Source organism: Ahaetulla prasina, chromosome 2 (assembly GCF_028640845.1).
Source record: "Ahaetulla prasina isolate Xishuangbanna chromosome 2, ASM2864084v1, whole genome shotgun sequence".
NCBI lineage: Eukaryota > Metazoa > Chordata > Lepidosauria > Squamata > Colubridae > Ahaetulla > Ahaetulla prasina.
The window spans coordinates 94801999-94946177 of record NC_080540.1 but is presented as its reverse complement, the minus strand read 5'-3'; the positions used below and the strand labels follow the sequence as shown (position 1 = coordinate 94946177).

The following is a 144179-nucleotide window of genomic DNA, read 5'->3' as shown; positions in this document are numbered from 1 at the left end:
TCCTTCCTTCCTTCCTTCCTTCCTTCCTTCCTTCCTTCCTTTCCTCCCTCCCTCCCTCCCTCTCTCCCTCCCTCTAGTTTATTGATATTCCCTTTGTCATATTGTGGATCTGTTACTCAGCTTGTAGCTGTCTGTTTCCGGAATTCACAGCTATTAAAAGATCAAGCAGGATTGACAGAAGCACACTCCTTGTCTTTTTCTGAAAGAGGTCATCTGTCAGGGCAACCAAAGGGTGAAATTCAGCAGGTTCTGACAGGTTCTGGAGAACCGGTAGTGGAAATTTTGAGTAATTCAGAGAACCGGCAAATGCCATCTCTGGCTGGTCCCAGAGTGGGATGAGATTGGAGATTTTGCAAAATCCTTCCCCTCCCACACCTACCAAGCCACACCTACCAAGCCACACCACGCCCACCAAGCCACGCCCACAGAATTGGTAATAAAAAAAATGGATTTCACCACTGGGGCAACCCTAACTGTTTCTTCTTCCAGGGGACAACTGGTCTAGTAGGATGTTCAAGATGAAAGATCGTTTGATGCATTTGCAGCTTCCTTTCATAGACTGTTTTTTTTGCATTCCTTCAAGCATAACAAACTGAGAATTTGTAACAGTGTGTAAGGACCCTGTGTTTGCTGTTCCCTTGAATATTAGCCTTCTAAATTGTTTACAGTAATAATCATGTATACAAACATGCCAGGAAAATCCTAACAGATTAAACACAAGTAACCTGGTATAACCCTAAACCTAACCTAAGCATAATTTTTGAAAAATCTTTCAGGACCAGCTCCCTTCCCAATCTATGGTCACTAGCCATGGTCATCCCTGTCTTCAAAAAAGGAGACCCCAGCCTAGTTGAAAATTACAGACCAATTTCTTTATGCTGCGTCACCTGCAAAGTAATGGAACCAATCATCAACCAATCCATTACCCTCCACCTAGAAACAAACAACCTACTCTCTAATAAACAATTTGGTTTCAGAAAAAAAATATCCTGTAATCTACAACTTCTTCACTGCAAAAACATATGGACTACAAATCTTTATCAGGGCAAAGCAATAGATGCAATTTACATAGACTTCTGTAAAGCCTTTGACTCAGTGGTACACGACAAACTACTTCTAAAACTAAAATCCTACGGCATCTCCAGATGATTCAATAATTGGATAACTGCATTCCTGTCAAACAGGCAACAAGTGGTCAAAATAGGCAGTGCTCTATCAAATCCTGCTCTTGTTAATAGCGGTGTCCCCCAAGGCAGCGTTCTAGGACCAACACTCTTTATATTATACATAAACGACCTCTGTGACCATATTATAAGTAACTGTGTTCTCTTCGCCGATGATGTTAAACTATTTAACACTACCAACAATGCTGCTACCCGTCAAAAAAACCTTGACTTTGTGTCGGAATGGTCAAAAATTTGGAATCTCTAATCTCAACCAACAAATGCTCTGTCTTACACATTGGAAAAAGGAATCAGAACACTAAATACAAGCTTGATGGACATGATCTTGTAGATGACCCTCACTCTGTCAAAGACCTTGGAGTTTTCATATCAAATAATTTAAGTGCCAAAGCCCACTGCAACTACATCGTCAAAAAGGCATTAAGAGTTGTAAACCTAATCTTGCTAGCTTCTTCTCTGGAAAGATTACACTACTAACCAGAGCATACAAAACATTTGCTAGACCAATTCTCGATTACAGCTCATCTGTCTGGAACCACACCTCATTTCGGACATTAATACAATTGAACGTGTCCAGAAATATTTTACAAGAAGAGTCCTCCACTCCTCTAATCACAACAAAATACCTTATGCCACCAGACTTGAAATTCTGGATTTAGAAAATTTAGAACTATGCTGCCTTTGGCATGACCTGAGCATAACTCATAAAATCATCTGCTACAATGTCCTTCCTGTTGAAGACTACTTCAGCTTCAACCACAACAATACACGATCACACAATAGATTCAAACTTAAAGTGAACTGCTCCAATCTTGATTGTAGAAAATATGACTCTAGTAACAGAGTTGTTAATGCCTGGAATGCACTACCTGACTCCGTGGTCTCATCCCAAAATCCCCAAAACTTTAACCTAAGACTGTCTACTGTTGACCTCACCACATTCATAAGAGGTCTGTAAGGGGCGTGCATAAGAGCACCAGCATGTCTACCATTCCTGTCCTAATGTTCCCTTTGGTTGAATTCATTTTGTGTGGTTATTCCATGCTTATACTTATATATATTGTTGTGTTTGACAAAATAAATAAATAAATAAAATAAAATAAATAGAAAATAATAGAAGAAAAATTTAAGACAATTTTTCTGCCATATGCTTTAAATACTATCTTCTGGGAAACAACCTCCTCTTAAACATGCTTGTGAGCAGCTCAAAAACATCTGTTTGGAAACACCATGAGACAAAATGCTGAACTAGAAGAAGAAATGAGTCGATGCATCTGATATTTGGCGGGAGGTAGGGGGGAATCTTTCCTCGACTAGCCTCATACCTGAAGGCAAGTTCAATAATTTCTCTTGCAACCCCTTGTCAACTTTTAATGTAACAATCTAATTATATAGAAGAAAATAGAGTTTCCATTGTAAATTCTGTTTAGTGTTTTAATTTTTTTTGTCAACCAATTTATTTATTACCATTGTATGTTGCTGAAACTGGAGTAAACTCCACTTTTTACTCACACCCACCATCATTTAGATAATACAATAATACAGTCAAATTGCCATGTTATGTGTTTAAGGAGCATAAAGTTTTGGAACTGTATTTGTGGTCTGTCATTTGATAATATCCAGCTTGGGTCAGTATGTGATTTATTAATTTGGCTACACTAACTGAATATTTAATTTAACAAATTTAGATGAATGTTGTGTACAGAGATTCAGGTTAAGTATGGATTTATTTAATATACTGTTTTCAAATTAAGACTATATATAATTATTGTGTAAATATTGATTTGCACATAGAGAAACCTAAGAATTTAACGATGCATTGGCAGATTTATACTGCTGATTTCAGTATAAAAGCAATTTGATTGGATTGTGGAACTACCTTACATTAGACATAAAATAAGCTGGAACTGTCTCAAACCATATTTCTGCCTGAATGGGTCTCCTTGTGGCCCCTTGAGATGTGTGATATATAATACTAGTCATTTTAATTTCTGAAAACCTAACCAGCATCTCTCCTTATGTTTGCCCGTAAAAATAAATTAAGATGCAAAATTATAATATACCCAATAACACTTTTTAATATAAATGAAATGAATTAATATTATTAAAAATGTGGCTATTTGAAAACTACTTTTTGAAAACTTCCTGCTTTGTAAATGTTAAAAAGCCAACTTCATTCTGGACATTTGACTCTTTGAACGTTTCCATCTCCTAAAATAAAAATAAAAATAAACCACTATATTGTAAGCTGCTACTGAACAAATGTATAGTGGCTACACTGATAATACCAGTATTATCTGGATTAGTATTCGGTGTTTTGCTTTGAATGTTTAGTTTTGCAAGACAAACAGGTAGGCAACTGATGGGTAGTGGATGTGATCTAAACAATAAATGTTTTTCCCTTAAAACATCTGGTATTCAGCAAATGGTGTTCCAGGAAACCATTTCCATAATAGTCCAGGATGCCTCCTTTAATTCTCATTGAGAACCTTAACATGTTGTGGCAACAACATTGTGCCTCAGCTTTCTTTATGGAAATTAAATTTTATGCATAAAAACATAACGATAATCAGACAGAGTTCAGTTTCTTTTTAAAAAAAGACTTCTATAGATAAAAATGGCATTCTTCATTAAAGTGCATGTATAAATAGCATGATTTAACATGGAAAACATTACTGGAATTTATTGCAGCATGGAAAAAGTCAAACATGACAGTAGAATTTAAGGCACTTAAATATCTGGGAATATTTTGCCTATAAATTTAATATTTAAAAATACAGTGACTAATTCAATTGGAAGTATTCAAATGGGTTATGGATAAATCCTTCCTAAATATATATACCATGGTAGAAGCTAAAGTTACTTTGATGTATAGTAAAGAAAGAGTTTCCCAATATCTATCAAACAATACTTTTATGGCAAAATGGCACACAAGAGTTCAAAAATATACACAAAGTTTTCATCTATGTAATGAGGTCTGTACATCAAAATCAGATTCAAGTTGCTCTGAGTAGTTCTCTAGAAAAAAAGCTATAGAAAGATGTTCTGAAACATAAAGGAGTGTGTATGATTCATTAGAAAAACCATGGGGTGATTTCGTCCCAGATGTGGGAAGTCCTCATGGCTACTTCAAAAATTCAGAGACGTTTTATTCACATTCCTGCACATTCCAAAGCACCTTGTTCAAAGGTTTTTCATAGCCATCATTAGAAAGATGAGATATATATTTATATGTATATGTACACAATTTATTCATTGTATAACAATGAATAAATACAAAGCTTGTAGACTGAACAGATTAGTCATTGGTAGGTTTTTTAATGTTAGGTTCCACCAGCAAAGACAAAAATAATGAGTAGCTTTCCTCTCTCACTTTTGAAAATACAAAAACATGTGTCCCCTTTCTCTTCTGTGCTGGCATGACAGCCTAGAACAGTGTTGGCGAACCTTTCGTGTTCTTGCATGCCGGCCTGTGTGCCGGAAGTGGCACGCAAAACCATCCCGTGCCAAATGCGTGGCCTCGCCGGCTCCTGTCACGTTCATGTGCTCAAACGTGTGTGGTGCCGGCGACCCCGGAAGTGCGGCAAACCATCACACATGCGCGCGATGCAAACCCGGAAGGCTGGGTGCCGGCTCACGCATGCATAATGGACTGCCACACTTCTGGGGTCCACCAGCACCATGCGTACGATGGCCAGCTGGCTGGCACGCGTTTGAGTGCACAAATGCAACGAGGAGTTGGCAAGGCCGCGCATTCGGCATGGGACAGTTTCGCGTGGCACTTCCAGCATGCGTGCCATAGGTTCACCAACACTGGCATAGAATATGTTACTAGATGAATAGATAAAGATTACAATAGAGCCAGCTGATTTTTGGTTGCTGGTTTTGTGCATGCAATATTCTTCTACATGATACTTGAGCAGTGTTGACAAATAAATAAATCTTCCATAATTCCTCTAATGAAGTTCTTAAACCACAACTCTAATCCAGCCTTTCCCTGCCTTTAAAAAAAATTTTTTAAGTAGGTAGTATGTACTGACTTGTTCCTTTTCTTAACTCTCTCTGTCTGAAACATTATTCTCTCGATGCCTGAAGAGTTGAAAGCACCTACCCAGCTTTGGATGATCCCCAAACTCTACAACTCAATATTTAGTACTTAGATAGGAGACAAGGGTTGTTGGCTAAGCTGGGAATCCAAATTAGCATGCTTTTGAGTCAGTATTGACTTCTAGCACTTGAAGTCAATAATGACTATCCATTTATAAGAGTTTTGAATGGAGTTCTCATAAAGAGAGTGAATAGACTGAATTGTAAAGCATATTTATTATTTGTTGCATTTATATGGCATCCATCTCACCAATAAAGCAACTCTGGGCCTTCATAATATCTGAAGAATGAATGGGTCTGGAAAATGAAAAGGACAAAAAACTTTTGAGGGTGGGGATGGAGCTGGTAAGGCCCTACAGAAGAAAGAGATAAGAAGTTTAAAGAACAAAAGACAATTATTCCACCCACACACTGTGGAAGCAGAGATAATGAAGATAATGAGATAGAGATGAATGGATGTAAATTAAATATAGCTACATATCTCTTTTTCTGTCGAATATCTTTATTTCTAGGGTTTACAATCTCATTCCTTTTCTGTAGTTTGCATAACTTTACTTACTTTAAAAAGGAGTAGAATTATGTTTGTGTGTAAATTGTAATTGCAGTTGTTGTTTGAATCTATTTTTTAAGCAAACCGTTCATATCATTTTGTAGATTAGAATTCCATCCCTATTCATCCTGATACCAGTTAGGTCACGGCAGGGATGAAATCTACTTACCTTCCCTAACACCTACCGCCATTGCTACCGGTTCAACTGAACTAGTCCGAACCAGTAGCATTTCACCCCTGGGTTACAGGCGTCACCAGTTTCACCCACATCAGAGGTGAAATCTACTTACCTTCCCTAACAGTTTGGAAGTGCATGTGCTACCCATGTGTGCTTGATTCATGTGCATGCGTGCAGACCCCCTGTGCATGCGCAAACCCTTCTGCGCATTCACAGAGGGTAAAAAACTGGTTACTTCCTGGTTCAAACCAGGAAATAATGATGACTGGGTAGGTGGGCAGAGCCTTGCAGTGCCCTTGCTACTGGTTCTCTGGACCACCTACCGTAGATTAGAATTCCATCCCTATTCATCCTGATACCAGTTAGGCCACGGCAGGGGTGAAATCTACTTACCTTCCCTAACACCTACCGCCGTCGCTACCGGTTCAACTGAACCAGTCCGAACCGGTAGCATTTCACCCCTGGGTCACAGGCGTCAAACTCACCATGTCACATTATTGTCATGTGATGTTTTGTGATGTTTTTCCCATTCATGGAGCTGGAGTGAGCGTGGCCTGCCTGTGATGCATCTAGCCCATGGGCCACCAGTTTGACACCCCTGAATTTGGTAAAATATATATGATAGATAGATAGATAGATAGATAGATAGATAGATAGATAGATAGATAGATAGATAGATAGATAGATATCAAAATATATAATCTGATATCAGTTAAGTAAAATCTCAAGATATTCACAATATCAGTCTTGTTAGCAACTAGTGTCATACTTATCATGATCAAGAAAGGAAGCTTATGATGAGGAAGAAATGGAGGTATAAATTGTCCTTCTCTCAGATTCTAGTAAATATGAATATTACCGCATGCCATTCCTTGTGTAGGATCTGACCTGCTTCTTAAATTAGGCTTCATTTACACAAGTGTACTTTTTTGAATCAGCACAATGTATCCTTATTTAAAATGACCTTGTGACAGACGCTATGAGATTTTGCCACAAGAACAAGTTTCCCCTACATTTCTATATGTTGTGAGTGGTTTAAATGATGGACTTCATATAGAAGAAAACTATCGGTTCAAAAAAGATTTATGTAAGAACTCATAAAGCAAAACAGATGTTATGAGTTCTATAAAAATGACAAGCCTACATCCATATATTTTAAAAGTAAGATAATAAGAAAAACCTTTGTTTTACACAAATGGTTTAAGACAGAAAAGCTGTCACAGCTGACTAGAAAGAGATTACTCCCATATATCTATCCTGAAGAAAAACACCTGGATTTAGAGACTTAGTGACAACATGTTTTGAAAGGAACAAGAGGGTGCTTGAAGAATTTCAGAAGGTGCTCCCTTAGACTACTATTGATAAGTTATGCTTCCTTGACAAATTTTGCAGAGTGATCTTTATTACATTATTCTATAAATCTGTAGATTATAATTTTGGAGAAAACAGGTATTTATTCCATTTACAAATATAATTTGTTCAATGTTTCTTATATTCTTGTGTTGTTTCAAGATAGACAACAATGTTATGTTTATTACAAAAAGTTAACAACCAATAATTGTATTTGGAAATCTATCCATTGTTTTCGATTTTTCTCTTTTGCCTAGAACATGTGCAAATGTCAACTGCTTTTATCTGGCTATTGGGCTAAATTCAAAAAATCAGCTCACGGATTTCTGTCACTTTTGTGCATCTGCTTGAAAGAGAAAGTTGTTCAGAAAGAAAATGTAGGAGAGGAAGCTGACTGTATCACCCTTAAATGTATGAGCTCATTCTATATACTTAGGGTTATGATATCTGGACTTCAAAAATCCTCTCAACCAATAGATGACAGTAAAGAGTTACAGAAAACTCAAATTCTTTCCTGCCAACTAGTGGTCATACAGATTCATGCATCTACAATAGCCCTAATAAAATGGTGTAGTGAATAGAGGCTCCCTAGGAATCAAAGAAAACAATGTTGGTGCATGCACATTGATGTCTTTTCCCTACTGCCTTTTCTTGGGTGCAAATAAGCCAGAACAGGTTTTTTCACTGGCATAAATACAGACACACAGATTGAGGATTTTATAAGGAGAGAAGAAAATTGGACATTGGTATATTTCTATGTCTTTTCTCAATGCTAAAATCAGCCTGGTCGTGGCAACTCATAGTATTTTCTTTCAAATATGAGGCTGAGAATTACTATCATTGAATCCTTTTTCCAATTTGGATTTCATGAAGACCTTTCTCCTCTCCCCCATTCACCTCTTTCCATGGAACCTGCTAATTGCATCAGGAAGGTTTCCATTTCAGCCTGCCATGTGAAACTAGCCCCATTATTATGCTAACACTTTGTTAACAATGCAACTTCCAAAAAGATCAGGAGTAGGAAAATTTAGAGGTCAGCCACTCAGAATTCTCCACTTCATACACCAGAGTCTAAAAGTAGCAGAGCATATAGCAAGACTAGAATGGTATCTAAAGAGACATGCTTAAGTCCAAAACAACTGATGGCCCAACACTTTTTAAAAAAATTACTACAAGGATTGTTACTATTAATTGCTGATTTCGCCCAAACTCAATTGGTCAAGATTCTTCTTCGTTGCTGCCCGTATCACTGGGGTGCCCAGAGATTAGATTGGCCTTCTCATTCTTGAGTTTTCAAACATCTATAACGGCTTAGCTGTTTCGGCATGGTTTGGGGATACAGTATGTTATGTGGTTTTTCTGCAGGGGGGAAAGACAAAAGAGGGAAATAATTATCTAACTGAGGTTAGAGTGGGAAGTTGGTTATCACACAACTTTATCAATGGGAAACAGCCTTTCTACTGTTAGTTTGAAAAATCCCAGGGCAAAGTTGTAATAGGAAGAGGTTATTTAGCATGTTGTAGTCACATGGGTGCGTGTTTTATTAAGACAATATTAAGATCTGGGTTGCACAAATCAGAAAACCACTTAAATGGTAGCAAAATATTAAAGGGTTTTTTTTAAAAAATATCTTGCCTACTATTCAATAGTTGTCTATGAAACTTTGAACTCAGTTCATCAAATATGTCCTGTGACGATGCTGTGATGCCATGAGTTCCTGATCTAAAATCTCCAGTCTTGAACAATATGGTAATAAATAATTGTTCAAAAAGAAAAATGTAACATTGGGAAGTTTTTGTTACAATTCAATTCAATTCAACCTCAATTCAACCTTCATTGTCAAAGCACAACACATGTACAATGAGATTGGCTGAGCCTCCTTTCGTGCCCCCCCCCCGCAACATAAATACATATCAATAACTCACAGTGAAAGAAAGAAAATCTCTAACCCAATAAATCATACCAACAACTCATAATCCTCTGTACATATATGTGTGTAACATTGCATAATGATATATTGCACCAACATGAACATGTGCTGGCCCTGCAAGTCTATCATACTACATGCTTCTGATGTTATGTTGCATAAAAATACTGCTGCTCATAAAAGCTATAAGGAAATAAAACCAGTCAACTCCATCAACATTATTTCAACTTACTGAGACCAGTCATTTTAGAACTCCCTTGGAATCTTATTTATGACCTCACACAAGAGTACAAACTGCTTCTTTGATATCACAGCTGAATCTTTCCATTATTCACAGGTCTGTGGTTTAACAGGGAGGTAAGCATGGAAAGAGACTATCTACTTATCTCCAAAGCATATGGTTTACGAACAAAATTTTGAGACACATAATTAAGGTTGAAATGAAATGAAGTTTCATAAGAAATGAAATGAAGTTATGTGACTAGATTCTAAACCTCCCAACCCCTTGAAGCTGAGATACCCTTTTAATTTCTTCATCTCATGATAAACTTTAAAAAGTGTGAGTTTTTATTGTATACTAAAATCTTTACAGGGTTAACTGAAACAGCCTTCAATGAAATACTGCTCCAAAAATTATAATTGGTAGGGAAAATAAAGAGTTGTTTGGGAAGGGGCATAGGTCAAAATCTTCAAATCAAATCCTATGTGAGGAAAAAGAAGGGTCTATCAATGTTCCTGTAAAATACAGCAATATATTCCAATGATTGTTATAGCTGAAAGATCAGATTCATTTTGTTGCCACTTAGAACATAATATAGAAACTTCATAAATGATTTAAAGATGGGTTGAGCTATGCACATTTCTTAGCCTGCAGCTCATTTAAGCTCTCTCATATGCAAACATAATGGCTACGAACACTGAGCTCCATTAAACACTGATTTAAATAGCTGCTAGGTTAAATCAATGGGAATGTTTGACCTGTGGTAAACTGTGACTTGCTTCCATTGCAAGTGCACTTTTGAGATGGATAGGAACTTCCTATTAGGAAGGCACCATCGAATCTAATTTCCCTGCAGAATATTGAAATCGTTTGTAGGGCAGGGAAAAATTGCAAACTGGATTAAACAAAGAAAGTAGCCTAAGAAAGGGTATGGGATAATGTTTATAGGCATTGGTAAAACTATTTTAAATGAATGAGCAATGCACAATGTGGTACTATAAATAGATTTATGCACACCTGGTGGAAAAATGGAAATCTATAATATGCTATTCGGACTGTTTTGCATTCAGTAACCACCATTTCCATGGATGATTGAATTGAGCGCTGGAAAGCTAAGAACAATGAAGGAAAGAGCAACAACAAATGGAAATATGAAATTAATTTAGAGTTAACAACGGCTGTATATTTTTCTGCTTTGCAAGTAATGATCGAGAATTGAATCCAGAAACATTCCTTGGTTGAAGTAGCAGGACTTAATTTTGTCAAACACAAACACACAGAGAGACTTACTTTTTAGATGCTAACAAGCCTTCTGGTTTGACCACATTGTTCTCCTTCTCTATTTCACCAGGGAGTCCTGCTGTTAAATCTTCATATCACTTAAATATTCCTCGCTTTTGTTAGGTTCACACTTAACTCTGGGAACAGAGTCCATAAATAAGAATATTGTCACTTATGACCTTCTTAGCTAGATGGCTTAAAAAGTATGTTTTTAAATCGATTCCTGTGGAGCAATTGCCTTTTTTTCTAAAATGATGTTGCTTTCTTCTCTTTTTAATATTGTGAAGCTATTTAAGATCATTTCGCAATTGGGCAGCTTAGAAATTTGATAAATAAATTCAGCACCAAATATTCCCATCCTATTCTCTCATAATTTCCAAAATAATTGTTAGTTAAATGAGTTTGGTTGTAAGAAAGACTTATAGCTATAGGGTCAACTCTTTTCCCAGATCTCTACTAAGGACTCAGTCCAGGGATTAATTTTGTGCAATTGATATAAAGTTTACAATGAAGTAATCCCTTTTCCAGCCCCATATAGAATAGCAGACATAATCCGTTCAACACTCCTATTCAATTGGGATGAATATAGAAGGATGTTAAATATCCTGGAGGCTCCAATATGGAAAACCATATGGAGATTAAACAATACATTGTTATAGCCAATGTCTGGGCTTTTAGAGCTGTACTAATTGCTAAATAAATTATTTTGCTTTGATATTTTTTGCCCATCTTAAAGCTGGTCAGGATGAAAAAGGAGAATAATGTAGAAGTGAATGTGATGATACATGAAAAGGCCTACAGCAAAAAAATGAGGTACAAATTAATGAAGAGACAAACAAAAAATGGAATTTCTTCATGGCAGAAAATTGAGAATAAAAAGGTATGAGATATATTCTCTGATTCAATATTACAAGAAGAAGGTCTTTATTTTTTAAAATTTCTCTACCAGCATTTTAAACATTTATTTGTTAGAATTACCATACTTTTTGAAGTATAAGACACATTCCCCCCCTCAAAAGTGGGTGAAAATTGTAGTACATCTTATATTCCAAATGTCGCTGAAGCCCCACCCACCCACTGGCCCCCATCCTTCGGCTATTTTTGGCCTCCACATGTCACGTTTTAGGCCTCTGCATGCCCCATTTTAGCCCCTTGCCAGATTGCAGGGATCACCACATCACATTGCTGCTGATCACTACCTCCGTGCATCCTGTTTTTGGCCTCTGTGCATCACATTTTTGGTCGGTTCCAGGCAGCGGGGATTGGTGATGGCAAAAACGCATGTGTAAAGGCCGAAAATGCAATGTGCAGAGGTGGTGATGGACGGTGATGTGCTGTGGTGATCCCTGCAGCCTGGAACGGGTCTAAATGGAGCATGCAAAGGCCAAAAATGCGATGAGCGGAGGCCAAAAACGTGACGCACGGAGGCAGCGATGGGCTCTGGTGATCCCCGCAGCCTAGAACAGCTGATTGGTGGTATTCTGGGAAGCTGATCCAATCGTCAAATCAGCTGTTTGTGCTAAATTAGGCGGCAATAATGTGCTGAAGCTGACTAGGCTGTTTGCTGTTTGCTGCAAGGATGCTAGCCAGATGAATACTGATGAATGCTGGTAGGCAGAGGCAGATTTTTTTTTCTTGTTTTCCTCCTCAAAAACTAATGTACATCTTATACTCCAGAGCATCATATACTACCTGTGGTAGTATATTTGATACCAACCAATAGAATATTTAGGATTCCACTGAAGAGAAATAACTGCATCTGTAGTATATTGCAAGTAAAGCATTCTAGATTCTGTGATTCCTGATAAAAGCTAGAGGAAAGTTGATTTTTCAATCAACTAATGTTGGAGCCTTCATCCGTACCAGTGAACCAAGTCATTTCCGCATTTATAGGAAGGCACTCATCATTAAACTAAACTAGATCTCCCAATGGGTTCTAAGGTGAAAGTGATACCTAAACTCATTTCCCATCCCATTGATCATCCTTCACACTTCGAAATAATACATTACAGAATTTTGTCTTCATCTGTCAATATCTTCTAGAATGGTGTCCACAGTCTTCAGGAAAGAAATGAAAGCCTTCCAACATTAATTCATCCAGAAACTTCAAAACCCCGACCACTGTCAATTGAAGAGGATGCTGAGGATTTCAATATCGAGTTGACACATTTTAATGATCTGGTGGTCAGGTGCAACCCAACAACCTGCTCTGAATACATGCCTTATTATAGAACCGATACCAATCTTGTGGAAAGCCCTTCCTGCCTAAATTCAGAAATGAACCAGAACAGCTCAGAGGGAGAAGATAGAGTTCAAAGCAATTGCTGTGTTTTTAAGTTAAAACACAAAGAAGAATCCACAAGTGAAAGAGAGCTCGACACGGAATATTTCCCATATTATCGAACATATGAAGAATATTTGACCAGCTCAAATCCCTCTGAAGAAATTAAAAGTAGAGAGCAGAATGAAGAGGCTAACACTAACAGTGATGAAAAAATAAGGAGTGAAGCTGTCTCTAATGCTGAGACTGAATATGCAAATACAGTAAGTTGCACGAGAATGGCAAAACTTATTTATATTTGATCCAGTGGAGTAACTCCCAATGTGGTGATCTTCAAGATGTGTTGCAACTAAATTTATTATTAAATTTATTCTAGAATTTACAGCCAGCAAAATTGCAAAATTGTATTACATCTACTTTTTTCAAAGAAAAAGTGAAAACTACCAATATGGAAAGTGTACTTTCTATTCACTTGGGGAATTGGAATTAAGGCATTTAATTATTTTTACAGATAATTCTTCATTTTCAAATTTGGCAGTCATTGCAGTATTTTATATTTTCATAACTATCACAAATTCTTTTGATTCATTTAAAAAATTGAGCAGTCTTCTTCCAACATGGGTTAGAAACTTATAGTTTGGTAATCCTACTCTTTCTATAGATGTTTTGAAAGACTGTCCCATTTTAATTTTAAAACACATTTTAGGAACTAATTGTTAGTTCACACAAAACCCATTTTGACAATTTATCCATTTTTTGTTTTTAGGACTTTCAGGAAAGCAGTATAGCAAATGAAGATACTGGCCAATGCCTTGAGAATTTTGATTTCACTGAAACCCTTTTATCCACTAATTCCACAATAGATTCTGGTGATTCCAAGAACTTTCTCTTAGAAGAAATATTAAGCCGGAATCAATTACCTTCTTCTTCCAATGGCTATTTTCCATACTATCGGACATATGGTAAATTAATTGTTACTCCAAAACACACAATTAACTTCAGTCCTACTGGCAATACACTGGGATAGTTTGGGATGAAAAAGGAAGATATTAGAGAGGGAAGCAATTCTAGCTGTCCAGTGTGTTGACTCTAGTGAGACAGAAGTCACAGGCATTGTTTTAAAGATGTTTGCCTTATTACAGGCCTAATTATAATGACTATTTAAATCTTCATATATGAAATTGTTATAGAATCTCAACTTAGAGAGACATATGAGTTTTACCTTGAATAATCTTGATCTCGAAATGGTGGATCTTTTGCAGAATAGAGCGGAACAGACAACAGTGAAAATGAAAAAAAAATGCACTTTCTTTATCAGAGACTATAGAAGGCAAAATATCAGTTAACAAGGGAGAGAGGTTTGTGGTCCTGATTGGGCATGTTCTCAGGATGGTTTTGTTGTTTTTAATTGTTTAAAATAATATGAGATTCCAGATTGAAAGCTTCCTTTCCTCTATATACATTCCATCCATGGAAAGGAAACATACTGTAACATGTTTTTTAATAATAATAATAATAATAATAATAATAATAATAATAATAATAATAATAATAATAATAATAATAGAATTCAAATGTAAAAGATGGAAAGTTAGATGCTGTAGATTAAAATGAATGCGCAATACCTAAATTAGCACCAACTGATTTTATTTTTGTATCATAATCAACATTATTTAATCTCATATATCATCAATTCCACCAGAAATGGTCCCTCAAAGCCTATCTTTCTCTGTAAGCCCAATTCCACCAAATAAAAAGGAAACCATAAAGATTTTTCTGTACATCAGCTACTTATTTTTGCTGACAAAAAGTCTCTGCTTCCATAGATTTTGAAGGTTTTTTTCCCCCTATTTATTTTAACTTTGCGTATCACAAAGGGAATTAACTTTTTGGGAAAGGGATCTGGTTTAGCTCCTGACACTCAACCAGAGGCTTGTCTAGATCTCCCAGTTTTACTTTTCCATCAACTGTTTGTACCTGGAGTAAGTGTATCCAACCATATCCTTTAGGGCAGTATTCAAACTTGGGCTTCCTACAATTCCCCAACTGGCCAGAACTGAGAATTCTGAAGATTGAAGCTCACATATTTGATGTTGAGGAAATCATGCTCAATAAAAGAAAGAAGGCTTTTCACTACCTTTTTATTGGCATTTGTTTAGCTGAGTTTTATCCCTGGGATTTGCAAAATGTTCAGAGGAAATTTGGTGGGCATTCCAATAGGGAGGTGAGACTGAAAAGATAGTAGTAGCCCTCAACTTAAAACTATTCATTTAGTGATTTAGTTACAAAGGCATTGAAAAAGTAGTTTCTGACCATTTTCAGACTTACAACTGTGGCAGCATCCCCAGAGTGACATGATCAGACTTTGGACACTTGGCAACTGGAATGTATTTATGATCGTTGCAGTGTCCCAGGGTCATGTAATAACCTTTTGTGACCTTCTGACAAGCAAAGTCAATGGGGAAGCCAGCTTCGCCTAAAAACTGTATTACCAACTTAACAACTACAGTGATTCACTTAACAACTATGGCAACAAAGATCGTAAAATGGGGCTAAATTCACTTAACTGCCTTGCTGAGCAACGGAAATTGTGGGTTCGACTGTGGCCGTAAGTTGAGGACAATTTATCACCCTCACTTTAGGCTGATAACTATCTATATTCATCCTTCCCTTTAGATTATTCTCATAGGGTAGGGTGGAAACAAATGTATTCTCTCATCTTCAGCTTCTATAGGCTGTCCATCTGCTTCAGTTTAACTAAAACCCAAGTAAAGTCATGATCTCATGCCTTGATCGCATTCAAAAATGACAACGAGGGGAAAGTTCTTTTGGGAAGTATGAGTCTGGTGCAGTGCTGCGCAATTGAGGCTGATCCTGAATTGGAGCACCTACAAATGATCTATGGAAATCTTCCCTAGGGATTGTGATGACCCAGGACAAGGCACGAAGGCCACACAGCCAGCCAAGAGTTCAAACTCCCTTTTAATGCTCCAAATTTCCTCCAAATGCTCCCATGTTCTTGGCAAGTCCTAGAGCAAAGCGCACACACACCAACATAGCAGTGTTCAGCAAAGCAAGGGAATAGGGAAATGAGTCTATGAAGCAAGGAAGAAGCAAGCAGTCCTGCAAACTCCAAATATCTGCAACAGCACACAAAACTCTACCAATTCGGCATTTGTTCCCAACAAACGCCCCTCCCCACAGCATCTCTTTAAATCTCAGTCCCCAGGTGTGCCTTGTCAAGAGGAGCGGGCACTCTCCTCCCGAGTCATCGGGTTGGCCTGTGCTGTTCCCGCCTTCTCTCCACTTTCCGTGCTTGGGGATCCTTGCTCATTGCCTGAGGTTTGTTGGCTCCTCATTTCCACTGCTTGCTCTCTCTCGGTCATCCTGCCCCCCCAAACCTGAGGGGCCCTGGCCTGTCTCATTTTGCTCCTTCCCACATTCCTCTGAAGCCAACGAAGCTGCCCCCTCAATCTCTGTCAGCTCCAGCTCGAGCTTGTCCTCCTCTGCAGATTCAGGCTCTGGCACCCCTTTTAACATACGTGTTGGTCATGTTGAAGAATGGAGATATTGCTCTTCCTCTTGCTGATTAACCCTGTTCAGAGGTGGGTTTTTTTTTAACCTACCTCACCCTTCTTTTGGGGGTATACCTGAAGACTTGAAGTTAAGAGAGTATTGTCCTTGCTAACATTTAATCAGGTTATCACAGATAACTGGCAGAATGCGCTGGAGTAACTGAGAGTTAACTGCATCTCATTTGGATCTCCATTGGGACTTTGAATCAGATTTCAAAGATGGGGTGGAGAAATCATACTTGTGGCATATGTTGCCCTTGGGATAGAGGCTTCAATCTGGACACCAGGGTCAAGAGATGTCCAGAGTTTGTTTAGAAGCTGAGTTGCTAGGTACATGGAGAGAGGAGGAGGGCTAGCTTATACAAGCACAATCTTTCTTGCAATGTCTGCCAAACTTTTTACTTTCTGGGGATAAGCTCAGATTGTTCTCGTGGAAGCTGCAATCCATTGTGCGAAGAGCTCTGCCCAAATGTAAATCCTTATTATATACATTTACTGTTGATGTTCTGTTGTAGAGTTTGGGCTTACTTTCCCACATCTTTGAAACATTAATTTCGGTAGCTAATATTTTCATTTTAGGGCAGGACAGGACATGACTTCTTCCCCTTCTGGATTGCTTAACTCTATCTTTAATTTCAACTCCTCTTTCCATTCCTTTTTCTGCTATTTCAACTCCTATTTGAAAAGCAGGCTTCTCCACTGCCAGATTTGTCAATGGAATGAGTTCCAAGATTTAGACATTTGGGACATTGTTCCACTGGTTGATTGTTCTCACTGTCAGAAAATTTCTCCTTATTTCCAGGTTAAATCTCTCATTGTTCAGTTTCCATCCATTATTCCTTGTTTTGCCTACAGGTGCTTTAGAAAATAGCTTGACCCCTTCCTCTCTGTGGCAGCCCCTCAAGTATTGGAAGACGGCTATCATGTCTCCCCTGGTCCTAGTGAAGACTAGATTAGCCATGCCCAGTTCCTGTAACCGTTCTTCATATGTTTTAGTCTCCAGTCTCCTAATCATCCTGGTTGCTGTTTTCTGCACTTTTTCTAGAGTCTTGGATCTTGGAGGACATGGAGGAAGGATTAGAGATGCTGCCTAGGGAATGATAGGAGACCACAATTTAGTAATGAACAGAAAAAGAAAGTTACAAAGGATTCATTCTAACTACCAGGCAATAAAAAGAGACAGGAGAGACTTATACTTTCAGACTTGCAAGATTCTGTTAATATAACCTCATAATAAAGTCAGATTAGCTAACTTGTCAGGTTTCCTGTCTGGTCCACTTGGGAGGCTGACACATTCTTATTAATAGTATTGAATGCTATTGACATTCTTAATATCATATAATCTATCAATCAATAGTATATGCATGACCTGCTTTGAAATAATAGCAGCAGCAACAATAATTTATTATCATTGTAAGTATTGCAGTTAAGCACTGCGATTGGGTGCAATGTGCAAAACGCAGTAGAAACAGACAGTTTAAAAGGCAACTATTTTCATTGCTATTAGGAAGAATGAAGAACTGGAGCATACTTTAACCCCTGCTAAATATATCATGTCTTTGAGAATGAATATAGACAGCCTTTCTCCCCCAATATTAAATGTGTGTATCCTGGCATTTGAAAAGCATCACCATTCATGTTAAACTTAATTTATGTTATGTTAAATCGGCACTAGAAAATTGAGTTAGTTTGTTTTCCTTAACACAGTGATCAGCAAGATCATTAAGCAATGATAGCAAGAGCTGAAGTTTCAACCTCTTCACTTTCAGCAACCTTGAATTTGTAGAGCCAAAGTTCTCAACGTCTCTCTCCTTGTTTACTGTATGTATTTACAAAACCCTTTAAAGAATTGGCAGTCCTCATCAGAAGAATTGGCAGAAGTCAACTGATAGGGCTGCAGCCCTGGGTCTTTGGGGCTAGATTCCAAGATCAAGCTCATCTAATGAATTTCTTTGCAGAATTTCTTCACCAGCTTTCTATGATCAAAGGCAGATTAAACAGTTTAGGAGAGGGTTTAAACTACATTTATTTACCTAGGCATCTTAATTAATCTAGTGGTAAATGCTTTTAACTGTTCTAATATTTACTGTTGTGTAATATGTGGAATCATTTGAATGTTTTAATATTTGGTTTAAAGTGCACTTTTGTTTTAATTGCTTTTCTGGAAGCACCCTTGAGCCATTAAGGCCATACATAGGTTCAAAAGAAACCAACCAACCAACCTGTTCTCCCAGTTGTAGTAGGAGTGATATCAATATAAACAGAGGAGGCTGACTCCGCTTCTCACTTCTCCAGGTTTATTATAGTTGAGGACTATTTTCAATGCTCAACTCTTGATGTATTAAATGCGAGGCCTGAGGGATCTGAAACCAAAGGAGAACTATTTATGTAATCAGAGACTCTTTATGAGGTCCATCAGTCCCATTAAGAGAAATGACTGTATTTTCATAGATTTAAGTAAAAGTTTTGTCTCTTAAGAGTTTTAGGTCTGTGCCTTCATCTCAGAGAATTTGATTTTCTTGAGTTAGATTTTAATCCAAGCAAGAGAAGAATTCAGGATTTTTAGAGTTCACCTTCCATCCCCATTCTTGAGACTGTTCCGTGTTAAATCCCATACTGTACATTTGTTATTTTATCTTCTGCATAGAACAGCTACTAATCAGTCATTCTGTTTTCAGATCAAGCAGGGGAGTTCCACCCTGCTATGCTCTTGAGTTGAATTTAGGCTGGCCAAACTATCCTGAAGATAACAGATAATATGACAATAATTCCTTATGCAAGGAAATCAGTTACACATGCTTAGCATTCATACAACACCTGTTTGCCAATTCTGGTACAGATTATGACAGAAGAGATGGTTTATACTTAGCAAATTATACCAGATATACCCTAAAACAGTTTGGATTGTCCAGAATACAACCCAGGAAAACTCTTGTAAAGAAGCAGGGCAACTGGAGCCAGCAACAAAAATGTATCTTCTGTTTCTAACACAGAAAGAGTGATGTTTGATTCTTCTAATTTGGTGAAATATGGCTTCCAGCTTAATTGGCCAATGGTAGGTGTGGCTGGGAATTGTTGTTTAAAGCAACATCTGAAGATTAGTACCTCAACTGTTCCTCCCCAAGGTTTTGGATAGCCACAACTTTTTCCAGCATCCTGCAAGTCACAGTGAGCAGACTTTTGGTAATTAATTTGTTTTAGAAGGACAAAAGTTATAGTGCATTATAGCTTTTGCCCTTTTGCTGAAATTTCCGTCTCAAAATCCCTCAAAAATTTCTCAGTCTGTAGGTTATGCAAAAATATGAACATGATAATGCAGTTTTATCTTTTTCTGCTCCAACATCAAATAAAAATATGACATATACCTATGAGATAGGTCTAAAATAAGCTTCCCTGAACCTGGAGTTAAATTTATGGAGATCTCTACAATATAGAAGAAGCTATTCATTTTGCCTATAGTTGTACAATGGAAGAACAGAAAAGTAAACAAGATGCAGTAAAGTTCCCTATTTTCTTATCTAAATGTATTTTTATTCATATTTCCCCCTCCATTGTCTGTTACCTTCCATAGAATTTATGAAGGAGAATAAAGGCCTCAAATTTTTCTCCATTTGTTATGCTCAATCCAAAAGAATATCATGTATCTTTTTGCCAAACAAAATGCCTCACTGAGAGAATGATAAATATTTTGGTAAAGGCTTGCCAGATGAAACGTATTTACTTTTATGTTTCTATCTGAAATATCTACAATTATTATTCTGAGACCTCAATATTTCAATATGGCCCTTTCATGTTTACAAAACAGTCCACAATCACTTAGGAACACCTCATGTTGTTTTCATTGATCTTACATAATCCTTTAATTTCAGTATCTCACGAAGTTCATTCTTCAAAACAAGCCTAAACAAAATATAGTGTTTTAATAATGAATGGGACATAGGGCGGATTCATGTTTTAATAATGAAATTATTGGTGTGTATTGGTGAATTGTCAGAGATCTTTCTCAAAAACTTAGACCATATTTTGAGACATATTTTTAAAAAATCCATCATATCTTTCATTTCTGTACTGGATAACATTTTAACTAAGCCTATCTCAAAGTGGTAGACTTCAGCTCACAGATTTCCCCAGCCAGCGTACTGACCGGAGAACTCTGGGAGTTGCAGTTCACACATCTTAAAGTTGCCAGGGTTGGAAAACACTAAAGTTAGATTCTCTACGGCTTTCAAACTGAGAGAAAAATTCCAATAAAGTACTGCTTTCCTGTCAAAAAATACAATCAATATGATCTTTATCACCAATGTATAATCTTGGGGTATTGAGTTTCAATTCTGATATTAACCATAGACTATGTGCAGGAATTGTTTTATAACTTCTGTTGAGATACAGTATTTGTAATGCAAGGTGGCATTGCTCCATATTTTATATCATATTATTATTATATATATAATCCCCCCCCCAAATCCTACTAGACTGCTTCATTGTGGGATGGGGTTATTGGGAGGGATAAGTGAAGAATGTTGGAAGTGTATGCAAAAATATATATATTCCCTGCAGAGTCACCCAAGGTGTGAAGGTCAGCTGTCCAAGTAAAGCAAACATGATGGAAGCAGACAATAAATTTAGAGATAATAGCAAAGGCATCAATTCATACTGTATAGGAGTAAGCAATGGTAAATCACTCCTGTATTTTTATCAAGAAAATCACATGTCACAGAGCCAATCGCTTTCTCTGAACCCTAGGAAGGAGGCAATGGTGAACCATTTCTGAAAAACACTGCCAGGAAAAATGCAGGGATGTCCAGATTGACTCTGAGAATCAAACACAATTGAATGGAAGAGGAAAAAAAGAGATATCAACATGGGAGATATTTTATAAGATATTCCTTACTTAAAAGAACCTTTAGTGGTAGAAGATGAAGCTAGATCAGCACTCCAGTCATTATCAGGTTGGAGGGTTACAAGGGTACCCATTGAAATATGGCAAGCAACAGAAAAATCAGTCAAGATTCTATCTAAGTTATGTCAGAAAATTTGTGAAAGTCACAGTGACCAGCTGTTTGGAAAAGGTCAATCTATATTCCAATACCAAAAAAGAAGCCATAACGGCATGTGCAAACTACCATAAAATATTCTTAATTTCACACACTAGCAAAATAATGCTTATGATCACCCACCACAGCTTAGAGCTCTACATGTTCAAGTTGGTTTTAGAAAAGTCCAAGGAATACAAGACATTATGGCTGAATAATTGAGAAAGCCAAAAGAAGAAAGTATGCACTACACAATCAGGGGTGGGATTCAACCTATTCGGTCTGGTTCGGGCGAGCCAGTTGCTCTGACGATCAGCTGAGAGCGAACCGGTTTGCTCCGCTGGGCTCGTCTGCCCACCCCTGCGCTATACATACCTATATTTCGTTTATTTGAAGCCCAGCTGATAGGTACAGCAGAGTGGATTGCCGTGCCTCAGCTGTTTCACTCACTGGGGCTAGAAGAAGGTAACTTTTAATGCTGTTTTCAAACTGACTGCGTGTGCGCGCGCACCGAGTGCTCAGCGAGCTGGTTGTAACACCGGTTGAATCCCACCACTGTAACACAATTATAGAAAAACCATTGACTGTGTCAATCACATCAAGCTGTGGTTCTAATGTTGGAAAAGGTGGAAAGCAAGAGGATGTTCAGTAGCCATGTAGATGGGCTCAATTACAGTGGTAATGCCTGCACTGTTGGAAGACCTGAAAGATCAGGTATAAGGATGGATTGTCACGCAGAAAATCTATATTGTCACTAGGAATCAAAAATGGCACATAATCATTGATATAAATAAGAAAGAGGAAATTGGGAACCATTGCAATCAAGATATCGCTTGTTGCTTACAAAAACTGTAGATGCGATTGATGTTCATCAGATTTACCAAGTCTTTGCCAAAGAGATTTTAAGAGCAAAAGAGATTCACATACTCTAATAAGCTCTATAGTGGTCTGTTTCAGTGGTGAAATCCAATTTTTTTAACTACCTGTTCTGTGGGCGTGGTGTGGCTTGGTGGGTGTGGCAGGGGAAGGATACTGCAAAATCTCTATTCCCACCCCCTCCAGGGAAAGAATACTGTAAAATCCCCATTCCCTCCCCACTCCTGGGGAAGGATATTGCAAAATCTCCATTCCCACCCCACTCTGGGGCCAGCCAGAGGTGGTATTTGCTGGTTCTCTGAACTACTCAAAATTTCTGCTATCGGTTCTCTGCAACCTGTCAGAACCTGCTGGATTTCACCCCTGGTCTGTTTGGATTTGGTTTAGCATTGCATATGCATCTAGACAACCATGGTCTATTGAATAAACTGTGGTTTAAAATGATGTAGTAAGTCACCAGAACTGTGGCTTGGAGTATTTACCAAGGGAACAAAGTACTCCCCAGCACAAACAGACTCTACCTAGTCAATCATTGCATTGCACAGTGAGAACGAGTTATGCATTAGACTTAGACTGACATTTAAACTGAGCAAGAATTGGTTCCGGTGGAGTTTAATGTAGTTTTCATTCTTTGACACAACTGGTGAGAGTAACATAGGGAAGGCTTTGCTTTGGAATCACGCATGACTGACTGAACCACTTAGCTCAAATTGGTTGTGGCTCTCCAGGAACCAAGAAGATATTTCACTCTCACTTTGAATAGCAGAAACCACTTTTAACTCTTGTGTGTAAAGTCAAACAAGCTGCGTGGATAATAATGACAAATATTTTTAAAAGCTGTTTTTTTCTTATAATAGATTACTTTCTTCTATTACTCTCCCTCCTGAATAGCTCAATCAACTTTTCCTAAACGATTATCTTCCAGATGTGCTGGAGGATAACCCAATCATCTCCAACTATGCATAGCTGCTGGGGTCTGTAATCTAACATATCTGGAGGATAGGACATTGTGAGAGGGATGTGTGCAAGGCTTCAGTGTACTGGGGCTTAACATAGCACCTGCTTCCACTCCTTAAAGAAAAGGATTTCTCAGGATTGTACAGCAGCTGGGAAGAGCAGTCATACAATTGAGGAAAGAAACATGGCTCCTGGAAGGAGTTCTAGGTCAATGGTATGTTTGCATTCCAGCACACTCTGAAGCACCTTTTTCAGCTTCGAATTGTTTCACAAGCCTTATTAATTTATTTCAATATTTATAGCTTGCCCTTTATTAACAGAAATAGGTTGTATGCAATAAAACAGTAAAATGCAACCTCAGAACTCTATGAAAAGATATTAAATATGTTACAGAACAAACTGATCTAAAGTACACTTATAATAATGTAATAGACTTGTCATGTCCCCTCCCCCCACATTTTTTAATGACTTTTCCCTTTCTCATCAAATTCTGGATTCCCATTCTAAGCAAACTTCACTATCTCTGTTCTGAATAAGCGCCATATCTCTCCCTCTCTTATTCTTCCATAATTCTTCCTACTTACTGATCTTTTCTATCATCTCCACTTTGGCCCTCCTTTTTCTGGGGAGAGATGATCGTGCATGCTGCAGATATGTGAGTTTATTCAAAAGCAACTTTATTTTCAGTAATGTCTCCAGGGAACGACTCCTTGTGTCTGCTCTGTTTCCAATCATTAAGGGCAGATTTTTTTTTGGGGGGGGGGTTGACATCCTTAAATGCTATGTCTACAAGAGCATATTTCCATTCCAATAAGTACTAATGAGAAAGAAGGACTCACTGGAGAAGAGCCTAATGCTGGGAAAGATTGAGGGCAAAAGAAGAAGGGGACGACAGAGAACGAGGTGGCTGGATGGAGTCACTGAAGCAGTAGGCATGAGTTTAAATGGACTCCAGAGGATGGTAGAGGACAGGAAGGCCTGGAGGAATGTTGTCCATGGGGTCGCAATGAGTCGGACACGACTTCGCAACTAACAACAACAAAAGTACTGAGGTTAATCCCCAAAGCTTCAGCATTTCCCTCTTAACCCCCTAAATTTAAAAATTAAAAGTATAAAGACAACGGCAGAAAATTATATTAAAGACCAGCTTTGTCTGTTTTAAAGCAACATAGACAACAATCCTATGCCCATTTACTTGGGAGGAAGCTGCACGGAGCTGTACAAGACAAGCTGGGGCAGTACGTTTGAGATTGTGCCTCACCTGCTGAATTTGATTTATTAACTTGGCTTTGAACTCTTGTTAGAAGCTCAGCTTTTGGCATTTTGCATTTATCACAGAACAACAGAACTTGACATTTAACAAAAGAGGCTTATAGAGATTTTGCCTTTTTCATTTCATGCAAAAATGGAAATGATTCATTGTAAAGGAGTTAATTTGCTCCTGGAATTTTCCTTCCCAAGCTGATTTTAGAAACTCGCCAAGCTGATTTTTTTACGTATAATATCATTTTATATATTCATTTATCCCTGAAATGTCTACATTCAGAGCATTTCTGGCTTTCTTCACTAAGAGCTGCTTGAATATTTAAGTGAAGTGCATACTGACATATTCAACAAAACCTCAATTTATAACAAAATTCCCCTTTCAGTTCTTGTTCACATGAGTGATTTAGGCTTTCTCCAGAGAATGGTCATGCAAATGGCTACAATTTGTATTTTGATCTAAGCCATTCCCCAAACACATCTGTATGGAAAATATGGCCTAATTCCCTATAAACCTCATTAGGAAATAGAGTTATTAAAATAGTACGTGATCATTATTCCCATGAATGTATTTTATGCATAATATGAAGAAAGGTATAATTACCACTAGAAGAGAATATTTGTTACTCATGGTTGAACTGTGGGGTCATCTCTGAGTTCGGCCGTTTTCTTGCAGACATTAATGCACTGATGATGTTACCTCAGGGGTGAAATGCTCCCGGTTCGGTACCAGAGCCTGATCTGGTAGCAATAGCAGCAGGTGGTTCGGAGAACTGGTAGCAAAAATCCCTGACCACCCCCCCAATGCCCAGCTGAGCCGCGTGATCATCAGAGGGTTTTTTTACTTTTAAAAGCAATTTTTCGTCGGCCGAAAAAATGCTTTTAAAAGTAAAAAAAAAACCCAACTCTGATGATTGCACGGCAGCTGAGTGCTAGCCAAAAAACGGGGGCGTGGGAGAGTCCATTTTTCCTCCCAGCAGGCTTCCCTGAAGCCTGAAGCCTGCTGGGAGGAAAAACGGACTCCCCCACTCTGTTTTTTGGTTTGGCTAGGAGAACTCTCCCCCCCAAGCTCAGGTAGGCTGGGAAGAAAAACGGGGTATGTGTGGTGGGTTCGTTTTTGAGAGAGAGAGAGAGAAAGAAAGGAGGGAGGGAGGGAGGAAAGGAAGGAATAAAGGAGGAGAGGAAGGAAGGAGTACAAACCTGGCACTAGACCCAGCTTCAGAGGATAATCCAGGACTGGAAGGGACCTGGAGGTCATCTAGTCCAACCCTGCTCCAGCAGGACATTGTTAGTGAGTTTCTGTCTTTTGATCCCCCAGTCACATGGCTACATAGCCACGCCCACCCAGTCACATGACCCCACCACCACCAAGCCATGCCCACAGAACCGGTAGCAAAAAAATTGTAGATTTCACCCCTGTGTTACCTAGTTTGGTAATGAAATGTCTACAAGAAAACAACAAATCTCAGAGAGCTCTAAGAACCCCATAAGTTATAATTATCCACAAAATGCAGATAAGCAGTACACTATTTGGATTAAATAATATTTACTTTTAGGGACAAGTAAGAATATAGGATCACACATTTGAGGTTTCATTTTCACTTTTGCTTGTGTTGTTATTTCAGAGAATGAATCATTACATCCCCTAATCATGGTATGATATGCTCATGTAACCATTTTTACATGTCACTAGACAACCCATGACCTGTTAGGTCATTATTTCAGAGATAATTCCTTACCATTGTCCTCAGTGCCTTAAAAAATGAGAGTTTCTAATGTACTTCCTTCACTGGAAAAGGGTGAGAAGGAGATATTCAGGTATACATCTGTCTTGTAACCCATGTTGAATTGTATAGTATAATCAAACATCAGGAAATGTTTTAGGACATTTTGTATTTAAATTGTATAAATGTTTTGTAAAGCATTTATGTCATAAGTTACTTTATGAAAATTTTAATATCAAAATGTTTTATAAAATTTGCCAAATTTCAGTTCCACTGGAGTCATAGCTCCCAGAATTTGGACTGTATTCTGTAAAATGATTTGAAGCATGTTGATTTAAAAATTGTTGCCCTAAATTACATTGTTTTGCCCAATTAAAGATTATGTGAATGAGAGTTTTAGTAGTCTTGGTATATAGCTTATCACTTGATATTATATTCTTCCCACCCCCAGTGTGTAATAGAGACTCTTTAAAGTTATACATAATCTTCAAGTTTGATGTGATACTTTCCCAATTCTTCCAATGTAGATTTTGCTGTGGACATAATCTAGGATACTTCATCAACTATATGGTTGATGATTTCAATGGGGTTGGGAACTTTAGGTTGTTACTGACAAGCCCCTTTCCCCTGGTTGCTGGGCGTTGCCATCAATGGCTATTTTCCTATTATTATGGAAAGGATCAGATAATTAGCCTCCACAGAGGTAGTTGCTCATGTAATGCCTGACCAGTGTTTTCTGAAACACTTGTTAGGTCTTGGGCAGACGCATAGATTTAGTGCTGTTTTGAAAGGTGTGTAGATCTGTTTTGTAAACCTAGTTTCGTGCTCTTGAAAAGAGAGTGCTAGTTCTGAAGGTTAATTTAATCCAGGAAAAAGGTCTGGATTCTGTAAACTGTGCATTGCTGCTTCTGTCACCAGGGAACATGTCATAGGCTTTTGCACTGCTTCTACCAATAAGGTGGTTCACAAAACCATAGCATACAAACCCAGTCTCCAAGGTTAAAACAATAATGCCACTCACAAAGAAACACCTCAACAGTAGCAGAGCTCACCTAATTTGTCCCAAATAATATCCCAAAGAAAGGATTTTAAAGATTTTCTTCATTTTTAGCAGCTATATCTAAGATTTTGGAATTTTAAGCTCTGTAGCCATCAGGGATTGTTACCTGCTCTCATTTGGGATTTTCTGGAATGCTTTTGAAGGGCATGCTTTTCACTACATTGGATATGGGGGGACCTTACAATTTCATTTGAATGAAGGAGGGCATGCAAACTTTCATCAAAGTCAAGGATGAAGCTTGCTATTGGTTGATTGATTGCCCCCCCACACACACACACTTCAGCCTGTTCCCCTTTGCCATATCTGTTAGCCTGACTGACAACACACAGGCTTGAAGGAGGAGAAAGTACATCTGAACTGAACCTCTTGGCCAACCCCACTTCTGAAAGCTGTGACCTGTTGGCTGGGCTATTTCTTAACACACGTTTAGAATTCTTTGCTAATCCTTCATCCAAAAATGACTATTTGAAAAGTGAGCGCTCCAGACATAAAGTTATGACTTGGGCAACTTGAAAGGTGGCTGTACCTTCAATTCCAAGCACCCACTCTTTCTAGTTCAATCTTCTCTACCATTAAAACCAAAAACTGGTGGTTATTTTCTAGCTGGCAGGTGGTGTTTGGTGGGAGGGGAACCAAAATCCCCTCCCTGTCAAAAGTGGTGTTCCTCAAGGCAGCGTTCTTGGACCAATGCTCTTCATACTATACATAAATGATCTCTGTGACCATATCTCAAGTTATTGTGTTCTCTTTGCTGACGATGTCAAACTATTTAACACCACCAACAATACTACTACCCTTCAAAAAGACCTTGATTTTGTATCCGATTGGTCTAAAACTTGGCAACTCCAAATCTCAACCAGCAAATGCTCAGTCTTACATATTGGAAAAAAGAACCCAAACACTAAGTACAAGCTTAATGGACATTATCTTACAGATGACCCCCACCCTGTTAAGGACCTTGGAGTTTTCATATCAAATGATCTAAGTGCCAAAGCCCACTGCAACTACATAGCAAAAAAGGCTCTAAGAGTTGTAAACCTAATTCTGCGTAGCTTCTTTTACAAAAATGCTACACTACTAACCAGAGCATTCAAAACATTTGCCAGACCCATTCTTGAATACTGCTCGTCTGTCTGGAACCCATACCACATCTCTGACATTAATACAATTGAACGAGTCCAGAAATATTTTACAAGAAGAGTTCTCCGCTCCTCTGTAAACAACAAAATACCTTATTCCACCAGACTTGAAATCCTGGGATTAGAAAATTTAGAACTCTTCCGACTCCGACAAGACCTGTGTTTAACACACAGAATCATCTATTGCAATGTCCTTCCTGTTAAAGACTACTTCAGCTTCAATAGCAATAATACAAGAGCAAATAATAGATTCAAACTTAATGTTAACTGCTTCAATCTTGATTGCAGAAAATATGACTTTTGTAACAGAGTTGTTAATGCTTGGAATACACTACCTGACTCTGTGGTCTCTTCTCCAACTCCCAAAAGCTTTAACCAAAAACTGTCTACTATTGACCTCACCCCATTCCTAAGGGGCATGCATAAGTGCACAAAAGTGCCTACCGTTCCTGTCCTATTGTTTCCTTTCAATATATGTTCTTGTATATAATGTTGTGACAAAAATAAATAAATAAATAAAAAAGCCAGGGAATCTGCCAACTGCTTTTCTTAACTTGTCCTGCTTTAGAACAGTAAGGATCGCATTAGTCACCAGTCTCATTATTGTGGCTTGGCAGTGAAGGCAGAGCAATATATTCCAACTCAAGGACTGGAGGATAGCATGTTAACATGGACAGCTGGCTGTGCCCGTACAGAAAGAACTGCCGGTTTACACTTGCTCAGCCACAAAACCAAATGGAATCTGCAAGAACAGTCCTATTGAGCTAAGATGGATGGCAACCACACAAAAAAAAGCAATTGCCTGCAGGTTGCTTAACCCTTATTTTGTTTTAGTTTGCTTTCTACATAAATAAACTCTGGCTCTCAGGGTTATTGGGAGAAAAAACACCACTGCATTATTCCACAGCCAAGATCACATCTCCATAACCTCAGTATCAAGGCCTTCCATCTACCCACAGACTCCAATTCATGATCATTCATAGCTTGGTTGTGTAATACACATACGGTGTATTACCAAAACTTAGATAAGTCAAGACAAAAACTACCTTCTGCATTTCGGATCCTGCCACAATGTTGAATTATTTACCACATGAGGGGAAAAGATGGCAGTGATAATTACCTATCTTATTTGTTATTGAGGGCCTGCACCCATGATGTCGGAGAAATAAATACCTATATTGAACTGTCAACATTGCTCAATATAGGTTTGAACTGTCAACACAAGCTGGACATTCTTCTGTTATTCTGGCTGCCTTGTTGTCCACTGGGAACTCTCTTGTCACTTTGCTGATATTTAGTTCAGATGTCCTTTGGTGATGAGTTACTTTAATCCCATGGCCTAAGGGAAAGATAAGGAACAGATATGGAGTTCAGGACCTTCATGGAAGCCATGATTTTGTACAGATAAACTCTGGTCCTTCACATATAGGTAGACATATTTTGAACCATATCTTCTCTTCAGAGCAGTTATGCTGTAATCTGGAAAAGGAGGAAATTGCTGCTAGTCCATTGCATGGTCAGATAACTTCCTCATCCAACTGAGATTGACTGCCACCTGAAAATTTGGTAGAGCAGAACAACCCGTTAGGAGGATTCTTTCCTCCCCACTTGGGGCAGATTAAATTCAAAAGAAAAAGTTGAAGTTCTATTTTCTTACTTCAACATCCTGACTCCTAGAGGGATACATGTCTTATTGAAATACTGTAAGATGAATGATTAATCTGCGAACCAGTGCTTTTCCTATAATACATAATCATTCGTTCAATTAAAAAATGCAGATAAAGAGTTTTTTTTTTTTAAAAAAAAAGATGAAATTTAAGCACATACTGCTGCCTAAAGGAAACACAAGGAATGATGCAGAGTTATGGAGAAAGAAATATAGGTTCTCTGGAAAACTAAACATGAGAGGATTGGTAAATCTGCATGTCATTTCTGAAATCAAACATGATGCATTTCATTATGATAATTACATTGCCTTTAATTATTCTATCTGTGTGTTCAATTGATATTTTAATTATAAGTCTCAAAATTTATGGAGGCAATCTTAAATCTGCATATATTTTCCCTCAAATTTTGACTGATAACATTTCCAGGAGTGCATAACACATTATCACGTGTTCTTGAATGGTAATGTTCTTGTAAATCAATACTTTTATAATAAAACAGATTTTTCACTAAAAAGTGAAGTACCCATCATGGGACAGAATATGAGAAGAGCTTTTTTGAACAGAACAAAACCTACCTAGATCAGCAGTCGTCGTCCCCCACCCTAGTGGCTAACTAAATTTTCTAGGACTTTCACATTCTCTCCTCTCAGTAACTGATATTCAACATAAGCTTTAAATTTTGTGTAAGAAATTACGTATGGGATTGGAGTGGGATAGATAGAGAGAAGATTAAAATGTTAACTGCTTTGGGAGTAGACAATGATAAATCTTAACTCTATGTCTATGTATGTGAATAAACATTCATTTAAAAGTAAGGTAAACTACATCATTATCCATAGCTCTAAATTTCAGGAAAAAACAGTCTCTAATTATAGGAGATGACCAGGCTGAGCCCGAGGGAGGGGTCAAACATGTCATCAGTCTCAAGTCACAAGAGATCTAAGTCCATCCCACCTTAAATTCTACTGACTCTTATCTACTGCCAATTTGCTTGGACCATTAGTAGTTCAGATTCTTGTAGAGAGCATAAGCTTGCAATAAACCTTTATATTCATTTGAACTGCCTGGAACTTCTGATTCAGGTGCGTGACACTAATATTATGAAAATTTCAGGCTAGCACTTACTAGGATAATGAGGTGCAACTATCTTTATCCAGAGATTTATCTAATCCCCTTTCAAAGCCATCCAGATCAGCAGCAGCGATGCATCTTACTAAACTCTGCATTTTGACAATTTGTTTAAAAAAGGTAATTTTTTTCTCTCTATCTTAGACTCTCCCATTCTGCATTATTGAATATTTCAGGACAGTAATCTTTTGAGAAAAACAGACTGCAGACAAGAAGTGAAACTTTATCTCCTTACATTGTTAGCAAGGATTTTTTTAAAAACAAAAACAGTGATTTCTTTTCAAAGAAAATTAAGGGTGTATCCATTTTTTCCAACCTATTTCTTGATATATCTATTTCTAAATTATATTTTACTATGTATTGTATTCCCTTTGGTAGATATAGGTTCTTAGGGGCTGGTCTCTATAAAATTCTCTCTTTTTCTGTTACAGATAGGCTTCCATTGCCCAAGTTGGACCAAATTATTTTTATTATTAAATATCACCATTAAAGTAATCATCAGGGCTTAGCTGGGCCCATCTTAGTCCAGCTAAAGAATGTGAAGAAACAAAAAAAATATTTTTTTCTGCTTAGCTTGAGTCCCGGCCAATCTTCAGACTGTGTGGTTTCACTGACATGGTTGTTAGTTGAATTTTCAGCCAGGTTGCCTCAGCTGCTGTACATTTCTGGTTGGAAGGGGAGAGCTTGTTGTGCTGTTGGCACTGCTGCAGAAGTTGGTGTGGCTGCAGGGCTCTGTGTCTCTGCCCATAGTGCAGCTGCTCTTCTGAACCAGTTCCTCCTTCTTCCAGGCCTTCAGTTGCCTGCTGCCCACAGGCTCTGACCCCACAGGCTCATCAAGCCAGCTTTATCTGGGGCATCCTTTGCTTTGATCTTCTGTCAGCTGTGACGCTCCCTTTCCTGCACTCCAGTGCAAAACTATGTAACCCCTCCTCCTCCTGACACACCCATATCCTGGCCTGCCAGTCTCCTCCTTTTGTAGCTTGAGGATAGGCGTGGTACAGCTAATTCAGGTCCGGCCTGAAAGTCCTGGAGGGAAAGAAGGACAGCCTTACACAGACTGTTGCCAGCCTCTCTTCCTCTGCCTTTATTTTATCACAATTGTTTCTTCCCTGCATAATATTTAACCCTTTATCGTGCCTCTAATACTGTAACCTTTCCTCAAAGGAGAATTCTTCCAATCTCATGATGATCTTGGTTGCCTTTTTCTCTGGATTTTCTTGTGCAGCTTCTGAATTATGTACAGAGTTCTTCCATTTGTCATGATACTCTGGCATTCAGAGGGATGGAGATGGCAAAATAATAATAATAATAATTATTATTATTTTGCAATCCTCTGAGGCATGTCCCTGAGTATGTCCTTAATGATTTTAGTTCTATATAATAGCAATTTCGGCAGTGCAATGGTGAATGGCTGGATCACATTAGTCTAACAGCAAGAGTTATAATCATTTATATATGCCTGTGATCTGAATGATCCCCAGTGCAATTCTGCTTTGTATTTGTATGGAGCATTTCTTCCCATGGACTGTAATTAAAGTAATACTTTTTAAAATATGTCATTGCATTTGTTTTTTAATAGTTCTCCCTTTTCTTTTCATTGAATTTGCAGTAAATTATCTCCAAATGTTTTGTCATGGTTCAAAACCCTGAGCACTTCAGCCTGCAAAGCACGTATTATGCTTTGTGGTAGAAATTAACTGTTGGTTTTAAAACACATAGCATCTGCCAGGAGCACTTGTTAAAATTTCACACATGCACATACTTCTGGTTTTGCAATGACTTCCCAAGAAAAAGTACTGTTTTATTTGATGATGCATAATCTGAAACAAAAATAAAATATAGGCATGTACAATCTGAGAGAAGAAAGTCGTGTGATTATATACGGCAACAATCAGTGGTGGTTGTTTTTTAAGGACAGGAGATGTTTACCTTGGGATTGCATGTTGTTAGATGCGAAGTCGTATCTGATCCATTGCGACCCCATGGACAACATTAGGGTAACAGTAACAGAGTTGGAAGGGACCTTGGAGGTCATCTAGTCCAACCCCCTGCTCACACAGGAGACCTGTACTAGGGATTCGAACCGCCAAACTGCTGACTTTTCTGATTGACAAGCTTAGTGTCTTAGCCACTGAGCTAAGTTCAGCGAGCATTCCTCCAGGCCTTCCTGTCCTCTACCATCCGAGTCCTTTTAAGCACACGCCTACTGCTTCAGTGACTCCATCCAGCTACCTCATTCTCTGTCATCCCCTTCTTCTTTTGCCCTCAATCTTTCCCAACATTAGGCTCTTCTCCAGTGAGTCCTTCCTTCTGATTAGGTGGCCAAAGTATTTGAGCTTCATCTTCAGGATCTGGCCTTCTAAAGAGCAGTCAGCGTTGATCTTCTCTAGGACTGACTGGTTTGATCGCCTTACAGACCAAGGGACTCGCAGGAGTCTTCTCCAGCACCAGAGTTCAGAGGCCTCAATTCTTTGGCGCTCAGCCTTTTTATGGTCCAACTTGCACCGCATATTTTGCAACTGGGAAAACCATATCCTTGACTATATGCACTTTTGTTGGCAAGGTGATGTCTCTGCTTTTTAGTATGCTGTCTGGATTTGCCATAGTTTTCCTCCCTAGGAGCAAGCGTCTTTTAATTTCTTGGCTGCAGTCCCCATCTGTGGTGATCTTGGAGCCCAGGAAAATAAAATCTGTAACTACCTCCATTTCTTCCCCATCTCTTTGCCAGGAATTGAGAGGGTCAGATGCCAGCATTAAGTTTTCTTAATGTTGAGTTTCAAACCAACTTTTGCACTCTCCTTCTTCACCTGCATCAAGAGGCTCTTTAGTTCCTCTTCACTTTCTGCCATTAGAGTGGTATCATCTGCATATCTGAGGTTGTTATGTCTCCCAGCAATCTTAGGGTTAGAGTTAGGGATTGGGTTAGGGATTGCATAACTCTCCCTAAAGGGAACATTTCAAAACATCAATTGAAGAAAAGGCAGCTGAATGAAACAGATTTGTAATTAAAATTGGGGGGAAGTTTAGAACAAATATGGAGTTTTGGATTTGCAAAGCAATGTATTAGCATAACTATTCCCTTTGATCTTACAAATAGTATAAAAGATAAGCAAAACCATGCTTCCACAGCCCAAAACTTCAATGAAAAGCAGCACACTACTCTTATAGCATCCTTCAACACAACAGAAAGGTGCCTTTCCACATAAAAAATTAAAAGAAAAACCCATGGGAAGAATAATTCTTCCATGCACCAAAAGTATTTCAGAAACTAATTGGCAGATTATTTTAACAACTAGGCATGGTATAGCCCTCAAACAAGCCAAAAAAAAAAAGGTGGGGGGGAGTGAAATTAAATGCCATAGGTAGTTGCAATGGGTATGAACTGCTATTAAAGGTTTTAAACAACCAGTTGAAAGTTAACCACACAGAATGTTATTATTCACCTTTATGCTGATAAAGAGTTCCTAGTTATTACCTTTATAGTCCTATATGGCACAGGGTCAGTTTATTTGTGGAACCACTTCTCATTGAGGGATCTACTATCCTACCAGGTTATAGAGTGAGCATACTCCAGGTCCTCTACCTTAAATGTTTTCACCTGATGGGACTTAGCTGTTTTTGGGAAATCATATTCATTTTGTGATCTTGCAAGCATTTTAAAAGCATCACTAGGGTAACTGTTCCATTCTCATTCTATACTAACCGGCCACTATTAAATACAGTATACCAATTTTGAGGTGATTCTAGTGTCTGCTATATTCATTCTTTCTCAGAAGCTCATGGGTACTTTCAAGCATATATTAATTTTACTATCAATATACATTATTCAAGTGTGCATATGTGTGTGGTGGGTTTTTTAAAAACACTGGCATCATTATTTATTGTAGCATTTACTTTCTCTATTAAAACTGCTCAGCAACTAAATGGCTTTTCTAATTATTTTGTGATTTTTCTGTAGGACATTCTTTTTCCTCATGACTGTTTGCCAGAGTCTGTGAGTAAACAGAAACATTTTCCTTTAAAACAAGCCAGTTTCTCTTTCTTCAGCCATTACCTCAGAGTACAATCATGCCAAATGTTGGCACTAAAACAATCCCATGGCAAAGAAAGCAAACAACAGAATAAGACGGATAGAAGAATGCCTGAGAGATAAACATGGACAAAACTGTAATTAGCTTTCCAAAACCTCCCACGAAAGTTGAATAAAATACATCAACTATTTAAAAACAGGATTTGTGTTAAGTTTTGGAAATCCGTGACTTTAAACTTGTGAATGTTAAACTATGTTGCCAGACAAACTCTCATTTACTTCCATTTTTCTTTTTACCAAGAGACACTGAGAACCTAGCTGCATGTCACATTTACATTTGAGTTTTGAAACTATTAAATAGATGGCTATTTTTAAACAGGACCACTGCATGCAGGAAGCACTATGGTCCTGAAGGGACTTGTCCTGGACACAGCAATTCACAACCGGCACCATTAGGGCAACAGGAGCTTCTTTTTCCAAAACTATAGCATAATGGATTGGATTGGTTTTTTTTTAATCAAAAGCATGGAAGAATTAAACTTTCTTTACACTCTTATCATACCATTATATTTTAAATGATATTTCATTTTTACAAAGTGCAAGGCACTGTGGATAATGTTTATAACATTCTGAGTAATTAAAGCCCTGGGTATTTTAATTACCTACACTCATTGTTTTTAGCCACAAGTACTATAGCAGTCCTGCCAGCGACATTTGCAGAAAGAATAATACGAAAGATTACGATGCAAACCACAACTGCATGTTGAATCCCTCACCATTTTTACATGTGTCTTCTATTTTTTACATGGGACATCCATTATTTTCCTCATCTTCACAAAAGCTGCTGAAATCAGGAGCTATCTGTACACTTCAAGTAACCAGTTCTACTTTTCTCTATTTGAAATATGATGAGAGGCAATTATCTTCAGGACAGCAATATGAGAAAAATAGGGCTAATTCTCCAACTGTTGCAGCTGCATTTAGAAAAAAAGGGGAAAGCAAAGTAAATGAAAAGGCGGTATTATGTAGAGGACGTCTGAGGGGTGGGATGGCTAATAAAAACAGTCGTGTCTCTAACTTAGAAAGTGAATTAACTGCTGTTTTTAGTATGATGGGAGGCAAAATTTACTATTTATGAATTCCAATCACAATTAATAAGTGCTAATTGACATGTAGGAAATGAACACTGACACTAGTGTTTTGACTAGAATTATCACAGCTAACTCCCATATGGAGTGGGCCAAACACTCTTTATTGAATTGCAATTCTATTCAGGTGATGTGCTATAAATGGAATTTTGCAACTGTTTGGAAAGGATTTTTTTCTTTGATGTGTGATCATATTGCAGTATGATGTCATATTTTGCTTGTTAAAGCAATATGTTCATGTTTTATCTCTTTGTAATCTTTGTGTTTCTCCTTAGAAAGAAAAGATTACTCTGCATTTTGCTAGGCACAAAAGGCTATATTAATCTATGTGTATGAATCTATACAAGGAATGCTGCCAAAATTTGAAACAAAAAAAAAGGTTCTTTAGTGTTGTAACTGTGAAGGTAGTGACTATGACCATGAGATGTGAATGATCTTGTTGCATTAAGCCACAGGCAGACAGGAATGTTTCTGATAGATGAATTGGGGCTCTAGTTGCTATCCAGGTGGCTTGCTTCTTCCACTCTTTTCAAATTTCCAATTACCAAATGACTTGAGAGCTCCTAGGAAAGCTGCTCCATTATAGCAAAAGGCATTAGTATTGAAGATAAATGCATTGTTAAAATGGAGGCTCCAAAATAGAATTCAAAAATCTTATATTGAGGACCTGGAGTGTGTTCACTCTATAACCCGGTAGGATGGTATATACTCTCAAGGAGAAATGATCCCACAAATAAATTGACCCTGTGCCCTACAGGACTATAAAGATAATAACAAGGAACTCTATCGGCATACAGGTGAGTAATAACATTTTGTGTGGTTAAGTTTCAATTGGTTGTTTAAAACCTTTGATAGCAGATCATACCTGTAACTACCTATTGCATTTAATTCATCACATTTTAATTATATTTCCATTTGAAATGTTCTGTTCTGCCAGAAACAAACACTAATGTTGAAAGACAACCCAATGACTAATTCTCTGCTCTGTGAACATATTTTTCTCGATCTCATCTTGAAAGCTATTGTTTCCCTCATCACCTCCATTCTCTCCTAGGCCAACTGGAACTAGCACAGATCAAGTTTTGTAACAAAGCACCCTCAGCAGGTAGATTTTATTGTTTCAGTTTTCCATGAGCACAATAGTCTCCGCATAAGGTAACAGTGGCTGGAAGAATATAAAATGCTAACTGAAAGGCTACAATTGCCATGGATCGAGAGGATCAGAAAAGTAGAATAAGGTCTTTCAGAGTCCCAAGCCATCTCAGTTCGAGCTCTTGCATAGCAACTGCCATTTTCTGACATGAAGAGATTTCCCTCCATTGTCAACTGTGTGAATTTCAACTGTTAAGTCCTGCTTCCTTCTCCAGAAAGTCTAAGAGGCATTAATCCCGAGGAGTTGCTAGCTAAGAGATTGTGGAAAATTGAAGTGTCCCTGGAATGTGAGCGTTTCTGGAAACAGGAATATGACCTGACCAAGAGATAATGAAACAGGTTTTATTATTCTATCTGAAAGGAGATTGGGAAAGCCTAGCATCTTGCTAACCATATGAAGAAGCATTTGGTCTGTGCATGTGAGCCTAGAAAAAGGAAGCAATCTCTTAGACAAAAATTATAGTGCTATACAAAGAGGAGTCAGCCAAAATCCTTCCTGTCCCCCCCATAGTCTTAAGGTACTGAAGTGTTGGTGGCATTGGATTTGGACTCTAAAATATGGTCTATTTTAGAGATATGAAGAATGTGGATAAAGTATGCTGACTAAAGAATTCTGGCTTTTTATGAGCATCGTATTATTTTGTTCTTGATATTACATTGGTACAGAGATATTTTGTAGTAACTAATTCTTGCACTATGTCTGAGTGCCAAAGCTATCAACTACCAAACCTGCAAAAATCAAGATTATTCCTAAAAAGCAGCGAAGAATTAGAATTTTCTCTATCTCTTTGTTTCCATCTAGTGATTACCTACGTTTTTGTATCCCAGTCTGATAATCCTAAATTGTTTTTCATATCATGTTAGAAAATATAGCACCTTGTTATCAAAGGTGTTAAATATTTATCTCTATTAAACCATTTTTTAAATATATTGGAACTTTTAAGGAAAAAATTAACATGTTATAGCAATTATGAGAAATTCTGGAATAGCAGCATTAAGAGGATTTAACTCTCTTTGTGCAGTTTGCCCTGATTAATAGCAACTGGAAGATTTGATTTTCTCAGATTTACAGATTAACAAAGTTGGATGGGACCTTTCAGGTCATCTAGTCCAACCCCCTACCCAAGCAAGAGACCCTACATCTGCCTAGACATTTAAGTATTGTTTCTTTAAATTCCTAATATTTAATCACAGAAGCTTTTCACATGTTTCTGTTCTCAACTATTAACTTATTATGAAACGGATGGATAAACTCAAGATAAATTGATCTTGCTGACAGCAGATGGCAGTGTGATAACATTCTTCCTTTAAAAAAATTAATATGTAATTCATGTCAATATTCACAGAGGATTCAGAGCATGTGGCTAAAAGTGAAAATTCAAAACATTACTGATGACCTTTAACCTGTCATCATTGCACACTATGATTTCTTTTTCTAGAGTTGAACCATAAACTAAGGTTATAGATTGACACAAAGGGCAGGAAACTAACACCTAACCCTTTCTCTTTTCCTGGTTTTGAGAAGGAGGATTAGAGATTAGTGGCCTGTGCTAGCTCAACAAATATTTTTAAGGATATCTTGAATTCTTAATTATCTGTATGTAGAAAAGTATAATCAGAATTCTAAACACAATTCTAAAAAATATACACCTGTTTCAGGATGTATACACGTTAATTAATTACTTAACAGGGTGAGTTATTTTAAACTTGTTAAAAGTGTCTATCTATTTGTACCCAGCAATCTGTTTCGACTCAACAATGAGTTCAGCACTCATTTATTATTAATAATTGGTGGTAAAAAAAGCACAAGCTACAATGATGCACATGCACAGAAAGTGCATTTAGTATTACAGTCTTGGAGTATTTAAGACTAGCAAAAAAAAAAAAAAACAGCTTGAGGTTGCTGTCAACAGTCCTCAATCAGTCTGGGAGACATTGGAGAAACCTTTAATTCAATTGTTATGTCCTGCACCGGCAGTGGCGGCCCCTAGTGGTGGAGATGGTTTCTTGTTCTGTTCTGATTGGCTCCCGCTTTTGGAGCTGAATAAAAAAGGGCTGTCAAGCAGGCCTGCTCTTCTGGTTGTTGCTGGTCTCTGTGAGTTAAAATAAACGTTATGTGTGAACATCTGTGGAGCCTCAATTATTACGGAACCCACAGAATATAATACTGGCGACGAGGACTGAGGAAAGTACGTGAGTTGCTGAGCTGCTGAGCGAGCCAAAGTGTGAATTTCTCCTCAGAGCTATTCAGATCCCTGGCCTACAGAGCAAACCATGGCATCGCCTCAGAACTTTGTGCCTTTGTGACCGAATCGTGGGAGGCATTTGTAGCCCGTTTTGAATGCTTTCTAATTGCCAATCAATATACAAACCTATCTAGTGAAAGGAAGCGTGCTTATTTCCTGGGTTTCTGTGGGGCAGAAATGTTTGAGACAGCCATGACATTGATGGCCCCCCAGTCAATTCATGCAGGGACTTGGGATGACTTCATGGCTAAATTAAAAAGACATTACGCCCCGACACCCTCCAGAATCGCCCGGCGGCAGCTGTTTTACCATAGGGATCAGGCTGAGGGGGAATCGATAAACCAGTATGTAGCCGCTTTACGTAAAGTGGCGTGCCATTGCAAATTTGTTGATCTGGATGATTACCTTTTGGACCGGCTCGTCAGTGGTGTCTGGGATGAACGCCTCAAGCGGCGTCTCATCGCTAAGCAGGACCTCACATTTCAAATGGCATTAGATGAGGCATGTGCCTCAGAGCTGGCCACCCTTTCATTAGCTGATATGCCTCGAGGGCAGAGCCCACAGATAGCGAAAGGAGCAACAATTCATTTCAACAAAGCTGATCCACTATATGAGGAGGAGGAGGAGGAAGACGCTGTCCATCGCCTTAAAGAGGTTAAGAAACCAAATACTCATGCAGGAGATAGCCTCCCTCTGACTGGCTGTTTTGGGTGTGGGGGAAATCATATGCGAGCCGCCTGTAATTTCAAAGACACAATTTGCCGCCATTGCGGCCGACGGGGCCATATTGCCCGGGTTTGCTGATCGGTCCAGCCTGAGAGGGTTCCACAAAAGGGTCCGTCAGCCAGCCCTTCTCTTAGAAGATGACCTCACCTGAGATCCAGGAGGCCGCAGGATGACTGCTATGCCATTTTCCGTGATGAGATGCGAGGAACAGGGATCAGGTGGCGATCTGAGGAACCGGTCCAGCAGAAAATCCGAATTTCCATCCTGATCGAAGGGCGGCCATGCTTGATGGAAGTTGATACCGGATCTGCAACTTCCATAGTCTCCTGGAGCACGATAAAGCGTCTGGTGCCTACTATCGCTAAGAAGCGTCTGAAGCCTTGTGCGCTGTTATTAAAAGACTATCAGGGACGGCCAATTCCCATTGTGGGTAGTGGGAAATTCAGGGTACAATTCAAGAAATTTGCAGGCCGCCTATCATTGGTAGTTGTAGATGGCTCATTGCCTAGTCTTCTGGGGCTTAATTGGTTCGAAGACCTGGGTTTGACTATTCAGGGTGTTAACTCGATTGGAGCTAGTCAGCTGGATACACTGGTCAGGGAATTTCCCACTGTGTTCGATGGCCAGTTGGGAAAATATACCGGAATGCCTGTTTCATTTAACTTAGGCCCTAGGGTGGTGCCGAGCAGATTAAAACCGCACCGGGTGCCATTTGCCCTGAAGCCTAGGGTGGATGCAGAATTGGACAAACTCATTGCCCAGGGCGTTTTAGAACCAGTAGATTATGCCCAATGGGAGACCCCCATTGTGACTCCCATTAAGGCGGATGGTTCAATCCGCATCTGCGCGGACTATAGGGCAACCATTAATCGAGCATTACAAGCCCATGCATATCCAGTGTCAGTGGTGCAGCATCTGCTGCACTCCTTGGGGCAAGGATCCATCTTCGCGAGGCTTGACTTAGCACAGGCATACCAACAATTGCCTGTGGATGAGTCCACAGCAGCAGCACAGACGATTGTCACTCACCGAGGGGTGTTCAAGTGCCACCGCCTCCAATTTGGCGTCAGTGTGGCCCCGGGGTTGTTCCAATGCCTCATGGAACGCCTACTCCACGGAATACCCGGGGTAGTGCCGTATTTCGACGACGTGTTGGTTTCGGCAGCAAGCACTCCGGAACTGATGTCCAGACTACGCCAGGTGCTAGTTAAGTTCAGGGATGTGGGGCTCAAAGTTAAGAAAAGCAAGTGTGTAGTTGCTGTGCCCCAGGTAGAATTCCTAGGGTTCCTAGTGGATAGGTCAGGTTTACACCCCACTACGGCCAAGACCAAGGCAATCCTTGATGCGCCGACACCCCGCAACAAGTCAGAGTTACAGGCATTCCTGGGGCTCTTAAACTTTTACGCAATCTTTCTGCCACACAAGGCTTCTGTTGCAGAGCCTCTCCACCGCCTGTTGGATAGCAGGTCCCCGTGGGTTTGGAATGCGAATGCTGCTGCTGCTTTCCAGGCTGTCAAGCAACTCTTGGTGTCTAACGCAGTTCTTACACAGTTCAATGAAAACCTGCCGCTTGTCCTCTCCTGCGATGCATCTCAGTATGGGGTTGGCGCTGTGTTGAGTCATCGGCTGCCCAACTGGTTGGAAGCCCCGATTGCATTCTTTTCTCGAACCTTGACTGCTGCAGAACGCAACTACTTGCAGTTGGATAAAGAAGCATTGGCGTTGGTCGCGGGGGTCAAGCGATTCCATGAGTATCTCTACGGTCGCCCGTTTGAACTTGTTACCGATCACAAGCCGCTGTTGGGGATTTTGGCTGGGGATAGACAGACTCCACAAGTACTATCACCAAGAATGACCAGATGGTCGGTGTTCCTGGCAGCTTATTCCTATTCCCTGGTCTATAGGCCTGGGAAACATTTGGGCCATGCTGACGTGCTGAGCCGTTGCCCATTGATGACCAAGGTGGAAGACCCGGCTCCAGCGTCCCATGTTTTTCTGATTGACGGTTCCGCCTTTCCCGTTACTGCTTGTGACATTGCTAGAATGTCTGGCTTGGACAGAGTCATCTCAAAAGTTCTTGATTGGGTTCTCCGTGGATGGCCCCAGGGTCCTGTCAGCCCTGAATTGCAGCCTTATAAGCGAAGGCAGCACGAGCTCTCTACCCAACAGGGTTGCCTCCTCTGGGGCATAGGGTTGTAGTTCCGCCTCCGACAGTCCATTCTAGGGACACTTCACCGGGGTCACCCGGCATTGTTAGGATGAAGGCCCTGGGTAGGAGCTACCTGTGGTGGCCAGGACTAGATAAAGACATAGAGGCCTGTGTGTCGGCCTGTCACCGGTGTCAGGAGACAAGACCGCTGCCGCCTAAGTCTCCCCCTAGAGAGTGGGAGGAGCCTAGGGGTCCTTGGTCCCGCATCCATATAGATTTTGCGGGGCCATACCAGGGGCAAGTATTCTTAGTGGTCGTCGATGCTTTCTCGAAGTGGGTGGAAATCGCACTAATGCATTCCACCACTTCAGAAGCCGTCATTAGAACTTTGCGACGGTTGTTTGTAACCCATGGGTTACCCGACCTTGTGGTCTCGGACAACGGGCCACAGCTAACGTCCGCCCAGTTTGAGTCATTCTTAGCGGGCCTAGGAATACGCCATGCTCTCATTTCCCCGTTTCATCCGGCCAGTAATGGCCAGGCAGAACGAGCAGTCCGGTCAGTGAAAGAGGCATTGGCCAGGTCGGGCCCAGGGGGCTGGCAGGAGAGGTTGGATGAGTACCTCCTGGGGCAGCATTCCACACCGTGCCCACTTACGAATAAGAGCCCAGCAGAGTTACTCATGGGCAGGCGTTTGAGGACCACACTTGATAGATTGCACCCCCAATACTCACCTAGTCAGCCATTGGACTCCATGGGGGCAAACAGGAGATTTGATTTGGGGGAGGCGGTGTATGCCCGGAATTACAGCGGCCACCCCCTATGGTTCCCAGGAAAGATCGTGGGAATCACCGGCCCGTGCTCATACAGGGTCGAGTTGGATGAGGGTAGAGTGTGGTGCAGACATTGTGACCAGCTCAGGGCCCGGCGTCAGGTTGGGGACTGGCAGCTGCCAGAGTGGGGCACTCAGGAAGAGCCAGGAGGTAGCCCAACCCAATCATCCCGGGCAGAGGAGCTAAGCTACAAGGGAATAAGATGCCCAGCCCCTGTACCTGATAACCGAGAGGAAGCCTTGTCTGCTCTGCCGGTGGAGGGGCTAGGGGTCCCTGGGCCAGAGACGTCCCCCACAGAAGAGGCTGAGGAGTTGGGCCAGCCAGTGACCATGGCTACAACGGAGCCACGAAGGTCCAGCCAAATCAAGCGGCACCCAGCGTATCTCCAGGATTACGATTGCGCAAGCTAGGGGGAAAGAAGTGTTATGTCCTGCACCAGCAGTGGCGGCCCCTAGTGGTGGAGATGGTTTCTTGTTCTGTTCTGATTGGCTCCCGCTTTTGGAGCTGAATAAAAAAGGGCTGTCAAGCAGGCCTGCTCTTCTGATTGTTGCTGGTCTCTGTGAGTTAAAATAAACGTTATGTGTGAACATCTGTGGAGCCTCAATTATTATGGAACCCACAGAATATAATAACAATGAAGTAATAAATTAAGCCTATTCAAAGTATTATCTTGGTGCTTTTCATCCTGTCAGATATTCTTGTGGGGTTATCCTTGCCTTCAGCTGCCACAGCCTAACAGCAGTAAGCCCCTGAGATTAATTTGAGACCTGTTGTGCAGTTCCCAGATTTGTTCTTAATAAATAAAGTAAATAATCATAAACATAATCATATATTCTCCCCATTTGCTGTTAATAATGATAATGATAATGATAATAATATAAAAAAAACATTGATGAAGTCAACATTAGACGAGGAATCTTCCAAGGGGACTCACTTTCACTACTACTGTTCAACATTGCATTAATTCCACTTACAATAATCCTATGAAACACAAAACTGAGATACCAAATCTCAAGCCAACTTGGCAAGATAAACCATCTAGTATAAATGGATGACTTAAAAATGTATGCGAAAAGTCCCACTGAACTTAAATCAATACTCAACGCAGTTCAACTGTTCAGCAGTGACATCAAAATGAATTTTGGACTTGAAAATGTGCTATATTATCCATGCAGCAAGGAAAAATGGAAAAAATAGGAGGAATAGAACTGGGAAATGGAAACATAGTATAAACATTAGCAAAGGATGATGGTTACAAATACCTAGGCATATTACCTAGGCATATTGGAAGCAGATAATATCTTGAATGGAAAAGTCAAAGAGCCAAAACAAAAGGAATACATCAGGAGGGTCTGTAAAATATTAAAATCAAAGCTGAATGCTGGAAATATAATTAAAGCCATTAATACATGGACAGTTCCAGTGATACACTACTCAGCTGGAAACATCAATTGGACTTTGGCTGAACTGGAAAACTTGGACCGGAAAACGTGTGAACTTTTGAACATATACCACGCTTTATATCCACAAAGTGACATCAACAGGTTGTACCACCCAAGAAAAATAAGGGGCAGAAGACTATTGCAAATCCATTAAACTGTAGAAGAAGAAAAACAAAGTTTGAATGATTATGTGAACCAAAGTACAGAAAAATTGCTGCAGGCTATGAAAATGGAGAACATTATAAAAACAATAGAAACAAAGGCAGAATATAAGGAAAAACAGCTGTATGACAGATTAAATAGATGGAAAACCAAAGCTTTGCATGGACAGCACTTGAAAAACTTTGAAGTTGTCATGTCAGCAATGTTGGCTGGCGGCCCCCAGGGGAAGGGCCTTCTCTGTTGGAGCACCTACCCTCTGGAACGAACTTCCCCCCGGTTTGCGCCAAATATCTGACCTTCGGACCTTTCGCCGGGAATTAAAAACTTATTTATTTATCCAAGCGGGACTGGCCTGATTTTTAAATTTTTAAAATTTTTAAAATTTTAATTTTGCAATTTTATATGGGGTATTTTTAGGTTGGGTCAATTGATGCTTTTAATTCGGCCATTATCGAATATGTATTTTAAATTGATATTTTAACTTTGTATATTTTATTGTTTTTTATTTTGTGGCTGTACACCGCCCTGAGTCCTTCGGGAGAAGGGCGGTATAAAAGTTTAAATAAATAAATAAATAAATAAATGTGATGACAACTTTACATGGTATGGCTTAAGATGAGAACCATCTTAAGGAAATGGAAGGTTTAATACTCGCTGCTCAGGAACAAGCACTACAAACTAATGCCATGAAAGCAAAGATACAAAAATCCACTGACAATCCAAACTGCCAACTTTGCAAAAACAAAATCAAAACTGTTTCACATTTAATATATGAATGCAGCAAAATCGCACAAACTTGATTACAAAGCTAGACACAACGGAGTTGCTAAATTAATCCATTGGTCATTATGTAAAAAATATGACTTACCTGTAATCAAAAAGTGATGGGAACATAAAGTGGAAAAAGTTATAGAAAATGAGAAGGTGAAGATCTTGTGGGACTTTCGAATACAGATGGATTGTCATTTGAAACACAACACGCCAAATACCACAGTTGTCGAAAACCGAAACATACAATTTATTGACATCATGGTACCAGGAGATGCCAGAGTCGAAGAAAAAGAACTGGAAAAAAATCATGAAATATCGTGACCTGGCTATCGAAACTACATGGCTATGGATGAAACATGTAACAGTGATACCCATTGTCATAGAGGCACTTGGTACCATGTTCAAGAATTTTATAAGATACATCAACAAATTGCAGTTTCCTGTAATAACACCAGTGGAACTGCAAAAAACTGCGCTACTTGGAACATCGTACATCTTAAGAAAGTACTTGATTGATACTTGGGATGCTGGAAGCAGCCGTATCAACCATTAGCCCCAGTCAATGGTATTTGTGATGCATATTTGAATGTTCAGTTGACTGAGTTTCATGTTTAATGAATAAAGTAAACAATAATATAAAAAGTAATATATAATTTATTGTCAGATGCAAAGAATCAGCACCATTTGTAAAATTGCAGCATAAATGATCTATTGAAGCTTATTCACAAAATTCTAGTCAACTACAATCAGCACTAAATTGACATTATTTAAGAGTCGATGGAATTCAATCAGACCTGGGCTTAGATTGCTTCTGGCAATGCAAGAACTCTAAACTGATAATGCACTTAACTCCACCTTCCAGCTTTGCCTGCTCTTCTACACCACAGGTGTCAAACTCTCTGTGTCACGTTGCCATCAAGTGACGTTTCGTCACATTTTTCCCATTTGCAGAGCTGGGGAGAGCATGGCCTGTGTACAGTGGTGGAATTCAAATTTTTTTACTACCAGTTCTGTGGGTGTGGCTTGGTGGGCATGGCATGGCTTGGTGGGTGTGGCAGGGGAAAAATACTGTAAAATCTCCATTCCCACCCCAATCCAGGGGAAGGTTACTGCAAAATCCCCATTTCCTCCCAATCAGCTGGGACTTGGGAGGCAGAGAATAGATGCAGGCAGGGCCAGTCAGAAGTAGTATTTACCGGTTCTCTGAACTACTCAAAATTTGCACTACTGGTTCTCCGGAACTGGTCAGAACCTGCTGGAACCCACCTCTGTCTGTGTGTGATGCATCCGGCCCACCAGTCATCAGTTTGATACCCCTGTCCTACACTTATTTTTGCAATTTCCACCACATTTAGTCAGGCATGGAATGAAGAATGGGTGTAATGTTGATATCACCTCCAGTTATTACTCAGCCTCCCCAGTCTCCCTGTACTCATCCCCTACTGTGTTATTCATGCCCTAGTCTTTCTGTGCTCATATGTGGCCTATGCCAGGCCTCCCAAGCCCTCCCAGCCTCACTCTACTCATATATGGCCTGCACCAGCCTTTCTAATGTCTCCCCCACACTCCCCAACAATACTCCCCCATGCCCCTCTATAGCAGCACTCCACATCCCTATTCCTTATCTAGGACTCCTTCTAATTCCTGATTAGTGAGCCACAAATATTGTGACCAGGGTTGCCATCGCTAAATAATATGTTTAAATGACATCACACTTTACAACCACGAACCTAGTCCCAATTGCCATCAGAACCCTAGAACTACCTGTATCATCCCACAGGAGGTGTTTAAATCAGAAGAGTGGCTGTTGTTTAACATCACATAGTATGGCCATGTAGTGTTTCATCTTTGATGACAGATAGGTACTTGAAAGCAAATTGAATTCAATTATAGAACTTGTATCCATGGCTTTAAAATAGCTATTTCCGGTCTTATATCTCTTAGCAAGTGCAGAGACTAACCATATAAATTTGCTTTAAAGAATGAAGATGGGTGTTATGTTTGCATTCCTACCTGGACTGTAGAATCTTCTTAGAATCAAATTTAAAGATGGCAGAGGCCTATAATAGAAGAAAAAATAGAATCTTTTATGAAATCTTAGAATCTTTTTATATCTAGGCCAGTATGTCTTCAGACTGAGTCACTTACAAAATACAACTGAAGAACAATAATGGAATACTACTACTATTGGTTAAAAAAAAACCCCTACATGTGCCATAAGGCCTGATCCAGATGGTTATCAAATCATTAACTTGATAAACTCATAAACAAGATTATTTATGATATTCTGCCTGGAGTTACAGTAGATATCACAAAAGATTTAGGGCATGGCAATTAGAAATCTCTGGGAACAGCAGAAACAGTTTAAAAGCAATAGTGATAGCTAGGTATTGGGAGGTGGCTGCAATTTTTTTTAAAAAACTATTATATTTTTAATCACTTGATTTTTTCCAAAATAAAATAGCTAAAATATAAGCTAGACTGTTTTAACTTCATATAGTCTGCTTTTGTATCTTGAAAAGTATTTTGTTTCTGTAGATGTTTCACTATCATTGCTAAAATTCTAATTATATAGTTATATTAAATTATAACACAGGTAAGGCTTTCCTATGCAAAGAAGAATTATCTCTAGTTTAATAATTCTTTCAGACCGAAATAGGTTACCTTTGGGAAAAAGTATATGATGGAGATGATCATGCTATGAAATTCATTATCCCTGTTAATGTGTCACTGAATCTGTATGCATCAGGCACAAGGAGCAGTGAATGACATGATGAATTGCTTGAATAGTTTGGTTATTGCTACTCACACATAGACAGGACCTTGCCAGACTAAAGTACACTCTGCATAACTATCAGATATATCCTGTGAATGTTTAGGAAGAATCCTTTAAAGGCCTTTTTCTGTATACTAAGGGCTCAAGGCTGATTTGTCTCTTAGCTCCTTGGGAAAGAACCCCTCCCTCTTGCAACTTAATATCAGATTCCATGATAGAATGATAAAGAATAACCATGAAGAATGACAGTTCTGATAGGTTGATTATTTACTGTAAGTCCATGGCTTTTCCCTCTTCCATTCAAAGTACAATATTATTTTAGAACTCTCTGGATCCTGTATGCACATACTTTGGTCACAGAGAGGTATCAAATGTTTAGATTGGAAAAGAAAGGTATACATTGCAGACGGTGTTGACAGGGGGGCAGAGATCGACCGCGAGGCGCCTCACTTGTGGGGTGCCACAGGGGTCGATCCTCTCGCCTCTCCTGTTCAACATCTATATGAAGCCGCTGGGCGAGGTCATCAGTGGCTTTGGGGTGAGATACCAACTGTACGCTGATGATAAGCAGCTGTACTTTTCCACCCCGGGCAACCCCAACGAAGCTGTCAAAGTGCTGTCCCGGTGCCTTGAAGCCGTACGGGTCTGGATGGGGAGAAACAGGCTCAAGCTTAATCCCTCCAAGACAGAGTGGCTGTGGATGCCGGCACCCCGGTACAGCCAGCTGCAACCACAGCTGACTGTTGGGGGCGAGTCATTGGCCCCAATGGAAAGGGTGCGCAACTTGGGTGTTCTCCTGGATGGACGGCTGTCGTTTGAAGATCATTTGGCAGCCATCTCCAGGAGAGCTTTTTACCAGGTGCGCTTGGTTCGCCAGTTGCGCCCCTTCCTGGACCGGGATGCCTTATGCACGGTCACTCACGCTCTTGTCACCTCTCGCTTGGATTATTGCAATGCTCTCTACATGGGGCTCCTCTTGAAGTGCACTCAGAGGCTTCAGTTAGTTCAGAATGCAGCTGCGCGGGTGATTGAAGGAGCCACACGTGGCTCCCATGTAACACCGCTCCTGCGCAGACTGCACTGGCTACCTGTGGTCTTTCGGGTGCGCTTTAAGGTTCTAGTTACCACCTTTAAAGCACTCCATGGCTTAGGGCCCGGGTACTTACGGGACCGCCTGCTGTTACCATATGCCTCCCACCGACCCGTATACTCACACAGAGAGGGTCTTCTCAGGGTGCCGTCCGCCAAGCAATGTCGGCTGGCGGCCCCCAGGGGAAGGGCCTTCTCTGTGGGGGCTCCTACGCTTTGGAACGAACTTCCCCCTGGCTTGCGTCAATTATCTGACCTTCAGACCTTCCGCCGTGAGCTGAAAACGCACTTATTTATTCAAGCGGGACTGGCTTAAATTTTTAAATATTACTTTTAACTGGGGTTACTATTTTATGAATTTTAAGGGTTTTAAATTTAATTATTTTAAATTTCGGCCATTTATAGAATATGTTTTTTTAACTTTCTGTTTTAATTGTATATTGTACTGTTTTTAAAATTGGCTGTACACTGCCCTGAGTCCTTCGGGAGAAGGGCGGTATAAAAATCTAATAAATAAAAAAAAAATTTAAAAAAATTCTCTCCAAGAAGATAACATAACATATCATAATATCAGAGTTGGAAGGGATCTTGGAGGTTTTCTAGTCCAACCCCCTGCCCAGGCAGGAAACCTACACCATTTCAGACAAATGGCTATCCAACATTTTCTTAAAAATTTTCAGTGTTGGAGCATTCACAACTTCTGCAGGCAAGTTGTTCCACTTATTGATTGTCAGGAAATTGTCAGGAAATTTCTCCTTAGTTCTAAATTGCTTCGTTCCTTAATTAGTTTCCACCCATTGCTTCTTGTTCTAACCTCAGGTGCTTTGGAGAATAGCTTGACTCCCTCTTCTTTGTGGCAACTCCTGAGATATTGGAACACTGCTATCATGTCTCCCCTAGAAGTGTGTATTGGTCAAGATAGGTTTGCTTAATGACCACAGTATTTGGTAAAGAAACAGGCAAAAAGGGTATAAAATTGGGCAGAGGACACAAGGTAGCCTGCTTAATGACTGGTATGTCTTACAAGTGTAATTCTGAGCACAATTACAGTCATAAGTCAAAGAATGGAATTATAGATAGACATACATCAACAATGCTAACTATGCTGTTTTAGACCCTGTTTAGGAGTGTGTGTATGTACATACACACACATACACACACACACACACACACACACACACCGAGTTACTTTATATTTCAAAATTTTGAGATTGCTTTTCCAATTCTCAGCATTCAGACGAGTTATCATTACTCGTAGAACACCCAGTGGTTTAGATCTTTAGGAATCTGTCTTCAAATATTTCTGTCTATTTACTTTCTGTGCTATTCATTTATTTCATAGTCTCTTTCTGCATTAAGGGTCAATTCTGATGTGAAAGAAAAATTAGCAGAAATAGTAACAATAGTGGAAGATACACAGGAACAAATCTGACAACAATTGTAGTGCTGTTAGTAACATGATCCCAAATCAAATTAATCATGCAGGATAACTCTATGGAGATGAACAATGGGCCTGCATTTGAACCAATTCAAAGTAATTGTGACTGAGAAACAGAGGAGTGTAGAACATACATACATGGCATTTGCATACAAATTTTACAATTATAAGTCTTGGTGACATCTTGGAACAAAAGGCGGGAGCTGAACACAGGAATAAAAAGGGAAATTCTCTTCTCCGTGAAGATAATGTGAATGCCTATCTGAGCAGTTCTAGAAGATTTAAAGTAATGAGTTAGTGTAAAACAGAAGAAAAGCTGAGGTCCAGAGATCAGGCATGTGTAGTGATGTACAAGCTTTTATGTGTCACAAAATAATTTAATGCTCAGCCTGGCTACAATGCATATATACAATGTGTGCATAAGAGCACAAGAGTGCCTACTGTTCCTGTCCTATTGTTTCCTTTCCTTATATCCAATTAATTTAGTTATTACATACTCATACTTATATATATGCTTATATATTGTATAGTTATTTCATGCTTACACTTATATGTGTCACAATTTATTTATTTTTTTGCATTTATATTCCGCCCTTCTCCGAAGACTCAGGACGGCTTACATTATGTCAAGCAATAGTCTTCATCCATTTGTATATTATATACAAAGTCAACTTATTGCCCCCAACAATCTGGGTCCTCATTTTACCTACCTTATAAAGGATGGAAGGCTGAGTCAACCTTGGGCCTGGTGGGACTTGAACCTGCAGTAATTGCAAGCAGCTGCTGTTAATAACAGACTGTCTTAGCAGTCTGAGCCACTCAAGGACCCCAAATAAATAAATAAAATAAATATAAATAAATAAATAAATAAATAAATAAATAAATAAATAAATAAATATTGAGGAGCTAGAAAAATTATTAAACATAGCAATAGCACTTAGACTTATTTACAGTGCTTTACAGCCCTCTCTAAGCAGTTTACAGAGTCAGCATATTGCCCCCAACAATCCTCATTTTACCGACCTCTGAAGGATGGAAGGCTGAGTCAACCTTGAGCCTAGTGAGATTTGAACTGCCAAACTGCAGCCAGCTGGCAGTCAGCAAAGTAGCCTGAAGTACTGCACTCTAACCACTGCGCCACCATGGCTCATAAACATATAACCAATATACCATATTTTTCAGAGTATAAGATGCTTTTTTTTCCTCCTAAAAGAAGCTGAAAATTTGGGTGCATCTTATACTCCGAATATAGCTTCTTTGCGCTCCGACGAAACGTTCTGCAAGGCCGTTCGTCGCAGGGTGGAAAGGCGCCGAGAGGACATGTCGGATGCCCTCCTCTGCCAAGTACCCTCAAACTGGGTTGCCGTGAATTGCGGGCCGTTATCGGAGACTAAAGTGTCGGGCAACCCGTGGGTTACAAATAGGTGCCGAGGACTGAAATCACGGCCTCGGCTGTCATGGATCTCATGAGAATGATTTCCAGCCATTTGGAGTAGGCATCGACTACTACCAGAAAGGTTTGGCCGTGGAAGGGCCGGCAAAATCGATATGGATCCTAGACCAGGGCCCTGGGGTCTCTCCCATTCCCGAATCGGGGCCGTTGGGGGTAGCGGTCTGACTCCTGGCAGGCCTGGCATTTCCCTACCCTTTCAGCAATTTCCGAGTCCATTAAGGGCCACCACACATAGCTTCTCGCTAGACCCTTCATTCTCACGATCCCTGGGTGACCTTCGTGAAGGAGATCCAATACCTTTTCTCAATTTCTCCGGGATCACCACTCGATCCCCCATAGCAGGCACCCCTTGAGCCGAGAGTTCCCACGTTTTTACAAACTCTTTAAAACGCCGCCCGCGCAGCGGCCAACCTCTTTGTACCCAACCAATTACAGTTCTTATTGTAATGTCCTTATACGAAGCCGAGCCACCTCTTTGGATGTGACTGGGCCAGAGTCCAAAGAGTCAATTAGCAGAACTGGTATCCCGGAGTGGGGTCTTCGATAGTCTCTGGTAACGGGCATCTGCTCAGGCGCCTGCATGCCCTAATTCCTTTCCTGGCCGGTGTAGTAATTTGTAAGAATACGCTGCCAGGAAGATAGTCCATCGGGTCAGTCTGGCGAAAGTGCCACGGGCGTTGGTCGCCTGCCAACAGACCTAGTAAAGGTCTATGGTCCGTGATGATTTCAAAATCACGACCAAATACATATTCATGGAATTTCTTTACTCTGAGACTATAGCCAAGGCTTCCTTATCAAGCTGGCTATAATTCCTTTCAGTTGATGACATGGTTCGGGAGTAGTATGCAATAGGGGCTTCTGTGCCATTTGGTAACCTGTGGCTGAGCACAGCCCCACCCCATAGGGAGATGCATCGCAGCTTAACACTAATGGCAGCGTGCCATTGTATTGGATAAGGAGGCTATCACTCGATAGGAGATTCTTTACCCCTTCGAATGCCCTAGCTTCCGCCTTTCCCCAAGACCATGCAGCCGTCTTTGCTAGTAATTTATGCAGCGGCTCGGCTACTGTTGCCTTATTCCTTAAGAATACCGCGAGAAGTTGACCAGACCTAAGAATGCCTGTAACTCCGTTTTGTTCTTTGGAACCGGGGCCTTCCTGATGGCCCGTACCTTGCTCTCAGTGGGTGAATCCTTCCTGTCTATCCGTAGCCCAGGAATTCCACAGACTCAACCCCGATCTGGCATTTGTTCAGTTTAACTGTGAGACCGCAGACCGGAAAATGCCCAAAACTTTTCGCAGCCTTACCCTAATTCCTCTAGATTCTCAGCGGATACCAGTACATCGTCAAAGTATGGTACCACCCTGGTAGGCCCTGCAATAGCCGCCCATTAGGTTCTGAAATAACCCTGGAGCCACACTAACCCCAAACTGTAACCGGGTACACTTAAAAGCCCTCTGTGAGTCACAATTGTCTGCGCTTGGCTGTGCTGCTATCTACGGCAGCTGTTGATAGGCTTGGGCCAAGTCTAGCTTGGCAAAACTTGCCCTTGCCCCATTGAGTGCAGTAAGTGCTGTACCACCGGACGGGTAAGCACTCTTTGCAACGCTTTGTTAAGCGTTGCCTTGTAGTCAGCGCAAATCCGGACCGACCGTCCGGTTTGACTGGGGTGACTATAGGGTCTCCCACTTAGCATGGTCAATTAGCAGAACTGGTATCCCGGAGTGGGGTCTTCGATAGTCTCTGGTAACGGGCATCTGCTCAGGGCGCCTGCATGCCCTAATTCCTTTCCTGGCCGGTGTAGTAATTTGTAAGAATACGCCAGGAAGATAGTCCATCGGGTCAGTCTTGGCGAAAGTGCCACGGGCGTTGGGCGGTCGCCTGCCAACAGACCTAGCAAAGGTCTATGGTCCGTGATGATTTCAAAATCACGACCAAATACATATTCATGGAATTTCTTTACTCCGGAGACTATAGCCAAGGCTTCCTTATCAAGCTGGCTATAATTCCTTTCAGTTGATGACATGGTTCGGGAGTAATATGCAATAGGGGCTTCTGTGCCATTTGGTAACCTGTGGCTGAGCACCGCCCCCACCCCATAGGGAGATGCATCGCAGCTTAACACTAATGGCAGCGTGCCATTGTATTGGATAAGGAGGCTATCACTCGATAGGAGATTCTTTACCCCTTCGAATGCCCTAGCTTCCGCCTTTCCCCAAGACCATGCAGCCGTCTTTGCTAGTAATTTATGCAGCGGCTCGGCTACTGTTGCCTTATTCCTTAAGAATACCGCGTAGAAATTGACCAGACCTAAGAATGCCTGTAACTCCGTTTTGTTCTTTGGAACCGGGGCCTTCCTGATGGCCCGTACCTTGCTCTCAGTGGGGTGAATCCCTTCCCTGTCTATCCGGTAGCCCAGGAATTCCACAGACTCAACCCCGATCTGGCATTTGTTCAGTTTCACTGTGAGACCGACAGACCGGAAAATGCCCAAAACTTTTCGCAGCCTTACTCCTAATTCCTCTAGATTCTCAGCGGATACCAGTACATCGTCAAAGTATGGTATCACCCCTGGTAGGCCCTGCAATAGCCGCTCCATTAGGTTCTGGAATAACCCTGGAGCCACACTAACCCCAAACTGTAACTGGGTACACTTAAAAGCCCTCTGTGAGTCACAATTGTCTGCGCTTGGCTGTGCTGCTATCTACGGCAGCTGTTGATAGGCTTGGGCCAAGTCTAGCTTGGCAAAACTTGCCCTTGCCCCATTGAGTGCAGTAAGTGCTGTACCACCGGACGGGTAAGCACTCTTTGCAACGCTTTGTTGCTGCTGCCTTGTAGTCAGCGCAACCGGACCGACCCGTCCGGTTTGACTGGGGTGACTATAGGGGTCTCCCACTTAGCATGGTCAACTGGCACTAGAATTCCCTGGTTTACTAGCTTGTCCAGTTCCCGGTCAATCCTGGGCTTTAGGGCTAACGGGACCCTCCTAGCCTTTAGACGGATAGGGCAACTTGGGGTCTAAGTTAAAGAGATAGGGGTCCCTGTACTTGCCCAGGCAGTCTCTGAAAACGCCCCCAAATTCTTTCACGAGTGCGTCTTTGAGGTTGACTTCATTTCTGAAGATTCCAGTCACTCCCCATGCCCAATGCTCGAACCAGTCCAGTCCCAACAAGCTTGGCAGGGTCCCATCGACTATGGTGATGGGCAGAGTTTTCTTGTAGTGTCCATACTGACGTGGACGGACGTTACCCTCGAACAGGGATGCGATTCCCTTGGTAGTCTTGTACCTTTAATTTCTGTGGTTGCAGCTTGCGCTGCGATGGCGGGTAAGGCTCTCACGAGATTGTCCCAGGACATGATCGTGATCGATGAGCCGTGTCCACCTCCAATCGGCACGGCACCCCTCAATCTTTGCCTTTGTAAAGATTTTTTTCTAGGCGTGTTGATGCGTGACCCACTCTCACGACAGTCTGATTCAACCGCGCCTTTTTAAACTGACCAATCGCGGGCCGCCAGCGTTCCAGCGCTCTGATTGGCCGGTTTGAATTTTTGGCGGGAAGGTTGGGGTGCTCGACAGACCTGTGCTATGTGCCCTTCCTTTCGCACCGCCGACACGCATCCTTAAATCTGCATTGTTGTCGTTGGTGTTGCCCTCCGCAACTCGCGCAGTCACCCGGTCTTCTTTCTCCGGCCTCCCGGTGTGGAAGACTCCTTCCTCTTCCTCACCGTCCGACTCAGCCTGGACCTCTTCATTGTGGACCGGGTTGATTTCGCACCAGCCGTTGGTGTGCTTTTTGTAGGGTTTCCGCCGCTTGGGTAGACATCTCGTGAGCCCTGGCTTCGTCCAAGGCGTTTGCCAGCGTTAGGTTGCTTTTAGACAGCAGCCGCCTCAAACGGATGTCCCTGACCCCGCGGATGAGTTGCTCCAGCAATGCCTCATCCAAGTCTCGGTACTGCAATGTTTTGAGGCTTTCCTCAGGGCGGCCATGTATGCGCTGATGGACTCGCCTCTTGCTGTCTGCGCCCCCGAATTCGAACCGTTGCACATACTTGGATGGCGTTGGTGCATAATGGGCTTTCAATAAAGTCTGCAGAGTTTGCCACGGTACCGACTGTACCGGCGTTGGCTCCGCCAGGATTCTGCGGTGTCGAAAACTTCTGGACCGCAGTGGCTCAGGAAATACGCTGTTTCCTGTTGTCTGAAACTCCTTGAAGTTCGTTGCCTCGAGGAAACACTCAAACGAGCCATGTATGACCCCATTTTTCCTTAGCTGGGTCGAATGGCGCTGGCGGTGTGTAGCCGGACATCGCTGCTTTCCGCCCCTTGTTTGCTGGGTTCGGCCTTCCTGGTGAGTTCAGCTCTTTCCTGGCGCCTTAGCCTCGAGATCCCACCTCGCCGCCAGTGTTAGATTCGGGCAATAACGAGGCAGGAGACCAGGATAGTGACAACAGCTCTTTACTATATGGTGAACCCAGCAGCCAGTGCTGGGAAAAACCTCTCTTTATATACAGTTTAGCCGGAGGCTTCAACCAATCAGCAACGTGCTATTTTCCCGCCAAAACTTTTAAAGATACATTACAACTATCATGTCTCCCCTAGTCCTTCTTTTCATAAGACTAGACATACCGAGTTCCTGCAACCATCATATGTTTTATCCTCCAGTCCCCTAATCATCTTTGTTGCTCTTCTCTGCACTCTTTCTAGAGTCTCAACATCTTTTTTACATCGTGGCGACCAAAACTAAATGCAATATTCCAAGTATGGCCTTACCAAGGCATTATAAAGTGGTATTAACACTTCACATGATCTTGATTCTATCCCTCTGTTTATGCAGCCCAGAACTGTGTTGGCTTTTTTGGCAGCTGCTGCACACTGCTGGCTCATATTTAAATGGTTGTCCACTAGGACTCCAAGATCCCTCTCACAGATACTACTATTGAGCAAGGTACCACATATACGGTACCTGTGCATTTTGGTTTTTTTGCCTAAATGTAGAAGACAGAGCTACTTACGATACAATTTCAAAACTTTGATGCCCAACCTTCCTGCAGTCACATTATCACATTTTGGATGCTTGGTAACCATCCCACATTTACAGTCATTTCCAGTATCCAGCAGTCATATGACCTCAATTTACAATTATTATTTTTTTGCTGGCATTTATTTCCAGTTTCCAGTACAAAAAAGAAGTGTGTATTGGTCAAGATAGGTTTGCTTAATGACCACAGTATTTGGTAAAGAAACAGGCAAAAAGGGCATAAAATTGGGCAGGGGACACAAGGTACCCTGCTTAATGACTGGTATGTCTTACAAGTGTAATTCTGAGCACAATTACAGTCATAAGTCAAAGAATGGAATTATAGATAGACATACATCAACAATGCTAACTATGCTGTTTTAGACCCTGTTTAGGAGTGTGTGTATGTACACACACATACACACACACACACACACACACACACACACACCAAGTTACTTTATATTTCAAAATTTTGAGATTGCTTTTCCAATTCTCAGCATTCAGACGAGTTATCATTACTCGTAGAACACCCAGTGGTTTAGATCTTTAGGAATCTGTCTTCAAATATTTCTGTCTATTTACTTTCTGTGCTATTCATTTATTTCATAGTCTCTTTCTGCATTAAGGGTCAATTCTGATGTGAAAGAAAAATTAGCAGAAATAGTAACAATAGTGGAAGATACACAGGAACAAATCTGACAACAATTGTAGTGCTGTTAGTAACATGATCCCAAATCAAATTAATCATGCAGGATAACTCTATGGAGATGAACAATGGGCCTGCATTTGAACCAATTCAAAGTAATTGTGACTGAGAAACAGAGGAGTGTAGAACATACATACATGGCATTTGCATACAAATTTTACAATTATAAGTCTTGGTGACATCTTGGAACAAAAGGCGGGAGCTGAACACAGGAATAAAAAGGGAAATTCTCTTCTCCGTGAAGATAATGTGAATGCCTATCTGAGCAGTTCTAGAAGATTTAAAGTAATGAGTTAGTGTAAAACAGAAGAAAAGCTGAGGTCCAGAGATCAGGCATGTGTAGTGATGTACAAGCTTTTATGTGTCACAAAATAATTTAATGCTCAGCCTGGCTACAATGCATATATACAATGTGTGCATAAGAGCACAAGAGTGCCTACTGTTCCTGTCCTATTGTTTCCTTTCCTTATATCCAATTAATTTAGTTATTACATACTCATACTTATATATATGCTTATATATTGTATAGTTATTTCATGCTTACACTTATATGTGTCACAATTTATTTATTTTTTTGCATTTATATCCCGCCCTTCTCCGAAGACTCAGGGCGGCTTACATTGTGTTAAGCAATAGTCTTCATCCATTTGTATATTATATACAAAGTCAACTTATTGCCCCCAACAATCTGGGTCCTCATTTTACCTACCTTATAAAGGATGGAAGGCTGAGTCAACCTTGGGCCTGGTGGGACTTGAACCTGCAGTAATTGCAAGCAGCTGCTGTTAATAACAGACTGTCTTAGCAGTCTGAGCCACTCAAGGACCCCAAATAAATAAATAAAAATAAATAAATAAATAAATAAATAAATAAATAAATAAATAAATAAATAAATATTGAGGAGCTAGAAAAATTATTAAACATAGCAATAGCACTTAGACTTATTTACAGTGCTTTACAGCCCTCTCTAAGCAGTTTACAGAGTCAGCATATTGCCCCCAACAATCCTCATTTTACCGACCTCTGAAGGATGGAAGGCTGAGTCAACCTTGAGCCTGGTGAGATTTGAACTGCCAAACTGCAGCCAGCTGGCAGTCAGCAGAAGTAGCCTGAAGTACTGCACTCTAACCACTGCGCCACCATGGCTCATAAACATATAACCAATATACCATATTTTTCAGAGTATAAGATGCGTTTTTTTCCTCCTAAAAGAAGCTGAAAATTTGGGTGCGTCTTATACTCCGAATATAGCTTTTTTTCAGCCCTAACGAGGCACTAGTGACGCTAGTGAGTGAAGCGATCTCCGTGCTAAGCTTTTTTTCAGTGAAGCGATTTTCCATGCTTTGCCTGCTCCCTCTTGACTCTCAGCTGTGAAGTTTTTTTTTCCAGCTCTAATGAGGCACTAGCGAGTGAAGCGATCTCAGTGGTTTGCCTGCTTTTCTCATTGCTTCTCCCTCCAAAGATCGGTTGTGCTTTAGAAGCTGTTTTTTATCCCCAAGCAGGGGATAAAAAACAGCAAACTAATGTGCTGAAGCTGACCAGACTAAAGACACTAGCCAGATAAATACCTGGTAGACAGATTTTTTTTCCCTATTTTCCTCCCCAAAAACTAACCTGCGTCTTATACTCCGAAAAATACGGTAGCTAAAACATCTGGAAATGTCATGTTACATTATTATGGAAACAGACAAAGGAGCTACAGGTACTCCTTGACTCACAACCACAATTGAGATTGGAAATAGTAAGTGGGCGTGGGCATGGTATTACATGAATATACCCAATTCTGTCACTTTTTCTACTATGTTAAACGAATAGCTAAGGTTGTTAAGTGAGACATCATGTGATTGTTACTTATGACCTTCCTTGCCAGCTTCCCCATAAACTTTGCTTGTCAGAAACCAGCTAAAACGGTCAGAAATGGGAATCGTGTGAATGCAGGATTGTTGTAAATTCAAGCTGATTGCCAAGGGTCTGAATTGTGATCACATGACTGTGAAGATGTTGCAATGATTATTCATGTGAGGAGCCGTCCTAAGTCACTTTTTTCAGCAGCCTAAATGAATGGTCATTGCTTTGAATGGTTGCTTAAACAAATGGTCTTAACTTGAGGACTATCGGTATTAATGGGTATTAATGGGCTTTCACGCAAAATCTCACATAGAACTCTAGTAACTATAATTATAAGTAAGTAACAACTAGACACAAGAACTAAGTAACAACTAGACACAAGAACAGTTTTTTCCTGAAGGCCATCATTCTGCTAAACAAATAATTCCATCAACACTGTCAGACTATTTACTGAATCTGCACTACTATTAATCGTCTCATAGTTCCCATCACCAATCTCTTTCCACTTATGACTATAACATGTTGCTGGCAATCCTTATGATTTATATTGATATATTGACCATCAATTGTGTTGTAAATGTTGTACCTTGATGAACGTATCTTTTCTTTTATGTACACTGAGAGCATATGCACCAAGACAAATTCCTTGTGTGTCCAATCACACTTGGCCAATAAAATTCTATTCTATTCTAATTTAAAAGTATTGTAAATTCTATACATTTATAAACATTAAAATATGGGGATAATAATTAAAAAGCTCACTGACATTAATATACATATATTTCTGATACGTATATTCTATATTTGCCTATCAATTTAGAATAAACTTCTTTTATCGCAGGACTCCGACTCAGAAGCATGGAAGAATATGTTGCATTAAAGTGAGTGAGCTAGATGCAAATGTCATTAAACTCCGCTGCACAAAATGTAACAGGACTTAAAGCACGATTCACTTTTTTCAGTTTGTTTTTCATTAAAGGATTTGATTTAAGTCTTCAGACCAAATAACCCTGTAGCCAGTTTATATGCATATAAGTCAGCAGCACCAACAGCAAGGAAACACAAATCTTGAGTTTATAAGTTTATAACCCATAAGACTGTAAACTTGGTGAAAGGGGAGGATAGAGCAAAGTTCAGACCCCAGTTTTATAATGTATGTCATATATGATGGTAATCTAGATATAACGTTTGACAATGAAGATACTGAAGTGGGGGGTATCTTCTGTCTTTGACGATCAGCTATCAACGGTAAAGGAACCATCAATCAAGAAATATGACATAGACAAGCATTTGATTCAGCACCAATGAAAGTCTGGGAAAAGTTACTCAGTTGCCAAAAATGTGACTACATGAATCAGAATGACACCAGCATCGTTTTCCCTGTGAGCCTATGGAAGCAGGACAGAAAGATTATTCCTGTTTTTGAACTTTGGCATTAGAGAAATGTTTGAACTTTGGTATTAGAGAAAACTCCTGAGAGTACCATGGAGAGCTAAGAAAACAAATGAATCCATTATTATTTAACCCAATTTGTCTCGATAAGCTTTTTTTCCTTCAATTCCTATGAAAATACTATCAAAATAGCACATCTTCTCAATGTTTTTTGGCTACATCTTCCATTACCCAAGAAATCTTCTTTTCATCTTTTTTTTTCTATCCTTTCAGCTTCTTGGTGCTTCTCAAAATCTGCTTTAAAAGATCCTCAATTCAACAGAACAGTTTTAAAGAATGCAGGCTCACTCTTTTCCAATAGCAGATGCTGTTCCATCACTGGATGAACACAGTTCTATTTCATCCATTGTAAATTCATCCTAGGGAGGAGTATCATAAAACATTTAGGTTATAATATTTTTTCATCACCATTCTTTCGAAATACTATAGTCACTTGGATGTTTTCACTGGGAACAATTTAGTTTCCACATATACAGTTTTGTTTTGATTTGGTTTGGTTTGGTTACAAAACCAAATATATAAGACATAAAGAGTTCATTATTTTCTATGTTGACCATAGATTAGCTATTTGTCTTTAATTAGTAACATGCTAGAGTGACTTCTGGAACCTGTGGTTCTTATTGTACTGTCCCTTTAAGCTTTGTGACTATGAGGTCACTTTGTGCTTTGAAGGCACTTTTGCAGGGAAGAGAGACAGAGACTGGAATCGAGTTGTTTGAGTTCTGAGCCTGTTGAAAGTTGTCAAAGAAACCACTGCTCTGCAGTCATAATAGGATAAAAAAAAACAGATTTAAAAGAGGCACATTGAGACTCTCTTCTGTTACTTGCCTGGTGCTGAAGGAGATGAATGTAACCGCATCACCCAAGACTAAAAATGAACAGGACTGCTTAAGATATGGTAAAACGGGCAGCTTTCAGTTGGATGATTTTATAGCTGGATGGGTAGGAGGTAAGTGATTCATGTGGGAATAATGTGAAAATACAAACAGATTTAGCTGGATGTTGAACAATTCTGAATTTAAGAGTTTGCATACACAGAGTTCAGTGTATTTCTCAGCCATTTGTACAGTTCCATGAGTATAATTTATCCCATTACTGAAGGAAACATCTTCTGAATTAAGCAGTAGTTGCTTGTTATGAACATTCAGTCCTGTGATCTTTCAAAGGTACTAGATCCATAAATCACAGTTGGTTGAGGAGAGGAAAACACAAGCAGGATTAAGTTTAATGGAAAATTACTCAGGTTCCTTCCACATTTTACTCATGCCTCTAATAAAGGTTCAATAGAGATCTCCTAATTAGTTGAGCTGTGGAATCAGATCCTGATATTTAGACAGCTGGTCTAATATTGGCCAGTCATAAACCTCCATACAGCCACTCCTTTCATTAACTGTTGGTTTGACTAGAGATCAAGATAAGAATATGTGGAAAAATACCGACATTCACTATTGGCCCCCAACTTATTGACAATCTAATGCTCTTATGGATTCAAATGCTCTAAACTCCATAACTCCTGGAGAATGACAACAGAGTGATCACTTGGCAATCGCAATTCATCTTCTGTAGTTCAGGTCTGTACTGAAGGAAGAATTACAAGGCATTTATATACTTATTATATGATCTCCCAGCCATATACTCATCTATTATGAAGTACATTCCTTCAGAGTTAAGGTTATAAATGCAAGTAGTAAGTGGCAAATACTATATAGGAGGTAATAGTTCCTAAATTCCCAAGTTATATCATGGTTATTACATAGGTGAAAAAGATAAGTTGTACATTTATAAATCATACAGCAGGTCTGAAGGTCAAAAAGGGCTTTAGTGAAGAAGACCACATCTGCCCAAAGATGTGGTCTTGTATGGCAGATGCAATGGTTCCACATCATTCATGTGCTTTTCAAAATGCACAAGTATTTTGGCATTTCTGTTACAATCCATCCTTACCCCTTTCAGATTTTGTTCTTTTACTGCCTCTTCTTGCTAGAATAGACTCTGCGTCCTGGGCTTATAACTTTTTGATCTTAACACATAATATATTCAAAGTATTAATAGGACAGTTAATTCAAAAAGTAATACTACAAGACAGCATGCCATGATTAAGGCATTTTCAGTTTGGAAATCCATCCTGTAAAGATGTTTCACCTATGATGCATGCTAAGACATATCCCTGGTGATTCTGACAAGTTCAACTTGTTTATAGTCAATTTTTAATACCTTTCCTTTATAATTTTAGTTTAGTTTCAATATATGAACTTTTCCAAACAAATTAGACTATTTGCAACACTAGATTCCATGGGGAATGTGAAGTTCTACTCCTCCACTTTCATATTGATGTCTTCAATTTCATATTCAATAAAGCAATTAATATTCCACGTTGGTGCAGGTTGAGAAATATGACAAACTCCTAAATTGTAATTTGGAAATCACTTCTATTTTTTCAGTTATACACACCCTTTCCTGTTATCAGTGATTCGGGGAAATTTTTGTGTAATTAAATCCATACATATATGGAACAATTAAAGGTAATTTGCATAGTGCTCAAATGGAGCAGCATCCATGGGATTAGAGACTTTTTGGAAAATCCCATTATTTCCCTGGGATGGTCATAATGCCAGTACTCTTGGTGTCTAAATATGAATTAAAATTCCCATTTACTACATTTAGAAATAGGAGGCATGGGTAACTTTATGACCAATCCTTGAATTTATGACCTTTACAGATTGGTAAAGCAAAGGAAAGCTAGTAAGATCATAAGCACAGTTACAGTTTCATTTAGTGACTGCTTTGGTTAAGAACTGAGTTGATGATCCCATTTGTGGTCACTAAACAAGGACTACCTGTAATGTTAAGTTAAAATTATCTATTACTATCTATACATCTTGCTGAGATATAGCAGCCTTTTATAGTTTCTGCTTTTCTGTTATTTAGCCTTGATCTTAATATTATTGTCTAGTCAAGTGATTCCATTTTTTTTCCAGAGCTTCTATTTTCTAGGGAGTTAACTATCCTAATTTTAGTCCTGACTGTCTGCTATTTTTTCTGAATGTCTGCATACTCAGAATGATACATATTCATAATTCTGCAACTCAGAATTATACATTGGCATCACCCATGGAGTATATTGAGATGTATTGAGCTTCTTTATATATATATATATATATATAAGTAATATTAAAGTATATAGTAATATTAATAATATTTATTACATTAATCATACTTATGTAATTGTGGTAATTATACATATTTGTATTAGAGTGTGTTCCTTCATTGTTTAGTTGTTCAGTGTTTTTGTGCGCCATTCTAATAATAATATTTAAACGTACATAGTGTTACCATCTTTCAACATCTAATTTTTACATCTAGCTATTACTTTTAGTATATTATATATAAATATGTATTCCCCCTTGATCTTGTTTTGTTATTCTAGCTCTCAATAAAGCCAGTCTTATACTAAACAGCATTCCCTTTCTAACCATCATCTTTTGGATCTTTGTCTCATCTACATCTTTCCTATTTAGCCCAAATATTTCTTCCATCTCTACTATCTCTTGCTGCTGTACCTCCAGAGGCTCTGCCCAAGCCCCTATCTTCTCTTCAAAACTATCTTTCTTTTTATCCAATGATCCCATTTTTTAATTTCTTAATATATATTGTCCCTTATTTGATTCATAAGTCTTTATTGTATTCTCCTTCTTCTGAACATCTTCTGATTTCCCCACAATGTCATGCATTAAGTCTTTTATTTCCCTGTGGTTATTTATCAACATATAAGTACTTTGAAGCATCAACACCATTTCTTTTTGAAATCCATTCATTTCCCCCTTATGCAACATCTTGTCTTATTTTGATAGGTCCAATTATTGCTCAATAGCCTGTCAATAGTTTGTCACTGCCCCAAAGTCTCAATTCTCTATAACCTCAGAAGCCAGCTTAGAAACCATTTGCTCAATCCTAGCATTGCTCCTCAGGGGAATGCAATAGTTATAGTTCTTTGTTTCCAATAACCATGAAATAGTAGAACAGTAGTTAGCACAGTAGTCCTCCAGATGTTATTTATTTTCACTTTTTTTCTTTTGTCTTATCAGTATTTTCCAAGGTTGTAGGAGTTTAGCATACATTCCACTAAAAACCAGTAGATAGCACCTTCAGCTTAAGTTTCAACGTTGCACAAAATCTAGCAATTATTTATTTAAGTTTTTGCAATAGTCAATATTCAGACAAATAATTCCAGCATTTTAAAATGCCTTACCAAAATATTGCCAATAAAGTTTGAAAATCCAGTCTTTCTAAAGTCTATAGATTTTGCACTCTCCCTTTAATTCCTTTTCTTTTGGGTCTGTAATTTTTCTCTCTGTAATTATTCACCACTTAAAGAAGCATTTCAAAGAGTCTCTTTTTCCAGGGTTTATTTTTTTTGGGGGGGTTAGGTTCTAGGTAAAAAAAAAAGAATCACTTCACCCAGTTCCAATCACTGTTCATCTACACCGCTCCAGCACATTCTTTGTTTCTTCAGCTACCCCTACTTCATGACAGCCATAATGGCTGCCTCTCCTTTTTGTCATTGGATAGGAGGGAATCCCTGGGTCCAGCTGGAGAGCTGTTGCTCTCTGTGTCTTGCAGGGTGCCCCTCCTTTCTTTGTCACCCCTACAGGTTGACTTTAGCCCCTGGGGGGGGGGCTCCAATGAAAAGTATTCAGCACGAGTTCGTGAAGCCCCTCTCCTCATGTTCGATCTCACTGCAATGTCAAACTGGAAGTCGAGTTTCAATGGTGTATATGTAAAAAGTAGAGTTGTACATGGTGACATGATAAATAAGTCCCTGCATAGTTTCCATTACTTGATGCTCCCTTAATAAAATAACTCTGGAGGGAGAGACAGTTATTAACACATGTGCTTGAATAAAGTTTATATATAAAAATATATGGTCATGTTCATTTGAGTATCTCTTAATCTTTTAACCTGGGAATTATTTTATCTTGTTGAACATGCTTGGTGTCACTGGTTATCCTTTGTTTTTTAAACTAATACTGGTAATAGTAATTTACCAGTAATTTACTGGTAATAGTAATTTATGCTCTTTATCTATAAAGACTGACATTAAAAGTTTGTCAGTGCAATTTAAATAACCAATGCAAGACTCATAGTTGGCTTGTGGCTTAATGATAGCCACATTATTTATTTAAATAATGATGGTCATTATTTAACAGTCCTGGTAAGACTTTTTTTTAGAAATTTCCAATTGCCTTTGGTTGCAATTTGAGTAGAGTTTCTAGCAGAAACTGTCAGAATATATTTAGGTTTGACTGCAGTGAGTATAGAAGATGATTGGGAGAGAAATCTGGAGTTTGATAGTCTTAGCAAATGAAAAAATACTATTTTTCTGTTTCTTCGATTCATTAAGCAGATGCCCCATATTGCCCCATAAGTATGGAAAGTAGAGATTCAAAGGCTCTTTTGCTTTTGGGAGGGAGAAGAAAATAATCTTTGCATTTTCAAATTCAAGCTATGTTACACACAGCAGTCTCAACTGCTCCTGATCTGTATTCATGCTGATTTAACTTTAATTGTTTTAAGACAATCTTCTCTGAGCTACTTCGTCAACATTCTTGCAGGGCAATCAGCCCAGATAGCAGATTACCATGTCCTTCCATTAGACCAAGAGTCTCCAAACCTGGTGACTTTAAGACTTGTGGACTTCAATTCCCAGAATTCCTCAGCCAGTCTTAAAGTTGCCAAGTTTGGAGACAACCCCCTTCCCCAGTATACATACAGGCATAATAACCAGTCTGGTGTTAGTCTCTGCGTATCTGGGTGTTAGTTGTTGGAGAGAATCTATTGTGGTCTGTTTTCTTCTTAGCTGTTTATTGTCTATTTTGAATGGTGTGTAAATGTGGATTTTCTCTATGTCTATTGATCATTGATTTGTCTGAATGTCAAGCTTCCAGGTATTTCCTAGCATTTTTGCACTTAACTTTGTTTAGGATACTCACAGTTTTCCAATTGAAATTATGGTTGGGTGTTATGAGATTAAGCAGTTTTCATTGTGTTTTTTGATTGTTAGTTGATGTGCATCAGTGTGCTCTGCCTATCTGTCCTACACAGTGGTTGTTAAAGTCTTTATATTGTATATGTTACATGACTCCTTATTTTTTGGGCTACTAGATCTTCTGACTTACTTAATATGTTTTGTAGGGTTTTAGTTGGATTATGTGCTACAATGATGCTTTATGGTTGTACAATATGCCTGTGGTTTCTAAAACATTTTAAACGCATGGCAGTGTTACTTTTTTCATAGCTTGTGGTAGTTGTGCTATAGTGGGTTGAGTGGTCAGGAACTTTCTGATAAAGTTGTGTGCTGCTCTTTTGTTGGAAGATGTTGTATAGGTGGCCTGTTTCCTTTTTCTGATATTCTGAATTGTTGCTAGGGAAATCCTGGAAGCTCAACATTCAGACAAATCAGCCACCAAGCAGAGATTATCCAGACAAACAATCAAGGAAAATACAATATTCTAATCAATGAACAACCAAGGAGAAAACTATACCATCACCAGTGCTGGCTAGGCAACTTACTGTATATAAATAGGAAGCAAGTCCCAGATTCACAAGCACTGATGATGTTACCTAGTTGACTAATGAAACATCTGTAACCAAACAACCTGTCAATCTAGACAGGTCACATTTCTTAATACTGTCAAGCTGTAAAATGCTGTGGAATGAATGCTTTGGAAAATGTAAATGATTTATCACCTTTGCAGTACAGACGGCAACAGTTACACTGATCAGTAATTAACAGAAAATGTCATTTACTCATATAGCCAGAAATAAACTTCTCCTTTACAGAATATACCTTATAATAGAAATATGTCTACCTTGAGGGTTATCCTTTATACAATAAACATATTATGTTCCCATACGAAAAAGTAATACACTGTTATATATCAGATTAGGAAAAGCTAAATAAACCAGTTAGATTCTTTAATTAAAATTATAGATAGTCATTTCTAAAGCTTACTAAAAGATTAAACATTATCCAGCAAATTACCTGAATCACGAATCCAAGAAAAGAAAAGTTAAAGAACAATGAGTTAAATTAAACAATGGAAATTTTATTTAGGGAACCTTCCTGCGATGAATTGAAATTGGCCACTTGTCCCTGATCATAGGAGTGGCTCTCCAAATGGAACAAGGAAGAATCTTCTTCCTTGTTCCAAAGTTGGGTAGCTTAAGTCAGCATCTAATTTTGTTTAATTTTCAAATCATTTTGAGTAGCAGAGTTGCAATTGCCACGTTTCCTAAGGACAGGCCTTAAAAGGCACCTGTCCCCCCCCCTCCCCATAGCAACTTTTCCTTCTGTCATATTTCTTAGAACTTAGGTGGAAACTACTGCTTGGGGGCTGACTTGCAGTGGCTCCTATGTGCTTTTCTACTGGCCATCTATGGTTCCCATTGTTTCATCAGTCACATAATTCTGCCAGTGGGAGCTGAACAAGGAAGAAGTGTGATTATTATAGTGACACAAATGCTGGGAGTGAATAGAAAAATGTTATTTCGTTCTTTTATTTTTCATGAAACTCTTTAATTATTATTTTAAATTTCAGGAGCCGCAGGTGTTATTGTGGGACATCCTTTGGACACAGTAAAGGTTAGTGTATGTATGTATATAATTAATGTAATTCTTACACATGTAAAAAAATCATTTAGCATGAGGGTGATTTGAGATATTATCTCTGGTAGGGTATATTTTGTGTGATTAACACAACTCATAAAAATTCTGTCCTAGTTTAATTATAGAGCACATTCATAAAGCTGACATGTAGTATATGATTGTGCATATTAATACTTTTAGGTGGCTTGGGAGAATCTGATACTAAAGCAAAAATTTAGGATTATTAAAAAAAATACTGGCAATGCAGAATACAGATAAGTCCAGAGTGATCTTGCATACATTCTAGCAAATTAATAAGCCTTTATTGCCCCCTTTCTGCCAAGGGGATTAAGTTTATGTTATATTGAAAGTGGGATTTTTATGTTCCATCAGAGTTCAGATTCTTGATTTAGTACCCTGTCACCAGCAGTTTATTTGGATGTATTATGGTACAACTGAAGAATCGCTTTGGTGCATTTGGATGGCACAGCCGATTAGAAGGAAACCTTTATTAATGTGGGAATAAGTCCTGAGATTGTAACAAGCAGTTTATTTTCTTCATTCATGGCCTCATACACTTCGTGGTGCACACTGATGCAATATGTAACAATTACTAGGTTCCCATGAATAGGATTGGGGTTCTGTATGCTTGGAGGATTTTAAAGACAAAAGTGCCAAAGTACAGTGTTTGGTTGAATGCTCCCCTTTCCTGTAATAACTGTGCCAAAGAACTAATCACATTTGTGTATTTACAATTTGCTGTGCTGTCCGTGAATTTGTCTGGAAGTGAGGTCTGAAGGAATATGTGCTTTCCAGTTCTGCCAAATGGATGGCTTTACTGTCATTGCTGGTAGCGCGTGCTAGGAGTCAACAATAGGCCTTGTGGGAACATTTTTGCTACGTTTCCTACTTTTGCTTGGGCACAGCCAAGAAACAAGCCACACATCGTTCAATACAACTGTCAAGCTGGCCCCTTCTTTACTATTGGATCTTGATGCAGCTTGGGAATGGCAACTAGGCAGCTTTGTTCCATTTCCAAATCAGCAAGGGAAAGGGAAAGATCTTAAATAGTGAATTAAGAAGCGGAGTCATAGAGCAATTCAGTACTTACTGATTAAGTAGCAAAGGTGCATCCTGAGGAATAAGGGAATGGGAGCGGAGAGCTGTGCTGAATAGCTCAGTCTATTTGAATGTGGATTATGTCCTAGTACAGCAAGTCTCTTCTAATCAACAAATAAGGCATAGAGACCATGCTCGAAGTGAGTACTCTGACTCTTTGCACAAAACTTTGAGCCCAGTTAGAAACATGCCAGATTTCAATAAACAAGAAAACAACGACGGTCAGGGAATAAGAAGGATTTGGAGAGCAGTTTAAATATAACCTGCATTATAACATTGCTACACTGGATTGGTTTAGAAAGGGGGATGAGTGAGTGGGGTGTTCCGGTTTCACAATGATTGTGTTGTTGATCTCACGAATAACAAACCTGCTTCCTAAATATGTACTGCTTTTTTTTTGGCATAGACCTCAGTGCAGTAGTTAATGTTTACATTTCTTGTAGGTCATCTGCGAATACCCTATACAGACATTCTGTGAGGTATTCCTCTCTCACATTAAAAAAAAAAAAAGGGCTGTGGCAGTGGTGGCGATAAGTTTAATTTTTCAAATATTGTGTCATTGCAAAAGCAGCTGTGTACAAATAACATTGATCACTAATTAGTTGAGTTAGTGCCAGTATCTGTCTAGGCCTGAACCCAGACCACCCACTCTGAGCAGTGAAGCCCCTTGGCGCTGTTTCTCCTCCTTTGTTGCTGAGGTTTCCTGGCTGCTTCTCTCTTTCAGATCTCTGGACAGCAAGAAAGGCATAACTCACATACATTCTCCTTTATAATGCAAGATGAGGGTTCAGGGATAGGGCAACAAACTGAGTGAAAACAAAAGGAGATGCGTTTGTTTTGTAGCTCTCCAATATCTCAAACTGATTTGGCTGCTTAGTACATTTTCCTTATCGCTACTGGCCTCCGGCTAATAAGACTTATTAGTGGATTTTCTCTTCATGGATATGTTGTGGTATTTCTTGATAAGGTCCAGGAAGACATTTATATGTCTAAAACAACCATTTAGTCTGTCTGTCTGTCTGTCTGTCTGTCTGTCTGTCTCTATCTATCTATCTATCTATCTATCTATCTATCTATCTATCTATCTATCTATCATCAAGTATTTATTTGTATTTATATGTATATTTTTATTTGGCTGTGAACCGCCCTGAGTCCCTAGGGAGATAGGGCGGTATAAAAATACGAAAAATAAATAAATAAATAAATAAATAAATCTATCTATCTATCTATCTATCTATCTATCTATCTATCTATCTATCTATCTATCTATCTATCTATCTTTTTTTCCCCAGGGAATTCATTTATATCAAATTTACTTATCAGAACAGCTATCTAGGTCCAAAACACTGTTATGTATTTGGATTAGTATAGTGATACACCTCAGTATAGATATTTAATGTAAAACAAATGAAATGCACACCTGCCAGGTTAATCCTCCCTACTGTGAAGGCTACATGGCACTTTTCTTCCTATCACAATGATACAGTGGTCTATATGTAAAGGGAGGGATAGCAGTTTACAGGCTTTGCAATGGAGGCTAGTGAAGTGATTTTGCTGAGAAAACGATTCTTTTCTTTCCCACAATTTATCCAAGGAGTCTAAAATACATAGGCCTCCTTTTTATCCACACAATAATTCTCTAAGATAAATTAGGCTGAGAATTGGTGATGAGCCCAAACTCACCAAAAGAGTTTTATGGCTGAATAGGAACTTGAACTGGGGCTCCTATTCTAAATCAAACTTTTCTAAAATAGCCAATTTTGCACTCATTGAAAGGATCAGCCTTAACTTGCAATTATCTGCCATTCAGAATAAGGAACTTGTTTCCAGAACGTCCCAGGATAAATGATTCTTGACTACAGAGGTCGGGGAGACATTCTGATAATGAAACTTCTGTCTAACCCTTCCAAGGCTCAATTTCAGACAATATTATTGTGAGCTGTCCCTAACCACTGCAGAAACTAGGATGCTTAAGCGAGAAAACACTTTGATGCCAGCCAAAGTCTTCTCTTACTTCTCTTCAGTAAGAAAAAAGAAACAAAACATTCTGGCAGTATTCTGCTTGCTGAGTGGCATTTCTTCATCCTCTGTGCTGTCACCATTGCTGATATGTCAGGAGTATTTCCTTGCAAATAGTGCCCCATGGATTAGCTGGGACTTGGGGAGCCAGATTCTCCACCAATGAGAGCACAGACCACTTCTCATTCTCATTCTCATTCTTCTGCATATGACAAAAGAAACAGGGGCAATATGCATTTGCAAGAATGTCAGCTGTGGCAAATAATCTGACTGGCAGGGCTCCTTTGCATTCTATTTGCAAATTTGATTGATAGGGCTCATTCCATTCTGTTATTGAGTTGAAATATCAATCTGCAAGTGCTTCAAGATTTTTATGTGATTCTTGCAGCCAGGGTGGGTTTGTCCAGCTCGATGTCACTCGTGTCAGAGTGCCTGTGGTGGCCCTTCAAGCACTGTGCCAGAGAAAACAGGCTACCGAGCTCCATTTTTGGCTGTTGACGGTCTCCTGCAACCCTCTGCCAGCGAAAATGAAACTCAGGAGGGCCACAAACTCCATTTTCACTGGCAGAAGCACTGCAGACTGGTCCTTTGTTGTTTCCATGGTGGCCCTGTGGGCCAGAACTAAGCACCCTGTGGGCCGGATCCCACTCACAGGCCTCGAGTTTGACACCCCTGATCTAACAGATTTTCTCCCACCGTTTATGTTAGCTTTATAAGCTTCCACCTGACACTATTTTCATTTTTCCAGCCCTCGCTGACTGTTTTCATTTTCACCAATTCATTTTTAAATTAGGACTATACTAATAGTAAACACATTTCTTTGTGTTATGAATAGCCAAACATGGTATTCAAGCATATTATCAACTCAAGCTATGAGGAAGGGCATACTAAAGCAATAATGTAAGAATGGGAGATGAATTTCTCATAACCAGTTTACTTATATTTCTTTTATGTACCCCACTCAGCATTTGATTCTTATCTTTTCCTTTTGTGTGAGGGCATATTCTATTTTCTGCCCAAGTAAGGCAATTATTCTTGTTAAGTTTTGGAATGAGCTGTTGAGAAGGGTTTTCTATTCTTCCTTTCAAACCATGAATCAATACATTAAAATAGCACACATTTTGGCACAGGGCTTTGACGTGCCTCCTTTGTTAGAGCTCTTGGCCATGAGCAAAACTTAACGGCAGAGCATAAGATTTGCCTACAAAAAGTTGCAGGTTGGCTGGGTAAGACTCATAGCTAGAGGTCCCCTACAATAAAAAGCAGTGAGTTGGAAAAACAGTGATCTGGTTCAATACAAATCATTTCCTACGGGGCCAATCATAATTTGCACGTATGTAGTGGACAATATATATATTGCCCGAAATAGATACCCCAGAGTGGTTTTTAGTTGGGTTTTTAAAAATTCCATAAATCGATGTCATGTCTTGACTTTATTAAATAGATTTTTATAATAAATAATAAACAGAGTTTTTTCCTCAACTGAATTTTAAGAGTGGATTACAATAGAGATCATCTATCAAGTGATGGCAATGTGCATAAAGTATGAATAATTGTAGAGGATCATAGAATCATTGGAAGGGACCTTGGAGGCCTTCTGGTCCAATGCCCTGCCTAAGGCAGGAGCCCTTAGACAAATGGCATCCAGGCCTGGTTTTCCAATACAGAGATGGCTACCTAGATCAGGGTGTCAAACTTGCGGCATCACATTGTCATCACATGCCGTATCACAAATTCTCCCCCCTTTGCTAAACCGGGGATTGGCGTGGCCAGGGCCTGATATATCCCGCCCATGGGCCAGGAATTTGACACCCCTGACCTAGATTGTAAATGTAATTAATCTGGATATTCTATATAGAAGGGTATCCATAGAGTTTCCCAAACCTTAGATTTTACAAAATTCTAGTTGCAAAAGTGACATTGTTTTACTAAACAACTGCAGAGATACTTGCCAATCATAAGAAGTGTTTAAGCATAATATTTAAGAAAGCCGAATAGATAATTCTGAATCAGAAGTGTGCATAAAAAAGAATTCAGCAAGACGACAGTCATAAATCAAGTAAATTTGCATAATACTCAGAGTTCATGTTTTTATTTGCACAATATGCTGACAGTAAAGATTAACCTATTATATACACTTTTTATCTTTGGCAGACATTTGATAGAACGCATGTTTTTCTTTCATTTCCTTGTTTTCTCCTCTTTTGGAACAAAGCATAGATTGGAGTAACATGCAAGTGTTCTTTGTTTGTTAAATGTGATCTCTCAGTAATTGCATTTCATAATTGTATTTTTCTGTAGACTCGCTTACAAGCTGGGCAAGGCTATGGAAACACATTTAACTGTGTCCGCACTATATACAAAAATGAAGCTGTAAGTATGCTCTTGTGTCTGAAACACAAAAGTACAGAAAACAAGGGAGGTTTTTGATGTGCTTAATGGATAAATAGGGTTTTGAACACAGTATTTTCTCAGCTCTCTTCTGACGTTCTTACCCATGCAGAGTATACATACTCTGGCATGCATTTTGCGGTGCAGACTGTGGGCTCTCCCAGACAGGTGTTTAGATTTAAGTAAGGGAATATGATGTTTCCCCTTCACGTGCCACTATTGCTGGGTGCAAGCAGTCTCAGGTTTCAGGTTTCTCCTGCTTTACTTACAGTAGTTTTGGCCAAATGCAACTGAAACAGAAGGAAAATAGAATCCACTCAAAGGTATTAATAATAATGGTGTATGTGGAGCCCTGGTGGTGCAGTGGTTAGAATGCAATACTGAGGCTAACTCTGCCCACAGCCTGGAGTTCAATCCTGATGGGTCTTCAAGGTTGACTCAGACTTCCGTCCTTCCTTGGTTAGTAAAACGAGGACCCAGATTGTTGGAGGCAATATGCTGACTCTGCTTAGAGAGGGCTGTAGAGCACCATGAAGCAGTATAACTCTAAGTGTTATTGCAAAGTGATAGTTGTCTGTGGAATAATGTCATATCTGGAAGGCCCCTAACTTTTCCTCACTATTGGGAAACTAGTATTTGAGAACAAGAATCATAAACTATCATAAAGTTGAAAATTTTCACTATTTTCTGAGCAGTCTACTCTACCATAAACAGTTGAGAATGTTAGAAAAAGTAACTTAAGCTAAAAACTTAAGCTGAATTACCCTTTCTTGACATTTGAAAGTCAGGGGCAGCAAATAAATTCATTCCATCATCCATGATTTCTTGCTTCAGATATGAAGATACCTACATTAGCAGTCCTTAACAATCTCTTGAATATACAAAACCCAATCAAGCTTCCCACATAATGCAAACTCAGCACACTGTAGTTTAATAGTTAAATATACGAACTTATCCACTATCTCTCGTATCATGAACATCCATAAAACATTTCCCTTTCCACTTTAGAACTATCATATAATGTTCCTATTGTGTTTTGTCTTCATTTTATGCAGACTGTGGGCTCTCCCAGACAGGTGTTTAGATTTAAGTAAGGGAATATGATGTTTCCCCTTCACGTGCCACTATTGCTGGGTGCAAGCAGTCTCAGGTTTCAGGTTTCTCCTGCTTTACTTACAGTAGTTTTGGCCAAATGCAACTGAAACAGAAGGAAAATAGAATCCACTCAAAGGTATTAATAATAATGGTGTATGTGGAGCCCTGGTGGTGCAGTGGTTAGAATGCAATACTGAGGCTAACTCTGCCCACAGCCTGGAGTTCAATCCTGATGGGTCTTCAAGGTTGACTCAGACTTCCGTCCTTCCTTGGTTAGTAAAACGAGGACCCAGATTGTTGGAGGCAATATGCTGACTCTGCTTAGAGAGGGCTGTAGAGCACCATGAAGCAGTATAACTCTAAGTGTTATTGCAAAGTGATAGTTGTCTGTGGAATAATGTCATATCTGGAAGGCCCCTAACTTTTCCTCACTATTGGGAAACTAGTATTTGAGAACAAGAATCATAAACTATCATAAAGTTGAAAATTTTCACTATTTTCTGAGCAGTCTACTCTACCATAAACAGTTGAGAATGTTAGAAAAAGTAACTTAAGCTAAAAACTTAAGCTGAATTACCCTTTCTTGACATTTGAAAGTCAGGGGCAGCAAATAAATTCATTCCATCATCCATGATTTCTTGCTTCAGATATGAAGATACCTACATTAGCAGTCCTTAACAATCTCTTGAATATACAAAACCCAATCAAGCTTCCCACATAATGCAAACTCAGCACACTGTAGTTTAATAGTTAAATATACGAACTTATCCACTATCTCTCGTATCATGAACATCCATAAAACATTTCCCTTTCCACTTTAGAACTATCATATAATGTTCCTATTGTGTTTTTGTCTTCATTTTATGCAAAAGGCAGACTTACTGATAAAAGGGGAATTCAAAGCCTTTTATTTTACCTTAAACAGAACTATTACTTGTCCATACATTCTATGCATGTCTGGGTTTTCCCCCCTGATATTAAAATGCATCTTTTTCATTCTTTTTTCTTTTACTCTTGGAGTATCTCATATAACTAAACTCACTTTGAGGTGAAACTCTCCTGACACTCTAGAAGTTTCTGCTATCAGATTTTCTTTATGTCAGTTTGTTCTTCCTCACTGGAATGGAATTGTACCTTCAATATGTACTATACAATTGATTGATTGATTGATTGACTGACTGACTGATTGACTGACAGGAAGATATATTTTTCTGCTTGAACAATAACAAAAAGAAAAAGCTCATCAAAACAAAATTAAAACACAGAAAAATAAAAGAAGTGTAAAAATGAGAGTAAAGAAACAAAACAAATTTCCCCTACGAAGTTGTCTTGAGAAAATGTCCCATGAAAAGCAATGGAAGGAACTAGGAGCACTCAGTCTTGAGAAGATTGAGAGGGACTTAATAACACATGCTGAGTACCTGGAAGAATTCACATAGAAGACATTGAACATCTCTGTTGTTTCAAAGCATAAGACATGGAATGAATTATCCAATTAAATGCTATAAAACAATTTTTTAGAAGTAAAATCAATTCTCCATAAAGAAGTGGACTCTCTTTTACTGAATAAGTTCAAGTAGAGGCTAGGCATCCTTTAGGATGGCATTACTTTAATATGGACTCTGCTTTCAGCAGGCAGTGGACTTGATGGCTTAAATTGCCCCTTTTAATTCCATGATTCATACCACAGTGACTTCTAAAGATACCATCTGCTTTTCATTACTAATAGTGCCATTCTTTCTAAAAGTTTGGAACTCTGGTGCAATTTGCATTTCTAAGTGATCTTTGGTATTCTGCAATACTCTATAGCACTCTATGGGCATAATTTATTGAAATACTGTCAAAATGTTCCATATTTAGATTATTGCTTTTAAGTGTGTAGATTAACATCTGATTATAGCATTAACCTTCACTTTCCAACTGACCTATCCTTTTTTATGTCATACGCTATTATAAGATTCAATTTCTACGTTCAAATTCTACCTGTCATCCTACCATCTTCCTGTACTTTTTACTGATGTATTTATAAACCACTCATCTTATTTCAAACACATTGCATGCAGTTGGGTGGAGGAGCGGTGTTGGAAGCCATGTGTATTTATTACATTGAGTTTTCTTGCATTTTGGGAGTTCTTCCACTGTCACTCTGGTTTTATACATGTTTCATTTTCCAACACTTGGACTCATGCTAGGGTAGTTTTTGGAATTTCATTGCTCTTGATCAGCTCACAAAAGTCACGCCTAATGCATTTTTCTGCTCCTTGTAAGAGATAATTCTTATGGTAAATATTTTTCATCACAAAACACAAACACATCCAAGAAACAAAACTTTTTCAAACAATGCTCCAAGTGTTCCCCTGTCATCTTAGAATATGCCTATAATAGTATATTCAGAACCTAAGATAAGGTGACATTCTGGCCAGTGGGATATTCTCTTGTCAATTAAGATCATACCCTCCTTGAAAATTTATACAGATTTTTTTTTTTTTTTGCTGTTAAGACTGAAGACTATTTTAACTAGGTGACTATAAATTAGGTTTTAAGGTAAAGCAATCCAGTAGCTGAGATCTCTGTAACCTTGTTCTGTTCTCTTTCAATAAATCTTATTAAAAGATTCTGGGAGAATCTTGCTTTCTATGAAAGTGGATTGCCAAGAGCTTGACAGTGGCCTTCAACAAGAATGTCAAAGAATATGATTTCTGGAGTACTACAAAAAGAATTACAAAAAGAACTCAGAAAGATCTGCTAACATTTCAAGTAAGAATTCCTGGTGCTTAACAAAATTAACAGAAGTCTGTTTTCCTGCTTTCCAGTTTTAATACCTATATATTTAGAATAGATAGTAGTAATGCCAGAATGTACTGTATAGAGGTAAGCATACATATTTTTCCCTTTCTTTTTCACATCCACTTCCTTTCTTCTGGATCTCATCAGAAGAAAGCACAACTGATGAAGAGAAAAAGAAAAGTTAGAGAAGTACAAGAGAAAATATGATGATGCCATATAGTACAAAAGGGTTGTGACTGTGTAAAGATCATTAATATGGACAATTAGGAACATATATACTTTCCCCACCTCTGTCGTTGAAAACACTATAGTTTCTAGCCCTCAGCACCTCTTCCTAGGTACATCAATGTTTTTATGGCTTACGAATCAGAGATCTTACACAAAAACGTATGTTCGTATCAACTTCTGCTTTGTTATAAAAATTAATGATGTTAGGGAAATTCTTAAATAAGTTCTTCATTGATTAATAAGTTAATATATAACTCCCCAATACAATGTATCCCCCAATATAATTAGGGGATATCTGGATGAAAACCAGAAGTTCTCTAGTAACTACATAATCTGCCTTTTTACTAGAATACAAGAAATCTGTTTCTTATATCCTCTGTTGTTCCTATATGTAGCTCACAGTAAATTAACTCATTATAATTTTCTATATTTCATCAACTTTCCACATACTTTTTGTTCCCATTAAGTCCAGCCAGTTGACAATGGAACAGAGCAGAATTTCTTATGCAACACTCATAAGCTACCTATTTCTGCTAGATATAGAAACTCAGTTAACCAAACTCTGCATTGGCGACAGGAAGGGCATCCAGCCATTAAAACACTCTGCTAGCTCCATTTAATTGCCCAGATTCCACCCCAACCCACAAGGGATTATGGGGTTGTTAAATGAAGAAGAAGAAGAAGAAGAAGATGATAATAGAAACTAACTCAGTGCTATGGTTCTACCAGTTCTCAATTAATCCCTTGAAGATATTTCTCTGTTTATCTTTAGAAAGAAATTTCTAATTATGTATATTTATTAAACTACTTTTTTCCATTTTAATGTAAACAACACATTCTGTTTTAGATGTGGGAAGAACTGTAATTAATCAATTCTTTTACACTGTTAAAGTGCATTGACTGCAAAATTTATCTAACATCTTTCATTAGCAATATTCAATTCTTAGATTTTGTTATGTTTTGTGCCCTTCAGAGTCTCCTCTAATTTGCTAATTTAAAATCTTAATGGGTATACAGACAAGATTTTTAAAAACTAAAAATGTAAGGCAATGTCCTGAATGTGGAATACAAGTTTTTCAGCAAGAATAAAAACCTATTAAAAAGCTGACATTTGGATCTTGATAAATAATGTTATTTATTTAAAGTATTGGCTGCCCAACTTCAGTGGAGCCGTATTCACATCCAATTTTACTTTTCTTGCAGGTTACTGGTTTTTTTAAGGGAATGTCTTTCCCATTAATCAGCATTGCTGCTTATAATTCATTGGTATTTGGTGTCTTCAGCAGTACCCAAAGGTTTATTTGCCAACATCGTTATGGAAAACCTAACCATCCTCCTGCACTTACAGATATAACTTTAGCAAGCATGGTAACTGGAGCTTTCTCAGTAGGAATTGGTTGCCCAGTTGACCTAGTCAAAATAAGGCTACAGATGCAGACACAGACTTTTCCTAAGGGTAAGTCCAGAATGTACCTTTGCTTTTTATCATACCAGTTTAAAAAACTTCCTTCCTGGAATTCCTAAATTTAGGGTAGAATTGGGGCAACTGGATGGAGCTGAGCATTTACTGGCCAGATGCCCTTCCTGACCTCATGCGGAGTTCTCAGCAGACATTTTTCTTTGCACCTTAGGAAACATCTGCCGCTACCTAGGATTGAACTCTCAGCTTTCTGAATGAGAGGCAAGCATCTTTCCCACTAGGCCACCACACTACTCTTTTCTCATACCAGTTATGTATAATATAATGGGATAGGATGGGATAGGATGTAACATGTCATGACATCATGACAGCAAACCCAAAACTTATATATTTCTGTCCAAGGCAGAACACAAGTCTGTATGGGCAGAATTTGCATCCTAATATCACAAAGCATATGTCATCATTTTAATGTAATCATACTTTGTTTTGCACATTATTATTCCATACAATTATTCCTATAAAGCAATAATACAGCTAGCTCTGAAAGAATTGACTTTAGCAACCCTCACTATATAAACAATATTGTTGAACTTATTAAATAAACCTTTATCTCATAAAACACAGTTGCAATACAATTACACTTGTTCATTCAGCCGGAATATTGCCATATTGGGTTAAAATCACATAGGTAAAGGTAAAGGTTCCCCTCGCACATACATGCTAGTCGTTGCTGACTCTAGGGGGTGGTGCTCATCTCTGTTTCAAAGCCGAAGACCCAGCGCTGTCCGAAGACGTCTCCGTGGTCATGTGGCCGGCATGACTCACACCAAAGGCGCATGGAATGCTGTTACCTTCCCACGAAAGGTGGTCCCTATTTTTTCTACTTGCATTTTTACGTGCTTTCAAAACTGCTAGGTTGGCAGAAGCTGGGACAAGTAACGGGAGCTCACCCCATTACACAGCAGCACTAGGGATTCGAACCGCTGAGCTGCCGACCTTTCGATCGACAAGCTCAACGTCCTAGCCCCTGAGCCACCGCATCCCTTAAAATCACGTATCATTTATTTTTTAAAAAAAGTTGTATTAACCTTTATTTAAAAATATTCACCTTTTTTTTTTAATAATATGAGCCACCAATAGCATTGTACAAAACAAATTTTAATGGTCCATGCCCAGGTCAATAGTCCAGCATCATTTTTCAGAAATCACAACCAGATTTCTTTGGAAAGCAACCAAATAAAACATGAGAGAAACAGACATGGAAAAAATAAACATACCATCATTTGCATGGGTACAACTGATACATAAAGTCAAAAGGAAATTTGTTAGTTAAAAGCAGCTCTAAATCAAGTAAAAGGGATGAAAGGATGAAAGGTGGGTATTTGAATGCCATGAATCATTTTCCTTTTTCTGATTTCTGGTGGCACCATACTAGATCTAGGAAGGGCCTTAAAATAGAACCTATCAGTCATCAATTCACTGTATACCCGCTGGCCATTCCAGCCCTTTGGTATGGCCTCCCCTCTTGTAGAGATATCCCTACCCTTTTAGGTTTCTGGAAGGCTGTAAAGACCTGGCATCTCACCCCCCACCCAGCCCAAGGATGCTAGGATGGGAGTTAAGCTGGAAGCCTGGTTGGTCTGGCCCAGGGGTGAAATGCTCTGAAGTCTGCTACCAGTTCGCTTCGCTACCAGTTTGCTTTGCGCACCCATGCATTGTGCGCACCAAACACGTATTTTGCATGTGCATGTACAATACATGCCAACCATGTGCTTCATGCACATGCACATCGCAGATGCTACGGCACAGCGCTGAAAAAGGAGGATTAAGAAGCTTTTTCTGAGTCTTCAAAGGTAAGTAGAACAGCGAAGGGGGGAACAGCTATGCCGCGTGATTTAGATTAGCTAGGAAGCAGGATTTCCTGCTTTTTAGTGAACATAAATCATGCGGCACAGCTGATTGTCAGAAATACCAGTTCGCCTGAACTGGTAGCATTTTTTTTACTACCGGTTCCCCTGAACCAGTAGCATTTATTATTACTGGTTTCGGAGAACTGGTCCGAACTGGTAGCATTTCACCCCTGGTCTGGCCCTGGGAAGAAGGGTACTTAAGTTTTCATCCTTGTTTATATGGATTGTTGTGAGCTGCTTAGAATAATTATATGAGATAAGTGGCTACATAAGCAAGTAAATAAAGTAAATAAATAAGCAAACCAGCTTTCAGTTATTATAAAGTGGTGATATGAAACTCCCATTGCCTCCATGGGTGTTAGGCTGGGGGGAAAAAGCCATAGGAAAGAAGAAATCAGAACAAAGCCACCCCCTGCCCCCTTAGCCAATATATATTGCAAATGTCTGAGGAATTATTTGTATCTGATCCTAAAATCTCCTTTTACTTCTTCTCTAGCCAACCTGGAAATGAAGCACAAAGCAACTGGCATTTCAGTACAGGCAGCCTACCGAGGTCCCATTCACTGTGTCGCTACCATTCTTCAGCAGGAAGGTTTGCCAGGCCTCTTTCGAGGTACGACTGCCATGCTTCTGAGGGACGTCCCAGGATACTGCCTCTACTTTATCCCTTACGCATTGGTTTCTGTCTGGATCACTTCAGAAGAATGTCTTTCTCCCACTCCCTTCGCAGCATGGATGGCTGGTGGCATTGCAGGTATGAACTTATCTCTCCATGTGTTATTTGGCTGGGTTCACATCGTGATATTGGGCCTTAATATGTTTGGTTTGCTCTTGCATTGGAATAATAAATAAATGTATTAGCTATAGGCTATATATCTTGAGTAAACTAGAACAAATTAAAATATTATTTAAAGCTCTTAGTGCAGCATTATGTATGTATGCACGAATGAATGCAGGTGCTGAGCTTATCTTCATTATACCATAAAATCAAGGGCTGCCAAAAATTGCCATTTGTTTTGGAGGACTGGTTTTGGGAAGGGTGCTCCATATCCTTGAAAAGCATTTTTTCCTTTTCTTCTTCTTCAGGTTTTAAGTTCTATACCACCACTAAGGGTCACAGCAAGATTTCCTTTTCCTCCAAATTCCCTAAAACGTTTTGTAGGAATAAAGCCACAATTTTAAAGTGAAAAAGAAAAGGATCTGAAGGAAGAGAAGAATCCGCTGACCTTCCTCAGAAATAGAGGATCAAGGGATGTGAGAATGGCAGGTTTCACATGACATACTGTTTTTGCTTAATTTCTTCAGAGGGTAGACAGCACCACACTTGTTAAAAATGTAAATTAATTTAAATAAAAATTTCAAGTCCTGGACTGCTCCCTGAAGCACTGATGCTTGCAAGGAAGTTTCTTCTTTGTGTTTTATTTTGAATTGGTCATTCAGACAGAAATGGAAAAAGTATCTTTTCACCCTTCTGTTTTTCTTCTCATCTCCTTGTTTTAATGCTTCAGCATCCACAAGCCTTGCTCCCTTTTGCTGCAATTTATGCACAATACTTAGCTTTAAAAAGGAGAACCCACTTATATGTTCTTTTCATCCACAGGATTTGAAAAAAAAATAAGACCTGAGTTTCAGTTTTCAATATGCACTTATAAACAGCCTCTTGGAATGTAACTTGTTTGTAAATAAAGGAATCTCTATAGAATATTATCCCCCAAAAAACAGCACCACAAAAAACAGATTAGGAATACAAGTTAAAATAGGGAAGAAAATGGTAAGTGAACACCTATCTAGCCTAGATGAGTTCAAGTCACCAGGACTGGATGGATAACACCCCAAGATTCTGAAGAAACTGGCAGATGAGATCTCAGAACCACTGAATTATATCTTTCAAAGATCCTGGAGCACAGGGGAACTGTCAGATGAGGACAGGAAAAGAGCTGATGTAGTTCCCATCTTCAAAAAAGGAAAAAGAATAGATATAGGAAACTACAGACCATCAGCCTGATCTCAATACCAGGGAAGATTCTGGAAAAGATAATCAAGCAACAAATCACCAAACACCTAGAAGCAAACAAAGTAATAACCAAAACCCAACATGGGTTTGTCAAAAACAGATCATGCCAGACAAATCTTATTGCAGTCTTTGACAAAGTGACAAAATTAGTGGACCAGAGGAATGCTGTTGATATAATTTACTTGGACTTCAGTAAAGCATTTGATAAAGTAGACCATAATCTACTACTAGATAAAGTAGAAAAATGTGGGTTAGACAGCATCATCACCAGATGGATTTGTAACTGGCTGACCAACCGCACTCAACGTGTAGTCCTCAATGCAACTACATCCACATGGAGGGAAGTATGCAGTGGAGTACCCCAAGGCTCTGTTTTAGGCCCAATACTCTTCAACATCTTGGACATGGACAAGGGAATAGATGGGGAACTCATCAAATTTGCAGATGACACCAAGCTGGCAGGAATAGCCAACACTCCAAAAGATAGGCTCAAGATATAGAAGGATCTTGACAGACTTGAACATTGGGTGCTATCTAACAAAATGAAATTCAACAGTGAAAAAAGTAAGGTTCTACATTTAGGCAAAAATAAATAAATCCACAGGTACTGTATATGTGGTACCTTGCTCAATAGTAGTAACTGTGAGAAGGATCTTGGAGTCCTAGTGGACAACCATTTAGATATGAGCCAGCAGTGTGCAGCAGCTGCCAAAATTGCCACTTGTTTTGGAGGACTGGTTTTGGGAAGGGTGCTCCATATCCTTGAAAAGCATTTTTTCCTTTTCTTCTTCTTCAGGTTTTAAGTTCTATACCACCACTAGGGGTCACAGCAAGATTTCCTTTTCCTCCAAATTCCCTAAAACGTTTTGTAGGAATAAAGCCACAATTTTAAAGTGAAAAAGAAAAGGATCTGAAGGAAGAGAAGAATCCGCTGACCTTCCTCAGAAATAGAGGATCGAGGGATGTGAGAATGGCAGGTTTCACATGACATACTGTTTTTGCTTAATTTCTTCAGAGGTAGACAGCACCACACTTGTTAAAAATGTAAATTAATTTAAATAAAAATTTCAAGTCCTGGACTGCTCCCTGCAGCACTGATGCTTGCAAGAAAGTTTCTTCTTTGTGTTTTATTTTGAATTGGTCATTCAGACAGAAATGGAAAAAGTATCTTTTCACCCTTCTGTTTTTCTTCTCATCTCCTTGTTTTAATGCTTCAGCATCCACAAGCCTTGCTCCCTTTTGCTGCAATTTATGCACAATACTTAGCTTTAAAAAGGAGAACCCACTTATATGTTCTTTTCATCCACAGGATTTGAAAAAAAAATAAGACCTGAGTTTCAGTTTTCAATATGCACTTATAAACATCCTCTTGGAATGTAACTTGTTTGTAAATAAAGGAATGTCTATAGAATATTATCCCCCAAAAAACAGCACCACAAAAAACAGTTTAGGAATACAAGTTAAAATAGGGAAGAAAATGGTAAGTGAACACCTGTCTACCCTAGACGAGTTCAAATCACCAGGACCGGATAGGAACTGGCAGACGAAATCTCAGAACCACTGAACTATATCTTTCAAAAATCCAGGAGCACAGGGGAACTGCCAGAGGACTGGAAAAGAGCTGATGTAGTTCCCATCTTCAAAAATGAAAAAAAACCAGATCCAGGAAACTACAGACCTATCAGCCTGACCTCAATACTAGGGAAGATTCTGGAAAAGATAATCAAGCAACGAATCACCAAACACCTAGAAGCAAACAAAGTAATAACCAAAAGCCAACATGGGTTTATCAAAAACAGATCATGCCAGACTAATTTTACTGCATTCTTTGACAAAGTGACAAAATTAGTGGACCAGAGGAATGCTGTCGATATAATTTACTTGGACTTCAGTAAAGCATTTGATAAAGTAGACCATAACCTACTACTAGATAAAGTAGAAAAATGTGGGTTAGACAGCACCACCACCAGATGGATTTGTAACTGGCTGACCAACCGCACTCAACGTGTAGTCCTCAATGGAACTACATCCACATGGAGGGAAGTATGCAGTGGAGTACCCCAAGGCTCTGTTTTAGGCCCAGTACTCTTCAACATCTTCATCAATGACTTGGACAAGGGATCCATCAAATGGGGAACTCATCAAATTTGCAGATGGCACCAAGCTGGCAGGAATAGCCAACACTCCAAAAGATAGGCTCAAGATATAGAAGGATCTTGACAGACTTGAACATTGGGTGCTATCTAACAAAATGAAATTCAACAGTGAAAAAAGTAAGGTTCTACATTTAGGCAAAAATAAATAAATCCACAGGTACTGTATATGTGGTACCTTGCTCAATAGTAGTAACTGTGAGAAGGATCTTGGAGTCCTAGTGGACAACCATTTAGATATGAGCCAGCAGTGTGCAGCAGCTGCCAAAAAATCCAACACAATTCTGGGCTGCATAAACAGTGGGATAGAATCAAGATCACGTGAAGTGTTAATATAACTTTATAATGCCTTGGTAAGGCCACACTTGGAATATTGCATCCAGTTTTGGTTGCCACGATGTAAAAAAGATGCTGAGACTCTGAAAGAGTGCAAAGAAGAGCAACAAAAGATGATTAGAGGACTGGAGGCTAAAACATATGAAGAACGGTTGCAGGAACTCGGTATGTCTAGTTTAATGAAAAGAAGGACTAGACCAGACATGATAGCAGTCTTCCAATATCTCAGGGGCTGCCACAAAGAAGAGGGAGTCAAGCTATTCTCCAAAGCACCTGAGGGCAGGACAAGAAGCAATGGATGGAAACTAATCAAGGAGAGAAGCAACTTAGAACTAAGGAAAAATTTCCTGATAGTTAGAACAATTAATAAGTGGAACTACTTGCCTGCAGAAGTTGTAAATCTCCAACACTGGAAATTTTTAAGAAGATGCTGGATAAACATTTGTCTGAAGTGGTGTAGGGTTTCCTGCCTGGGCAGGGAGTTGGACTAGAAGACCTCCAAGGTCCCTTCCAACTCTTCTATTGTTGTTGTTGTTGTTGTTGTTGTTGTTGTTGTTATTATTATTATTAATAATAATTATTATTATTATTATCTTATGCCCTGTAATGTCCTCCTTTCTTCTTTCCTGGACAGAAGGTTCTAGAACATACCAGATGATACCTTTGTTCTTGCAGTGAAGGGGAAGTTGAAATTGTGGGTCCTGTGTTGATGAATTGCCTTTTTTATAGAAATCTATGAAAATGTGTATTTCCCCATGTATAACACAATATCTGGGCTATCCAGGGGCTGATTATCTTAGTCTCTTGCTAGTTAATCGGGTGGTAGAGTTTTCAAACTATGGTAGCCAGATTTTATGTTAGAGCAGGGGTGTCAAACTGAATTTCTTTCAGGGCCGGATCAGCATTATAGTTCTCTGTGGGCTGAGATGGGGGGGATGGCAGAGACGAGACAGATGCCTCCTGCAGCGTCCCGTTTTCAGCCTGGACGGCCTCCTGCAACACTCTGCCAGCCAGAACAGGGTGCTGGGGGAAGTGTGTGGTCCCCCCACACACCCTGTTTTGGCTACCAGAGGCACCATGGGCTGGTCCTGTGGGCCAGATTTAAGTACCCCATGGGCCGGATTTGGCCCACGGGCTTTGAGTTTGAAACCCCTGTGTTAGAGCTATGATTAAATATAAAAGTTCTGCCAAGTGAGGTGATGCTGAGCTTTAACTAGGCTTCCATAAGTCAATATATTTTCTCTTCCCTTTTCCCCCTTTCCTCCTCCCCCTTTTATACTTTTAAATATATATATACCTATGGTTTTATTTTATTTTGTTTGCTATACTTGTCTGAAACATAATGGTCTTAATTACAAAAATACTAGAGCAGCTTCAGCAAATGTAAGACATAATATAAGCTAACATTGTAGGGCTTTATAAATATTATTATTTATATCTTTTTATCATTATTTGTCTTTGTTCATAGCACTTAGATTATTTATTGTTGTAATTTTATCAGGTTTTTTTGCATTTTATACCTGTACTTTTTTTTGCTTTAATAATTTTATTCTATTATGAATTTTTATTTTTATTTTTACTTTAGCATAATTGTTATTAATTATAAGCTGATCTGTGACCGAAATTAAAATTGATTGATTAATTGATTCAGAGTTACATGAACAGAATTGAATTACAAGTCACATCAGACAACCTAGATACAAACAAAATAATTTGATCATTCTGGTGTGTACTATTCCAGTAAAATTATCACAAATATTTAAGAATGTTTAAACTAGTAAGGATACAAAAAGAAAAGATGCTATATAGGGGTTGTGATTTTGAGAAGTGTTAAAATACATAATCAGATCTATTTTTCTTTTACTAGAAAAGGGGAAGATGTATCTCTGAGATCAAGGTTGTAAATTTGATTTAATGTTATCATAGCATGCATCAATTCAATATAAATAAAAATTTTGATCTCTTTTTAAAAGTTATTTATTTTCTCGATTAACTAATTTTTTAAATACAGAAATGGGGAAAATCACAGACTTTTAATGTTTTTGTTCATGTAACAATTTCAATTGAGGGATGGTAATTTCTGATATGTGCCACTGTAGGTTGGTCTACTAATTTATAAAATAACATGAAACTATTTGACTTCTCTCTTTTACTGTGTCTGCTAATTTACTTTGAATGATAAATAGGAGTTCCACTGAAGTCAGTATTTTTTAACCTGTCCAATTATTTTCAAACCTTGGCACATAAAAGCAAAGCCAGTTATTGGTTAACATGAATAGATTTTTCCAACATTTCACAAGAATAGCACAACCTAACTGCATTCCTCTAAGCCAGTGCTCTGTAAAAACATTCATGGATATAGAGCAATGTGCAAAACATCAGTTAACTTATAATGTACATTCCATTTATCTGAAACTCTGGGGCAATTGTGTTTGAGGTATGCGAAATTCTGTGATTATACCATGCTCATTTATTTTGAATGTAAAACTTTTACAGGCAGTCCTCAACTCACAACCACAATTGAGCCTAAAATTTCTGTTGCTAAACAAGACAATTATTAAGTGAGTTTGGCTCCATTTTACAATTTTGCTAGTCACAGTTGTTAAGTGAATCACTGCAATTGCTAAGTTAGTAACACCGTTGGCTTCCCCATTGACTTGGCTTGTCAGATGGTTTCAAACAATGATCATATGATCCCGGAACACTGCAACTGTTAAGTGTCTGAAATTTGACCATGTGATCATGGGGATGGTGACCATGATGATGCTCATTAAGTTACTCTTTTCAGTGCCATTGTAACTTCGAGTGGTCACTAAGTGAATGGTTGTAAATTGAGGACCATCTGCATATAAGTGTTGCTTCTTTTAAAATTATTGTTTTTTTAGGGTTGATTCCTAAAAAATGTTGTTTAGGGTTGATCCCACGTTATATCTATCATTCAACCTCTAGGCATAGTTTTATATAGCCAGATGCATTTGTTAACTGGAAGCTTTTCTAGTTGGCAAAGGTGGGATGACCCTACACTGTTACATTAATAATAAATCATATAAAGCATGGAGACGTAGGCTTGTTCTATCCCGGGGTGGACAATTGATTTTCCCAAGGGGCCACAAGGGGAACTGGGACTGTTGTCAAGGGCCATTTCCCCTGATGTCCCCCACCCTCTGATGATGCCCTTCCTCTGCCATTCCATCCTGACAATGCCCACCCCCAAAGTTGATACTTCACTCACCTGCCACCAACACTCCTCTGCCAACATGAACGACAGGCCACCCCCAATGATGCCTGTCACTGTGGGCCGGACTGGAACAGCCTACAGACCAGATATGCCCTGCAGTCCATAAAATGCTCAGTAAGAAGAACTTTTCCTTCATTTCCCATTAGTCCCATTATCTATGGGAAAGAGATGGCAGCATGCCTGCAGATTTTTTATTTTTTTTATTTATTTTGTCAAACACAAAAGTATATATAAGTATAAGCATGAAATAACCATACAAATTGGATACAATCAAAGGGAACATTAGGACAGGAATGGTAGGCATGCTGGTGCACTTATGCACGCCCGTTACAGATCTCTTAGGAATGTGGTGAGATCAATAGTAGATAGTCTTTGGTTAAAGTTTTGGGGATTTTGGGAAGAGACCACAGAGTCCGGTAGTGCATTCCAGGCGTTAACAACTCTGTTACTGAAGTCATATTTTCTACAATCAAGATTGGAGCAGTTCACATTAAGTTTAAATCTATTGTGTGCTCGTGTATTGTTGCAATTGAAACTGCAGTAGTCTTCGACAGGAAGGACATTGTAGCAGATGATTTTATGAGTTATACTCAGGTCATGCCGAAGACGGCAGAGTTCTAAATTTTCTAAACCCAGGATTTCAATCAAGTCTGGTGGCATAAGATATTTTGTTGTGATCAGAGGAGTGGAGAATTCTTCTTGTAAAATATTTCTGGACATGCTCAATTGTATTAATGTCCGAAATGAGGTGTGGGTTCCAGACAGGCGAGCTGTATTCAAGAATTGGTCTAGCAAATGTTTTATATGCTCTGGTTAGTAGTGTAATCTTTCTGGAGAAGAAGCTACGCAAGATTAAGTTTACAACTCTTAAAGCCTTTTTGGCGATGTAGTTGCAGTGGGCTTTGGCACTTAGATCGTTTGAACTCCAAGGTCTTTGACGGGGTGAGGGTCATCTACAAGGTCTTTGGCAGGGTGAGAGTCATCCATCAAGCTTGTATTTATTGTATTAGATATTTGGACCATCTCAATTATTCCATGCCCAAACCATCATTCTCTAACGGAGATGGAGGTAGGGTATTGTGATTCCATCACAATGTTTCTGCAGGGAGACCCTACATAATAATGTAGTTAATCATAAGGGGCGTGCATAAGAGCACCAGCATGCCTACCATCCCTGTCCTGTTTCCTTTAATTGTATTCATTTTATGTATTCAATTCATGTTTATACTTATATATATTATCTAATACGTACTCGACAAATAAATAAATAAAATAAAATAATCCTAATTTAATTGTTGAGAAGAAACATGGTTGTTTGGTAGGAAACAGCTAGGAGCCATAATTAGGAGTGGCAAAACTTTTGATCTTAAACTTGATTGAATTTAAATCTGCACTACTATTAATCTTCTCATCGTTCCCATCACCCATCTCTTTCCACTTATGACTGTATGATTATAACTTTGTTGCTTGTATCCTTATGATTTATATTGATAGTGTTTCCTGATTACTTATTTGTACCCTATGACTATCATTAAGTGTTGTACCATAGAATTCTCGATTAACATATCTTTTCCTTTATGTACACTGAGAGCATATGCATCAAGATAAATTCCTTGTGTGTCCAATCACACTTGGCCAATAAAAAATTCTATTCTATTCTATTCTATTCTATTCTATTCTATTCTATTCTATTCTATTCTATTCTATTCTATTCTATTCTAACCTCAAATCTTATTGTGTGAACATTAAAATATTAAATTACTAATATAGAATATATTAGACTACTAAACAAGGTATTTGTATTTTTCAAGATTGGGCAATTTTTAGTACTATGTCTGGACTATTGCTTTGAGGTTTGTTCTCAGACTATGACTATGAGATATTTACATTGCATAGCTTGGCAAAAATATTACTCCCCCCCACTATAAATATTAATTTTATCCATGTAGTTAAGCATGTAGTAAGTAGCCTGTTCTTCCCCCAACTAACAAAACTAGATACACCAAAAAGGAACAGTTGCTTTTATGTTTTGTCCATAGGCTGGCTGTGAAATTTCTAGTTCCTAAATATGTGGAATACTAATCTTTCCCATCTATCTATCACCAACTTTACAGAAAAATTGGTCTGGGGCAATTAAATTCATCTTGTTTCTCATTTTTGTCTGTCTGCCTCTTCAGACTAGGAAGTTTTTTAGTTTTTCTGACCGCAATGCATGCTGATTGAGTTTATCATGTTAAAGGAAGCAGGAATGGCAAATAGCATAATATTTATAAGGTGGCATCTGCTGCAAAATGTGACAATACCAAAAGGATAACGTATACTGTATGTGGTGATGTCATCATGAAACTAGCGCTCTTGCGTACTCACTGTCTGACTAGCTGTCTGATGCAAGTATCTAAGTTGGAGCACTTGCATCATGATAATTGTTACACATTTATCATTCTCACACTATCTCAATTTAGTTTAAATACCACTGTTTTTGGATTTTTTTTAAAAAAAGTTTGAAAATATTTATATGTTGATAGAAGAATTCCAGAATTTTTCTGATAACAGAACCTAAAATAACTACATTGTGCCCCATTAGGGAATGTTTTCAAAAATATTTTCCAACTCATCACTTTGGTCATTTGTTTTAATAGGATGGGTTCCAGGTTACCAATCAATTTGTACTACCAATGCATCTATTTGTAAGGCCCTTGTATGAAAAAGCAAGGAAGCTAAAGATTCATTCTTATTGTTCTTTATGGCTGGAAATACTCAAAACATCTCAAGTGCCCTTCTAAAAGTATGCTTAAACATTTCAAGTTGTGTCCCAGCAGAACACAACTGATGCAAAATAGTCTGATCAAGAACCTGGAACAAACAAGGTTGTCTTGAACAGATGGTCTTTCTAATAAAGCATTATCTAAAGAGACATTGTTGAGATTCTAGAGAACATTTAGCTATATTTCAATATAAATTAATTCTATTAATTATACAAGTAGACTATCAATTCGATAGCTAAATGATGTAATTAACAAGCAAAACATCACTTCACTATGATGGACTCATCTCATTTCCTGCAGAAATGCAGGAACTAAAAGGGGAAATATTAATTTAAATTTTAAAAGATTGAAAACTTTAATTAAAAACATAAATTTACATGGTTCTAGTCTAATACCGGGGCACAATGATGGCAGGAATATTTCCAAACAGCAAGTAATTAATGGTGACCATGATGGACCTCACTACTCTACAGTCATGAAATGCATCACCTACCACCATTAAGAGAGACATCATATAATTGCAACTTGCAATTGCACTGCCAGTTCTCCATTGTTTGTTTGACAGAAACCAGCTGTGAAGCATGCAAGTGGTAGTCACATCACTGAGGGTCACTGCAATGGTTGCAAAAGTGCCCATCAATTGTAAGGTGCCCAAATGGTGATCACATGACCGTGGGGATGTCGAGATGGTTAGTTGTAAAGTAACCTTTTCAGTGCCATAACTTTGAATGGTTGCTTAAACAGGGTAATCATTAAGCAAGGATTACCTATAACATCATTTCGCCATTCTTTTCCCACCTTAGCAAAAATGCTTCAAAAACAAAATGTTTTGCTTTTACAAATCTCCTATCCCCCATTTTTAAGGATTTCTCCAATTCCTTCAATCCCAAAAGATACTAACCCAGCTATTCGGTTTCATAAATGAATTCAAAATGTATTGTCTATCTAATGGCTAACATCTACCAATTTCTCCCTAGGAATCATATCTTGGGGAACAGCAACTCCTATGGATGTTGTGAAATGTCGTATCCAAGCAGATGGAGTTTACTTAAACAAATACAAAGGAGTCATTGACTGTATCTATCAAAGTTACAATACTGAAGGTCTAAAAGTAAGCACTGACCTTTTGAGAATGCCATCTCATTATTGGTAACAAATTTAATATGAATAAATTATCCATGGGAAGTGGGGGAGCACATAGGGTCAGAATGACAAAAGCTTCATCACACCGCAAATTTTAGGTATGCATGAATATCATGTAGAAAAAAAGTGGTACAAAAATGCTTTCATTAGTCATATCTCTTTACCTTCCAACCCACCAATGGATATTGATAAATATACCGTAGTTATAATGAAAAAAAATCAGTTTACAAGGACTCAAGCACAGGAGCTAACTAAATCTATCTGCAGCACTGACTGCAATTACTCATGCTTGCTCTTTGTTTCACGAGAAGTCTTATTGAGGAAAATTGCTCTGCTTACTTTATGTACCAACACCTGGGGCTTACACCTCATCATCAGATTTGTCCAGTTGAACAGGAGACATCTTTGAGTGATCAGGCTCAATTGAATCCTGGCTTATTGATTCCTGAGGCTGACAATTCTGAAGCACAGGCTCAGCTGGAGTAACATCTCCAGAGCCAAGTTCAGACTCTGAACTGTGGCTCATAACAACATATGAATTTTGAAAGTGGCAACAAAAATATAGGCAACTAAAAGTAAATCAATAGGGATGTCACACATGGATTCCCTCTTTTTCTTACAACATGTTACTGGTGGTAGATCAGTAGTTCCAATTCAGTTCTCCTGCTATTTTGGAACAATTCCTGGACTGCTCAAGAAAGTCGTCCCAGTTAGCTGTAGACTTCATGCAATTTCATTTATCAGCTCACAAACTCAGGTATAGCAATGAGAGGTGAGGGAATGGTTCATTAGAGGTCTACCTCCTATGCAAAGAGCCACCAGTATTTTGAGCATTATCGTTCATTGAGATAGTTGGTATTACAAAATAACATGATTTTCATCAAGAATGAAATGTGCATTACTCTGAATCCTTGCTCAGCAACCCCAAGAAGTACTGGAGGTAGGTCATGGGGTTGCTTTGGGAACCATCTTCCAAAGCATGATTTGCACAACCCTTTATTGAAGCAAAACATCCTTTCCAAGCTTCACAAAACTGTATTGGGCAAATGAAATAGCCTGATGACTACGTGTTTGAAGCAAAGCAGTGGAATATCGTGTTCATAATTCTATTTTTCTTTTGATCTTACTAACAGAAATAAGACTCTCTTTTTTTTTGTCCAAATATAAAAATAAGACTTTTCTGGTAGGATGCACGTCATTTTCCAATATCATTTTCCCCTGGTTTTTTCCCTTCCGTAATTAGTGGAAGGAGTTGATATTTCTCATTGTATATCGTGTGTCCTAAATATTCCAATTTTCTTTCATATAATATTCATAAATTAGGTTTTCTTTTTGAGGAAGTCATTTTGTATACATTCAACCATGATATTTTAAATAATTTATAAATCCAAGTCTTCTATTCTGCTGATAGCATCAGTTGGCAGGACCTTGTACAATTTATCAATGGAGTTATGGCCTTAAGTCCCAAAACTTAATAAATTGTTTTTTACTTTTCAAAATAACTTATTTTTCAAAAAGTTATTCTTGTATTTTCAATCCTGCTCCATCTATTCAATCTTGCTACAAACCCATTTATAATTCAAAATACAGCTCAGAAATTTATACTGTTACACTCCACAAGTATTTTTCTGCAGGCATAGTAGTTGGTTCAATAGTATCAATATGAATTTACATTGAAAATCTCAATGTTTGTCTCAGTCATCATGTTATATCAATTTACATATATCAAATCTTGCTGCTATATCTCCATGGGCATTTCCAAAGCCAGTTTCTCACTGACTGCAGGCATTCACAAGATTGTTTAATCTTGTTCTTGGTGGAAGAATGCCATTTCCCTGCTAGACAAATCCTAACATGGAATATTGTAGATTGTTTGACTAAAATAACATGATTGTACCTGTCTGGCAGTCAATGGCCTTGAAAAAGTTAAATTTAATTTTGGATGGATAGATGGATGGATGGATAATCTTCACCATTCAAAGGCGTTCCGGATATTTTGGACTAAATAGTCTAGAAATCCTTTTCAGCATGTTTACTTTGGAATTCTAAGTAGCAGAAATCACCAGGTTGAGTAAAATTGGTATGTACCTGAAAATACAGCTGCCTCCTCCTGAATTCTCACAGGAGAGAAGAAGGGGGGGGGAGACAGGTGACTGGATTTGTATATGGAAGACAAAAATGCTAATCTCACCACTCTGCAGCATCATGGTTTTAATCTGAACCTTTTTGAAGGCAAAACATTGCTTTCTGGCTCGTATTTTGGTTACAAGTGATTCATCAAACAAGTCACAGCAACAATATTTATGATGTGGTTTACAGAGTTATTTCTAATATTATGTCTACATCTGATTTATACTTGCTCTGTCCTGAGGGTAGCTGCTTCTCTTTTTTATCTTCACTTCACTTCCCCTGTGCCCTGAGGACCTCAAAACCTTTTGATAATTAGTCTCTACTGAAAATCAGAAACATGGGAGACATTGCTTCTTACCATTTTGAGGCAGTAAATTAATCCCTGCACACATACACACACACAACCCCCCAAAAAACAAGAAACACTAGAAAGCAGGCCCTAAGCATAATATATATATATTTTTAAAAAAAGAGAATGAGTAAAACAACTCTCCAGAATGTAACACACTTTCAGACATCACCCCCACAAAACCTTGGCCTCCTTCAATTCTGTGATCAAGTCCTTCTCTTTGCTCAGCTTGTGTTGTTGAGTGTGACTCTCACTCCCCAAAACACACACCTCTAATCTAAAGGATATTTTAGAGAAAAATCTGAGCAAGTAATTGCTGATATATCCTGAGAATTTCATAATCAGAATGTTGTGACTAAAAAAATTGTCAACACTACTTCCACCATCTTCAAAAAGGTCTCTTGAAGAAGGACTTTTCAGCCTGATGTCACTATTGAGCTATCTAGTCAATATCTCCATAACTAATCTTCCTTCAATTCTACAGTCTCCTTGTGAGTTCTAAAACCAACTTTTTATATATAAACGTTAAAATTTTTCAGGTTTGTGCATTGGTGCACCTTTATTTTTAAACCCAGAGTGCTTATGATTGTTTCTCTCAAAGGTGGTATGTGTGTGTAAACACACACACGCTTATAAGCAAATGGGAAATTTACTATGAAAAGTCTGATATGAGAAACATTCACATTTTTACAAACACTGAAATTTTTCAAAGCTTCCCAGAAATGTTGACACATTTCCTCTGTTACATTAAAAGAACTTTGAGTTGTGAAGATGAAATTTTACTGTAGCAGTAATTTTGTAGCCCACTCTTTTCCCCAGTAATTCGGACTATGGGTTTATGATACTATGGATACAGATGGATTTACTATATTTCTTCGATTTAAAAAAAGAAGAAAAGCTTCAGAAATAGGATGCTGAATCACAGTACAGGAGGAAAAAAGTAAGGCTAGCTTAAGCTGGTACCTGGGAAATAGGTTATGGGAAATTTCCTGACAGTTAGAACAATTAATAAGTGGAACGACTTGCCTTCAGAAGTTGTGAATGCTCCAACACTGGAAATTTTTAAGAAAATGTTGGATAACCATCTGACTGAAATGGTGTAGGGTTTCCTGCCTGGGCAGGGGGTTGGACTAGAAGGCCTCCAAGGTCCCTTCCAACTCTGATGTTATGTTATGTTATGTAAAAGAATCCACACTGTTGGAAAACCAGAGTATAATGTCTGCAGACAGTGTAGTATTACAGTGATTTTTGATTTTTACAGATTTACTGTAATAAACTGGAACCAAAGCAGAAATAGATGGATTCTACATCTCACATAAAATCTGAAGCCAATCCTGAAATGGGACAGAACATTGATAAGGAAAGTTCTTTAAGGAGACTGAATTTTATGAAATCTGAGTACTGCTCAGACAACAATTTCTAAACCTGAAGACAACAGCCCTATATTGGACTACCCTATATTGAAAACATTTGGAAGCCTAGAAGAACTTGTTATTGCAGAGTTAATAAAGGGAAGGTATAGGTGAATATAGAAAGGTACCCTCACGTTTGTATTCCCATTTGCAGTACTGACAAATAGTCACGTATCCACAGTATTTTCAGATCCTTGAGTGTCTGAGCAATTGGAAACCTCATTGTGGGAACCTTTGATCCTGATGTAGTTTCACTACACAGAATCTATCAACTGGCTCTCCTTGTATTCTTTGTGTAGGATTATAGGTTGTATGTTTTCCCCTTGTAATTGTAATATTGGATGCTAAAAGGTATATAATGCCAATATATACAATGCAGAACTTGTGGGAAATCATCTAGCTGAGCTCACTCTTCGTGTTTCTTATAAAATAATGGCGAGACGACTTCCGGTATCCGGTGGCAACGGACGTCTGGAAGGCTTCTCCTGCCTCCAGTGTCCGAATCCGGCCGCCGCCGAGGCCCTCAGGGGCCAGGTGTTCCGAAAAGGACACCTGCCGCACGGACGGCTCGCCAGGGGTCTCCCAGCCGATATACAGGACTGGGGGGACCGATGCTGGCGCGTCCTAGGCTCGGCGGGGTTCGGAGGCCACAGGCCGCGGCCATTATTTTGGTCGTCGCCTGGGCCGCTGTGCCCAGTGACACCGGGCTTTGATTTATAATTGCAGCAGCCTGGTGGTGAACAGGAACGGAGAAGAATTGAGGAATGAAGAAGGAAGGGATATCGGCAACGTGAGTGGAGTACTCCGGAGTGCGGGGGTTTTCTCCCTGCGACTGGAAGGAGTACGAATCACTTTGGAGAGGAGAACTTAAAATAATAAGATTACCGGTTTTGTGGAGCTCTGGAGAGAAGAGGTGATGGAGAAATTTAGGAGGAGGGTTTGAGGCCCCCTCCTCTGGGGAACAATGGTGGCGTCCAGCTTCCGCCTTCATTATGAGAATCTTGATGACATCACTTCCCTTCGGTTTCCTGGTTGACTAACTGTACTCTGGACTCGTTGCTCCTGTGAGTGCCCCCTGGTGGATCCGGAGGAAATTATAAGGATACTGTGCTTGCCTGAGGACTTTAAAAATTTTTTTTTAATGGCAAAAGGTCAGAGACCAACTGCTGGAGAAATGGAGAGAATTTTGGAAAAGTTATCTAATATGGACAAGAAACTGATGAAATAAGAGCAGAAATTGTGACTATCCAAAAGGACTTAAAGGATACTCAACAAGTCTCAGCAGAAAATAAGCAGAAAGTGGAAGGTTTGAGGGTGAGATGCGGGCAGTGCAGAAAAGAGGGAGACGACAAGCAATGCTGTGCTTGGATTACAGATGGATAAAATGTCTTATTTCCTTAGGTTTCAAAATTTGGAAGAAGTGGACCAAGAAGATTTGAGAGATGTTGTGACTAAACTGTTGGGAGAATTTCTTGGGAGAGGTGTTGATTTTATGAATTGGGATGTGGATCGAGTTTATAGAGTTAATTCACAATATGCACGCACGCATGCAGTTCCTAGAGAGGTTCATGTCAAATTCGTGAAAAGAGAGACGAGATGAAATTCTTAGAAAACATAGGAGTGGGGCACTGACTTATAGGGGCAGGGAGATAGCCATTCTGAGGCAGATTCCCAGACAGGTACGTGAAATGAGAAAGAAATATTACTTTTGTCAAGCAAATTGTACCAGAAGGAGTAGGCTTCAGATGGCTGATGCCAGAGGGATTGATGATTTTCCGGGAGGGCATTACGAAAAAATTAGTACAATTGCGGAGGCTACGGCCTATGTGGAGGAACACAAAGCCCTCCTGGAATCAGATGACCCAGGAATTGAAGAAGGGGAGGTTATAGACCATGGGGCGGAGGCGGCTGCCGCTGTTGCGGCCCTGGGGGTGGGTCAGGCTGAACCCAGAGGTCTGGGATCCAAAACTTGGGGGTGACAAAGATATTTGGTATTGTGTTGGTTTTACTTATTCTCTTCGTATGATATTCTGATTATTCTTGACCCTTCTTTATTGTATGTAAGATTGGTAAACTTAGCTACTCAGACACCTGCTTGCCATATGGCTGTTGTATGTGTTTAAAATTTTGAGTAAAATTCTTATCACGTATAAGAAAAATGAAAATTTACCATACCTGATATGTATTTGTATAAACTTTTTTTTGACCAATAAAAACTTTTTTTGGAAAAAAAAAAAAAAAAAAAAAAAATAATGGCGAGAAAATAGACCTTTCTTCATATCTGGTTTTTCTTTCCTGTTCAAATAATTTCTTCAAAAAATATCTGACAGAAATAACATTTTCTTTTTTCTTATAATCAGGTCTTTTTCAGAGGTCTTACAGTGAATACAGTGCGAGGATTCCCTGTAAGTGCTGCCACATTCCTTGGATACGAACTTTCACTCAAAGCCTTAAGAAAAGAAGCCGAGACAAATCCTTGAATTCCAGGTCAGTTTCACAGAACCTTGAGCACTTCTAAATATGTTCCATCAGCACAATCATCTGAAAAAGATGAAAAATGGGGTGGATATCATGGACAGTATCCAGTTGTTCTCCATCTGCACAAACCATGTTTTTGGCACTTTAAAAAAAACACTTTTTAATTGTTTGAAATTTTGTTGTTTGTGGGGAAAACACACACAAAGGTAATTTAATAAGAGTTACTTCTAGGCACCAGGAGTGAAATGCTCCCGGTTTGTACCGGATCAGCCGATCTGGTAGCAATGGCAGCGGGTGGTTTGGAGAACCGGTAGCAAAAACCCCTGCCCCTCCCCCCCCACCCATGACCACCCAATCGCCCGGTCACCCACTTGCCCGCTTGCCGCTTCTTTCCGGCTCGCTCGCTTTTCCTGCCCGAATAGTATAGGTTGTAAAAATGCTTTTAAAGGGTAAAAAAGAGGCTCTGACGATCACAGCTGAGCTGTGCGATCGTCAGAGCCTCTTTTTTTACTTTTAAAAGCATTTTTTACAACCTATTTGGCCGAATAGGTTGTAAAAAATGCTTTTGAAAGTAAAAAAAAAGATTGTGCGCCACAGCTGATCACACCTCTCCCTGCGTGCTGTTCTACTTACCCCATGCCTCCTTTTGCCGTGCACTGTGCGCGGACACCTCACATTTGGTGCGTGGTGTGCACTGCACATGTGAGTGCATGTTTGGCACACATGTGCAGCTAGCGAACCAGTAATAAATTGGATCAGATTTCACCACTGCTAGGCACCCTGCCCGCCCTCAAGAAAATTATAAACAGTAATATATGAAGGTTAATGAAAAGCAACGTCTCTACTTTCTGAATTTTAATTTAATTAGTGATACTGTAATTAATAAAACAAATTATTCTTGAAATGAATCTTTTTGTTATCAGTATTTATTTCTGCATGCAATGACCGCTATTGGCTGCATACTTCTGCCACCAATGAGATAAACTGCTTAAAAAAAGGAACAACACCCCCACCCTCATACTTTTGTCTCTTGAACCAGATCCTGGCAGTCTTTTCTATTTCTTGAGACAAACAGATGCCAACTGTTCCGTCGATTTGTGGGAAAGGGTGAAAGTTAAATGGTACGAAATCTACTCTGATATGAATACCATATCCAGAGTGTGCCCACTATCCTGCATCGGGAACTGGATGACCTAGGATAGGCCCATGGCTGTCATGAAGACCATGCACTCCCAAGCCATCTCAGACCCCATTCCTAGGAAAGGCAGATTAAAATTTCCCCCAAAACTGTAAGTCTGAAGAATTCCCGTCATCAACCCAGAAATGGACTCAAGGAACAGCAGGTAAGAAAGCTGCTATGCAGAAGAGAGGCTAGTACAACAGCAACAATCTTGTCCGATCACTAGAACTCAACTTAGTGAACAGGGATTCAATCTGGAATCTTTCAAATCTGGAAATCTATAGCATAGCACCCCTGAAGACCATAATATAAGGGGACTCCCAGATGACAGTCACGTCACTTTTCTAGGGGTCAACAGAATCATCACCATACACGATGTATGCTTAGTGAATTTTAAGTGAAAGAACTCTCAAAATCCAACTGTGTCAAAAATTCAACTGTTTCTTAGTCATTATAAAGCAAAGGCAGAATAATTGCTAGCTGTAAGTGTACTAACTAAAACATAACACTGACATCTACTGGTTTCCACCTATTACAGCAACCTTTGTTAGAGTGGCAATTAGAACGGGTCAATTTTAATTCTTTGTTTTACTATAGTAAAACAATGAAAGCTACGGAAAAGTAGATGGTAAATGAGAATTCCCTTTAACAGAGATGGTGAAACAAGAGAAAGACGCTATAAATCAATTTTGGCTGCTTATGCAAAGCTGTTTAATATAAACACTTTGTTGTCTTGCATCTGGAACTTCTTGTTAAAAATTACTCGTTTTTACTGTAGCAGCATTGAAAAATTGCCTAATTACATTAATAATATGGCAGTGCCCTCCTGTGGTCTAACACAGCATTACTATTTGTAACGGGAAAAGAAGAACAGAAAAACAACAAAAGTCTAGATGAATTGTTGAATAGAAGAAAAATTAGGAAACTTTTACGAGTATTCTATGCCAGATTAAAGCAGTTCCGAATCTCTGCATTCCCAATATCAGCAGAACTGAAAAGCTAAGATGGTTTATTTGAAAATAGGGCAGAAGACATATTGAAAATTAATCATAAATGCTTCTGACCTCAAATGAGCACAGCATCTTTCAGATTTTATTAAAGCAGTTGTGTGTCCCACCCACCGCTTTTTTTTTTTTTTGCAGATTTCCATTTGAATATCTTTAAAACAGCTACATCTCTTTTCAGGTCATGTGTTAATTAAGTGGTCCAGGCTACTGAATACTTTTCTCCTCTCTCTTTTGAAATTGTAGGTGCAAGTCTTTTTATTGTGTTTGAACCTGAAGTAGCTTGGGCCAGGGAGATCATTTCCATTATTCTTGACATTTCAAGCTAACAGAAGACAATTACTATTCAAAGAACTTCTGAAGTTTTCAAGACTGAAAACAATGGCAGTGTGGAAGTTCCCTCAGTTAAAGTATTAGAGGACAGGTTAAAGAGACCTAAACATTACATAGAAGAGGTAGAACTGTGTATATCGCAGGTAATTCATCTTCAAGTTAAATGAGAAACTTAAACTTAACATCTTGAATTTAAATGAGAAATTCATTCTCACTGTGTCATGCTAAGAATATTGCAAGGACTCAATGTGAACAGCCTGGATAAATTGCCACTGCCAAAAAGCAACGGATACAAAGCCAATCTGACTTGATTGGCTATTTCACATAGATGGAATTGTAGAATCATAGGGGTGGAAGGGATCTCGGAGGTCTTCTAGTCTAATACTGTCCTAGGCAGGAGTCCTTATTCCATCCCAAATAAATGGTTTTCCAATCTTTTCTTGAAAACCACCAGCGACGGAGCACCCATAACTCTAGGAGGCAAGGTGTTCCATTGACTAATTGTTCTGTCAGGAAGTTTTCCTTACTTTCTGGTTGGATCTCTCTCTGAGCTTCCACCCATTGCTTCTTGTCCTGCCCTCAGGTACATTGGAGAATAAATCAATCCCCTCTTCCCTGTGAAAGCCCTTTGAGTATTGGAAAACAGCTATCATGGTCACTCTTAAACCTTGTTTTTGTTAGGTTAAACATTCCTAAATTTAGCCTCCAAACCTCTCACCATCACTATTGCTCTTCTCTGCACTCTTTCTAGGACATATTTTCTGTATTGTGGTGACCAGGACTGAATGTAGTATTTCAAGTGGGGCCATACTAGTACAATACAGAGTGGTGCTATTACTTCTTGTGTTCCGCTATCCCAGATGATGCAGCCTAGGACTGCATTGCCTTTTTTGTCAACTGCAACACACTGCAGGATCATACTTAAGGTTCCCTCTCACAGGTATTACTGTTGAGCCAGGTACTGACTATTTTGTACCTATGCATTTGGTTGTTTTTGTTGTGGTCTGCCAGCAGCCTGCGGAGCTGGCAGCGGAGTCAAACAGTGAGGCTAGGGAGGAACAGACTCCATTCCTGGAGTCTGGGGAAGGTCCGGATGAGGGCTCTGCGTCGGAGGCAGAGATGGGGCCAGGGCCATCTGGGAGTTATGCGCGGACTCTGAGTCCTCCAGAGTCGGACAGCAGAGAGGCAGAGGAACAGGAGGAATCTGTTCCTAGTGTGCGCATGCACAAAGCTGCCAGAAGGCAAGAACAGCTAAAACAAAAGGGACGACTTGGGAGTAAGGACTGGAGATGATTGGCCCCTCCCGTAAGGCTTAAAAGAGGAGCAAAGGCACATGGGTCATTTGAAGGAAAGCAACGTTGTTAATTCTGTTCCCAGTCGGCATCTCTGTTTGATTCTGGATTCAGTGTGGTTTCACCAAGCCGGTCTTTGGCAGCGTGTCAAGGGAGATAAAGGTTGGTGATTATCCCGAAGGACTTCTCCCGCAACTAATTGGGACTCGGCTGTGAATGGAAGTAATTCACAGCTGTTGCAATAAAAAAGGTTTTTGGGACTAATTGTGTGTCTTAATGACTCAGTAAGCCTAGGTCACAACAATTCTTGTCTAAGTGTAGGGTCTTATTTTTCTCACCGCTGAACTGCATCTTATTCGATGCATTATTGAATCAGTTTCTGTGCATTTGCAAAGGAATGTTTGTATGAATAAAATGTTGGGTCCCAACAGAAGTAGGGTCTACAGTGCTTATTTCAGATGTTTTGAAGGAGTTCTTTCCTCAAACTGTTATTGAAAGAAAACACATATTTAAAGATTTCCATAGCCCTAAAAATTGCTGAGTACAGATTCACTATCCATATACCCATGAATGAGGCAGTTACCATAGCATCTTCCTCTGCTGGATAGAGAAAAGTTTTGGCCTATTCAAAGAAGAGATTTTTAGGGAAAATGTGGGATTAAGGAATGGGGCTGACTTAACTTGAAATCTCGAGGAAGTTAGAGAATGTGTTTCCAATGCCACTATTAAGTCCTATACTTCTCCAAGTCAATCCTAGTTCCTTTATTACTTTCTTGTTTTTACTTAAAACTCAGCTCTGCAGAATTATACCATTTGGGATAAGAGACATTGGCAATCAAAGTTGCCTTGAAACTTGGTGTCGCGTCACCATTTAGAAAAAGCCTGCCACCAGGGAGAAGTACACACTGATCATCAGCATTTCAGAGTATTTACAAACTGCCATAAGCTCAACCAGCATCAGGTGATAATCAATGTTCCTATTTCAACTTCTGAATAGCCAATAGCCAGTAGCCACAACAAGCTGAGGCCCCTGAAATCAGAAAATTATGATTGCAAAATATTTATCTCCTCTCAAAAAATATCATCTTCTGGAAAAGTTTTTATAATCATCGTGGTGGCTTTGGATCAGGAAAAGAACACATAATCCAAAATTGCCCATCATGGAATTGAAAGATACTCCTAGAAGACATTTTCAAAACTTTCATCAGCTTCTTGCAGATGAACAGACCTCCATATTGTTTATTCATAGGCAGATTTCAAAACTGCATTTTTTGATACAAATATAGGCACCATTGTTAACCATCTAGATACAAGATTCCATAATATGCCAGTCATTTCCTGTTTTCCAGTGCTGAAGCTCATGATTGAAATGAGTTTGACTTTTTTTACCATTACTCCAAAAATGGCAATCTTGTTGTTTTAAACTATGATAGCACCAAACAAGAATATTTGTATAAAAAAATTATTAAAAACCAGTCAAAAATTAAATAGCTTCCCACATGTTTATTAATTATAATAAATTAATTAGTAGGCTTATAATTTCCTGAATAATTTCTATCCACTTTTGATTACTTGGAAATAAGTATTACCACTGCTAATTCAATGAACGTATATGACACTGGGCATAATCTTATAATCTCATAAGCATGACTGGGCAGCTAACAATAAAAAAACCAAGTTTAAAACAATAAAGATAATATAATTTAGTAGCCAAGAACACTCAATTAATACAAAATGGGCTCAGCCATACTACAATATCAGGTCTCCAGCCTTGATGCCAAAGCCAGGGTTTCAATGCTTTGCAAAAGACCAGATGGGTAAATCTCATCTCTGGGGGAATGATTTTCCAGAGAGAGGGTGGCAAAAAAGGGTTTTTTCTTAGGCCCAACTGCCTGGCACCTTCTTGTGGATGGGACCCAGATAGTGCCTCTCCTATGGCCCCGTCTAATGTCTTATGTATGGCAAATTCCTAACATTTGAGTTCCCACTCTCCCTGTGGTTGTTGTGTGCTTAGTCACCATTCTATATCTATGTTGTTTATTATTATATGAATTTTTCACTTTTTTGTTTGCTTTTATGTTATATGCTCCCAAGTCAGCTGTCTGAGTTGGGTGGCCTTACAAATCTTAGAATAATCAAATTTATTCTTGACTTCTGTGAGTGAAGAGACATCCTTCACATACACCTAAGCTTTTTAACTTCAAATGCTGCATTTCTTGCACAAATATACTCGCAAACTATATTATTATTTGCTTGCCAACCTAATCTATTTTAAAATATGGGAAAGTATGAAAATTATTTTCAAAAACAGGTCAAGATGAAATAACATCAATTTTACAAATAAAACCTGACTTTTTTTGTCTAAAAGGCTATTCAGAACTTCTACAAGGTTGGGCATTTTCAATCTTGACAAGCAATCCAAATACTTGCCTAGGTTAGATTTTTTTTAAAAAGAGAAGCAATTGTTTATTCTAAAAATAAAGAACAAAACAAATTGCCTAGACCACTTGAAGAATATTTCTCGTGACATGGTCCTGAAAACTGCTTGGTGACTAATAAGTCTATTAGGCATCTTCTTGAATGTGACATACTAACCTACTTCAAAGATATTTATGTTGTTCCCATTTCTGTCTCTTTGGCAATTCTAATCCAGTAGAACTACAGTATCTAACTATGGTAAGATTTAGTTATCAAGAATTGGATTGATAGTTGGAGTTAATTCTACTACCGGTAAGTGGAATAAAATGATACAATTTTGCACAAGTGTGCATTGCTTTCCTACTCCAGCCCAATAATGTGCATTTTTATTACTAAAATCTGTCTACATATAGTTTGCAAAACACCCCATTCTGTGACTTGTACCAAAAGATACATCATTGAGGATGTCAAGGAAATTTTTTTCTGCTAATGTATTTGCAGTAGGAAATACAATTTCTCCCAATCTCAAAATTCAAGAGTAAGTTCCTGGGACGATGTATTTTTTTCAAAAAAGTGTTAGAATAATAAAATGAGGCTATTCTGTAAAAAATCCTAGGACACTGCAGAATGTCCTAGAAATCTGTAACTAATAAACCCTCATTTTATGTATACCCTCAGCATGTATATCTGTATAAATAAATATTGTCTTCAGTGACCTGATTCCAAGGAAAGCCAAGTGCCAGCACCACTGAAGCTCCTTACAGTTTAGAGATGAGTGTACAAATTTAGCTATTCTGACTGGAGCAACACAGAAACCTATATAAATATTCACCAACCTTTTAAATGTGTTGGAAGAAATGTCAGTTCCAAGTGTGGAGAAAGATACTGGAAACATGGAGACTGCTTGTAAAGATGGTTTAATGGTAGACAGGACTACATGGTTTTGAGGTCCTGGGCAAAAAAGCACATGAGTGAAAGAGACAGAAAGAGAGATTTATACCCTCTGTTGGGCTTTGAATTTGAGCTTGTATTCTGATTGGTTGTCAGACTCCCATGGGGCCATGCAGGGATAACTTTGTAGATTGTCTTTTGAGTCCCAGGTCTGGTTGAATCTTGCTGGGTGATGATGTAATGAAGGGTTTTTTGGGCAATTCCTATTATGGCTGAGAGATAATCCTACCTTTGTTGGATCTTGGTTGAGGGCATTTGCTTATGAATAGATCTAGCTATCTCTTTATTTCTTAAGTGCCAACATCCGCTATGGGCTATTGAGAGTGTGGGGGAGTGTGTCTGCTTCCTGCCTAAAAACATGTTTCTCCATTTCTCATCCAGGGAGGTATAATGTTTTGCCTTTGTAATATTTCCTAGAATATTTCATTTTCCTAGGAGAGGGGTAGGTACTAACTTCCTACAAACATGTAATAAATACAAAGCAAAGCCCCCTACCTCCACAATGCAGACAAATTCATACAACAAATTAAAACAAAAGTGATTCTGCCCAAGACCGGAGGTACTTTGATGACAAAAAATTCCTTGAGAATCCCATCTTCCATAAACCTAAGGCATGTAAACAATGCAACAGCCAATCATTCAAAACTTCCAGAATTATGATTTTTCATCTGCAGAATCCCAGCTCCCTATTACAGAGGTCAAATAGCAAAGAGGAAATTTCTTATTTGTCTCTGGAAGAGTGCTCCTTTAACACATTTCTGTAGCTATTTTTATATTATGCCTAGTTTTGCTGATAAAATGTAGGCCACATTCACCATTGCTAGAAACATTATGTGATACCCATAGTATATATTTTTTGCTATACTAAATATATGTGGCCTTAACTTACAAGTCATAAACTTAGAAACAGTTTAGAACCAATGAGTATTTCTGAAATAGCCATCCCATAAACCTGTGGCAGAAATAGCGGAAGTATATAAAAAAGATTTGATATCTATTAGATCTACATGAAAGATTTAAAAGATTTCACCTTGACACAGAGATGAAAATTCTCCATCTGCAAAAAGATGCACGCTAATGTCCTTCATACAAGTTTCATTATTGGTGGATCTCATTCCCTCCTAGAGCAAACCTCTACACGCAGAGAGGTCTTCAAACTTGGCAGCTTTAAGTCTTGTGGACTTCAACTCCCAGAATTCTCCAGCCAGCAGAGCATAGCTGGCTGGAGAATTCTGGGAGTTGAAGTCCACAAATCTTAAAGCTGCCAAGTTTGAAGATCTCTGGTCTACATCCTCAATTTTTCGAGGGTTGCCTATAAATCAGACTTGACTCTTGGCAAATGACTGGACTAATCCCTGCGGTTTTCTTGGCAACGTTTTCGGAAGCGGCTTTGCCATTGCCTGCTACTTAGGGCTGAGAGAGAGGGACTGGCTCAAGGCCACACTAACTGCCTCCTCGTTTCTAGACTAGCACCTTAACCACGACGCCAAACTGGTTCTCTTACAACCTCAATTACCAGCGATAATTTTACAGTTGAATAGCGCAACGCTTGCAGCTAATTCATGAGGAAGCCCCGGAACTGAACGGGATTTTAGCTAATAATAATAATAATAATAATATGCGATTTACTGGTTTTTATTTTTTATTTAAAAAAAAACCCTGCCTTTGCAGCTTGAGAGTCGCCTTGACGTTTTGATTTCCTCTTTTTTACTATCACAAAATGTTTCGCATTAACTCCACACCATCTTCCCCTTTCTCCGCATCTTTGCTTACAGACTCTAAACCCCACGTATTAAAAAAAAAAAAAAAAAGGTAGGCGACCCGCTAAGTTTCCCGATGTGGTAAAACTGCACTTTCTACCATCTTAAAAACGCCCACAAAACCCGCTTCGAGCCCAAAATGGTAGCAACGATCACGTGACGATTTTCTTTCCCTTTCTCCCCCACCTCCGCGCCCGGCGCATGCGTTGTCTTTCCCTCCTTTCAACCGGGGCGCGGGGGGTGGGTGGGTTGGGGAAGAAAAGGTAGTTACCTTCGACGTCCGCAAGGGAGCGGAAGAGAGCGACGACAAGTTCGAGCTTCCGAATCTGGGTCAACCAGGTGCGTATTCAGGCAAGCGCCTGCGCGGAAAGAACACGTCGGTGGGCGGGGGGGAAACTGCCCTCTAGCGGCAACGCCCACTCCAGTCCGTAGTCGCGGAAGTGGGTCTTGGTGGCGTCGCGTGCGCCTCCTTTGCACCCCCCCCCTCTTCTCAGCCGCTGCGCTGCCTGCATCCCGGCGGACGAGGAGCGGCGATCGACGTAAGTTGCGCGGTGGGTTGGGGGGCGGCTATCATGTTAGGCGAGAAGATCTGGCTTCTGCGCCAAAAGTCTGAGCCTGTCTGTGAGTCCGCGGAGGCCGGGTGAGGTCAGCAGAGATTGGAAGGTAGAGAAGGAGCCCCGGGGCTCCTTTTGGCCAGCGCCACTTGGTTAGGGAGGTCCGCGATAGCGGTGGGGACGTAGCTCGGGATGGGAAGCCTCCTTCTGGTGGTTGATTCCTTGCCAGGCTTCCCGGCCCAAGTAGTTAACGTTGCACTCTGGCTTGGCGGCTGTCGGTGGATGGCCAGGCAGGTAAGCTATCCTAAGAATAGCTTCGGGGTGGTGATGGTGGTGGGCGGCAAATAATTTCAAAGTCGTGGTTTGCAAGCGGGGGCTGGGACGGTTGTGTGGCTCATCTGACGCCTATTTTATTTGCGATGATTTCTCCCCGCAGGAAAAAAGACTTAATGCAGGTAAAAAAAACGGTAAACCCAAAAAGGGAGGGATGAAATGGGGATCGCTCGCCTAGAAGCTCTTCCTGGACACCTGTTGTTTTGCTTAATCGCTGTTAGGTTAAACTAAACAGCAAAAAAAAAAGGGGCAAACAAACGAATATGGCCAAAACCAGTGAGTTTTGAGTGCTGTGGTGACATATGCACACAATAAAGTGGTTTATACTGTCAGAAATCTAATAAGTGTCCAAGAAGTGACAGGGAGGCCTCCCTGGGGCTCATGGAGAAAAAAACTCCCTGGGGCTCACGGAGAAAAAAAGAAAAGAAAAGTCAAGCAGTAGCCTAAACAAGTCATTGTCAGCGATTCATCCATAGTCTGTGATTCATTATGAACTGAAAATCTGCTTGATGTAAAATTCCATGCGTGTGGGTATGCTTCCCGCAGCTGTTTGTAAACACTTGTACAGCTGCTAGACATAACTGCATTTATTTTCCCCCACATATGTCTGGTCAGTGCATCTTGAAGATGGGTGAAGACGATACTTGGGTGCTTTCATTTTCTATGTGTTTTATTGCTAGCATGTTACAGAGGTTAATGCTGCTATCTTTTTAACAGTGCCATTGTATGGTATTATTTTGACATATACATATGTATATGCCTATACAAAGACATAGACATACACATTTTCATCATGAAAGAATACATCTAATATGGTGGCCACTGTTTGTCCTGGCAGGTTTTGAAAAGGTGCAAATGAAGGAAATAATCCATTGCAAATTGGAGTATGCGAACAGATTTCGAGAGAAAATTGTGCTTAGTTTATCAAACAGTGTCAATTGGATGTAATTTGTTTTAAAATGCATTTTCTAATTTTTTAAAACTGAAATTGCCTTTTTAACACAAATTATAGTTATTGAAGATAAACAATTACTACAATAATCCATTTAGTTCTCCCCAGGGAATGCGCAGAAAGAGATGACCCCAAATGCCAGAAAAGAGTGAGGCCAGTAACATGAGATAACTATGGGGGCAGCACACTTTATATCAATCTGCTTGCCTCAAGTCTCAAATATTACAAGATAGCATATTAACCTGGCTGTAAGGAAGAAATTATACAATTTATTTTTCCAAGGTGAAAAAAATGAATTCTCTATGTAAATGAGACTGGAGTCAGTTGTATTGATGATTACATTCTTGCGTTTTCTGAAAAGTTGAGAAGACTGTTCTGAAGTAATGTTTTGGAAGATTATAATAGAATTTCTTTACTGTTTTATATAGCATAGAAGTGCAAGCAGGCAGATGCAGGTGATTGCCTCATGGCCACAATTAACCATTGGGATGAACATCATTCATCCAGCATTGTGTAACGTGGACCAGCATTTCAGGTAAGGAAATACTCCTACAGAAAGATGTTTTAAAGCCTCACGTGGATTTAATTTTATCATTCTAATTAATATCAAAATAGTATTCACAAAAGTTTGCTTACATATTTTTTCCAGAAATATGTGTGCTGTACCTAACAATCATCTTGATTTTGTTTTATTGCTATGTAAACCAAAAAGGTATATTATATATCTTGGAAAATATTGGAATGGGAGAGTCCTATAATTTCTATAATGAGATTATATTAATTTAACTTTCTGTGACTATCTTTGGTTAATTTAGCATTTAATATATTAATAAATATTATATCCAAAATGTCATGACTACCCTATTGCCAGTTTCTACGCTTAGGTATATATTTACTCAAAAAATATCTGACTTTTGGTTAAACATTGAATTTTTTTTTCAGTTATTGAAATGAATAACTGATCTGCAGAGACATTTACTAAATAACATATTTTTAATTAGTCTGTTAATTCTTGGTTAATCTCATATTCAGAATTAAGTTCTCCACATTTATTTCTACTGGCAGGGAAAAATTTCATGTCTTATAACCTAAGTGTATTTGATTATTAACAAGTCTGCTGCCTCATTTTTTTCCCCATAACAACATATGTAGATAGATTAGACAGAGAGAAAGAGAGAGTAATTGGTCCAAAGTCACCCAATGAACTTCTGTGGCAACTCTAGTATCCCCAGTGCAAGCCTAACACCTTAGCTACAAAACTAGTTGTCATCATTTTAAGAATACTTATATGGAATAAATCTACATTTAATTCACTGCAGCTTAGTTTTTGATTAGCCATCAAAACTATTCTTATATTATTAACAAACTTCAACATCTTGAATCCTAGAATGCTCTAGCAAGCCCACATGGATGGCATAAAGATAAAAAAAATTTCCTCTCTGTTCTCTACAGATATTCATTGGGCATAGATGTTAACATGGCCATAATGATTAGTAGCTATTGACAGGTTTAATTTACCTAATTGTCTTTAAAAGTTATTTAAATAATGGCTACTGCTAAATTTTATACCAACAAAATATGCTGTATGTATTTCTTTTTTGCCTATTCTGAATTTCCTGCCAATTGGCTAAAATTAATTTCAAGTTCTAATGTTCAACAGAGAGATAATTTTCTCATCTTTTTTTCTCAGCGCCTAATTTTATAAATTTATTATATAAATATAATAATAATTTATATAATAAATATAATTTATATATATATAAATATATATTTTTTGCAATGCCAAGGTAAAGTAAAAAAAACACATATTTGAGGAATCCCATTTATGTCGCTCAAATTTTGAAATGCTTGTAAGGTTGTAGTTTTAGTTGCCTTATTCTTATTTATGCTATAGCAGTCTGCATAGGAAACATGAGCATTGGAGCTTCATTCATGCTTTCAAAATGTAATCAGTTGAAGATGGTGAAAATCAATCCTATAGGATCTGGACTATAAACATCTATACGACAGTTAGATAACAGCAATGAAATTTGGATACTTCATTGTCAGTTGGTCCTCAATGTATGACTGGTTGAAGGTACAACCAACCTGAAAAAGGGGATTTATAATCTTAATCTGAAGCTCCCCTTGTTGGAGCCTCCCTGCCATCATGTGACCACATTTCAGATGCTTGGCATTATGGCCAAATTTACATCCATTTGCAGTATGCTGTGATCATGTGACTATATTTAATGGCAGTTTAACTGAAAACAGTTACTTCCTGTTTTTGGCAAAACCATGCCCGTATATTGAGCCATTGATTCAACTGCTGCATTTGCTTAATGACCATTGCAAAAAATTTATAAAATTAGGTTGATCATCTGTCTGACTTGTTTTACAACCACTATGAAGGCTTCATTACGGTCATAAATCGAGACCTGTAATGAACATTTGAATTTTCATAGCCCAAATCTGATAGCCATATCCATGTTACAAAACTGACATTCTATAATAAAAGCCTTGAGAGCTATTCTCTACTCTTTGTTTTTGCTGTGGCTTTCACAGATAAATGATTACAGTTTAATGTTAACAGATAAAACTTGATGAGTTTAAATGTGTGTATGTACTTTTTCACAAGTAAAATTTCCACAAAGAAATTGGAAATTTTTACTTTCTTTCTTATTATTACTCATGAAAGCTTAGATTTGTTCAGTTGTCATTTTTGGTTTTTAGGTTAAGATTTGAAGTTGGCTTCCTTTCAATAATTGTAATTAAAATCAATTTTTTTCTGAATTTGGATGCAATACTAAATTGCATTTAGCAAAAAAGCGAAAGCAGAATCTTCTAAAGTGGATTCTGAAACAGGTTTACCTCGTTGGTTCTTATAATGCTAAATGAGTTTCTTACGCACAATTGAAATTACTGTCTCTCTTGCTTCAGGGGACAAAAAGATGCACACAGTATAATTGTAGCATTACTCTGTATTCCCACAGTTTGAGGAACGCAGTACGAAGTCTGAAGAGAGGGTGTTAGGGCATTTGCCATTCAGCACTCACACAGCCGAGAAAAGGGGAGTAACAAATTGCTTGGGTGTGTTAAGTTATTTACAAGCTATCCTAAACAAACATACGTATCTGTGACACTCTTCTCTAGTGGAAGATAAATTGGAAGTCACAAGAACATATATTTTTTTAATCCTGTCTTTACCCGTTTCTTAAGTTTGCACAAAATAGTAGCTGTACTGCTTTTTTTTTAAGCTTCCTTTCATAGAATTTCCAGATAATGCTGTAAAATTATTAACGCTGATAGTCTTTATATTTTTCGATATTAATCAAAGTGCATTTGCTTGAAGAACTACATTGGATTATAGCAGATGAATTCAGTATGTAATATAATTTGTAATATACTTGTACTGTAATATCAGTGTAATCAGAACAAATAATGATTTGCAGATAAAATATGCAGTTCAATTCACTATACTATATATAAAAGAAATTTGAATGAAATTTCTTCTCCAAGTGATGTCATCTTTAAAGAGCTTAACGAAAAAATATCAGAACCTTTTCTGTCAGCAAATATTCTATACATAATGTAGATTTTGTAATTTTTCAAGCATGCACTTGAAGAGTATCATCCATAACATTTTTATGAATACAAGCAATCTATTAAACCATTGTTAAATAATTCAAAGTACAGACTTTGTGGTACTTTGATAGCACAAAATATCCAACTGAAAGATATCCATATCTTTCAGTTTCTTCTTTAATTAGCTGTATGGTGATGTTTAATATGGCTAACCAGTTTTGGATATTTTTGTATTCAAAACATGAAATAATCTGCTTAAACAAGCATTAGTTCCAAACTCTAACTTAGTCCCTTCCATGGGTTTCCTAAACTGGGCAGGTCAGTTTTCTTTGGTGGATGACTTCACAGGTCAATCATTCTCCTGGGATTCCTGCTCTCCAGTTAAATGCTTTCATTCAGTCAGAAAAACTCAGCAATGGGATAATGTTCAGACACCAGAAAGGTGTTTGTGCTAGGCAGGAATTTCCACATTTTCTGAAGTATACATGTGCACGTGCACCTCTAATTCAAGGCCAGCTGATTTGTGAAATTAGCCATCAGGCTGGAGTTAATTTAACATACTTGAATCTATTTGGGTATATATTGTTATATATGAAATATTTGTGTTTTATTTATTCTGAATAAGATACCAGGTAAAATTTTATGATGTACAGGTCAATAATCTGTACACTATTCTGCTCTGTGCTTAAATTGGCTGAAAGGAAATATAACTTTTCTATATTGGAGGACCTAGCCAATATTTTATGTCCAATTATATTACATATTATCTCTAAAATATAAGTGCAATATGTATAATATATTACTTAAAGCATTACTGTAATGTTAAGAGTGGCATAAGCATTACTATGCATTAACAGACGTCATAGTGAGGGGCCGGATAGCTCAGGCTGGTAAAGCCTGTTATTAAGAACACAAAGCCTGCAATTACTGCAGGTTCAAGCCCGGCCCAAGGTTGACTCAGCCTTCCATCCTTTATAAGGTAGGTAAAATGAGGACCCAGATTGTTGGGGGGGCAATAAGTTGACTTTGTAAATATACAAATAGAATGAGACTATTGCCTTATACACTGTAAGCCGCCCTGAGTCTTCGGAGAAGGGTAAATAAATGTAAACAAAAAAAAAAAAATAGTGGACTTATTAATGTCCTCAGTGCTAGAGTGGCCCATGTGATGTTATTTTCTGGAGGGTTTTATGATGGAATCATACTGTGTTTTCCCAAAAATAAGACCGGATCTTATCTTAATTTTTGCTCCAAAAGATACACTAGGGCTTATTTTCTAGTTAGGTCTTATTTTTGGGTAAACATGGTAGTTGAGGCTTTGAGGCCAAATACTACAGTTGGGAATGTAGTACTGTGCAACCAATCTGTTGGTAAAAATGTCATCCATGAGTACAGAATTTCTGTTGGGCTTTTTCTGAAGCGTAGAACTTAAGCCCACATTATTCTACTTCCCAGTTAAATTATTTGCTGATTGGAAAAGCCAAACATGACTTTGGGGTTATACATCCTGGATCCAGAAGGGTATAATATGGTTGGTTGGTTGATTGGTTATTTATTTATTTGTTTGTTTATTTGTTTGTTTAATTTCAGCGGGTCCGCTGTAAGCTTCATTTAGTTTTTATTTAATCTACTGTATTCAATTTTAAAACTTTGAAAAATAACAGAAAAGTTAATATAGGGTTGATTTTCTGTTCAGTATCTACATAGCGTATTGATGCAGTCAGATTTTAATCAAAGGATGAGATGATAAAACACTGGTGGTGTGGTGTTTTGTATTTTGCTTGATTACATGTTTTAAGACAGGAGTTGTATGTTGACTCTGCAACCCTTTCAGGGCAGGGCTCAAAGGTACCTGACTATGATTCATACATCAGACCCATTTGATTTTACAAATGCATGTACAAACATGCATACTTGCAAGATTCCTTGAGAAGGAATCTTGAACCTCATCCATAGGTCTGCTTATCATGATCCTTGCTATTTCCTCTGCCAGATGGTTGCCTGTATGTGTTTTAAAAAATGATAACATGAGAATTGTAATTTCTTGATTACAATTTCTCTTATTGGTAAGTTTTCATATGTCCATATAAACTAGTACAAACTGTCATACTAATTCTCTTACACAGTATTGCTAATTACATTCTGTAATTACATTTACTATTCTAATTTATGTAATTTATATAATAATATTAATATATATATATATATATATATATATATATATATATATATATATATATATATATATATATATATATAGGTCTTTGGTTGTTGGGTTTTCCGTGTAAAATTAGAAGTGTCTTGGCGGCGTTTGACGAAGTCTCATTCGTCATCTTCAGGCTTCAGCTGCTTCTGGGGTTGCTCCCAGAAGCACGAAGCTGAAGCCTGAAGATGACGAATGAGACTTCGTCGAAACGTCGCCAAGACACTTCTAATTTTACACGGGAAAAAAACTGAACAACCAAAGACCTACATACAAACACCCGTGAAAACCTCAGAAAACAAATATATGTATTTATATACATTTCAAATATAATATTTTCTTCAAAATATTTTTAAGTGAACTTAGTGTATGCAACGGTTGCTGGAGTAACATCCCCAGTGGCTGAATTCTTCTGACCACAGAACATATACAGCAGTGATGATAGCAGTAGAGATATCTTCAGCAATGTTATCCCTTGATTGAAGGTAACTGCTTTTCAGAATGGTGTCAACCTTTGGACTGCAGTCCGTCTTGCCTCTAGAAAATACCATGATTTGGGGTGGGAGAGAACATATTTCAGTATTTCAAAAGTATTTGGCTACAGTGGTCCAAGCTTTAAAAAAGATAACAGGCTCTGATGATCTGAAACTAAAGGATTGTTGAGCTTTGTTATCAGGTCAAATTTAAGCCATTTCTCCCCGTCCCAAACAAACACACACAAAAAAACTTTTATGTATCTTTCTTACTATTTCTACCACCCATTCCATATTATTTTACTTATATTCCAGTATTCATTGTGCAAGAGTAATCTATTTAAGTTTCATCCAAAAAGAGATTTAAACTCTGAAACTACAACTATTAATCATTTTATTGGCACACTGATTTCAGGAGGGAAAATTGCAGCTTTGTTTTAAGGAACTAATAAATTTGTGTATAGCAGTAGTTGAGCTTAATATATTACTACTACTTAATATACTACTGCTAATAATCTATATTATTTTTATTTTATTTATTTATTTTATTTATTTATTAAACTTATGTTCCGTCCATCTCACTAGAAAATGAGTCTGATTGCTTAGATTGAGTGTCAGGTGCCTTGCATCCCTGAGCTTATTCTTCTATAAAAAGTTCTCTTATAAAAGAGAAGGTTGACAAAGATAACTAGCCTATTGGTCCTATTTGTTATTATTTATTATTTTCTTTTATTATATCTCTTATTAATAAGCCCCTGAATATTGGTCTGTATTTGGGGGTACTGTGGTAGGAGGAATGTCACATCACGGCCTGCAATAATTGGACTAATCATTTGTTTTGTTCATAGACCATTCTTATTTTTAATGTTTTTCACTAGTAATCTCAATGAGAAATGTAATGGATCTGACATCAAACATAACATAACATAACATAACATCAGAGTTGGAAGGGACCTTGGAGGCCTTCTAGTCCAACCCCCTGCCCAGGCAGGAAACCCTACACCATCTCAGTCAGATGGTTATCCAACATTTTCTTAAAAATTTCCAGTGTTGGAGCATTCACAACTTCTGAAGGCAAGTCGTTCCACTTATTAATTGTTCTAACTGTCAGGAAATTTATCCTTAGTTCTAAGTTGCTTCTTTCTTTGATCAGTTTCCACCCATTGCTTCTTGTTCTACCCTCAGGTGCTTTGGTGAACAGCCCGACTCCCTCTTCTTTGTGGCAGCCCCTGAGATATTGGAACACAGCTATCATGTCTCCCCTAGTCCTTCTTTTTGTTAAACTAGACATACCCAGTTCCTACAACCGTTCTTCATATGTAATTGTAAACAATTAGGCTTACACTTGCCCTTATCCAGTTTTTGAGAAAAATGAATTTCAGTCACTGCACTTGCACAGGTTCAATGTATTCCAGTTTACCTTGAAGGTAACTCAGTGTCCCAGAGATAAATTCTTTTCAATAAATCCTATTTATTGAATTGAATTGTCAGTTCAATAAATTCTCAATGAAAATTTGCATTTTCTTTATCTAGATCCAGGAAAAGGTTATATGATAGTAAATTAAAGAAAAAGGTGATCTGGACTGGCTTATGTCTAATGACCAGAAAAGTGGTTCACTTAGCTCTTTTTATTGATAGTGATAAAAATGGCAAAATCTTAATTTTTAACTTTGATATATATATGACATTTTGCCCAATAGAACTTTTAAGCATATATGTAAATATTTTTTAAAAAATAATGCATCTATGAATTACATGGACAGAATAATCCCATATGTGATCATCCAGGATTTGAATGCCCTGTTATGGAGACAGTTTGGTATTGTGCTTAAGATAATCGCCTGAAAACCAGAACTCAATTCTAGCCCTGCCATAGGAACGAAAGATGGCTGAGTGACTTACGGTTGGTCACTCTTAACCTACTTCACAGGTCGTTATGGGTAAAATAAGAGAAGGAAGGAATATTATGTATGTTCACTGCTTTGAATTATTTTAAAAGGTCAAATAAAAATCTAATAAATAAACACCTCACTTATGCATGGAATTACATTGTTGGAGGCATTTTATGTAACATCAATTTGTACTCTGAAATAGTATGCGTAGAATAGTTTTAGAACCTGTGCTGTACAGCAAAATTTCTCTATATATCTCATATGTCAAAGAGATACAGATAGGGTTATGTAATGTGATACAACTTTTCCATTCTGTTTTACCATTTGTACACAAATGATGATGATGATGATGATGATGATGATGTTTTAATTTGTATACCGCCCTTCTCCCGAAGGACTCAGGGCGGTGATAGTATAAAGTTGTACTGTAATATATGTAGTCTTAATCACTTCTTGTTGTTTTATTCACTGGATTTAAATTTCAGACTATCATTAATCATGCTATAACGGACTAAACTGATAATGAAAGTCTAGTATAGTTGATAAGATGGTGAATTTATTAAATTTGAAACCATTAATCCTAATTTTATTTGATTAAAAGCTTTCCATCAAGGGAAGTGAGAATGCCATTTTGAAGATGTTACTTGCCAGCTGCAATTTAATGCAATTAATTAGACAGTTTTAGCTAGACATTCTTACTTAGTCAATCTAACAAGTTAATAATTGCTAGAGCCTAAAGAAATATAATTAACATAAATACTATAAAAAACAGATGTCTCTATTACTAGCAGCTTTGTACATTTTAATTATGAAGGGGGAAAGAGGATACAAACACTTGAATAAAGAAATTTACATAGTAGCCTTTTCAACCAATCCAATGTTGCCCTGTTTAACTGACATCTTTCCCTTTAGTTTTTGTATCTAGATTCATAGGTCTCTAGTAGAGTCTTTCTTTTAAATATTCTTCGGAATTTGAATCTAGGAATTTGTATATACAAATTATGTGTCATATATTTCATCATTGTATAAAATTAAGCATATTTTGAATATTTACTTGAGTGAAACTAACATAATTTATCCATTCAGTATCAGTAATCTCACTTTCATAGTCAGATTTCAAAATGTTGCCAATTAGAAAAAAAGTGTAAGAAGAAATAATCTTTTATTTTTTTAAATAGGTCCTTTTATGGTATGTCTTGTAAACTTATTTTCTGCTATTCTTTTTCAGTATGCATGTATGTATTTATTTATTAGGTTTATAGGCTGCTCCAGTCTGCTGATTTTGGGTTGTGTGGAACAATTAAAAATGCACAATCATGTAAAATAGCAACTAGAAGTACAATTCAGGAGTCATGACTAAAAATGTTAACAGTTGTAAAGAAAGTCTCCCAAACAAGAGGCCAACCTAACAATCCACCCTCCTTGACTTTATTAATTATTTCAATTTATATGGTTGCCTCAAATTCATGACTAACAGTCTTAAAAGAAAGACATCTTCTAGGTACCTGAAAGTATTCTATAGTGTCACTTACTTAGCCAAAGATTAAGATGTACAGGTTGGTATTGTCAGCAGACTGATTAAATCTGACACTATGCCACTGGATGATCTTACCATGTGATTTCATTTAACTAAATAGGAATGGGGGGAAACGTAGGGTTCAGGGCACCTCTCAAGAGGTTTAAAGTTTGATTTCTCCCTCAGTCCCTCCACAGTCCTTTCGGGAAAGATAGATAATTATCTCTATCTATCTATCTAGATATAGATATAGGTATAGATATGGATATAGATATAGATATAGATATATATAGATAATTATACATATTCCTTTTGGGAAAAACTTATTTGTAAGTTTATCCACAATAGCCGATAGTAAATTAATTTTCTATGAAGGAGCCTGAAGTGGAAAATAACAAGGGGTCCCCAACCTGTTGGCCACCAGGTCACGTGAGTGGCTGGCCAGTGCATGTGCATGTGTGCATCCCCTCGCTCGTACTAGCATCATCATGAGCGACATGCAGGTGCTAGCATTGCCATGGGCAGTAACGTCTATACGAGCGTCATGCATACGCTCATGGCCCCATTTGCACACTCACATCCCCCCTCCTCCGGGCCGCCAACCCAGAAAAGTTGGGAAATTCTATGTTGTGCTATGGGTGCAGCAATTTAACCTGCAGTGACCCTTGTGGCTCCCTGGATCTCTGAGATATCTGAGATTGCACTGCCAAAATTCAGTGACAAAATAGCTGAATTTGATTGCCAACTTCCTAAAAAGGAATGAGGGCAGGAACCTTCTGAGAGGTAAACCACCTATATTCTCATCCTCACTACCATTTTTAGCCCGTTAAGCCTTTGTAAAGAAAATAATAATAAGACAAATTTAAGAAGATGAATAAATCAACTGTGATGGAATATAGTTTAGATTCCCTGGAAAGGAGGGGGTGCATTCCAGAGGAATAAGAGGCAGCTCAGTCCAAATATTTTGTGAGAGAGAAAGAGGGTGAAGACAGCCACTCCCTGATAGTTCTCAGAGTAATATGCTTGATACTGAAAGAGTATTTGGTTTGACAAGGTTGATGTCAAAAGTAAGAAAGACACGTGATTCTTCCAAGCACATTTCTTTATTCTTCCACACCTAGAAGACAGAATCTTTCCAAACTGATTCCTCTGGAATGCACCCCTTTCCTCCTGGGAATTCAGACTGCTACATTTCATCATCTAGGCCAGGAAATCACTGCTAGACAAGCTGTTTTCATCTTCAAAGCCCTGAAAAAATCCTGAAATTAGCATTTTCAAGACTTGCCTTGAATGTAACAGTGGGATTTGGAACAAAGAGTCGTGAGATGGGCAGCTATATATATATGAAATAAATTGCTTTCCAAAGGTTTATAGATACCACTTTAGTAAACCCAGAGAGGGGGAAGTGATCTTAAAGTCAGCCACAACTTTTCTTGGATGTCAGTAGAAGACATCCAAGTGACCAGTGTAAAATTGGAAATTTGAATGGCATCCATTCACCCCTCAGATAGTGCCTAATCTTTCTAAAAATTAGGGTTTTATAAATATTGATTAATATTGTCAGATTTTGCATTCTGAAAGTCCTTTAATTTTGTCCCTGTTTTTCTAGAGATCGACTGTATTTGAAAACTTACAGAAAGCTTTGTCAATTCTACACAATTCAGCAGTATTTGACGTGATTTTTTTTGTTATCGGTATGAAGAGGATCAAGGAGACAGTTAAATATGAAAATCCCATTCTTCAAACATTAGAAAGAAAGAAAAAGCAAAAAACTGGTTTTTATAGTTCAATGTTTGCTGCATCTCATGCTTTCAACTTAATTGACTGGGGAAACCTGCCAATCCATATAGTATTGCAAATCTTTCAGTATCTGCCTCTTGTTGATCGTGCTCGGGCATCTTCAGTCTGCCGGAGATGGAATGAAGTATTTCATATCCCTGATCTTTGGAGAAAGTTTGAATTTGAATTTAATCAGCCTGCTACATCTTACTTGAAGTCTACTCATCCCGATCTTATTCAGCAGATTATCAAGAGACATGCTAATCATTTGCAGTATGTAAGCTTCAAGGTAAAGTATGCTTTAATAACTGAATTTTGTTGTATTTTTTTGCACCTTGGATTTGCATTTTCTTTGGGGGGGTTTTGTGGGAAAGCTTATTTTATATACTGCCGCCTTGAAGTATTGAAAAAATGCTCTTTAGAAGTGTTAAAGTAGATTTGGGGATTCCAGCTCAATCAGTCCCTTACACCCTTTTCCCTTCAGCCCTAATGTGGCTCACGATATGCCCTAATTCAGGGGTCAGGAACCTATGGCTCTGGAGCCTTTCACCCCTCTGCTGTGGCTCCCTGTCACTCAAAATACGTGTCACAACCGCCAATGTGCAATACCCACCAGCACGCGATTTATTGAGCTTTTCAACTCCCGGTAGGCCAATCATGGATAAATCCAAGAAAAGAAAAGTTTCAGAATAAAACAACATTTAATTACATATGCTAGTTTTGTGGCCGCTCAAGAAATAGTCAGGCACGGGAAGGATTTTGTGGCTCCCGGTGTTTTTTCTTTTCTGTGGGAAACGGGTCCAAGTGGCTCTTCGAGTGTTTAAAATTGCAGACCCCTGCCCTAGTTTTAATTGATTTATACAACATATGTCAATATATGTTGCTAATACATATATGATATGCCATATGCTAAATAAATGAATAACCCCCCCACCCCCCCATCCTTCAGAGCAGAGAGTGTGGGAGGAATTGCTGTCAGCAAACAATATACATTCAGCATAAGTGAATAGACATATTTATATACAGACCAAACAAGCAGAGTGAAATACGGATCACTCACTATTTCTCATTACATCTAATTTTAGAAATCTGTGGGAATAAACATGTAAGGGACTGTCTTTGACTGTCTCTTGACTGAAGTCTTAGCGTACTTTCTTTAAAAATGAATCAATCTTGATCACCTGAATAGTATGTCAGGTACATCCCAGTAAGTGCACACTGACTCCTTGTATTTCTTACATTTTTAAATGTACAGGTAGAACTTGCTTAACAACTGCCTGTTTAGCAACCTGTTTAGCAAAGATTGAAGTTACAGTGGCACTATAAAAGTAAATTTACAACCAGTTCTTGCACTTGCAATCTTAGCAGTAGCCCTGTGGTCACATGATCAAGATTTAAAAGTTTCCTAAGCAGTAGGCTTTTACAATTGTTGTACATCATTATTTGTGTGCTTCATAGCTGGCTTTTGACTAGCAGAGTCAACGGAAAAGCCAACCTTAAAATTGCAAGTTATGGTCACATGATATTTTCCTTAATGACCATATTACTTAGTTGCGAGGCCCAGTTGTTGCAAAGCAAGGACCACCTGTATTCAATTTATGTATGCTTGTTTGAAGTCCTGTATCAGCTTCTACATAAGTTTGTGCACCTTTCTGTTCAAGAATTGTAGGTGATGAATGGTTAACTTTAATTAACTGATGAAATGTAGTACTAGTGCTGAGAATCAAAGGGTTCCCATATGCTTTAAAGCTAGCAAAGAAGCATAAAAGGAATGGCAGCATGAGATAATCTTTATCTTGATGAAAAACTGCTTTTCCCCCCAGGTTGACAGTAGTACTGAGTCTGCAGAAGCAGCGTGTGATATTCTTTCTCAGCTAGTGAATTGTTCTATCAAGACACTTGGCTTAATTTCAACAGCAAAGCCAAGTTTCATGGACGTTTCTAAGGTATTGCTTGCAAAGATATGAACTTGGAAAACTGATAAATACAACTTTTATATTCAGTTGCATATATATTTGGGAACACAATCTATAGAATTTTTTTCCCAGTGTGTCACCTTTGGAAACAATTCATTGATTAGCTTTGCTTTAAGAACATAGTTTGGTATAATAGGAACCTTTACAAATTGAGGGGGGGGGAATGACTTTTTCTAATCCTCTCTTTCTGCTGCAGTTCCTTGTCATTTCTAGAAGATCTGTTAATCCTCTGGAACAAAATGAAGTAGCTGCAGTATAAAGAAGCAATTAATGAATTTGTTTCCCATCCTTTTCCATTCACTGAATCAAATATTGCTGTAACAAGTGAAGCAGCACAGTTGGGTACCACCCTATAATTTAAATAAGCAGGTCCTGCTGTGAAAACCTTAGATCCTGACAAATGCTAGCGTGAGAAAACAACCCTTGTGACCAAAAAAAATTCTAGTTTTTTTTTTAATATATACATGTTTAGTTGACAACAGTGCATTAGTAATATGTTGATGACTTGATGATCGGTACATAGGCAAAAATAGAAAATATACCAAGTTTGAAAAAATATTATGGATGGGATGAGGTTGCTGAAATAGAATCCTCCAAATCCATGTTCTTTAAAACATATGTTGTATATCTCCTGTATCATAAAATAGTTTTGTAAGAGCTGGAATATTCAGGTGATACATTACCATTTCAGTTGCTTCTGAAAATCTTAGCCATTTGCCGATTCATTATCTGCAAATGTTTACAATTGTACTGCATATTTCTGCTAAATTAGATAAATAAGCATTCAAGATGGTATACTATAATTCACTTCACTAGCTACCATGATCATGCTGACTAGGGTTGGGGAAGTACTTCTTCACAATTATTTCAAATCAGTTATTTCATAAATTGATATAATTATAATTACTCCACAGTAATTCTCTTCCCACAATTCATTTTCTGTGTGCCTCTCAAATTTACTGCAGTCAATATTCAACTCACCAGATGGAGTGAGGGGGAGTAATCTATTGCTCAACACTTTTCTATCATCTAAATGACATAATTGGTCATAATCTTTTGGCAAAATTATGCTATTACCACAGTATTTGAATTTGATCTGTTGAGTAGTTCGTTATTGCATTCAGGCCTGGTGTACTCATAAATACAGAAGATTAATTGATTGTTGAGGGACTACTCTTCAATATTAATAGCTCTAAACCATCTACGTTATGTGTATTTTATGGTAATGACTCATTAAATATTTCTAGATAAATATCCCTTCTGAAAAAGTTCTTCTTAAACAGCTTTTTAGAAATATGAATCAACAGTATTACCCCTTTTAAGAAAAAATGCAGTGAATTTATAACTGTATAAGAAATGTATGTGAAATGTTTCCTTTCTAATTTGTTTGAATAGGCTCATTTTGTATCAGCGCTGACAGTAGTGTTCATCAATTCCAAGTCATTATCTTCCATTAAGATTGAAGATACACCAGTAGATGATCCATCCTTGAAGGTCCTTGTTGCTAACAATAGTGATACTTTAAAATTGCTTAAAATGAGCAGCTGCCCTCATGTGTCACCTGCTGGTAAGTAATAAACCCAAGTAAACAAAATACAACACTGCGGCTAGAGTGATGAACTATTCTTATTGTATTGCCATTACCTCTTGGTTTCAAAATTATCTTCCTATATATAATTTTTTTTCCATGCGATTTTTTATTCTTGTCATTGCAGTTCCTGAGTTCATTCTTAAGTAGAAACTTTGAATAACTTTTGGGATGTAGCAACCGAGGCTACATCTTTTAAATGAAGAAGCAGGTTTATTATTTTACAGTTTGGTAATGTTAATCTGCTGTGGAGTGCTCTAAATTTAATAGAATCATAAAACATAAGATCTGAAGGACTTTGAAAATCATCTAGTCCAAACCCCTTTACCATAATGGCTTCTTAAATTCTCCCATCTTTCTTCTCAATGAAGTGGTGTGTAGTTGGTCTTATTCTGGGAACATTAGTGACTCCCTTATATTCCTTCATTAGCCTTCCATTATTCCGAGGTTGATAAAATGAGGACCCAGATTGTTGGGGGTAATATGCTGACTCTGTAAACCCGTTAAAGAGGGCTGTAAAGCGGTATATAAGTTTAAGTGCTATTGCTAATAGGGTGTCTCCAATCTTCACCACTTAATGACTTCCTCCGCAAAGAGAGAAATATTTTCCTTCCAGAGCCTGTATAGTCCTCTTCCCCAGCTCTGCATCCAGTTGGTCTTTGCTGAGGGATCCAGAAGCACCGTAAATGGAGAGGCTCTCAACCAAGTGGTCACCATCCTGCTTGCAACTTATAACAAATGTTCTTTTTTTAAAAAGATGACAACAAACATGGTTGTCCTGTGAGAATCATGGGAGTTACTATTTTGATTTGCATGTTTTTTTTCAGATGAGAAGATGGTTAAGGGAGAGTCTTGCTCACTAGATGAGCTGATTTTTTTTTCATAAATTCCTAGTTAAGCAGGCATTTAGTTCATTTTCAGATCAAATTAAGCAAAATTACAAATCAATGATTGTCGAAAGATTTCACAAAACTATCTCAGTGGATTACGAAATATATTTTGTATATAATAATGTATATAAAAATATATTTTATGAAAATATTTACAGATCCCTCACATCCTGGACATAAACTGTTTCAACTCCTACCATCAAAACGATACTATAGAGCACTGCACACCAGAACAACTAGACACAAGAACAGTTTTTTCCCGAAGGCCATCACTCTGCTAAACAAATAATTCCATCAACACTGTCAAACTATTTACTAAATCTACACTACTATTAATCTTCTCATCGTTTTCATCACCAATCTCTTTCCACTTATGACTGTATGACTAACTTTTTGTTGCTATCATTAAGGGTTAAATTGCAACCTATGACCATCATTTGTGTTGTAAATGTTGTACCTTTGATGAAGGTATTTTTTTTATTTTTCTTTTATGTACACTGAGAGCATATGCACCAAAACAAATTCCTTGTGTGTCCAATCACACTTGGCCAATAAATTCTATTCTATTCTATTCTATTCTATTCTATTCTATTCTATTCTATTCTATTCTATTCTATTCTATTACAAAATAAAATTTCTCAGTGGATTTAATTTTGCAGAATTAAAACTGTACAAGCAATGGAACTAAAAACCATCCTGGCGTCACATTTTTTGTCTTCCTGGTAAACATTATATCTTTCTGTGATGAATTAAATCTTTGCAGATTATTATGTATGGTTTTGGACTGAAGCTGCATTGAAAGAAATATTATTGATTTTAAAGATATTTTTTCTAAATGATTAACACTGTATATCACTGTTTTTGTTTAGAGCTTGTCACTGCGGAGAACTAAAATATTAAATGATAAACCCATTGAGCTATTGACAGTATTTCTTTACTGAGTTTGCAGATACGTTTTCTAAACAAACAGAGGAAACAATGTAGAATTTCTTCCCATCACTTTCATGATTTTTCCCGCTCATTCAGAATAGATAGAAATATTTGCAACTTTGCTGGTGCATATGAGCACTATAGCATAAAAAAATAAATTGAAGTATATTTTATACGCTCACATTGAATTTTCTGTCTTTTTTTTAGGAATTCTTTGTGTTGCTGACCAGTGTCACGGCCTTAGGGAGTTGGCTCTTAACTACCATCTACTAAGTGATGAACTGTTGCTGGCTCTTTCAAGTGAGAAGCACGTTAACCTAGAACATCTCCGTATAGATGTTGTCAGTGAGAATCCTGGACAGACTGAATTTCACACCATCAAAAAGCAAAGCTGGGATGCGCTGATTAAGCACTCTCCTAAAGTCAACATTGTGATGTACTTCTTCCTATATGAGGAAGAGTTTGATGTATTCTTCAGAGAGGAAACTCCAGTAACTCATCTTTACTTTGGCCGTGCAGTAAGTAAATCGATGCTTGGCCGCATTGGATTGAACTGCCCAAGGCTTATTGAATTGGTTGTCTGTGCTAATGGTCTTCAGCCTTTGGATGATGAACTCATTCGCATTGCTGAACGCTGTAAGAATTTAACTGCCATGGGACTTGGTGAATGTGAAGTTACCTGTCGAGGCTTTATTGAGTTTGTAAAGATGTGTGGAGGCAGACTCACAGAACTGTCCATTATGGAAGAAGTGCTCATTCCAGATAGTGACTACAATCTGGATCAAATTCATTCTGAAGTTTCCAAACATCTTGGAAGAATGTGGTTCCCTGATATGATGCCTACGTGGTAAACTAATCAAGCCATAAGACTCTACTGGCCACACCTGGCTGTACATGATATTGATTTCTATGCAAATAAGGAATTCTGAACCTGAGATGTAATAGTGAATTATTGTTTTCAGTACTTAATTATGTAGTGGCAATACCATGCCCCTTGACAAATGGAATATGGACTGTACTGAAGTATATAGATTGGAAGTACATCTCTTAAATATTAAGTGCTTAGCGCATTCTCCAATTCATCAGAATAATTTAAAATTATATCTTCAATTGTCAATGGACATCATCTAGCTCAAAGTACTACAGTGCTAGTATTGTATCTGATACAATTGGTTTTCTTTGGTGTCCCAATTTTTAAACTAAAGCTTGTTTTTCCTTTTCCTCTAATGAAAACTGATGGTAATGTACAAACTTGTAAAAAGCAGCAGTAACACTATTAGAACTGTGGCAAATGTATGACTGTGCTACAAAAGCTAGTGTTATAAAAAACCTGCCTAAACATTCTGTATAACAGTAATAATCTGCTTCTTGGCTGCAAATTGCAGGAATGTAAAACTCCAGATATTGGGGTTCTGTTACTGACGTGTTAATGGAAGAGAAGTATAGATCTGAGAATTAAAGAGTTCAGAAGAAAGGGGAAGAGTCTGTATCCCCTGATGAACCTGTTAAATTTCAAATCTAATTTGCCTTACTGAATTACTGAAAGTAACAATTGTTGTTAAATGAGAAAAACATACTTGAACAATTCTCTAAAGTTCAGATAAAGCTATCAGTATGTAACATTCTGCATTATGGAAAGATCTAGCAATTTAATTGTTAGTGTTTGAAACAAACCCAAGTAAAGTCATCTCACCAATTTTTTTCAGTGAGCAGTTTTGTAATAACCAGATCATAATGCTGTGTATAAAATAATGTCAGAATGTTGATGTACATGTACAAAAATAAAGAAGTCTATGACATCAATGTATTTTTATTACTATCGCATATATTAACAGATGTTTATCCAGGTGATAAATCGAAAACATGAATAGGTATAAAATAAAAATAAAAACTATATATCCCCTACAGTTAAGAGTTAAGATGTATCAAACCAAAATACATACCTTTACATTTGAAATAGTTGATACAGAAATAAAAATAAATGCAGTATGCTCCTTATTTATTTATTTGTTTATTTATTTATAATGTAACTGCAATCTGTCAAATAAACAGTGTCACCTTGTGGGACTCAGGAAATATATCTACTCTGTTGCCATTTGGAATGATCTCCCTGCAGACATTTCGGTGGCTCCTACTCTTCTGTTGTTATTAAAGACTTGGCCTTGGGGACAGAGTGATTTTATAGCTCCTGATTTGGTTTTATTTGGTTCCGGTAGATTTATGATCGATGTTTCTGGTCAGCTGTGTTCTTTGATAAATTGGTTTTTAATTGTAAACAGCTTATAATCATGGAGTATGATGTTTGATTGTTTGTTTGGTGGTTTAAAGTGGTTAAAGTGAATATTACAGGCAAACTCTCCCCACAGTCTGGAGTTCAACCTTAACTGGCTCAAGATTGACACAGCCTTCCATTCTGCAGAGATTGGTAAAATGAGGACTCGTATCGTTGGGGACAATATGCTGATATTATAATCTTTCAGAGAGTGCTGTAAAGCACTATGGGGCAAGATATAAGTGCTATTGCTATTGCTATTTATAGCTGGTTTAAAATTGAGCCAAATTCTGTATGTCTATTTTAGTTTAGGAAGTAATTTTAATTTATTGGGAATTTCTTTTGGTACAATATTTGAATTTATTCTAATATTGTCCTTGTATTATAGTCTACATTTAATTATAAACTGTTCAAAAGAATCAGACCTAAGAAAAGAGGAGGTGGAGTTGCATTATATATAAAAAAAAAATCACTACATCTCTTCAGAAATGCATAAAACCAAGGATAAAGGCCTCTTTGAATGCATATAGGTTAAAATAAAAGGAAAAAAGAATGACATAGGTATGTGCTATAGGCCACCCAACCGAGCAGAAGAAATGGATAACTTTTTGCTAATTAGTTAACTCGTGTGTAGGAAACATACCACAGTAGAAATGAGGGATTTTAACGACCTTGGCAACTGGGAAACTTAGCACTTAGAGTTATATATTGCTTCACAGTGCTTTACAGCCCTCTAAGCAGTTTATAGAGTCAGCATATTGACCCCAACGATTTGGTCCTCATTTTACCAATCTCGGAAGGATGGAAGGCTGAGTCAACCTTGAGCTGGTGAGAATGGAACTGCCAAACTGCTGGCAGTCAGCAGAATTACAGTTTGTAGAACAATCAGCCTGACATCAATACCTGAGAAGAACCTGGAAAAGATAATCAAGCAACAGTTCTGCAAACACCTAGAAGTAAGCAAAGTTATAACCAAAAATTAACATGGGTTTGTCAAAAACAGCTCATGCCAAACAAATCTTTTTTCATTCCTTGATAAAGTAACTAAATTAGTGGACCAGTGAAATGCTGTGGACGTAAGTATATTTGGATTTCAATAAGGCATCTGACAAAGTAGACCACAAACTACTTCTTAGTAAATTAGAAAAATGTGGGATAGACAGCATCATTACCAGATAGAATCATAACTGGCTGACAGAACGCACAAGATCCAGAACGATCTCAACAGACTTGAACACTGGTTCCTACCTATCAAAATAAAATTCTATGGTAAAAAAAAGTAAGGTTTTACACTTAGGGAAGAAAAATCAAATGTACAGGTATAGTACAGGTAGAATCTGGCTCCATAGCAGTAACTGGGAAAGGAAATTAACTGGAGTCTTAAGAGAACAATAATTTAAACCAGGGGTGTCAAGCTCACAGCCTGTGACCAAATGCATCATGTGCTGCCCCTGCCCAGTTTAGCGTAGGGGAGGGGGAAGTTCTGATACGTCACATGATGCTGCCATGATGATGTGAGTTTGACCCCTGATTTAAACTGAGCCAGCTGTGCACTGCAGCCATCAGAAATGCCAATGCAATCCTAGGCTGTATTAACAGAGGGATAGAATCAAGAGCATGCAAAGTGTTAGTACCGCTTTATAATGCTTTGGTAAGACCATACTGGAATATTGCATCCTGTTTTGGTTGCCACAATATAAAAAAGATGTTGGGACTCTGGAAAGAATGCAGAGAAGAGCAACAAAGGTGATTAGGAGGCTGGAGGCTAAAACATGAAAAATGGTTACAGGAATTTGGGTATGTCTAGTCTAGTGAAAAGAAGGACTAGGAGTCACATGATAGCAGTGTTCCACTATCTCAGGGATTGTCACATAGAAGAGGGGGTCAACCTATTTTCCAAAGCACCAGAAGACAGAACGAGAAGCAATGGATGGAAAGTAATCAAGGAGAGAAGCAACCTAGAACTAAGGAGAAATTTCCCGATAGTGAGAACAATTAACCAGTGGAACGGGCTGCCTTCAGAAGTTGTGAGTCCTCTATCAATGGAGGTTTTAAAGAAGAGATTGGACAGCCGTTTGTCCAAAGCTATATAGGGCCTTCTGCTTGTGTAGGCAGTTGGACTAGAAGACCTCCAAAGTCAGTTCCAACTCTGCTAATCTATTATGTAACCCTTTGACTACACTCTGGCTATCATTGTTTCCTGGTGTGAAAATGTCCTAATGGAAGGAATTGCCTCATCATATGGTCCATTGCAATTCTATTAAATCAGGGAAAGTCAATGAGGGAAGAAACCTGGTGGGAGAATGAGTTAAATGTGAATATGCTGCAATCATATGCTGCTCATCCATCAGAATTTTGCTGAAATTGTGTATGAAAATACGTTCACATTCCTTTCTATTAAGCAGAGTTGTTAGTGGGGGAAAGGGAAGCAAAATAAATGTGTGGCAAGCATTACACAATTTAAAAGGCTGCCATAAAGTTGCCATTGCAGTATATCATAGGAAAAAAAATCTAGACAATATTTTATACAGTAATGCCAAACAGAGAGATGATAAAACAGGATGCCTCCAAAGGATTCTGCTTCATGGGGAACATATGAATCAGACTGAAAGCTTACTATACCTCATTAAGGAAATATTTTCTTTTATCGTGTCCTATTCTTTTCTGAACAAAGGGCTTGTAGGTTTCCGTTGTCACCACTAGATGTCATATATAGAATCATTAGGGCACATTTTCAGCTTCTGAACACAGCTGTGCTGTCTTAGGAGGGTTCCTAAATTTTGTTCAGAGCTGAACTACTAAGAAAGCAAACTCCATAGATTGGAAAAAGAAAAGCTGAAAGAAGTGACAGTGTTCGGAAGACTCAGGAAGTATTTGACAGTTTTAAGATGGTTTTGGTTTTAGATGTACTGAAGCATCATTATGGAACCTGGGCAACCTACTTATTCATCACTGTTTGACAGACAAATAGGCAACACACATTTCCTAGTAAAAGAAACATGCTGATGTTGAGAAACAAAACTTTGCCTGACACGGGAACTGAAAGTCGACCAGTTGTTTGCCATCTTACCCCAACACCAATGCAGTTTGAGTGCAATTCCTAAAAAATAAACATTTTTTTCTGTTCGTTCCTTAAACTTGTTGCCTTTATCGACTTTGCTGCTGTTTTTAAACTTTTCTGCTTGTTGCTGTTAGTTGCGAAGTCGTGTCCGACCCATCGCAACCCCATGGACAACGTTCCTCCAGGCCTTCCTGTCCTCTACCATCCTCTGGAGTCCATTTAAACTCACGCCTACTGCTTCAGTGACTCCATCCAGCCACCTCATTCTCTGTCAGTTGGTTTGGCACAAGTTTTCAAGTAATATTGAATTTAGGGTGATAATTCAAAACCACTCGAGTCTTACAAGGTGTCCTTGTATAGTGTTATAGTTATTGGCCAAAACTCTTCAGTGGTCGTTTTGTTTTTCAAAAATAAAAGTAATTGTATTGAAATCTCAAGTACTGCAGAATGGCTGACAATAGAGTTTAAAGTTTTATCGTGTGCAGGGAGTAAACATGCTGAGATTTTCTTCTCCTGTATTCTCTACGGTACTTGGGTTCTTCTGATTGCAACCCACCCATCTCAAAAATGCAATTTGATTCAAATGATGCTCCTGCTAGATAAAGAAAATCATCTAACTCCATATGCAAATACACTGAATATTTAACTCAGATATCAGGCAAGCTAGTCCTGGGTAGTAGTGGGACCACCAATTCATACTGGAAGCTGCACATATTTAAAAAATGGTGATGGAACAACTACATGAGAGTCAGCAGGAATGGTGAGTAAATTAAACTATTGAACTTTTGAAATAAGTTCAACTATAAACATATTACTCATAAATACGGTTGTCTGTAAGAAACCACTTACACATGCCGACTTTAATACTCATGTTTGAGTACCTTTTGTAATGTATACAATTAGGGCCGGATAGCTCAGCCTGGTAAGGCCTGTTATTAAGAACACAGAAGCTTGCAATTACTGCAGGTTCAAGCCCGGCCCAAGGTTGACTCAGCCTTCCATCCTTTATAAGGTAGGTAAAATGAGGACCCAGATTGTTGGGGGGGGCAATAAGTTGACTTTGTAAAAATATACAAATAGAATGAGACTATTGCCTTATACACTGTAAGCCGCCCTGAGTCTTCGGAGAAGGGCGGGGTATAAATGTAAACAAAAAAAAACAAAAAAAAAATTACAGTGGTGATTCTATTTATGTCTGTGTAATTGAATTAAAAGTACACCATGGAATCTGATAAATTCTGAATCTTGGGGTGAAACAGCAATTTAGGCTTACTTTCTTTTTCCTGGGATAGAGTAGCCTGACATGTATGTTTCTTTCAAAAAAGTTTTATTTTGACATTCTTATCCAATAACATATCCAATAACATATTTAATGTACCATCATATACAATTAATTGGGTCTGCCCGGTCACCACCCCCTTCCTTTTCCTTTTACTCTCCTTCTCTACCTTCTTCTACTTTCCATAACCATCCTCCCCCTCTCTTATCTACATCCTCTCCTCTTTCCTCCCTACTCCTTTCTTCTCCCTCTTCCCCTCTTCCTTCCTTTCCTCCTCCTCCTCTTCTTTCCTCCTTCTCTCTTCTACTCCTTCTTTCCCTTCATTCTAAAGTAGTAGCCAGGCAGGTCCGATCTTACATTAATTATACATCTTCAATCATCTTTGTACATTAACTATCAATCCATTTTCTGCCCCCTCCCCCTCCCTTCCCCTTCCTCCCCCCACCCCCCAGGACTTCCGAGAACTGAGTACAGGGTATAAAACTAACAACAAAAATTAAAATCTAGCACAAATCATAATCCATAGTCATTCCTTAAAACCTCCACTCCCCTTCCAAAGACAAAGAAGATACTTTTCTTCCACTCCATTATATATCAGACCATTCCACTCCTAGAGTTCTCAGAAGTTTCCGATTGAGTTAGTGTATGACATGTATGTTTCCATTGTAACAGTTGATATTGCTGTGCTTGTTAACATGTATCTTCCCTAAAACTGATAATGCTGGTAAATAAACACAATATTCTAACATCAGCTTTTAAAGCTATCCCCAATTAAAGAAAAATCAATTCAATAATGTCCAGAAATAGGAATGATAAAATCTAAGCGTGTTCATTTGTTCTATTATTCCCAAATGTATCTTTTATTTTATTTTTTTATTTGAAATAATTATCAGCATTGTCTCCATAAGATTTTTCTTTCCTGGTTGCATTTTACCAATAAAAATAGTATTGATATATATGCATTTTATATCATACATTTCTGTATTCATTAATGAATGTCATTGATGGAAAGATAGGACTGGGGGGAAATCAAGTGGAGATTCTCAAACAGCCTGAATATAATTTGGCCAGTTACTATCATTTAGCCAAGCTGAACTCATAGGATTGTTATAAAGTTAAAATGTGCTTACATGGTTTCTTAGAAGAAAGGCAGAATATGGTTCATAAGTAATGCAACTGTTTTTTTTCCTATCTTGAACTATGTTTATTTCTCTTTTCACTACATATTTTTGTAGATTTTTTTATTGCATATGTATTACAACCATCGTATGTTTGCCTCAGGAATCACTGTTTCACGTTATGAATGCAACCATTTTTCCATTATTATTAATTTTTTTTTGTTTACATTTATATCCCGCCCTTCTCCGAAGACTCAGGGCGGCTTACAGTGTATATATTAGGTGAAGGAAGGAGTACTTGCTTGAAATAAAACTATCAAAAGATAACTCCTTGGTGTATATCCCTCCAAATTATTTTTTTACAATTTTTGGAAAATTATATAAAGCAATTTCCTATAGTAATTTCTCTAATATAGCGGGAGCCACCTGAAAACTGTCAACTCAAGGAGGAAAAAGAGAACAAGATGTATTCGCAAACTTAATTTGAAATTTCTCATAGCTCCAAGTTTTTGGTAGATGGCAGTTAAATAAATTAGTTCAATGCATTGTTGTTGTTAGTTGCGAAGTTGTGTCCGACCCATCACGACCCCATGAACAATGTTCCTCCAGGCCTTCCTATCCTCTACCATCCTCTGGAGTCCATTTAAGCTCACACCTACTGCTTCTGTGACTCCATCCAGCCACCTCATTCTCTGTCGTCCCCTTGTTCTTTTGCCCTCAATCTTTTCCAGCGTTAGGCTCTTCTCCAGTGAGTCCTTCCTTCTCATTAGGTGCCCAGAGTATTTCAGCTTCATATTCAGGATCTGGCCTTCTAAAGAGCAGTCAAGGTTGATCTCCTCTAGGACTGACTTGTTTGTTCGCCTTGCAGTCCAAGGGTCTTGCAGGAGTCTTCTCCAGCACCAGTTCAATGCATACATTTTATAAATAAATCTGGAGCATGCAAAGTAATAAAAACAATATGGAACAATTAAGGGAAAGGAAGATCAAATTTCTATTAAAATCAATTGGAGTATTATTATGAGGTTTACTCTTTTCAGCATCTTGCCTATCCATACTTACTGGTAACAAAGACCTAGTAAACAAAGTAAACAAAAATTAGCCTATACTTCCTTTGTCATCTGAATGTCTGCTTCATTTTTAAATAACATTCTAAGGGCATACTCTAAAAAAAAGTAGAGCTGAGAAAATTTAAATTTGATAACATTTTCTTTAAAAGATGCTTCCTTTTTATAGTATAGCTTTTTGTTAAACTAGTTCATTTCAGTAGCAATTTTTCAAGAAACCTGTGGCCACATAGAAGAGATCATATGGAACATGTTCCAAGCTGTGAACCTAGATTAAAGCATCCTATTTTTTAAATTATTATGAACTGATTCTCCTCCTGTTTTGCTAACGGTGATGTTTTTATTGTTCTCAGATTCAATTTTCCAAACTTCTCGCTTCCCATTTCTGAGCTGAATGGTAATTGAAAAGTACTTCTCTAAACTTATACCGTTTCCACAGTTGACAAGAGACTGATTTCTGTTGTAATTGAATTTCTACTCTATGGGAGGACAATGGTGCTGTTAATTTGCTAGAATAGCCCAATTCAATGTATTTGACTTAAAGGTTCTCAGTACTTTCTTATATACATGATTTAATTTCCTCACTTTCAAAACGAATTAAGAGTTATCGAAGCTGATCTTCCTATTTCGCTGTGACAGGCCGCATCAATTTTAGCCACAAACTGATTGCCAGGATCTAAAAGCTAAATTATGACATGACGTGAATAACATGTAGTGTTAACCATGTATGAGATCATTTCCAGGAATCTCTTGAAATGTAGTAATGTGAGAAACATCTGGCCAATGTACAGTTGAATTTGATTTAAATGTGGAAGCCTTATTCCAAGGAGACTATGTATTTATACATAAATCATGCTCTTTTTGGAGAGTTCCATTCAACCACTTCATTAGACATTGAAAATTCAGAATGTCTCCAACATTTTGATGCATATTAGTTATGCAATTCCAATTCTACTTTAAATTATTTCCTAAGTGGGCTTTTTCCATTTTCTTTTGATTGCATTACTTGAAGCCCAAATTATATTCTGTCAAAAGATCAAAGATTAACACAGACATGTGGTTAACAGTGCCCTGAAAAGTAGGACCCAAAGATTAATGAATCTAAGATTTCACTGAGCTCTCTACTTCAATCCATTGCAGTTATGACGTTATTTCTAGAGTCCATAGTGTCTTCCTACATGCTAAACCAATTGCATCATCTTTGCCTACTGAACCAAGACCATTTTTGGAGACTGAGCTAGCTTTGGCTTTTAAGGCAGACACTGTGTTTAAGTGAGGAGAAAACTAATTGGATTTGGTACAACATTCTATATCTAGATGCTCACTATAAATTATAATTTCAATATTTGTGGGAGTATAAGTTTCAGATTTTCTCATCTTATCTGGAAAACAGCCTTATTGCTAAATGAAGTTTATTTTCATTTTATATTTTTTTAGAAGATTCAGAAGCCATCTTACTTCAGAGGCTGTAAGCAGTATTTAAATAAGATATGTAATAAACTAATAAATAAGATATGTAATAAACTACATAAAACAATAGTAGCAACATCTCCAATGGCACATAAATATAGTTTTATTAAATTATGACTTTGGTGTTCACATCTGGTGAAAAGCAGGGGTGAAATCTACTTACCTTCCTTATCGGCTTGGGAATGCACTCGCAGAAGGTAAAAAGCACATTACTTCCTGGTTAAAAGCAGGAAGTAATGACACCCTTTGCTCCGTCATTGCTACCGGATTGCTGAACTACCGGCCGCAATCGCGACCAGATTGTGAGATCCGGTCCAATCTGGTAGCATTTCATCCCTGAAGAAAAGGCACTAATTCTTGAATATGTTGTGCCAGCAGATTTATCAGGCCTAAACAACGTATATTTTGGACTAGATATCTGAGTTCAGTTGCCCATGTGACTTTTGTTTTCTGTTCTAGCTGGCTAGCTAGTATTATGGAGACATATTGATGTAGGCCAATGTTTCTCACTAAAATGCAAACTGATCTTAACAAACCATTCCACCACTTTGCCTACACCAGTGTTTCTCAATCTCACCTCCTTTAAGATGGCTGTACTTCAACTTCCAGAATTCCCCCAGCCAGTATTTCCAGGGGGAATTCTGGGAGCTGAAGTCCAGCCAATTTAAAGGAGGTGAGATTGAGAAACACTGATGTAGGCAATGTGGCGGAATGGTTTGTTAAGGTCAGTTTGCATTTTAGTGATATATGCTGTTTATTCTAAGGATTGCTTTGTGTCACTCATTTTAATGAAAGGTTGTGAGTTGCTTTAGATGGATTCTTACACAGGTCTATTATAAATAAATAAACAAATAAATAAATAAATAAATACAAATAAAACAAACAAACAAATAAATAAATTTGATGGTGTTCTTCCAAACTGCCCGCATCAAACTGTTCATGCCACCTCTGTTGAGATGGTAAGCAGAAGGCAATGTTTATTTTAGTTATTTTTATTTATTTATTTATTTGTCACAACAGTATATATAAGCAGAAGCATGAAATAACTATACGAATTGGATACAATCAAAGGGAACATTAGGATAGGAACAGTAGGCATGCTGGTGCTCTAATGCATGTCCCTTACAGACCTCTTAGGAATGGGGTGAGGTCAATAGTAGACAGTTTTTGGTTAAAGTTTTGGGGATTTTGGGAAGAGACCACAGAGTCAGGTAGTGCATTCTAAGCATTAACAACTCTGTTATTGAAGTCATATTTTCTGCAATCAAGATTGAACCGGTTCACATTAAGCTTAAATCTATTGTGTGCTTGTGTATTGTTGTGATTGAAGCTGAAGTAGTCTTCAACAGGAAGGGCGTTGTAACAGATGATTCTATAGGTTAAACTCAAGTCATGTCGAAGGTGGCAGAATTCTAAATTTTCTAAACCCAGGATTTCAAGTCTGGTGGCATAAGGTATTTTGTTGTAATCAGAGGAATGGAGAACTCTTCTTGTAAAATATTTCTGGACACGCTCAATTGTATTAATGTCCGAAATGAGGTGTGGGTTCCAGACAGGCATGCTGTATTCAAGTATTGGTCTAGCAAATGTTTTATATGCTCTGGTTAGTAGTGTAATCTTTCTGGAGAAGAAGCTACACAAGATTATGTTTACAACTCTTAAAGCCTTTTTTGCGATGTAGTTGCAGTGGGCTTTGGCACTTAGATCATTTGATATGAAATGGATGGGGAGAAACGGGTTTCGACTCAATCCCTCCAAGACTGAGTGGCTGTGGATGCCGGCATCCCGGTACAGCCAGCTAGTTCCATCGCTGACTGTTGGAGCCGAGTCATTGGCCCCTATGGAGGGGTTCACAACTTGGGCGTTCTCCTGGATACTCGGCTGTCATTAGAAGAACATATGATGGCCATTGCCAGGGGAGTTTTTTATCAGGTGCGCCTGATTCGCCAGTTGCGCCCCTTCATAGACCGGGATTCCCTATGCACGGTCACTCATGCCCTCGTCACTTCCCGCCTGGACTACTGTAACGCTCTCTACATGGGGCTCCCCTTGAAGAGCACCCGGAGGCTCCAACTGGTCCAGAATGTGGCTGCGCGGGTAATAGAGGGAGCTACTTGTGGCTCCCATATAACACCTCTCCTGCGCAGGCTGCTCTGGTTGCCGGTGGTCTTCCAGGTGCAATTCAAGGTGTTGGTCACCATCTTTAAAGCGCTCCATGGCACAGGACCGGGTTATTTACGGGACCGCCTGCTGCCGCCGACAGCCTCCCCCCGACCTGTGCACTCGCACAGGGAGGGCCTCCTCAGGGTGCCATCAGCCAAACAATGTCGGCTGGCGACCCCCAGGGGGAGAGCCTTCTCTGTGCAAGCACCTACCCTCTGGAATGAGCTTCCTCTGGGGTTACGATTACTCCCTGACCTCCGGACCTTCTGCTGCAAACTCAAGACCTTTCTGTTTCACCGTGCAGGGCTAGCCTGATACATTATGGTTTTTAAATTGGGGTTTTTATAATTTTTATTATAGTTTTTAAATGGGTTTTGCCAATTTGAATAAGATATTTAAAATGTTTTTAATTCTATTTAATTCTATTTATAATTGCGTTTTATGTCGGCTGTAAACCACCCTGAATCCTTCGGGAGAAGGGCGGTATAAAAATCAAACCAAATCAATAAATAATAAATAAATAAAACTCCAAGGTCTTTAACGGGGTGAGGGTCATCTACAAGGTAATGTCCATCGAGCTTGTATTTAGTGTTCTGATTCTTTTTTCCAATATGTAAGACAGAGTATTTGCTGGTTGAGATTTGGAGTTGCCAAATTTTTGACCATTCCGACACAAAGTCAAGGTCTTTTTGAAGGGTAGCTGTATTGTTGGTAGTGTTAAATAGTTTAACATCATCAGCGAAGAGAACACAATTACTTATAATATGGTCACAGAGGTCATTAATGTATAATATGAAGAGTGTTGGTCCTAGAACGCTGCCTTGGGAGACACCGCTATTGACAGGAGCAGGATTTGATAGGGCACTGCCTATTTTGACCGCTTGTTGTCTGTTTGAGAGGAACGCTGATATGCAGTTATGGAGGGGTCTGGAGATGCCATAGGATTGTAGTTTTAGAAGAAGTTTGTCATGTACCACTGAGTTAAAAGCTTTACAGAAGTCTATGTAAATTGCATCTATTGCTTTGCCCTGATCAAGATTTCCTAAAACTAAAATTCTACGGCATTTTGGGACCTCTTCACAATTGGATAAATGCCTTCCTGTCAAACAGACAACAAGTGGTCAAAATTGGCAACGTTCTATCAAATCCTGTTCCGGTCAAAAGTGGCGATCCCCAAGGTAGTGTCCTTAGACCAACGCTCTTCATACTATACATACTGTAAATGATCTCTGTGACCGTATCTCAAGTTATTGTGTTCTCTCTGCTGACGATGTCAAACTATTTAATACCACTAACAATACTTCTACCCTTCAAGAAGACCTTGACTTTGTTTCCAATTGGTCTAAAACTTGGCAACTCCAAATCTCAACCAGCAAATGCTCAGTCTTACATATTGGAAAAAACAATCCTATCAACAAGTACAAGCTTGATGGTCATTACTTTACTGACAACCCCCACCCTGTCAAAGACCTTGGAGTTTTCATATCAAATGACCTAAATGCCAAAGCCCACTGCAACTGCATAGCAAAAAAGGCTCTAAGAGTTGAACCTAATTTTACGCAGCTTCTTTTCCAAAAACTTTACACTAACTAACTAACCAGAGCATACAAAACATTTGCCAGACCTGTTCTTGAATACAGCTCATCCGTCTGGAACCCATACCACATCTCTGACATTAATACAATCGAATGAGTCCAGAATGAACTTGAGTCCTTCTTTACTAGAAGAGTTCTTCGCTCCTCCGAAAACAACAAAATACCTTATACCACCAGACTTGAAATCCTGGGATTAGAAAACTTAGAACTCCGCCGACTTCCACATGACCTGTGTTTAACACACAGAATCGTCTATTGCAATATCCTTCCTGTAAAAGACTACTTCAGCTTCAATCGCAATAATACAAGAGCAAACAATAGATTCAAACTTAATGTCAACCGCTTCAAACTTGATTGCAGAAAATATGACTTCTGTAACAGAGTTGTTAACGCTTGGAACTCATTACCTGACTCTATAGTCTCTACTCATAATCCCAAAATCTTCAACCAAAAACTGTCTACTATTGACCTCACCCCATTCCTAAGAGGACTATAAGGGGCGTGCATAAGAGCACAAAAGTGCCTACCGTTCCTGTCCTATTGTTCCCTTCATTATATCAAATTAACATAGCTGTTGCATACTTTTGCTTATATATATATTTTTCTTTTATAATGTATTTTTTTATGTCGATGTTTATGTATACTGTTGTGACAAAATGAAAAAAAACCAAAAAAAACCCCAAAAAAACCCAAAGTCTCATAATAGTTAACGTACATTATGAGACAATCTCATGAACTCAGAATTTTTCCACTTTTTTTTTTTTGAGGCCTCATTGATTCATTTCCCTGTCTTCCTCCCCCTTTCTTTGACAAGCAGCAGCCCCCAGCCACAGCAGCCAAATAAGTAGGAGATGTCTCAGCTTCCCAGGAGCCAGACCATGCCCTTGGCTTCTTTGCAAACCAAGAACTGCAGACCAGACTGGATGTGGACAGGGCTCTCCCTGCCGACATGCTTCTTGTCACAATCCCAAAGAAATTCAGTTCTCTTAACTGAATATAAATTAACCTGACAATCATAAATTACTTGATCTCTGTAACCTTTTTTATGTAGAAGATCATTATCCTCCCCCAAATGTTATATCCCACTGTTTTGCTTCTCCAAATGGTTTTCTTTAGAATAATTCATGTTTTAGCTTTTTAAGAAAATGTTTATGCCTGTGATACATATTACTACTTCTCTACATTACACAAGTTGCATCAGATTAAAGTTGATCTCCATATTCTTTAAGCAACAGCTTCCCCGATACAATGAGGTCAGTGTTGTACTGTGTTTCCAAGCAAAAACATACACAATGTATGAGTAGCAATGTACTGTATCAGTTACCATGGGAATTCTGACGCTTAACTAACTGAATATAAAAAGTTTTTCTGTGGCATGTGGTTGATTCTTCAGGACAAATCTTGATATTTTCCTGACAGATGCATCATTGGATTTTTTTTTTTCCTGAAATGTGGAAAATTTAACATTTTAAGTATGGCATTGGAAATTTAAGATTTCAAATGCCACACTTAGGCTGTAACCTATAGTCCCAGGAAAATAAGATGACTTTTTGTCTAGCCCAGGAGACAATGGAAGATATACTTTTTCCTTTTGGGCTGCAGAAATCCTATGTTCCTCCAGGCACAGAGAAGGAAAAGTCTCCAATCGTCTCTGGGGACAAGAGTGAGGAAGATGAGAAGACATTTCATGGAACATGTCCGATTATTTTGAATCTGTAGAACCCTAAGTTTCACTTCAGTAGTTAGGTTAGCTTTGAAGTGCTTGCTGAATGCAGGAGGGCAAATAGCAGGAAGAGAAGGAAATATATGTCTTGCCCCCATCAGAGTCTGAACCTGAGGGAGAAGATGATCAGCTGACAGAGAACAAGGGAGTGGCTCTGTTGGCTGTGGAGGAAACTGGGGAAGGGCAAAGTCAGGCTGGGCAGACCAGGGGAGAGGTAGAACAAGGGAGAGGGGGTTCAGATGAAGACCAAGATTCACCCCCTCCTCATCCT

At 38.5% G+C, this 144179-nt stretch overlaps 2 protein-coding genes and 2 long non-coding RNA genes across 6 annotated transcripts; 2 read left to right on the top strand and 2 right to left on the bottom strand.

Moving 5' to 3' along the window:
• Positions 1-12025: 12025 nt before the first annotated feature.
• On the bottom strand, positions 12026-32365 carry LOC131190237 (uncharacterized). Its single transcript, XR_009153266.1, has 3 exons — positions 29826-32365; positions 18876-19016; positions 12026-17743 (listed from the first exon to the last, which is right to left on the bottom strand). It is a non-coding gene; the product is annotated as an uncharacterized LOC131190237 (long non-coding RNA).
• Positions 32366-62801: 30436 nt separating this feature from the next.
• SLC25A48 (solute carrier family 25 member 48) lies at positions 62802-100634 on the top strand. The gene is made up of 7 exons (XM_058167401.1): positions 62802-62892; positions 69542-69585; positions 75028-75099; positions 80431-80683; positions 83054-83311; positions 94041-94174; positions 100458-100634. The coding sequence occupies exons 4-7, from the start codon at positions 80452-80454 to the stop codon at positions 100575-100577; spliced, it is 744 nt and encodes a 247-aa protein (XP_058023384.1). The 5' UTR covers positions 62802-62892; positions 69542-69585; positions 75028-75099; positions 80431-80451; the 3' UTR covers positions 100578-100634.
• On the bottom strand, positions 79064-109872 carry LOC131190238 (uncharacterized). The gene is made up of 4 exons (XR_009153267.1): positions 109785-109872; positions 107639-107753; positions 100273-100638; positions 79064-79158 (listed from the first exon to the last, which is right to left on the bottom strand). It is a non-coding gene; the product is annotated as an uncharacterized LOC131190238 (long non-coding RNA).
• Positions 109873-109905: 33 nt separating this feature from the next.
• Positions 109906-130161, top strand: LOC131190235 (F-box/LRR-repeat protein 21-like). 3 transcript variants are annotated; one of them, XM_058167398.1, is made up of 6 exons: positions 109907-110052; positions 111781-111887; positions 122610-123068; positions 124603-124725; positions 126151-126322; positions 128371-130161. In XM_058167398.1, the coding sequence occupies exons 3-6, from the start codon at positions 122697-122699 to the stop codon at positions 129012-129014; spliced, it is 1311 nt and encodes a 436-aa protein (XP_058023381.1). In that variant the 5' UTR covers positions 109907-110052; positions 111781-111887; positions 122610-122696; the 3' UTR covers positions 129015-130161. The 3 variants fall into 3 exon arrangements, with proteins under 3 accessions (XP_058023383.1, XP_058023381.1, XP_058023382.1); XM_058167399.1 differs by lacking the exon at positions 109907-110052 and adding an exon at positions 110158-110361; XM_058167400.1 differs by lacking the exon at positions 124603-124725 and having other exon boundaries at positions 109906-110052.
• Positions 130162-144179: the final 14018 nt, after the last annotated feature.

Bases quoted from the DNA above. Each gene is read 5' to 3' on its own strand.
- SLC25A48 (XM_058167401.1), top strand. From the start codon at position 80,452: ATGTCTTTCCCATTAATCAGCATTGCTGCTTATAATTCATTGGTATTT. The intron at 83,312-94,040 runs GTATGAACTTAT...ATTTCTCCCTAG, and splicing joins GATGGCTGGTGGCATTGCAG to GAATCATATCTTGGGGAACA. The intron at 94,175-100,457 runs GTAAGCACTGAC...TCTTATAATCAG, and splicing joins ACAATACTGAAGGTCTAAAA to GTCTTTTTCAGAGGTCTTAC.
- LOC131190235 (XM_058167398.1), top strand. From the start codon at position 122,697: ATGAAGAGGATCAAGGAGACAGTTAAATATGAAAATCCCATTCTTCAA. The intron at 123,069-124,602 runs GTAAAGTATGCT...TTTTCCCCCCAG, and splicing joins TGCAGTATGTAAGCTTCAAG to GTTGACAGTAGTACTGAGTC. The intron at 124,726-126,150 runs GTATTGCTTGCA...TTGTTTGAATAG, and splicing joins GTTTCATGGACGTTTCTAAG to GCTCATTTTGTATCAGCGCT.